Source organism: Sorex fumeus, unplaced genomic scaffold, assembly GCF_029834395.1.
Source record: "Sorex fumeus unplaced genomic scaffold, SorFum_2.1 ptg000030l, whole genome shotgun sequence".
Lineage (NCBI taxonomy): Eukaryota > Metazoa > Chordata > Mammalia > Eulipotyphla > Soricidae > Sorex > Sorex fumeus.
Window position 1 is genome coordinate 1,650,823 of NW_026606087.1, and position 144,179 is coordinate 1,795,001.

Below are 144,179 nucleotides of genomic sequence, written 5' to 3' on the forward strand. Positions count from 1 at the left end.
TCCCTATTGTCTGTCATCTACAAACTGTTCACTCGAGTCATCCTGAATAGGATTAGCAGAACACTAGATGAAGGACAACCATGTGAACAAGCCGGATTCCGAAAAGGATTCAGTACCATCGACCATATCCACATGATTACTAAGCTCATTGAGGTTTCTCGGGAGTTCAAGATGCCACTCTGTCTAACGTTCATTGATTTAAAGAAGGCCTTTGATTCTGTTGAGACGAAAGCGGTCATGGAAGCCCTAGCCAATCAGGGTGTACAAACTCAATACATCAGGATCCTTCATGAGCTCTATTGCGGATTCACTACTAGGATCTCACCATTCTACAAAGAAGTAATCATCCATGTCAAGAGAGGGGTTCGGCAGGGTGATACCATTTCACCAAAACTCTTCAGTGCCACCCTCAAGAACATCATGTAATGACTGGAATGGGAAAGCATGGGAGTGAAGATAGATGGTCGGCAACTACACGACCTCCACTTTGTGGCACAAATGCTGAACGACTTTGACCGTGAATGTGGAAAGGTCGGACTACAGCTGAATCTTACAAAGACAATGTTTATGAGAAACAGCCTTGTTCCTGACGCTCCATTCGTTCTCAACGAACCACTATCTCCGAATGCAACAGTTATATATACCTAGGTCAAGAAATCAACATGATGAATGACCTGGCACCTGAGTTGCGCAGGAGGAAGAGAGCGGCTTGGAATGCCTTCAAGAGCGTTGAAGAAATAACTAAAAGGACAAAGAACCTCCAGCTACGAGCACATCTCTTTGATTCCACTGTTCTTCCTGCATTAACATATGCCTCAGAGACCTGGGCCCTACGAAAACAGGATGAGAACGCTATTCGGGTCTCTCAAAGAGGAATCGAAAGAGCTATGCTTGGAATATCACGATTCACTCAAATGAGAGATAGAATCTGGAGTTCTGATCTTCGTCAACGCTCAAGAATCAGGGACGCTGTCTCATTTGCCAAGGCATCAAAAATCAGATGGGCTGGACACGTAATGAGGTTGACAGACAACCGCTGGACTAGAGCCATTACTGATTGGATTCCACGGGACATCAAAAGATCACGTGGACGCCCACCTACAAGATGGTCAGACTTCTTCGTCAAGACCCTGAATGATTGGTTTGAGGCTCTGCATGTTCCTAGAACGAACAGATACCATTGGGCTACGCTAGCATGCAACCGGGATGAATGGAGACATTACTGGCATCTGCTCGAGTAAATCGATGAATAACGGGGATTAAGTGATTAAGTGATATAATAATGATGGTTATTATTACATTTTGATTGGTAGCCATGCTCAGTAGTACTCAGTCTTATTTCTGGCTTTGTGCTCAGGGATAATTCCTGATAAGGCTCTGAGAACGATATATGGTGCCAGGAATTTGTCAGCCATGTGTAAGGCAACACACTACCTACTATACTATCTGGCTGAGAAACACTCATCTAATGTACAAATAGCTCAAATGGCCTGTTTCTCATCTCTTTGTCTATGGTGTTTTGTCTCAGAATATCTTTGGGTATGCTAATAGCAGACAGGAGAGACAACATGTAGGACTGAATGGCCTTGTGGATAAAATGGCGGGGGGGCAAAACAAATTTATGAAGAATTTGTTTTATAAATATGATATGGTTCCTATTCTCTAGGTGTAGAGAAATAGGGATGATTTAAAAGAGAACATTAAGTAACACTTAGAAAAGGATTAATAGGATCAAATAGTTGTGAGACCATAGAGAAAAGATTCAAGGACTTCTTGAAGAAGGTCAGAGGGAGAAAGTGGCCATTATCATCAGCCTAGTGCCATATGGAAATGAGTGATTTTATAAAGTTCTAGGGAAAAGGCTGGAATAGGTTGGGGGTGCGATGGGGTGGGAGGTGAATGAAAGGTCCTTTGTTAACTTGCAGTACCCTTAAACTTTCCAATTACCTGTACTCTTCCCTCCCTCCCCCATGCCCTTTCTTGCACAAGGTGGTTAATCCAGGTTGAAAGGTATCTCCGAGGGGGTCTAAGAGAAGTGCCCTGGAGCTTACTGAACATTTAAGAGAGACACTTACAGGAAGTATAAGCCAGGGCAGGAAGACACTTATAGGAACTGTGTCTTTTAGACAGAACAGGCTAAGTCATCTTTCTTTGTCTCTTTTTCTAAACTGACTACCTAGTAACACAAAACCTTGTCCAGTGCTGGGGCGCAGAGGGCTGGACAGGAGAGGCTCCACGTGCTGCCAAGAAAGCTTTTGAGGCCATTATCTCTCAGGACACAGCAGGAGCCAAAGTAGGTTGTCATTAGAGTCCTCTAAAGTGTTGGTCTGCATCTTGCCAGAGACACAAAAAAGGGTTAATTACAAAGAGGAGCTAACTGGACAAAGGACCAAAGTGAAAACATTGTAAATGGTGTGTGTGGGTGAGGAGGAAAAAGAAAGAAAACGTGAAGACAAGGTAACTTGGGGACCAGATGGCCTTCCATCAGTCCCTTCACAAAACAATAAGCACAGTGGGAAGTTTCTGAGCCTTTCTAGTATTTGTGGCAGCCATGAGCTTTTAGAACACTATATAGATAGGAAGTCTTAAACTGGTCCTAAATGTAGCAGAATTGGGACTTGGAAGTAAATAGTCTCTCTGGATTTCCAGCAGACTTTTTTTCTATGCACCCTACAGGCTCTCTTATCTTTTTAGACATTTATGGAAAACTCTGAAACTTTCTCTTCTTTTGAAACTAGCCAGAGAGATAATACAGCAGGTAGGTTGGTTATTTTTCACTTGACCAGCCTGGGTTCAATTCTGTGTACACATAGGTCTCCCAACCCCCAGTGGCAGAGCTCCCTGCCAGGAGAAAGCCAGGAGAAGAGCCAGGAGAAAGCCCTGAGAAGAGCCAGGAGAAAGCCCTGAGAAGAGTTGGGTGTGACCCCAAAACAAACAAAAATAATGAATTGTATGACCTCTTCTGATTTACTGATATGTGACATTTATAATTAGAACCTATCGTAGTAACTACTTATTAGATATGTCTTAGAAACCAGCTATAGGGCATACATGCCCTGAGCCTGCCAGCTGAGGTGGGCATCAGGACACAGATCTAATATGAAATCACCACTGGCCTCTGTGTTGTGAGAAAATTTCAGATAAAGTGAATTGAAAAAAAAAAAGACTTGGATTTAAACATCAGCTTTCCCACTACTTACCTAAGTAGTCACTTTACTTCCAAGAACCTCTATTTTTTTTCTCTGTAAAGTGGTAGTAATAATCCTTGCCACAAAAGGCCAACATGATGATGATCCCAAGTCTAGGATTCCCTTCACTATATTGTGATTTTTACCAGTTTTTTAAATGCCCCCCATCATAGTCATGTGGTAAGAGAGTTCTCTAAAATTTGTGATAAATAGGGACAGAGAATATGACTCAAATAGTAAATCATATGCCTGGCTCCTATGAGGCTCTGGATTCAATACTTCACATTGCATGCTCTCCCAAGCACCACCAGGGAAAGCACAAATTTGTCAAAACCACAACCGGACTTTAAATCCCACTATCCAGCACTAATGACACTTTTCAATATTGGTTTACTCAATCAGGAAGTTTTAGAATGATCTTCCCTCAGAGACCCAGTGAAGGTCATTGATTGTCATTAATAGAAGGTGTCAGATCTCTCGTAGATTGGCCTAATATTTTTTCTTTTTAATTAATTTTTTTTAATTGAGACATCAATTAAAATACCATTGAAGTTGCTATCTTATAGTTAAAGAGCTACCACACCAATCCCTCCATCAGTGTTTCAAGATTCCTCCACTGCTATCCCACAGTGCCTTTCCCTTCCCTTCTCCCTAAGCCTCTTCAGTTTCCAGATCTATTGAACACGTCTTAAGTTTGCTTTCACTGGAAAGTTTGTCTAATCTGTTTCTTTATAATCTGCATGTAAGCAACATCATCTGATTCTTAATTTTTACTTTCTACCAGTTTCATTGTATTCACAAATGACACATTCTCAATCTAAGGCAGACTATTAAATTCTGTCTGCATGTTAAGTCTTACTTCTATTGTATTGAACATGTATTGGATCGAACATAATACTTGTCTATAGTTCTTTCTCTGCTCCTTTAGCCACTCTGGAATTACAATGGCAAAGTATTTCTACCTCAAGTCTCACTTTGGTGTCAAATTGAATAGCTCCTTTCTTCAGAAATTGGATTGGATGTGCTTTCTGCACACCTTTTTCATTTTTTTAGCCAGGTATTCTCATAGAGGAGACTCCTGGGTAATGATACATGCTCTTTGAAGACTCATATTAGCACCAGGGGAGAAGAGTCTGGCCAGTAATTCTTCCCTCATCTGTCTCCCTTCCTTTTGTGAAGAATTTGTGCACCATTGTTCCATACTCTGTGATTCCAAGTAGGCAGATAAAGGGTGTCAGTAGTTTCACCATGGGGAGAATGTGAGAGCCCACGCAGAGTACCTCATCCCCCTATAACACAGTGTTTGTCTAATGAATTCTTTTAGGGTTCAATTTGTTCTCATGTAAGCCCTTTGATTCAATTATGTGTGTAACCCCCCTTTTGTTTTTACTAGTTGGACTTGTGTCACTACTTTTTCAAGGAAATGTCTTGATCAATGCACCCAACCCAGCCATTGTTCCCCTCTGGGACACTAAAAAAAAAAAGGTGAGTATGTTTGATTTTGGACATCACCAAGTCTTAGCTTCTTTCAGATCCTGCCTTCAGCCAAGGCTATGCAGATTCCTTTGCTCACAAACATACCAACAATTGTAACCTCTGTTTTTACATTACTACTTGCAACTTAACCTCTATTCTCTGTATCTCACCCTTCCTTGGTCCCAGTGCCCCATTTCTGGGCTCTATTTCATTAGAACTCCTTTTTAGAGTGAAGTCCCCATGTTATCCTGAAACCCTGTCTTCCTCAAGCCCAAAGGGACTCCTTTCAGCCTGATGGAGTCATTGTATTCCTCAACAGGAGCCATGCTGCAAACACATCAATGAAACTTATGTTTGCAATATAAGAAGGATCACCTTTATTCAATCCAATTTAATTGTAAGAATAACAACGTTGAAAAACAATCTTTAGCAATCAATGCCGTGATGAATTATGCAGCAAATCATAAGCATCACCTCCAAATATTATGTCTACAGGAAATGGCCTTATGCAGCTAATTGTTCACTGGGAAACTCTTTCATTAATTCAAACAGGTCAACATTTAAAATGATACTGTCATCTAAATGCGGTGTGAAGGTTTACATGCAGATCATTCTAAGGTATCTCTCTCTCTCTCACGCTCTTTTTGGTGAAGCCAACTAATGCTGCATTATGTTTTATTGTGCAATAAAATTATGTGCTAAAATTATGCTCATAAATGTACGCAAATGTAAACCAAGCTATTAGTTATGTTTTCACAGATAAAAGTCATTAGCATAGCTATCAAACTCTTCTCCCATTTGAATAACAGAATTATGTCTGGAGTCTCAGGCTGGTTTGCAGGGGCTCCGTTTCAGGGAGAACAAGTGTAAATCTTTCTGCCTGTCGGTGATGTGCAAGCAAGTCTCCCAACCTGACTTCCACCCACCCAGGCTGCTTTTTGCTGGGGTCATCAGCCGAGGAAGGACCCTTGCAGCATTTGAGAGTCTCAGCATCTCACATTCCTGGGAAGTCATTCTTAACACCTCCCCACCTACTTCCTGCTAATTAGACTTATCGGAAAAACAATTGTAGATCTTTTGAGATTTCAGGAGGCTGACAGCATCTTTTAGCAACAGTCACAAGGAAACAAAGTTTCATGTATAATTCATGAGGTGCGTGGTCATCCTGGTGGGAAATTATCTCCTGACAGACTCTGAGGTGGTGGTGTCCTGTCAGAATGGCCTACAGTGTATAATTAAAACCTGAACAGAACAAATTAATGCTGATTACTTTATAAACAGTTTGAAAGCTTGAATTCTGTTCCCTGTCTTGCAAGAAGAAAACAGATATTTTATAAATGTGTAGATTCCCCCCTCTTCTCTCACTAATAAGTCTACTAATAAAAGACCCTTGAATAGATATTACAGTGAACGTTCTTTGTCCTCCACTTTGCTTCCATGAAGCTTAACCGAGTTAGAGGCAACCAATAGAAAACAGGGCATCTTCATGCTACATTTCCAAGCAGTGTGTCTGCTCCTCTCTTGTAATTGCATATTTCTCTGTCTGTCCCACTGGTATGAGCTCTCACATTCACAGAACAGGCCCACTAATGTGAAGGCTCCTGCCAAGTTAGGTGGTCGTACCCTTTATTTTAGAGAGAAGAGAGCGTGGGCCGAATGTGGGGAGTGACTTGCCTGATTCAAGCAGAGCAGAGATGAGATCACTAGATTGCCAATCCAGAACTGTTCCCAGGTCCTGAATTTGAAAGAACAGCAGCAGCAATATTAAGCTAATATTTTAGAAGAACTGATCTTGAACCAGGCACTATGCTAAAAGCTTTCCAAAGTCTCAAAACCATAGGAAATCTGAACGACTATTATTCCCATCTTACAGATGAGGTTCAGAAACATTCAGATGCTTGCCAAGGAGCTTTACTTGAATAAAGGAGTGACTGATGGCTGGATTACTTTCCCTTCCCTCTTTATTCCAGTTGCCAACCATAACTAAGATCCCTTTTCTACTTTTGCCTGGATTATTGTACCAGCTTTGTTATTGTTGCTGTTTTGATTTGTTTTGGTTTGCACTTGGAGGTGCTCAGGGCTCAGGGCTTCTTCCTGGCTCTGTGGTTTTGGGTACCATATGTGCCTTATGTGGTGCTGGGGAGTGAACCTGGGTTTGTCATGTCCCAGACAGTGCCCTACATTATAATATCACTCTGGCCTCTGTACCAGATTTACAAAACATTTGTCTACTACTGTCAACTTTGAGCTTTTCATATGGATTTTGCACAGTTTCACCAGAACTAGCTTTTAAAACAAAAATAGATAATTTCACCTTCAACATAAAATGGATTGGAAAAATCTTTATTTTACATCTACAACTTGGCAGGTGATGTAGATACAGGTTGCTAAAATATGCACTTTCATGGACTTCACACTTGTGGAGATCAGGCAAAAAAAATGAGTTCCTTGTTGAATCTGGATTCAAGGTTCAACTGCTACACATAGTTCAAAAGACTCACAAATCCTAAACTCTTTTTCTTCAGCTAGCCTTCCTACACAGATCAGCTTAGGAAAACAAGGGAGTTGGACTCAGCTGTTTTCCCTATTGCAATGACCTGTGAAATTGAACTTCATGCTCTCAGTTCTGTCTTCTCCGCAAGAACCCAGAGCTAGAATACTTTTTTTCATTAATGGAAGTGACAATGTCACAGCCACATATCACATCCCACGTGGCTGAGTTATAGAGAGAGGGGATGGTGTGATTGGATCAAAGACATACAAGACTGAGCCAGGTACAAACTTTAATTCTGGCCCAGCCATTTGCACTTGGCTGAATTGAAACATGGGCTTTTTTTCTCTATGAGCCTTAGAATTTTTTTATATTTGAAATGAAGCTAATGATATTTAAATCTATGCAGGGTTGCTCACATTTTAGCATTCAACAGAATCACTCTGTCCCGTTCAAGCACAGACTGCTAGATTCCTCCCCTGTTTGGCCCAATAGGTCTAGGGTTCAGGAATAGAATTTGTATTTCAACAACATCCCTGGGGCCACTACTGCCTCTTCTGCTACACTGAGACCTATATTTTGAGAAGCATCTTAAAGTATTTGTGAGTTACTTCTCGTTACCTTTCACTGAGGTGTAACTGCACTTATCTTAACTGTAAAGCTTGAAGAGTATTTACTAAAATATCACAGACACATTTCAAATCAGATACATATATTTCCAGATTCCCAGAGGATCACTTGTGCCCCTTCTGACCTACCCCATTTATAAATTTTGCATGTTCTTGAATTTCTATAAATGCCATCACATAGTATGAATCCTTTTGTGTCTGGCTTCTTTTTCTGCATATTATATCAGTGAAAGTCATCTATTGAGTTTTTTTTTTACACTTTTGTGCAGTATCCCTTTAGGTATATGTATTATAATTATTCTTTTCTATTGTTGATAGATATTTCTATTACTTCCAACTTGGACATATCAAAAGAAAAGGTAGCGAACATTCGTGAACCCCACTTTTAGAGGACATGAGAACTAATTTGACCAAACCTAATCATGGGTATGTAACTTCTAGTTAGTAAAGAATACATTAGATTAGTTTTGGTTAATACCTTCAGTTTTCCAAAGAGGTTGTAGTCTGTATTCCTGTTAGCAATATATGGTGATTCTAGTTACTCTATATCCTTACCAACACCTGGTACTATTAGTCTTTGTTATTTAGCCATTTTGGTAAAAGTGATGGTGATTTTTTTGGTAAGAAACTCACTCAGCAATGTTGAACCATATGGTGCTGGGAATTGAACTCAGTACACTATATATACATAGGAATGTACTCTACCACTTGAACCACATCCCTGAACTAGTGATAGTGAATTTTTAAATGTGAACTTTCTTTGCTGAGAGTTGGTGATTTAAAATATTAGTTTCTCCTAGGCACATCTACATAATTTAATACTACATAGCTGTTAGGGAAAATTGAGTTATGAAATTTGTCTATCAATAGATGGACATGGAGAGTATCATTATGAGTGAAATGAGTCAGAAGGAGAGTAACGGATATAGAATGACTGCGTTCATTTGTGGGATATTTAAAAAAAAAGTACAAAACCAATATCCAAGGCCAGGAAAAACAGGGCCCAGGAGGACTGGTCAATGGTTGGAAATTATCACAAGTGTGTGGAGGGGGGTGGAAGGTAGTCAAGATAAAATGGGATTCATTATGACAATAGTTGGAAACGATTGTTCTGGATGAGAACTGAGTGTTGAAAGTAGTGAAAGTAGGTAAAGAAATATGCATGATTGCATGATATCTTTCAGCATTTGTATTGCAAACCATAATGCCTAAAATGAGAGAGAGGGGAAGAGGGAGAGGAGGGGGGGTAGAAACTGGGAACACTGACCTGGGAAATTACACTGGTTGAGGGGTGGGTGTTGGAACATCGTATGACTGAAATTCAGTCATGAACAGATTTTCAATGATCTATCTTATGATGATTCAATTTAAAAAAATAAAATGTTTTTAGAAATGTTAGTTTCTTTCACTCCCCATACCAATCATCCCACAAATATCTAATCAGAAACTATTTTAAGCCATAAATGGAGTCATACATGGTGATATATTAAGTACCAGAATAGAAATTGATAGAGCAGAGAGGAGATGAGAAATACAATTTGATATTTGAAAATTAATAGTATTTATTTCACTTTATCTATCTTTGGAAGATAGTAATACCTGATCTATCAGAAATCAAGCAAATATTCTGAAACTGGAGGAATAAAATGGTTTCTACAGACATGGCTTGTCTTGAAGTCTTGGCAGGGTTTTCTGACCACTTTGGGGAGAAGGACCAGTTTCACACCCCTAATCTACTCACCCTCCTCTCCAAGCTCCCTTGCTTTATTTCCTCTTATCTCCCACTTCTCTATACAGAAGCAAACTAGGAGTCTTTGAGAAGGTTGGGTATTGTCTGCAGGAGCCCTGAAGAGGATGGGGGCAACAGAAAGTAGTGAGTCTAAGAGGGCACCAATAATAGAATTGATTCTTATCTCACCAGTTTTCCATATCAGGGTGTGACTAACCAAATCTTTTTACTTGTGCGTAAAATAGGAACAAAGATTTCTGCTTTCTTCAACGGAGATGTTAATAACTGAAACACACGAGAAATCTTTTCCAAAATCACACAAGTGGAAAACAATGAACTAGATTAGGGAAAATGCTGAAGCCACGAGTTTGATCTATTCCAATCCCTCACATTGCCCATTCCTACTAAGTTATTTCTTAGGGCCATATTCAATGACAGCCAATAGCTGCACTTCCCTTTTATCATTATTTTATTTTCTTACGTGCATGAATTATATACTTCAGTGGGTGTATACAATGACTGGAACCTGAGTCCTTCTGCAGATAGGCAATTCATTTCTGCAGACACTCGGGGTGGTGGTCAAGTGTGCCATGGCCATGAAGGCTCAAGTCTAGACGAGACTTGAAAAAATTTCTCTTTGTGCTTTGGCAAGGAGCTAAGAAGTGGTGGAGGCAAAGTTTGTTGATTTTGTAGTATAACCTTTGTTATCTGAATTTTGTAGATTCTAGGTGGAAATTCTATTGTCCTCTAAGAAATGATGCCAATGTGGACAGCAAAAAAAATGTGAAGGCCAGAATGTTTTTGGCTTTACTGGTATGAAGAACAACACCTGCACAGCTGTTTTGGAGATGATAAAGATGTGTCACAGAGGCTGACTCACACAATTACTCTGGTTGTACACTGTCCAGCCTAGGCATTTCACTCATATCCTGTTCATGTAGATGTGTATATCTGCCATATGATTCTGGCAGATGTCATATGGTAAACTATTTCAGAAGTCTATATTTTTCTGACTTTTACAAAGAGGACTTGGGACTGGTGAAGGCATTAATCAGAAATTTATGGAACACCATCAGACTATCAGTAGTCTCGTGAGGAGTTGCTGTTCCCCTTGAAGCAATCCCTAACCTTGGTGTACTGGAACCACTAGAACATTTCTTGGCAGATAACCTTTGCTTATGGGAGAGTAGACTCAGGTCCAAACATCCTGAATACAGTTTCAAGCAACAAGGTTTATTTATTAAAAAAAAAAATCACTCTCTCAAGTTAGTCTGGGGAGTAAATGCCAGATGTCAGCATCATTTACACCACAAGTTCTCCAGAATTAGGATTATCTCGCATTTAGTTTCTAGAAGTTTGAGGTGAGATTTTTATTTTTGGCTTGGAGCTTATTTCTTCCAATTGTGTAGCATAGCTCTGCTCTGATGAAAGGAAATGGGCTTCTATTTCCCACCTCAGCTCTCACCTATGACCAGTTTGCTTAATCTCTCTAGGATTCAGGTTAACATGCACATTGTTGGCTAGGTAAACTGTACGACTGCAGATCACCCTTTTTTGATATTAAATTATATCCCAAATCTTAAGTCCTTGGACACTGTGTTGAAATGTTATTGCTGGCTTGGCTCTCCACCTTCCCCTTGAACTCTCTCTGCCCCCCTGCTATGATCCTGTCATAGACTCTAAGATCACATTAATGACTAGAGTGAGAAGGGGTAGGGTGATGTTTGCAACACAGCTCTTCTCCTGTTGTATCCTCTACAACATTATTCATGTTATCAACTTGTTTCTTGGTGCTGAAACCTCACAACATTATAAGTGAAAAGAACTTGATCATTTTATTCCCCCGCCCCACCTCTTTTGGAGCCCGAGGTCTTAAGCATGCCTCCAGTATTTAAGTGCCAAGACTATAGTTGCCAAGAGAGTATGTCTTACACATGACACTTGACTGGAGTAATGGGACAGTGCTACAGAAGGGTCTGGGAGGGATCTGTTCTGTTTGACTTAGGAAAGAACTAGCTGAGATATGCACACACTTTAGCCCAGGAATGGAGACTAGACACCAGAGAGGATTTACTGAGAGGGAGGAATTCAGAACTTGCAAAGTTTGTCTGCCTGAATGCATTCAAGCATTCGTGAATACCAACTTCCTGCCAGGTCTATACTTGGGGCTATGATTCCAAAGATGAGAGAGTTAAAGCCCTTCCCTCATGAAATTTAGAGTTAAGTGTGTGAGAAAGCAGACAAATACAACTGCAGGGTGGAAAAAGTTCTTTGAATGATCAGTCAAAATTTAAGTCATGGAATATACTTTATAACAGAAAAAAATGAAATTTCTGTATATCAAAAGATACATCATAAACAAAGGCAATACTAACCTTGTTGTTAGCATTGCCCAAATAAAAGGTTGGTAGAAGATATTTACAACTGATATATATGTATGAAGGAAGTTCATCTATTGTATAGAATGCCAGCAAATAAAACAATGAGCAAAGTATATGTATTAGTTGTCTATTAGTTCATAACAAATGATCCCCAAATCAGAAGCTTAAAACATATATTTTCTCACAATTGTTGTTAGAACCCAGACAGAAGTTAGGTAGGTCCGCTTGTCCAAGGTTCTCACAGGCTTTTATCCAGGTGCTGACTGGGCTTACCATCATCCAGAAGTTGACTGGGATGGCCATAGTTGCCAGCTTACAGCTAGGAAATAAGTGGCAGGGTTCTGTTTTTTGTAGTTTATAGAACTGAGAGACTCAGTTCCTTTCTCGGTGTTGGCTGGGAGCCACAATGAGTTCCTTGCCATGTGGGCTTCTCCACAGGACAGCTCAAAATACGGCAGCCTGCTCACCAGACTGCAGAGCCATAAAGAAGGCAAGGATGCTATTAAGATGGAAGTCAGGTTTGGGGGTTTTTGGGTTTTGTTTCATATCACCTAATCTTGTAAGTGGCAAATTGCCTTCTTTACAGACTCTGCAAGTCACTCAGTTCAGTCCATGTTGAGGGGAAAGAGATTACACTGGGGAATGGGTACTGACTGTGATAGGTTGGTGGGACACTGGGAACCTTTCAGAAGTCTAGCTATTCAGGGAACAGATGGGCAATCCACAGAGAGAGAAATGACCTGAAAACTTAAAGATGATCAGAGGAAATGACAACAAAATAATAGATAATATATCATGCTAAATCCATCACACTAGGGAAAATTAAATACTGATTATGGTATTTAGTTTTGTCAAGAGTTTTGGGATATAGATACTATCACACTACTGATAGCAGAGCAAATTGATATTGAGCATAAAAAAGTAAATGACTTTGTACCCAACAAGAGAACTTCTAAGAACTGGCTACTCATAAAGCCCATGTTCAATGTAATAGTGCTTAAGATAAGCAAATATTCAAAATAATTCTTATAAGGCATGGAAAAACAAGCCATACAATGAAACAAAGCCATTATTTTCTGTTTGCACAAGTGTGTACAGCTAGCTTCTGAGAGGATAGAATGACCCAACCAAAAATGACATTAGTGGTTACTCTACTGACAGTGGGAAAGATGGGAAGTTAAAGGGACTTTCTCTTAATCTTCATAGGCTTGAATTTTACTACCGGATGGTGTACATGTATGGTTTGCTTAACTTAAAAGTAATTGAGCTTCTCCCCCTCTGGTGAACTCCATTTTCACTCTTGAACACAAATGTCTCTCTAAACTTTCACATCTCTCTCTAAATTTATTTCAATAAAAACAATTTTGTTTCAGTTAAAAAAATTTTTTTAGGGCCGGAGTGATAGCACAGCGGGTAGGGCGTTTGCCTTGCATGCGGCTGACCTGGGTTCGATCCCCGGCATCCCATATGGTCCCCCAAGCACCACCAGGACTAATTCCTGAGTGCAGAGCCAGGAATAACTCCTGAGCATCGCTGGGTGTGACCCAAAAAAAGCAAAAAAAATTTAGATTCAATAAAAAAATAAAATAAATTTTAAAAATATTAAAGCTATTAAAAAATGAATGCTTAAGTTTTTCACAAGTGAACTTTGTTCACTTGCTTATTTTTAGTCTTCTCTTTTTTGGGGGGGCAATGCTCAGAAGTTACTCCTGGCTCTGTACTCAGGAATTACTGGTGGTGGTGCTTGGGGAACTCTATGGGATGCCAGAGATTGAACCTGGGTCAGCCGCTTTACTGTACTATCGCTCTGACCCCTTATTTTCAGTCTTCTCCCCGAACAATAGTGCTGCTGAACATAGACATATCATACCTGTTTGATGGTCTCATGATGGGCAGCTGAGCATTGTGCCTGAAGCATCATGGCCCCAAGGAAGTTGCAGCAAACCAATATGGAGGAAACGTTAGATAATTTATTGAAGGTCAAAATAAGATGGGGGAAATGCAGCCAGGAAGACATGAATAAAATAAAAAAAGAAACACGCCTATCTTAGGACAATTTACCCTGGTTCATCAGCTACTCTTCCTCTCTGCAATCATACCCTTATGACTTTCTTCTCTCTCTTTTGGGCTCATGATTGTGTTATGGGCTTCTGATAAGGAAGGCACAGTGTTATATCTTTAGGAGAAAAAACAATAAAACTTTGGGATAAAATATTAGAACCATACCACAATTTATTGATACCAATTATAAGAATGAATATTTTTGAAACAGACAATTCCTAGTGACGCCATGGTGAAGATGTTCGGGGCGCTAAGGGAAATGACAGCATAGGTACTTAGCAGAGCACAAGGAAAGATATAACTCCTGAGCTTCTTAACAGACACCCAGGGTTATGTGTACCAGGAACAAACTCTATTGCACACCCTACACACACTCTTCTGTAGCTCCAGGGGACAGAGCTATTTTCGGAAACTTTTGATCTTGGATAAACTTTTTGGGTCAAGTAAAGGGGACATCAAGGCTCTAAAACCAAATGAAGAGATCAGGTGAATTAGAAGATAAATTGTTTCTTGTGGATGTAGGGGTAGGGTTGCTGTCAGCACAGGGTGAGGGTGAGGTTGGTGTCTATATTGGGAATAGGCATTTGTTAGTGTGTTTTCCCTTTTTGCTGACCCCAGAAAAGTGTTGGGGTGCTTGGTGGAGGCCCCCCTGAAGTCAGTGAGTACTAAATGAAGGTTCTATAATAAAGCTCTGAGACAGCATATTTTTCTCCACTTACAAGCTTTGTAAGTATATTTGAGAGCAGAAGAAGGGCCAAAGTCCATTAGTAGTTTGTGGGTTCCTGACACATGGTGGCTAAGTGGTCGGGCAAAGGAAAGGGGTGCAAAGATCACTTCTATATAGGCTAAACTTGGTTATTTGGGAGCTGAGATGTCCAGGACTCAACAGACAGGTTTTTTAAAATTTCCTTTTAATTTTTATTAAATTTTTTAAAAAAGATTTTTTGAAAACAGGATGAGAATGCTATTTGGGTCTCCCAAAGAGGAATCATAAGAGCTATGCTTGGAGTATCATGCTTCACTCAAATGAGAAAAAGAATCTGGAGTTCTGACCTCCATCAATGGTCAAGAATCAGGGAAGCTGTCTTGTTTGCCAAGGTTTCGAAAATCAAATGGGCTGGACACGTAATGCGATTCAGAGACGACCACTGGACTAGAGCCGTTACCAACTGGATTCCACAGAACGTCAAAAGATCGCGTGGCCACCCACCTATGAGGTGGTCAGACTTCTTCGTCAAGACCCTGAATGTCGATTTGAGGCTCTTCGTGTCCCTAGAACTAGAAGACGCCATTGGGCTACACCAGCATATGACAGGAACAAATGGAGATATTACTGGTGCCTGCTCGAGCAAATCTATGAGTAACGGAATATCAAGTGATCAAGTGATTAATTTTTATTAGTGAAACACCATGAGGTACAGTTGTAGACTTACAAATTTTTGTGCTTCGGTTTCAGTTATAAAATAATTGAGTATCCATCCCTCCACCAATGCCCATTCTCCATCTCCAAAGCTCCCAATATCCCTTCCACCCTCCACCCCCATCCCACCCCACCCCTGTGGCAGCACATTCCCTTTTGTTCTCTCTCTCCTTTTGGGTGCTGTGGTTTGCAAAAGAGGCATTGAGTGGCAATCATGTTTGGTCTATATTGTACTTTCAGCATGCATCTCTCATCCTGGGAGGATCCTCCCAACACCCTATATTTGGTGCTCCCATCTTTATCTGAGCTGCCTTTTCCCCTAGCATGTGCAGCTGGCCCCCAAGTACTTATCTCGGCTATTCTTGGGTGTTAGTCTCCCATTTTGTTACTTTATATTACCCAGATAAATGCAATCTTTTTATGTCTGTCCCTCTCTTTCTGACTCATTTCACTTAGCATGATACTTTCCATGTAGTATCACTTGTATGTAAATTTCATGACTTCATCTTTTCTAACAGCTGCATAGTACTCCATTGTGTAGATGTACCAAAGATTCTTTAACAGTCTTCTCTTTAACAGTCTTCTATTCTCAAGCACTCGTTTTTTCCCCCCAGATTTTGGCTATTGTAAATAAATAGTGCAGCAATGAACATAGAAGTGCAGATATTATTTTGACTGTACTTTTTTGCCTCTCCAGGATATATTCCCAGGAGTGGTATTGCTGGGTCAAATGGGAGCTCAATTTCTAATTTTTTAGAATCGTCCATAGTGTTTTCCAAAAGGGCTGAACCAGTTGGCATTCCCACCAGCAGTGAAGGAGAGTCCCTTTCTCCCCACACCCATGGCAACACCAGTTGCTTTTGTCCTTTTGGATGTGGGCCAGTCTCTGTGGTGTGAGATGATATATCATTGTTGTTTTGATCTGTATCTCCCTGATGAGTAGTGATGTAGAGCATTTTCTCATGTGCCTTTTAGCCATTCAGATTTCTTCTTTAGGAAAGTTTCTGTTCTTTTCATAACCCCATTTTTTCTTTTTTTTATTATTTTTAATTTTTAAAAAATTTTATTAGTGAGACACCATGAGGTACAGTTGTAGACTTACAAATTTTTGTGCTTGGGTTTCAATTATACAATGATCAAATACCCATCCCTCCACCAGTATCCATTTCCCACCACCATGGATCCCAGTATCCCTCCCACCCCCCCATCACCCCCATCTCACCCTGCCTCTGTGGCAGGGCATTCCCTTTTGTTCTCTCTCTCCTATTGGGTGTTGTGCTTTGCAAAAGAGGCAATGATGACATCTGCACTTGTTTGTTCATTGCAGCACTCTTTACAATAGCCAGAATCTGGAAAAACCCCGAGAACAGATGACTGGTTAAAGAAACTTTGGTGCATCACCCCATTTTTTGATGGGGTTAGATGTTTTCTTCTTGTAGAGTTCAACCAGTGCTTTGTATATCCTTGATGTCAACCCCTTATCAAATGGGTATTGGGTAAATACCCTTTACCATTCTGTAGATTGCCTTTGCATTATGGTCACTGTATCTTTTGAGGTGCAGAAGCTTCTTAATTTAAGATAGTACCATTTGTTTATCTATGTTTCCACTTGGTTGGTCAGTGGAGTGTCGTCTTTGAAGATACCGTTAACCTCAATATCGTGGAGGGTTTTGCCGACCTTGTCTTCAATGTACCTTATGAATTTTGGTCTGATGTTGAGATCTTTAATCCATTTTGATCTGACTTTTGTGCATGGCGTTAGGTCGAGGTCTAAGCCCATTTTTTTGCATGTGGTTGTCCAGTTATGCCAGCATCATTTGTTGAAGAGGCTTTCCTTGTTTCACTTCACGTTTCTTGCTCCCTTATCAAAGATTAGATGTTCATACATTTGGGGTTGTGTGTACATATATTCCACCCTGTTCCATTGGTCTGTGGCCCTGGCTTTGTTCCAGAACCATGTCGTTATAATTATTACCACTTTGTAGTAGAGTTTGAGGTTGGGGAAGGTAATGCCTCCCCACGTCAACAGACAGGTTTTTTTTCTTTTACTTTTCTTGGGTTTCTCTTCCGATTATTCATTAATTCTCACCAAACCTCTGCTAAATGTTTAGGTCCACCTGGTCTTACAAAGCTTCAGAAAACAGATCAGACCCAAAGTCAAGACAGAGCATTCTGGGAAGGGTGCAGCTGTCATGGCAGGAGGCAGGAGGAGGCAGGAGTGAAGGAGTGAAGCCATCACAAGGCTGTGGACAGCTCTGCAGGTGAGAGGCTGACTGGGCCAGGAACCTGCTGAAAGCACTGATAAGTCTCCTCAGCCTTTGTAACTACTTTGCCCTGAGACCTGCTAATAAGTGCACACTTTCTGGAGTCCCCCAGGCACTAGTCTTGATCTCAAGAATTGGTGTCAGGCCGAGCTAGTTTGTGGCCTCTGTCCCCCTTTGGATTGTGAGGAACAGGTGCTTTGGGTCAAGGTGCAGAATCAGCACAGCAGAGCTGGCACTTGCCACCACAGTGAGAGTTTCACCCCACATTGCCCTAGAGATAACAGGGGGAATTGGGTTGACCAGACAGACCTTCACAAACTGTTGACAGAAAGATCACAGGTCCCTCAGTCCAACAATCCTGGAGCTCATCAGCCCTATCCACTAACGCCCTCTTCAATCCTATTTCCAACGAACTGAGTGGAAGTCTCCTCCTGCCAGTTCACCCACCCACAAACCTCTCCCCAAGGAAGGAAGCTTGGAGGGATGAAAGAAAGGTATAAGGGTCTCTTTCTAGCACCTCCTTGGGAAATGAGACTAGTTTTCCCTTCACACATCAAAATTGAGGATGATCCTCGAAGGAATCAGATCTTGAGAGTGTACTTAGATGCATGATGATATGCAGAGAGGAACCAATAAACACACACACACACACACACACACACACACACACACACACCACAGAAAACCACCCAGTTCTGCTACCCACTTGTGTGTGACCTCAGCCATGTTATTTAGGGTCTCTGGGGCTCAGTATTCTCAAAAAATGGGGAATGAATGATGAAATATCACTTCTAATAACTTTTCTTTGGTTGAGTCTACATTGTGCTAAGAATTAAATAGCTCAATACATATAGAGCTACCATATCCACGTACACTTCTTTAACTATTTTAGAGTATTTAATTGTTATGGGGTCTATACTGTGTCACTCTTAGGGGCCACAAGGGGCATATCTAAGGGTGCTAAAAAGTGCTGCAGTGCTGGACATTAAACCAGGAATTCCTATATACAAGGCCTGTACTCTACCATTTGAGCCACATCTCAGTCCCTGAGTGACTAAGTGCTCAACACAGATCCAAGCGCCCAGCTGGTAATGGTCAACGGTGGTAGAATCTGTTTTATCTTAAAGCTGAAAATCATCTCCAGATATTCTGGCTGTGAGTGGGAAAGACTAGTGCCCTGAGCCAAGTTCTGGGTGTGTTCTACTTTTCAGAAGAAACAGAATAGATGATTACAATAATAGCACTTATAAATCATTCCCAAGTAGCGTTTGTGATGAACTCTCCAGTCTGTGATGAACATCTCTCAGATGTTGCTCATGTAGCATGTATGTGACCCTCATTCTTCTGAATCTTTTGTTTGTGGGTTTTAGCAATCCCTGGTGTCTTCTTAAAGTCTAGGGAAGGATCTTGTCTTCTCAGACCTTCTTCAATCCCTCCATGCAGGCCGGTAAGGAAATGGCAATTTTTGGGTGTAAAATCTGAACTCTGAGCCCTTGCAATGGGGGGCTGTGCTCAGCTCACCCACTTACTTACTAAGAGTAGAATGAGGCAAAGGGCCAAAGCTATTTCCTCTTTTTACTACATCATAAAAATCATCTCATTCTGTACATGACACCTCTTGAGTGCTCATGTCCAGGCCATGATTAGCGGTTAATCTCATAAAGGTCTGTGGCTCAACTGCCAAGACCAACCTGTGGAAAAAAGAGAAGGTCTCCGACAGAAGCCAATCCCACCCTCCACTCATCCTCTCCCCAACTCCCAGGGTCTGAGAGGCTGATCCCGGTGAAGACACCAGCTCCTCCTTATCTGGAAGTGATTCCCCCCACTTCTGATCCTGGCTTACTTGGTTCCCAGGTTGTCATTTTAACTCTAGCGAAGATAAGGCTGCCCCAACCACCCAAACTCAACTCAGGAAAAAACCTCCTTTTCTGGATAAATCATGCAAGGATCAATGAGCAAGGAATAATGTAAATTTGTCTGGTGCTTTTGGCATATTTGGTTAAACCCTTTCTCCCAACCCCCATCCCCTCCCCTCGGGGGAATTATAAGGCTTGGAGACATCCAGTGACTTCCTAGGGCCACACCACAGAGGAAAGGCAGGAGAGGGTTCTGAGTCAGATGGAGTCATTGTCTACACTCCAGTAACACAGGCCACCACCTGGGCTTCTCACTGGATAACTGCTAATTGTGTCCGAGCCGCCCAGAAATCCCTGCTGAGTTGGAGCCTGAGGTCACAGGCAGGCACTGGGACCCTCTGCCTGTTTAGCTCAGAGGGATCCTAATTCCTTTACTGTGACCTGAGCTGAATCCCCAAGCGAAAACCTTTTGAGCACCATGGGCTATGCATGGGAATAGGGCTTGCAGTAGCTGTGTGAGTGACCAATTCGGAATGCTAGCTTTGCTAGCCCGGGAGAGCACAGAGAAGAGCATATGGCAGGAGCTAAAGTGTGGGCCATGCTTCAGTTCAAGGGATGGCAGTGTGGCATGGAGCATGGGGCATGGCATTACCAATCAGCCTTTGAACCATGCTTTAAAAATAAGGATAACAAGTGCTGGCATCTAAACCAAAAAAAAAAAAACCTGTTCTGATGGCAGAGGCTTTCTTTGATGGCAAAGGAGGTTTTCTCCTGAGTTGAGTTTGGGTGGTTGGGGCAGCCTTCTCTTTGGGAAGATAATATGACAGCAAGGGAGCCCAGAAAACTAGGATCAGGAGGGTGGACTCATTGCTTGGGTCGGGGGTGGGATTGGCTTCTGTAAGGGTCTTTTCTTTTTCCACCAGTGGGTCTTAGCAGTTGGGTCACAGACCTTTATGAGTTTACCTGCTAATCATGGCCTGGACATGATGGCAGAACTATGGTTATCAAAGGTAGGGCTTAGAGCAGGTGACCTGGGCGGAGGAACCCAATGGAGGGCAGTGGAGGGAGATTTGTCCTTGACTTGTGGATGTGCTGTGGTAACATGCACTGGAAGAGATGTGAAATACCCCCAGTTACTGTATTCAAAACCGAAGTTACCTTAAAAACATTTTTGGCACTTCAGATTTTTTTCTAGGATTCAAAAGGATTCTTCATAAATATTCTCAGCATGGAACCTGTTACATAATAAGCACTCAATGCATAATAATTATTATTATCATTGTTATTCCTGTTATTATATTATCTCTCTTACCGCCCCTCTCAGAAATTCCGGCAAACTACCAAGAGTATTCCTCCTGCATGGCAGAGCCTGGCAAGCTCCCCATGGCGTATTCGATATGCCAAAAACAATAACAATAAGTCTCACAATGGAGATGTTACTGGTGCCCGCTCAAGCAAATCGATGAACAATGGGAGGACAGTGCTACACTGTAGTGCTACTTCGTAAAATCAGGCAGATAACAATCAATCCAAATCTCAGATATATTATTTAAAGTGGATGATTTCTGAGCTGGGAAGAGGTTCAAAAGAATAAAGCACAGGCCTTGCACATGCCAGGACGAGAGTTTGATCCCTTGACCACGTGCTCCCCCATCCCCAAGCACCTTCTGTCCCCCTCAGCTCTGCTGGAAGGTATAGCAACAAGCACCAATCCACTGGACCCGGACCCCTGGTTGAGTCTGAGTAGGTGCTGCTCTAACCCCGAACAACACCATGGAGGTCCCTTTACCAAAATAGCTTAATCCTGCTCCACAGGTGAACCTAGACTTCATGGGAAAGCACTTCATGCATTCTCAGTCAGTGCTAACTTCCTTTCTTCTGGAAAATTACAAGAGGGAATTCTAGTAGACAGAAATGTAAATTAACTTAAGTTTATGGTTAAACTTGTATTATTGTCATAAGGGTGCTAAATATACCTTGATCTCTATCTTTATCTGGCACACATACTTCAGTTTTTTCTCTTTCTTTTGAAAAACAAAGATAGGTCTTTCAACTGGATTTTAAAAAAGATACATGCTAATTATACATAACAAATGGATAAATGTTAAAAGAAGAAAGTTGTAAAATAACACCAAATACTATTTCTTTGAAATAACAGTGTTGAGAATCAACATTGGGGGGTGGGGGGGGGTTCAGAGCTTACTCCTTTTTCTGTGCTCAGAGATCACCCTTGGCAGTGCTTGGAAATTAAGGTGTAGTGGATTGAATTATGGTTGGCCCTATGTAGAACAAGTGCCTTAATCCTTGTACTACTAACAAGCTATTTTAAAATTTAAAGCGTTTCCTTTACTGGTATTTAACAGAAGAAAATATACAGAAGTAAAATAAGTATAGAATGTGAATTCTTGCATCTTTCACTTAGGATAGTATTTCAGGAAAAATCCATTAAAGGTTGATTTAAGTGATTATAGAAAATACCAAGAGCTGGAAATTATCATTGCCCTTTAAAACGGTGTTTCTCAAGTTGGGGTCACATGGCCTCCTATGAGCCCCATGAAAATTCGGAAAGGACCACAAGGAAACATTGTATAAATGGGAGTCTCAGCAGGAGACTGGAGGGCCAAGTGGTAGGAACTAGGGGGCACAGGAGGGAAGGAAGATAGGAAGGGAGCCAGGCTGGAAAATGTTGAGAAACACTGCTTTAAAGTGCATGCTTCAAGTACCCATCCCTCCACCAGTTTCACTAATAAAAAACAAACAAACTATCATGTTACAGATTTTAAAAAAATAATAAAGTGCATGCTTCAGGGGCTGGAGCTATAGCACAGCTTGTAGAGAGTTTGCCTTGCATGCGGCCAACCTGGGTTCGATTCCCAGCATCCCATATGGTCCCCTGAGCACCACGAGGAGTAATTCCTGAGTGCAAAGCCAAGAGGTAATCCCTGTGTATTGTGACCTAAAAAGAAAAAAAAAGGTGCATGCTTCAATTTTACTATCAAATTGACCTGAACTGGTGATGAGAAAGTTATTAGAACTCTCCTGTGTTCTAGCTCCTGCCCTACACAATTTGCATTTTGTTCGTTGCCTTTACATGATTGTTAAAGATTGCCTTTACATTAGTTCAATTTAGACTTTCTGCTCTACATTAGAATGACCCCCCTACTTCATTCAATGGGTTCTGTCCCACATAGGTCCCCTGGATTTATATTTTACGGGGGAGATAGTGAATATCAAATAACCAAAGAAAAAATGATATGAGACACTAGAAAATAAATGTACCCTTACCGTAAAGGGAAAAAATAAAGCAGTGTCAAGGAGGGCTGGAATTCCTTAGTTGGAGGTGGGGGTTCCCACATAGTCATAATGGAGAAGGCACTTAGGTGGGAGTTTCCCACATAGTTATAGCGGAGAAGGCACTCAGGCTGACACCACTAAGAAACACTGTTTCAGATAAGGATAAATATTAAATATCTGATGGCCTGTGAGTGCTCTTCCATGGTGTCTCTGCTCCTAAACCCTGTTTCGTTTGTTCTTCATTTTTTAATTGGCTAAACGTCATTGTCTCATAAATTGGTTCAGTATGGGTTCTTGAGCATTGTCTTCCTGGGTTTTTCATGTTAGAGAAAGTCTGTTGCTTTTATTTCTACTGGCACTCTTGAGTAAATATAATATCCTGGGGTGCATTAAATGTGGAGAAGGCTGAGGCAAGTTTGATTTGAGCCCCTTGCAAAAACTTGCTTTCCCTGACTAATGGTGTCACTCTTTCACTAATACAGATCTATTTTAAGCTCTCGGTATTAATTTTCTTGGAACGTGGCATGTCTTTTAATGTGCATATTCAATATTTTTCCTTAAATAATTATTTAAAATTATCTTTGGGTTTGGATACTTCTTGTTCTTTATTTATTAGGCTTAAAATATATTAGCTTTTCTATACTTGTTTCTAAGATCTTTGTTTTAATCTGCATTTACTGCAATTATCTCAAAATCTCATCCGTATACATAATTTATTTTCAATGGATTATACCTTGAATTTCCTTGCTCTAATTTTTGTATTAGTTGTATAATGATGTGTTTGGGGTACTCAATTTGTTTCCTTAGATCACCAATCTCCCTTTTTCTTGCTTCTAATCTCTCTATCTTGTATTTTAGAACTTCAGTTCCTGAATTTATGATCTTATTAAGATATTTTGTAGCATGAGATAATTGTAAAGAATTTTCTTTTGTTCTTTTGCCATGTTTTCTCCTAGATGGGTTTAGTCTCCTTCTCCCTCCTTTCCCTTTCCCTATCTGCTTTTCCCCCCTCTTTCTCCCTTCTTTCCTCTCTCCCTCCATCACATTAGCATCTTTCTGTCTTTCCTCCTTTATAATATGATTGAGTTGCTCTTTCATAAATAAGAGGACTTTTTATATTTCAAGTCACCAATATAACATTTATAGAAACTCATTGCAAAGTATCTAATTCAATTTTTTACCTTAAAAATATTATCTGGGTCAAACATATAAATTGTTTCTCATTAACTGCAAATTGGGAAGAGTCTTAGGTTCCTCATATTGGATGTCTGCGCTCTCTATTCAGTGTTGTCGACGGAAATGGTTGGTTTGGGTAGGGGGCTATAAGGGGCTTTCTAGTGGGGCTATCAGGGGCGTTCTAGTTGGCTGTTAGGCTGCAATATAGGCCAATGTGGAATAGTAGGGCTAGAATCTACAGAAACCTGAAGCAATGGAGGGAATCAGGAACTAACTTCTAGTATTCATATTGAATCAGTATCTACTATAACTAAGAAACTTTCTGTTATGGAGAAGGGAATAAAAGACAAAAATGTTTAGACCAGGTTGTGCTGCTTGCTGGTTTCATATTTTTAACTTTCGTTTAGTCATTTGTGAAAGAAGATTAATAATAACACATTTCTCATAGAATTGTTGTGAAAATGAAACAATGGAAGTAGTACTCGCCAGATTACTGGCCTCTTTCAGAGAAGTTAGTATTATCTGTCAGTGTAATAAGTGACACAAAATTGTGCTAGGTCTTGAGATCAGAGTATGTCTGATCAGAAGGTGGAAACTAAGTAGCAGAAATATAGATTAAAAGAATACATAATGTTCATTTAATGCCAGCCACAGTATTTAAGATTATGCTTAAAGACCACAATTGGTAACTAGGCTATGATTATGGGATTTGGAACAGGGGGTGTGGGCTCCAGGGCTCAGCATTTCTTCTCCCAAGGTGAGAGATAAAGAGATAAGGGAAACCTATTGACCAGTCAAGGTAATTGCCTTAGTTCAGTGGTTTTAATAATGAAACCCCAAAATCTATAGCAGAAGAAGCACCTGAGAACAGGTTAAAGACACAAGCTCTCAGATTCTTGCTTGAATTGGACCGTAACCAATTGAGATCTGGGAATCTATGTTTTTATAAGCCCTCCTGGTGGTTCTGGTATGCTCTAAAATTTGAGAACTGTTCTGCCTTTTCCTACTAGGCAGGCTAGTGCTTAGGGAATTGAGTGACCAGGCTGAGAAGGCAGTAACCCTAGAATGCCTTGGCTAACAGCACAGAAGCTTGAAGGAGACTGTGACTTTATGGGCAGAATTAGACTGTGGTGCTTGTTAATACTAAAAGGCTTACATTTGACCTGTAAATACATATCTTCTGTGTATTGTCTCAATACTGCTATGCCTAGCTACTTTTCAATGAAGTATAATTTAGATTAGAAAGTATGAACCAAAGACATTAGACTCTCATAGTGTGAAAATCTGAGGCTATTTATGAACATAGAGTGTCATCTGCCATCTGGTGGCTGTATACCCCACCAACAGGGTGTCAGGAGCAATGGTTGCAAGTCAAAGATCTTAGAGAGAGAAAGAGGAATAAGAGGTAGGGAGTGGTATCTGGATCTGGATTTGGGGGAAATATCTTCCCTGAATTAGACCATATGGCTCCCTGGCAGAGAATGACGAGGGATACCAGAATCAAACAGAACTGGATCAGAGTAATCTCTGGAAAGATAGTCACAATGACTGAAACTTCTTTTCCTTATTTTGAAACTGAGATTACAATGTAGTAATGTTTCAATCTTCATAATATTGTGGGGGTCAAATAAGGGAATTGGTTGAAAACAGGTGGATATGTTTGGAAAACTCTTATGAGCTGCCCAGATGTGAGTTGTTTATTATTTATGTTTGAAGCTTGGTTTTTAATTGTGGAATTCCCTCTGCTGAGGGGATTTTAGTTTAAAATGCCAGGTGGAGACGGTATTTGGTGTTTGTGTTTATCTTGATATCTTTTAAGAAGGACAAAGAGAAGAGAGATTTTCTCCCTGAGATCTCCCTTCAAAAAAAGGACCAATTCTATGTCTCACTGAGGTGATAGAGCAAGATTGAGGAACCTATTCACAAGCCACTCAATTCATCCTCATTCTTTTTGTCTTTATGTTGTCTCTTGTTGGCAGAAAGAATGCTAGAGAGAGAAGATTGCATTGAAATTTGCAGAGTGCACAGGAAGAAGGAAGAAAGTAAAGTAAAATAAAGGCCCTCCCGCTGATCGTCGATTTGCTCGAGCGGGCCCAGTAATGTCTCCATTAGAGACTTTGTTGTTACTGTGTCTGGCATATCAAATATGTCATGGGGAGCTTTCCAGGCTCTGCCATACGGGCGAGATACTCTCGGTAGCTTGCCGGGCTCTCAGAGGGGGCGGAGGAATCGAACTCCGGTCGGCCATGTTGGCTGCGTGCAAGGCAAACGCCCTACCGCTGTGCTATTGCTCCTAATGTAGAGGAAAGGACCAGAGGACAGGGAGGGGAGATAGTAACAGAGAGAAGCAGCAGGAGGGATATATGCCCGATATTGTTGGCCTGATTGATTCTTGGCACTTTCCGTGAGTCTGATTTTGTGACTGAAACCCCTTTTACTTTCGTTCAGGGGCCTATGCTTTTGTACATGTGAAGCATTTGGATCCAATGAGCTTAGTGAAAGGGAAGAGTCATACACAGTTGGAAAAAGAGGCCAGATGTCTTTGAAATCATCTAAATTGTCTCTATTTTTTTTTTAAATAAAATTACTCTATCCATGGCTGCCAGATCTGAGTACAGTCTGCCAGGATATTATATCCGGTGTGGATAAAGATTTCCAAACTTGAAGTATTTGTCACTTAGCAACCTGGAAGCATGAAGGGGCCCACATGGGCTTGGCCATTGAGCCTTTCTGGAGATCCAGCTTCGCTTTCTGGTAGGCTGAGGAGGAAGGTGGGGTTGCCTGGGCCTTGGGCATACTGTTCCTTCTATCTACATTTCTTCCCAGATCCTTGAAGTCAATAAAGTGTAAACAGAGGAAGAAAAGGAAGCAGGGAGAGAATCAGAGAGAAAGAGAGCCGCCTAGAGAGGACCGTTCCAGGGGTTGAAAAGAAAACACCAATTGTGCCTATGACTTGTTCATTGGCCTTCAGCACACGTCCAAATAACTGCTTCTCAAGTGGTTTGGAACAAAGATAGATTTCTTCTTTCAAACAGGCTCTTTTTAACAGTATCTTAAAAAAATGGTGCACATTATCATTTTAACTACTTTTTTCCTTTGTTGAAGAAGGCTTTCAGACATACATGTCAGGTTGAGCAAATCTCTTTAGTGTCCCAGAACTGAATCCAAAATTTAATATCAACACTTTCCATGGAGACTGTCTATCCACAACTCTGTTTTACCGGGGGCTGGGTAAACATGGCATAGGCATTGGATTAATTTTCCTAAATTTCGTTCCTCCTTCTTTTGATAATTACTGTTATTTTGGTCCAGTTTCCATCTTCCTGTCTCTACATGATCTTTGTGCTGGCAAAAGGTGACTCGAAGAGGTAGGGCTGTGGTGCAGCTAGAAGCAAGTGTGACCAGTCCCACTTTCTGGTTCTTGTTAGTGTTTCAGAGATGGACCTGTGGCTCTCTTCTGGCTGTTAAGTAGCGCCAAGAGGAATTGTAAGGGTTTCCAGGGAGTGCTCTTTCTTGCTTCTCTGTAGAAAATTTTGTTTGTGACCCCACTTTACTCTTTCACAATTTTGCTGTCATTTGAGGGACCCTGAGAGGGAGACAGTGTTATAATGAAAGGCAGGGTGAAGAGAGAAGAAGTAAATAACAAAGCCTAGATGACATGGTTAAGCAACTCTTGAGTCAAACAGCTCTTGAAACCCAGATTTTCCTTGCCTCTCTAGTTATATATAAACCAATCCATTTCCCTTATTGTTTAAGCCAGTTTGCATTGGGTTTTCTGTTACTTGGAATCAAACATTCCTTATTGATGCAGTAACATTTATTGAGCACCTACTCTATGCCTTGCACTCAATAAAAATGGTTTTATGTGTATTATTCACACCAAATCCCCATGGTAACCTGGCAGGAAAGGAACAACATCCCCATCCTTCAGCTGAAGAACACTCCAGCTCTGTTATTGGAGTGGTTTGTGGCAGAGCTGGCGCTTCTGACTCCAGGAATCAGGCTGATCCCCATGCTCAAATTCTCAGCTGACAGCAGAAGGAATCTGCTTTGAGCAGTGGGAGAGAGAGCTGATGAGACAACAGATCAGAGTTCTGAGCCACCATCGGGAGCTACAATAGCCAAGAAAAGGGCCCTCAATAGAATTAGCAGTGTGTTCTGAGGACCTGGCCTACTCAGAAACCTCATGTGGCAAGCTATACTCTGGTACCACGTGGGTTCCTTCTGAGGCCAGACCAAAGATTGCTTTAAATGCCAACACTCTGGACACTGAAGAATAATAGTTTAATGACAACTACTCCTCCCTATAAACATTCGCAAAGGCTTGTGAAATTTTATTTTTGTTAACTCATGTTCCTAATTTAATATCTTCTCTTCAATCTTCCTTTTCCAAGTTAAGACAAATCTGTTTAAAGACAAACTCCTGAAATGCCAAGACCACTGGGACAGAATATGAGTTAATAGTCAGAGAAGATCTGCTCTGGGCCAGGCAGTCTTCTAAGTGTCTTTCATGTATAACTTGTATGTTAGGGGGTAGTATTTTGTTATTCTGCCTTTGTTTTGAGAGGTTAAATAGCTTCTTCAAGGCCACAAAAATACACTCTATGCTCTAAGCCAGCATGTAGCACTGCCCTTGCTTACACGCAGAATGAATACCCAAACCCATCAAAGTTTATGGTAAATAAGACATTTTAAGCCTAGATTTCTTTTCCAGAAATTCATCTTATGAGAATGATTGGGCAAATATGCAAAGGATACATATGGATGGTTTATGTAAAGATGCTACAGGTTTACTGATACAAAGTCATGTTGTCGATATTGTCATATGGAATGACGTTTTTAATATATATTAAAATATATTTGTGTATAGATTTAATCCTTCTTTATTTAGGTATAAGATTGTCTGGCATATAGCTATTCAATGACAATTTAGAAACATTGTTTTGTATATATGTATATATGTATGTATATGCATATATAAAAGAAAGGTCAATATGTTTTACAGTATTTTAAAATTTTTTCAATGAAATAAACTTAAATATATAGCACATTATTCTGCATGCATCAAATAATATATCTAAAAACAAACAGAACCAGGATGTGATTATATGTGTGTATATGTGTGTGTGTTTGCGCATGTGTTTGTATTTGTTAGATAGATAAGGATTTCCCACTCACCTAAAGTAGAGCATTTCTTATGAAACATTTTATAAATTGAAATGGCATAGAGTGAATAAGCAATTATCACTCACTTATATGAAAAAACTTTTGGGTTTTTCCAGATCACCTAAATAACCTCCCAGATCATATCAAATAATACACAAAACTTAAAATAATGCTAAAAGATTAAAAACAGGAGTGATATGTACATGTACAGCTCTGAGGAGCTTAGTGGAACCAATCTTAGTTTTGTGGTACTTGCTGCCTTTAAAACAGCCACTGCAAAACACGTTGATACTATTTTCACTCTTCTTATTTTGTCCTAAGAGCAAAATTGTTCTTTGTATTTCTTTACATTAGAGAAAATAGGTAGTAATGTAGGTTTCTCTGAAAGTAAAAGGGGGAGAGAGGTAACCTGAACTCTCAAAAAATGGGAACAACTACAATTTCATTTGTTCTTCTCAAAAGATGACACTGATAAAGAAACTGATTAAGTCACTTGTTCCCACTATCTAGGCGTGACAGAACCAGGGATTGAATATGTCTCTCCACCCCCCCCCCACACACACACCTCTCTTTTGGCTTTTTAGGCCATACCTGGAGATGTTCGGGGGTTACTCCTGACTCTGCATTCAGAAACTACTACTGGTGGTGCTCAGGGCATCATAAGGGATGTTGCGGATTAAACTTGGTCAGCCGCATACAAGACAAATGCCCTTGCCTTCTGTATTATGACTCTGTCCCCAAATACAAGTCTTTTTGACGGATGCGGGAAATCTTAGGGCCTTAACCAGGACCCTTTCCAGAGTGGTATGGTAAAAGGCTACCTTAAGAATGAGGAAGCCTCTCTGACAGCCAGGTCAATGGGTCCCAGCCACACAGTAATGAAGATGTGGTGATAGTGAGGAATGGCCTTGTGCTAAGAGAGAATCAAGAATGGTAGAAAGGTAAAGCTGGGAAATGACAGGGGGAAGGAAGAAACTCCTGGACACAGAGAGAAAAATTCCACGAATCCCTGGAAATTGGCATTTTGGGAGACAGTATTTTCAGTATTTGGCAAAATAGAGAAGCAGGTGATACTTTCATTTGATACAGGGTATGCAAATGGAATTTTGTTCATGGTATAAAAGGATCGGCACTTATTGAAATAAATATATTGACTCACTGTGTAGAATTAAAGCAAATGGACTGTCCAGGACTATCTTGGCAGTAGGAAGATGTCTTTTACCTCCCTTCCCCACAAGTCCTAACCTTACCCCCACCCCCAAGTCTTTTCGGTGTTCTATTTCTGCTAATCCTTGCTAAGAAGTAACTGGTGAGCAAGAGGTTAGCTGGTGGGGTCTCAAGGTGTGACCTTTCCCAGGGGCATTTGCATGTTAATAGAAGATACTGGGAACTCAGGACCAGCCTCCAGGTCTCAAATGAAAGCTTTGCCCTAGGTGGATGAGAGGGTGGGCAAGACCCCCAGGGGCCCCGCTGAGTAGGTCACATTGATTGGGCCAGTGTGGATGGCTGCTGGTCTGGGCTTTCCTCCAGCTGCTTTAACAAAGAAGTGGTTTGGAGAGGAACAAAGAGATTGTGTTTATCCGCAGGCAAGAGCTCCATTGCCAGGGCTTGATGCAAAGTGCCCAGCTCTGAGTTTGAACCCGGTAGGCTTTGCTAAATGCTTATTTGGTGAATAAATGAAGAAAGGCAGGGGGCAGGTTTAGGGAGTGGGGTAACCTGCCTCCCAGCCCCCACCCACCTTGTATACAGCTCTCTCTGAGCCTTTTCAGCCTAGGAATCCAGGTTCAAGTACATCCTGGGCAACTTCTTTCTAGTGATAAGGACATCACCTTGAGGCAATGTCTACCATTTGCATTTTATGATTTTTTTCTCCCTCCTTGTACTAGAAAACCTCAAAACTTGTGCTGAATTGCATGACCTCACTGACCAGGTTTTAGGCTCCTCATTGAACTGTGGTTAAAACAATCTCTTAACTATGGCCAAACTGCAGAAATAGAATTTCTCTGAGGACAAGTTCTTGTCCTCAGAGAAATTCTACACACACACACACACACACACACACACACACACACACACACACACTTCAGGTCCTAGGGAAGGAAGGCCAGGGGCAGGAGAACAGGGAGGGAACAACGAGGACAAGACTACTTTTCTGTTTGGCTGAATTCATCAAAAATGTCCAAACCCCATACCGAACATTCATCACTAATTAAATCCTAGCACCATAATTCAGAGAAAACAATTACAGCATTTAGAATTTTTAAAGGAACTATTATTGCTGCCTTGGCCCTTTTAAAAATTATGTTCCCCAAAGGACAAAATGTGATCCATTAATATGTATGTATTATTACTTTTTTTGTAAGGGGAAGATTGCTGATGCTTGTGAATATGGAAGCATTTATCGGTCGCCGACAGCCGCCTCGTTGACTTGCAGTTTTAAGTGCAGTATTTTCTACCATCTAAAAGGCTATAATATTAATTACCTTCTTACCTTTAGCCGGTGCCCTGGTAGTTTCTGTTCATATTTTCTTTCTACCTTGCCATGCTGGTAACTGACTATTGAGTGGAAAGGGTTGGCCAGACCCAGGTAGAGTCAAAATAATGACTGGGGAAGATCAAACAATCATCATTTAGTTGTTCAAGTGCAAGCAATTTCTGCCACGCTGCTCTGGAAAAGATCTTCAGCTCAGAAAGGCGTCTTTATTTTTAATTTTTATTTTCATTTATGAAGCCCCTGTGTGGTGGGTCCCTGACTAGTTCCTGAGCCAAAAGCACTGTGAATTTCCAAGTCAAATTCGAGATTCTTCTGTGTCTCTGAGGTGCAACGGGGCTGTAAATTTTTTTCCTTTTCATTTTATCCTTCTTTGTTTTGATAATTTAACAGAGTTATTGAGAGGTGAGTTAGCTGTCTGGCGCTAAGGACCACAGTGGGCCTCTGGTAAGAGGTACTGTTTGCTCTGTGTGTGTGTGTGTGTGTGTGTGTGTGTGTGTGTGTGTGTGTGTGTGTTTGCACGTGTGCGCATGTGAAAGCATGCATGCACACGTGTATGCAGATAAGTACATATATACATACGTGTATGTATATCCATATCTAAAAGCACAACTCAGAAATTTCCACTCAGTTCCCTGATCAGTCTATTGTCACATGCATTTGGCATTCATTATCCATGAGCCTACGGCGCCTCTGGTCCTGTACCCTGGCTAACAGTGATTTGGTTTATAGAGATCATATGGCAGGGAAACAGACCTTGAAAGACAGAGCTCTGAGAAGCACATTTGATGAATTTCCTATGATTTGAGTCTGGGTTTATTCTTCCCTGTGGCGGGGCAGACACCCCAGAGCACACACAGCCGGCCTGGGAGCTGGGCTAGGAGTGGAGGCTATGACAATAAGCACACTGTTTTTTTTCTTCACACATCTCGGGTTGCATTTCCTATCTGGGGGGGAAAAAAAAAAGAAAAGGGAGCCTTGTAAAGGATCCAGAATCTGGGCAGGAAACCACACAGAGTGAAGGTTGCCATTGTCATTAGCAATTAATGTAACCACCAGGGCTGGGAGGAGAAAGCCCAGCCAGGCGGAGGGGGAGGGGGGGGAGGGGGGACTGCTCAGTGCCCCCTGTCTCAGGCCCCCAGCCACTGACATCTAGATCCCCAGGCACTCTAGAGAGCTTCCACAGCTCTCAAAGGTGTTGTTTTAAAGCAAGGTGCTCAGGATTTGGTAAGGCATAGAAACATCTCTGACACCCAGTGTCCCATTCTGTGACTTAAGTCCAGTACCTCAGTCCCCTTGATAAGGACAGTTTTCTGAATCTGCAGACAGTTAATTTACGGAGTCTTGACAGAGTACATACTATGTGCCAAGGACTGAGGGGGCTGGGAATGGTGTGCGGGCTGGTTTGGCACATGCATTGAGCGTGTGTGTGTGTGTGTGTGTGTGTGTGTGTGTGTGTGTGTGTGATATGATCTATTTACACATTACTTTGACTCTCTCTATTAGGTTTTTTTCTGACCCCTTCTCATAGATGGCATAGCTGAGGCCCAGAGGGAAATCCATGTGCTTTAGATCTGAAATCAGTTACCTGAGTTAACTGGGTGCTGAACCCAAGCAAACTTCTTTCCTCAGATCTGTGCTTTTACCCAGATTCTGGAAAGGGTTCCAGCAAGGTACTCAGGGCTTCAGTGACAACGTGCTGTGCTCTGTGATGGACTTTAGCTTAGAGTTTCTCAGAATTGAGACAAGAACCCCTGAACTAGTCCAGGATGACATTTATAGAGGTCTTTCTGGAGGAGGTGAAACAACTACTCAGTCCTGACTTATGTCTCTATGGTCAAATTAATCAGTCTGGAATGGAACACAATGGATTCATGTCTCTGAATTGTTCAATATATGAATGTCAGAATGTCCTACATATCTATCTAGTGACGGAAAATATCTACTTCTTATGTCTTACTCACTGTGGTCTCAGCTGTCTTGATCAGAGCTAGAACTGCTAGCAGTTCTTCTATATATCCCTTGAACTCAAACCTCTTGACTATTTCTCCTTCACCCTCCCTACTTTGTCTGTCTCCCTCCCCATCTCTCCCCTCCTGCTCCCACCTACTTTCTCTTTCTCTCTGGTAGTTTAAAAAATGCCACTTTTCATTAATGTGACCAAAATGTCATCAAGTAGTTTAATGCTCTTTAATGTCCTTGTATCGTTTACGTTTTGCGAACAGTGTGGAAATGAATCCCATCTGTGGGTTCAAGAACATCAAAATAGTTGGACAGGCTATTTAGACGTGCTACTTCACATTGCATTAGCGTGTACAATGTCAGGGGCCTGAGCCAAGAGGCCTGTCCAGGCCCAGCCCACCCCTTCCCCAGGCCTGGGAGGGACAGATCACTTACGCAGGAACTCAAGAGTCAGTCCTGAGGATGGGGCTCTGGAAGGCTGCCCAGAGGCCCCAGGAAAAGTGTGAAGCCTAAATAAAAAATGAGAAATGATTCAGGAAAATCTCTTTCTTCCTCTCTGGTGCCAAGATGCCCCAACAATAACTTTTTCATCACTTGGGTGAGAGTCTGCTTATATTAGGCTGCTGTCTGACTTCTTCCAAAGGAATGAGCATCTCTCCCTCTCTCTCCACCCTCTCCAGCTCTCCCACCCCACGGATCCCCAGGGAAGAAAGTCGTGGGGCCAAATTAAACCAACAGTTTGTTGGGAGGTAACTACAAATAAAAATGACTGGAGAACATCAAGCTCCGGGCCAGCCCTGCTCATAAAGGAGATGCTCCCTGGAGGACTCTGGAAGATCTCCTAGTGCTCCCCCATATCCCCAGCATCAGGTGCTGATTACAGGATGATGCTGGAAGGGGGCAGAAAGGCCCTGATTCTAGAGTTCGCCCCTGGTCTTAGATTCTGACTCCTTTACTTCCTAAAAATAAGGTCCTGAGGGAGAGAGAACACCTATGTTTTCTGACCTGCAAAATGAAGCAACTACTGTCACTGTCACTGTCCTCCCGTTGTTCATCGATTTGCTTGAGTGGGCCCAGTAGCATCTCCATTTTGATACTTGTTACTGTGTTTGGCATATTGAATACACTACCGTGTGGGCGAAATACTCTCGGTAGCTTGCCGGGCTCTCTGAGAGGGGAGGAGGAATCGAACCCAGCTCGGCCGGGCTGGCTGCGGGCAACACAAATGCCCTACTGCTGTGCTAGCAACTACTATCAACATAATTAAGTGAGTTTATGGCCATGTGTACAAAGAAGTCCTTATAAAAGATGATTGACTTCCTGACATTAAGACTGCTTTGTGTCCGCTTTTGCCAAGACACTGTGTTAGGTTAACTCTTCCAGGGGACTTGCCTCTCCCCCACCCCTAGGAGAGCTTCAGACTGAATATTCCCCAGACCTTCTCTCCTGCAGAAAGAGCAAGAGGTAGGGGATGGGGGACTTGGGCTCCAAGATGATCTATTTTTTTCCCCAGCTCTTCAGGGACTCCTCATTTTAATGCATTCTCTGAAAAGAAAAATAGGGCTTTCTTATTTTAGAAAAAAAAAAGACACTGGGAAACTCCTCCCCCCACTTCAATACAAAATCTTCTATTCTTCCACATAGGAAACAAGAGTGACTTTCTAACTGTTAATCATTATAGCCTAATGAATAATTACCTTTCTGAAGGCCTGCCATCTTTTGCTAGGCGTTTTTAGCACGTACCTTCCTTTACTTTGCCTTTGCTCATAGAAGCACCCTTAAATATGAAATAAGGAAATGATTTCAGATGGTTGTTTTACTGTTTTCAGGACAAGGTAATTTTGAGTTTCTTCCCAAATTAAAAAAAATAGTTTTTCCTTAATCAATGGGGCAGAGGATGCTTTGTTTTTAAATTTTGGAAGATGAGTATACTCCGCAGGTTGAACACCTATCAAGCTGTTTTTGTTAATGTAAGGTGATCCAGAAATTATCCAGGGCTGTTATATGTGGAGATCCCTGGGGACCTATGAGCAGAGTGTAATTGCTCCAACCTCTGGGTGTAGACTGGTGGCAGGACAGTGATTTCCAAAGGCCAGAGATTCCACTCGAAGACTTGAATCATCCCTTACTTGTTGCATGACCTTGGATAAAACACATGATCTTGCCAAACTTGAATTTCCCATCAGTATAAAAGAAGGCAGGTTCCTCTCTGCCTTGTGGTGCTTCCAAGGACCTGCCTTTGGGATTAACTTGTCTTCCTTCATCTGGTTTTTCTTAAGGTTTTGCCAGATCCTCGGGCTGGGTTAAATGCTAGAGACATCTACTTACCTATTTAACTATCTCAACGTTACTTTTGTTTTGTTTTTTTTTTTAATTTCTTTTTGTCTTTGCTTTTTGGGTCACACCCCGTGATGCACAGGAGTTACTCCTGGCTCTGCACTCAGGAATCACTCCTGGTGGTGCTCAGGGGGCCATACGGTATGCTGGGAATTGAACCTGGGTAGGCCGCGTGGAAGGCAAACACCCTATCCGTTGTGCTATTGCTCCAGTCCTGCTCCCCGACACTATTTTTGGGTGATGGTGTCATGCTATAGCTAAGATCATAGGACCAGGAACCAAGCTCCATGGTTTGAATCCTGGGTCTGTCAATCAATGACTGGTGCTCCTTGAGGTGGAAAACCACCACTCTCTCTGAAAAAAATAATAACATCTATCTCAAAGACCTAGCTATAGGGAGGGCTAATACTTGTAAAGCTCTCAGCCTCTCCCTGATGCACAGCAAATACTCTGCATACCTACACTGCCTATTACTCTCATCTCAATAATTTAGCATCTCTTTTGCGTATCACACCAAGTCATCTGTGAGCAATGAGTGTATTTGCCTTTTCAGCCACAGCCTTCCATTGAGCAAAGGCCTCCACACCTGGGAATGATCTTTTTTAACTTGCAGAATTATATTGAAGTAAAATAAAGGATGCAATTGTGTTTTGTAAACTACCATTCAAGAAAAATTTCAATTAATCTCTGAGAAGACTTTGTTAAATGAAATATCTCCAGGAGTCTCTCAGAATTGCTGCTGCTGTTGAATGGAAAATCATTTTGATCTGTTCACTCCTTAGTTTATGACTCTTCCCTCTTGTCATTCTTCTCTATGTTTAATTCTTTTCTTCCTGGTTTGTTGTAGGATAATACTGTTTTGTCCTTCCTGCTTAACCTCAGGTAGTTTAGGTTTATTGGTTTACTCCCATCACAGTGCTCCCATTCCTCTATGTTTATTTGTACCTTCTTTCTTTGTGCTCTGTTGACTTGTAAATATTGTCTTTTTCTTCTCCTTAAGTCCTTTGCACAGTTTATCAGAGCAATGTTCTTTTTGTATGGACACAAGAAGAGATACATTGAGGCTTTTAGGGCAGCTCTCCGGGAAACATCCTGCCACAGACTCAGACTCAGACTACAGAGCTCAGGCCAGATTAATCTTTCCTAACCCTAGCAGGGTCCTAGTCTCGTCGTTACTTCTGGATCATGACAGCATTTGCCCTTGACCAAGTTAAGTATTAGGCACTTTGGCCAGGCCCATCTCGATGCCAGGTTAGCTCATAGCTTATCACTTTCCCTGGTTCCATACAGTCCCTCGGTGGGCCCCTTCTTTTGGGGGCGCTAAGAAGTAAGGGCAGCTGAGGCTTAGGTGAGAGAACAGATGCCAAGGAGGAAAACATCACTGAGAGCCACATAACAAAAGCATAGCACATACTGTCTTCTTGTATCCATACATAAAAGGACATTGCTCTGAATATACTATGAAAAGGACTTAGGGAGAAGAGAAAAACAATATTTACAAGTCAACAGAGCATAAAGAAGTTACAAATAAACACGGGGGAATCGGAGTACTTTGATGGGAGCAACCCAATAAACCTAAACTACCTGAGGCTATGCAGGAAGGACAAAACAGTGTTATCCTACAGTTTGTGCTAAGTGATCCTGTGAGGGATAAAAAACACTACCTTCTGATTTGCTAATGTATTCACCACAACTTTTGCACACTGAGTATCTCTTCCAGGAGACTCTAAATTCTGAAGACTCTAAACTCCAGATAGAAAGCAGAGGGTGACTGGATTCCAGGCTCTGCGACCTGTATGTAAGTGAGGCTGTTTCAGGAATTGACCACATATGAACTCCCACACTTTTGACTACAGTAATCCATAACCATCTGATCCAAACTGGACCAGAATCCTTCTTCAGGTTTGCTGTGTGGTGAGTAAGAGACAAGCTCTCTCCTTTGAGGTGAAATGCTGAGTAAAATAGTAAATCTAACAATATCTAGAGGAAGTGTTTGCTTTTTCCACATTGCCTGGAAGGATCCAATCTAATGTAGCAAAGGATAAAGAACAATTCACAAAGTGAAATTGGTGGTGAGAGAAGAGAAAGTGAAGTGAGGATTTTTTTTTTGTTTTGGTAGCAAAGCTAGTTTACTGAACCAACATAAGCCCCATTTTCCCTACAGCATTTTATGATGCTACCTACTATTATCTAAAATTCCTACCCTTTGGAAAGTTTGAAAAATGAGTTAAGAGACTGCAAACCTATGGAATGTGCAGGAATATGAAACAGGGCTCTGTTTGTATCTGTCTTGTTGACATCCTTGTTCCTAATGAGGTCATTTGAACATCTGTAGCATATCTACTTGGAGCCAGTTAACTGGAAATGACATTAGTCACTGTTAACACAGAGTCTCTTCCACTTTCTCCCTTGGACTGGTGCTTTAGGGACACTCTGACACAACTCAGAAGTTCTTAGAGCTCAGACATCAAAGAGAGGGATATAGTCACCAGCAGCCCCCTGTCAAAATATTCAACATTTTACATGCTGGCTCCCAACCTTTCAGACTTCTTTTAATAGCCCTTCCCCTGAATTTTTGAAGATCAAGTGTTCAAACACAAAGCATTGATCATGTCATGATGTACATATTTCCCCATTCTCTGTGAATCCACTTTCAAGTGTTCTGATGCTCAGACCACACTAACAATAAGGACTTGATATGATTTTGTTACTTTTGTTCCAACTTGAATTTTATTTTATTTATCTTTTTCCCAAGAATGTTTATTGAGACACCATTATTTACAAAGTTGTTGATAATAGAGTTGTTTCAGACATGTAGTGTCCCCATACCAATCCCATCACCAAAGTCCCCTTCCCTCCGCCAAAGTCCCCAGGTTACTTCCCACCCCCCACCCTGCCCTCTTGGCAGGCATATAACAAATTTCTTTCATATTATCTGGTCCAATAAAACTTAAAAGAATGGTCACGATCACAATGTCACGGTCCTCCTGTTGTTCATCGATTTGCTCGAGCGGGCCCAGTAATGTCTCCATCATGAGACTTGTTGTTACTGTGTTTGGCATATCGAATATGTCACGGGTAGCTTGCCAGGCTCTGCTGTGCAGGCAAGATACTCTCAGTAGCTTTCCGGGCTCTCTGAGAGGGGCGGAGGAATCGAACTCAGGTTGGCCATGTTGGCCGCTCGTAAGGCAACCACCCTACCGCTGTGCTATCGCTCCAGCCCAAAAGAATGGTAAATAGAATTATCAGAAAATAAATCAGTAAAAGTCAAATTGTGATGATTGCTATATGTTTTTAACCTTCCTTAATATAGTCGAGAACAGCCATATGCACCATTAGTAAGTGCTATACTCAGTGCCACATGATGAAAAGTTCCTCCTGTCCTTTAAAGGAACTCTTTTAACATTTCTTGCAAAACTGGTCTCAAGGCTTTGAATTCCCTGAGGTGTTGTCTGTTCATGAAGTTCTGTATAGTTGCTTCAAATCTAAATGACAACTTACCTGCATAGAGTTTTCTTGATGAGGTGCTCATTTCATTGAGTTTTGAACTATATCCTTTCATATTTGATAAAATTTTAGACCCACAAGTGAGGTTATGGAGCTTAACTCTGGAGAGAGGAGTACTTTCATTAAGACCTTTATTTCATTACTTAACAATTATTGTTAGACCTTTTAAATGAATTAAAGAGGCCAAGGATTACTACTTTTGAGAATCTGAGACCTGAGCTCTAAAGTTGCCTTATACTCTGTCATGATTGTTCACTTTGATTCATCAGGGAGGCCCAACAAGTCTGAGGTACAGACAATGTGCACATGTTCGGTGTGCCTGGTGTGAGCCAAGGGCTTTAGAATCTAGCACCTTACACTCATTCTTAAACATTGCCTATTGTTTATTCATCCCATTGTTCATTGATTTGCTTGAGCGGGCGCCAGTAACATCGCCATTTTTCCCAGTCCTGAGATTTTAGCAGCCTCTCCTTACTCGTCCTTCCCAAGGCTGCAGTATTGGAGGCTTTTTCAGGGTCAGGGGAATGAGGCCCATTATTGTTACTGTTTTTGGCATATTGAATATGTCATGGGTAGCTTGCTAGGCTTTGCCGGCATGATATCCCTAAGAGTGCTATTCCTAGGAGGGCTAAGCTTTGGGAAATCTATGGCAGCTCTGAGCTCCTAAGGATGAGTTGTGAAGGGAGGCCAAAAGCCTCCAGGACTACTTATCGACATTAAGAAGAATCTAACTGTCATCCTGATCAATTTCAGTGCTCAGAAGGACCCAACAAGTTTAAAAGGAAAAGCTTGATGTCCCTCCCAGGCTAGGTGCTTATATGTGTTTACACCAATAAGTTGCTTTCTTCATAAATATTGTTTTCCTAGAAGCTTTCACTGTATCATCAACACAAGTAACCAGGCAACTACACAGTGAGTCTGTGGAAAGTTATGATGGGAGAGAGCAAAAAGCATCATTTGGGAAATGAGGAAACTAAAAGAAGAGCTTTGAAGTAGCAGAAGTAAAATATGAGGTGAAAGTCAACTTTACTCTGAGAGCTCTGAGTTCTTGTAATTGCATGGATTGCCAGGGCCATTTGGACCACAGAGACTAGATAGCCCAATATCCTCATCATGTAGATGGGGGAACTTAGGCTCAGAGAGGCTTTTGGCCAAGTTTTTTGATTCATTGTGATCCATGAGAGAATCCAGTTTTTGTAACAAATTCTAGTATACCTAAGGGTTTCAGTAACTCACTAAAAATGAATGTTCATTAATACACCCAACCAGCAAATCGTTATTCTTCACTGGAAATTAGGGCATCTCACCTAAAAGTCTCCTTCAACCAATTCTTATTGGCTAGAATTACTTCACATGCCAAAGTCATCTATTGATCAGGCAATTATAAGAGACTGAACACAAAACAACCTACATAAATTTCTTTCCTTTTAGAAAAGTTCCTTCTCTGTTGTGCTTTATCTTAGTTAATTGCACTCCTATTGACTTAATTGGGTCAGCCCTATACTTTGGATTAACCTTCGTCCTCTTCATCTTACTCAATATGTAGTACCTAAAAGAAAAGCTTCTTCACTCCTACTCCAAAATCTAACCAGTTATGTCCTGCTCTTGCCTTGCTTGACTCAGCTTGAATCCAAATTATGGCTAAGGTAGTCATCAGGAAATAAACCTTAGATCAGTTCTCTTCCTTAGTGAAGAGCCAGTGATGATTTCCAATGGCATTCAAACAAAATTCAAAATCCTTTCCATGATCCAATCCATGCTCTCAATTCTCCAACCACACTAATCTCCTGACTGGTTTCAACAGGCAGGTTCCTCCTCACTCAGAGCCTGTGCACCTGCTGCTCCCTCTTACTGTAACACCTTGGCCCCAGAGATTCACAAGTCCAATGTCCCCTTATCTGCTCAATTATCTCTTTTCTTCACCCTTAACTAAAATAGCAAGTTTATTTCTCTATCTCTTTTATCTTGTTTAATTTTCTTCAAAAAATTTATTACCATTAACCTAACATTATATATTTATTATCTAATACATTTTTGCCTGCTTATTTCCTATAACGCTAATTAAAACTTCATGAAGACAAAGACTGATTTTTTAATGATTTTATTCTCAATGATTAAAATAATGCTCAATACAAAATAGGTACTCGTTAATGTTGGTTGAATAAATGATTGGATTACACCCAGGGGATCCTTCAGGAAGAGGATCTCTTCTAGAGGAGTGTGTGCATGTAAACAAAACTGGATTCCACTGGCCTAGGAAGAGAACAAATGAAAATTGCATAGATGACCAATGGTGTCTGCTTCATCAAACTTTTCAGTTTCTATCACTTTAGAGTCAATGAACAGTTTGGGTTAAGCATTTACCAATCTGCTTTGTTTAAGCACAACAGACAACAGTGGGGGGGGGGGATGTGTACTGACTTCCTGAAGCTTGGCCAAGATCAGATCACAGGGTGTCAACTCTCTAGAGCCACAGCAAAGCCAAGAAATGAATTGTGACTTCCTCGGGCAGTATGAATGTGGGGCCTAGACTCCATTTGTTATCTCCCTGGTGACATGCAGGTCCCCAGTGATGTCATACGAGCATCTGCAGGCACCTCTGCCAGGAGCCCACTAACTGGAAATGACATCAGCTACCAGCAAAGTGACTTGGGCGCCTGGCAGACACGTCCTGCTGATCCCCCGTCTGGAGCTCATCTCCTGCCTACCTGGAAGTCTTCTGGCTGGCACTTTGGCAAACAAAGAGGCATTTGAGAGGGAATTAAGTTGACTTTAAAAGATAGCCTCAAAGTGTTTCCCAACATATTGATGCTTACATTGAATTATAGGTGCTAATAAAGCTGTCAGAGCCTTGGCTAGAGAACCAAACTCAAGCTGAAGGATCCTTGGGAAATGATGAGCACTCATTTGGGCCAGAAAAAAATGATCCCTGGCCCAGCTGGAGGCTCTCCTGCACATTATGTGGCTAAGAAAGGTCTGAAATTTATCCATGTTAACTGAGTTGCTTATTGGCCCCAAAGACTTGCCCCAGTCTTAAAGCAGAAGTGAGCTTTGCTTGAAGACCTTCATCTTCCATTGTATTCTGAGACTATTCTCTCCTTTTTTCCCCAAAACACTTAACAGGCTGTTAAATCTGGTGACTATTATCATTTTCAGTAAAGAAGAGGGAAAGGGAAACAACATAGTATTCTCCTCGGGCTTACTGATGACCAGAGACGTTAGTGTTTATGATTTTCTTTAAAAGGTGTACCACAGTAAAGTTCCAGATCTCACATGGAAACCTGGTTACTGGGAATTTGTTATTTGCTGACTCTATACTAAGTTCTATTGAATCAGATATTTAGAAAGTATCTGATAGTCCTATGGTTAAGTTTATTGACTCAGGCACTCACTCATACATTCATTCATTCCAACATATATTTATTGAGAAGTTATAGAATGCCACACCCTGAGCTAGACTTTTGTAGCAGGGAATAAGATTCATACCAAAACCTTGAATTTGTTGATACGAACAACAATCCTGATCAGTGGCAAGTACAGTGAGCACTTAAAAGTTCGGGGTGCTATGAGAACATACACTGAGGCTAATCCAAGGCTGAGGCATCCAGGGAAGATGACCTGAGCGGGTAAAATGACATTTAGAAGTCAAAGAATAAGTAGAAGTTGAGGATAGGAAAAAGTCTGCCAGAGGATTACTCTATGGCTTTGAGGCCAGCCACACATGCTGGGGGAAAAGGCAGCTCAGATAGAGAAGGGAGCACCAAATAAAGGGTGTTGGGAGGTTCCTCTCAGGATGGGAGATGTGTGATGAGAGTAGACTATAGACTGATCATGATTGCTACTCAATGTTTCTTTTGCAAACCACAGCACTCAAAAGGAGAGAGATAACAAAAGGGAACGCCCTGCCACAGAGGTAGGGTGGGATGGGGGGATGGGGGTGGGAGGGATACTGGGATCAGTAGTGGTGGAGAATGGGCACTGGTGGAGGGATGGGTATTCAATCATTGTATAACTGAAACCCAAGCACAAAAATTTGTAAGTCTACAATTGTACCTCGTCGTGTTTCACTAATAAAAATTTAAGGAAAAAAAAAAAGAAACAGTACGCCACTGTGTGTTTCTGATGGCTACTACAAGTAAACAGAAACATGGTATCTTCAAACAACACAAATTTTTTCTCTTACATGTTCTGCAGTTCAAAAATTCAAAATCAATTTCATTGGGTGCTAGTCAAGGTGTTGGCAGAGCTGGATCTTTCTGGAAGCTCTAGAAAGGATTTGCTCTTCGCTTCTTTTAACTTGTAGTAGCTGCTGGAATTCTTTGGCTTTTGGCCACATCACTCCAGTCTCTGCCTCCATCTTCATACTGTCTTCTTCCCGTTTCTGCAGTAAAAAATTCCCTTGATTTCCTTTTATGGAAACACCTTGATCACATTTAGAACTCTCCTTGATGGTACAGGAAACTCTTCTGATATCAAAATCCTTGACGTTTTCAAAATCCCTTTTGCATTGAAGTTTCGAGGGTTAGATATCAGTATGTATTACATTTTAGGATATATTACAGATTAGAATTGTGAATATATTTGGAACTATTAGTTGGCTACTGACATAAATAAGAGAAAATCTGTGGAAAGTCTTGAGTTAAGAAATAGAGTGATTAGTATACGGACTCTGAATGTGGATATGTGGGATTGAAAGCTGGGTATTTTCTCTGTCTGACTATGGTCAGCTTATTAAAGCTAAATCTTGACTATTACCTTGATTTCCTGTATCTTCTACATAAGATTTCTACAAAGACTAAATAATTGCAAAGAAATATTTAGGGAAGTGCCTGGTTATGTGTTCAATAAATGTTAGTATTATTATCATTTATTATGTCCAGTCCTTGCCAAGCCCCCTTCCCCCGCTCCCACAATGGGTAGGGCGTTTGCCTTGCACAGGGCTGACCTGGGTTCAATTCCTCCGCCACTCTCGGAGAACCCAGCAAGCTACCGAGAGTATCTCGCCTGCACGGCAAAGCCTGGCAAGCTACCCGTGATGTATTCACTATGCTAAAAACAGTAACAACAAGTCTCACAATTGTTGTGAGACGTTGTTGGTGCCCACTAGAGCAAATCAATGAACAATGGGAGGACAGTGCTACAGTGCTACCTATTTTATTATTAACTATTATCGATTGCATTCGTTAACTATTTCTCTAGCTTTACTGTGATAAATTAACATGCAACATGTAGGTTTAAGGTGTAAAGTATATTCATTTGCTGCACTTTCACATTTCACAATATGAGACAGAGAAATAGGACAGAAGGAAAGGCTCTTGCCCTTGCATGTAGGTGATACTGGTTGGATCCTTTGCCTGGATATGGTCTCCTGAGCACTTGCCAAGAGTGATCTCTGAGCACCATGCAAGGAATAAGGCCTAAGCACTGCCAGGTGTGGCCCAAACTAAAATGGCAATTGTAATGTTGACTAATACCTCTATCAAGTCACATAACCATTTCTTTTTTCCTGGTGAAAATATTTAACATCTAATGTATCAACAACTTAAAAATATATGTTTTTTGTGCATTGATTTTCTACCCTATATCTTTACTAAATCTATTAGTTCTAATAGAGAAAGGAGAGGCCAACAAAATCTCAAGGCCGACCTAGGCTGCCACAATGAAGGAAGACAAAAATGATCGTCTGTACTTTCAATGCACGTACGCTAGCATCAGATGCATCCATCGAGGACCTGATGGTACAAGCGCGAATGATCAAGTACAACATCATTGGTCTGACCGAGACAAGAAGGCACGAATCTCACCATGCCGTTTTCGACACTGGAGAAGAATTGTTCCTCGGAACATGCCATAAAAGAGGTGTTGGAGGCGTCGGTGTCCTTGTCAACACAAACTTGGCCAAGAGCATTGATTCATTCCAATGCCTAACAACCCGAATCAGACGTTTACATTTGAATAGATGTGGCTCACTGCCTGCAGTTTCTATCTTCGTTGTCTACGCACCAACATCTCATTATGATGAAAGAGAAATTGAGAAGTTCTACATGGAGCTAGAGAAGTTCTATAAAGAAGACCACACCTTCTACAAGATCATTGTGGGTGATTTTAATGCCAAGATAGGACCGAGAAGATCAGCTGAAGAACTTCACATCGGGACCCATGGCCTAGAATGGAACGAACAGGGTGAGAGACTGTCTGAGTTCATCATGTCGACCAAGACCATTCATGGTAACTCACAGTTCCAGAAGGCAGAATCTAAACGATGGACATGGGAGTCTCCCGGTGGACGATTCCACAACGAAATAGACCACATCATATTCAATCGACGGTTTTGCCTGACTGATGTCGCTGTTGTCCCAAAATTTCGAACGGGATCAGACCACTGTCTCCTTCGTGCAAAATTCTACTTCACAGAGCGGGGAGAAAGGGCTGCAAAGTTCAAAAAGAGAACTCCCAGAATGACCGCCAACTGGGAACTCTTTGGCACTATTGCTGCAACATGGGAAGATGCCATTGTTGACAACATTGACGAGGAATATGATCGACTGGTTCAGCACCTCCATGAATGTGCGAGGAATGCCAAGAGAGAGATAGCCGCAAAAAATCGCCTATCTTCGAAAACTCTTGAGCTAATTTGCCAGCGTGGTTTGGCGCATGCCTCAGGCAACCGCAAGCTAATGTCCAAGCTCGCAAAGCAGTGCAGAGATGCGATCAAGGAAGACCTCAAAGAGAGAAGAGCAAAAGTACTGGTAGATGTGGCAGAAGCCAGGAAAAGTATTCGTAACGCCCGCCTGTCCTTCGCCAACTACAAGACCAAGATGACTGCCCTCCGACGTCCTGATGGATCCATCACATCCTCCAGAACGGCAATGGAGAAGATTATCCATGACTTCTACTCAAATCTCTTCGATAGCCATGTCCACTTGCCGACATACCAAATTCCACAGGATGGATATGTTGTTCCCAACGTTCTCCCTTCTGAAATCCGACACACCATTTCATCAGTAAAGAAACAAACAGCACCCGGCCCAGACAAGGTCAGACCTGAACACCTGAAGAACCTGCCGTCAGTACTCATCAATACACTGGCTCGGCTCTTCACTCGCTACCTGTCTGAATGCAAGGTTCTGTCCCAATGGAAAACCAGCAGGACCGTACTACTGTTCAAGAAGGGAGACATCCATGACATTGGCAACTATCGCCCGATCTGCCTATTGTCTGTCATCTACAAGTTGTTCACTCGAGTCATCCTAAATAGGATTGGCAGAACACTAGATCAAGGACAACCATGCAAACAAGCCGGGTTCCACAAAGGATTCAGCACCATCGACCACATCCACACGATAACAAAGCTCATTGAAGTTTCTCGGGAGTTCAAGATGCCGCTCTGTTTAACGTTCATTGATTTAAAGAAGGCCTTTGATTCTGTTGAGACGGAAGCGGTCATTGAAGCCCTAGCCAATCAGGGCATTCAAGCCCAATACATCAGGATCCTCCGTGAGCTGTATTGCGGATTCACTACCAGGATCTCACCATTCTACAAAGAAGTGATCGTTGATGTCAAGAGAGGGGTGCGGCAGGGTGATACCATTTCACCAAAACTCTTCAGTGCCACCCTCGAGAATATCATGCGACAACTAGAATGGGAAGGAATGGGAGTGAAGATAGATGGTCGGCAATTACACCACCTCCGCTTTGCTGATGACATTGTTTTAATAACATCAAACATCAGCCAAGCGGCACAAATGCTGGCCGACTTTGACCGTGAGTGTGGAAAGGTAGGACTACAGCTGAATCTTACGAAGACAATGTTTATGAGAAACAGCCTTGTTCCTGATGCCCCATTCACTCTCAATGGAATGACCATCTCCGAATGCAACAGCTATGTGTACCTAGGTCGAGAGGTCAACACGACAAATGACCTGGCACCCGAGCTGTGCAGGAGGAAGAGAGCGGCTTGGAACGCCTTCAAGAACATCGAAGAAATAGCTAAGAGGACGAAGAACCTCCGGCTCCGGGCACATCTCTTTGATTCCACTGTTCTTCCTGCATTAACTTATGCCTCAGAGACCTGGGCCCTACGCAAACAAGATGAGAACACTATTCAGGTCTCCCAAAGAAGAATAGAAAGAGCTATGCTTGGAATATCACGTTTCACTCAAATGAGAGAAAGAATCCGGAGTTCTGACATCTGTCGACGATCAAGAATCAGGGACGCTGTCTCATTTGCCAAGGTGTCGAAAATCAGATGGGCTGGTCACGTAATGAGATTTAAAGACGACCGCTGGACTAGAGCTGTTACTGACTGGATTCCACGGGATGTCAAAAGACCGCGTGGCCGCCCACCTACCAGATGGTCAGACTTCTTCGTCAATAAATTAAAAAAAAAAAAAAGATCATGAACGATCGGTTTGAGGCCCTTCATGTTCCCGGAGCGAAGAAATGCCATTGGGCTACACTAGCACGCAACAGGGACAAATGGAGACGTTACTGGCGCCCGTTCGAGCAAATCTACGACTAACGGGAAGTTAAGTGATTAAGTGATTAAGTGATTAAGTGATTAGTTCTAAAAGGGTTTTTTTTTTGGGGGGTGGACTCTCTAGGGTTTGTTTATATACATATATATATAATATAATACTTTCTAAGTAAGGTGATTTCGCTTTTGTCTTTCTAATTTAGGTGACTTTTATTTCTTTTCCATGTCTAATTTCTCTGGATAAGATTTTTCAGTACCATGTTCAATAAAATTGATGAGCATGAATATTCTTCACTTGTTTCTTTTCTTAGAGAAAAACTTTCAGTTTCAGTTTCAATATGGTATTACTTTTGGATTTTTCATAATCTTGAGGTGTGTTTTTATTATGAAATTATGTCATATTCTGGCAAACACTTTTTCTTCATCTATTGATATAATTTTGATCTTCTTATTACTTTGTACATTAAATTTTTATTTAATATTATTTTATTATTATGTTTCAAGAAACTAATAAAGGAGGGATATTTAGAAATGATAATGTCAAGTAGGATTTGATTTTAGATTATGCAGAAACTTAAATGCATTATACAAATTTGGACCATCATTTTATGATAATTGGAATCATGAAAACACTATAGAGAAGTGAGTTACATCTGAACTTGTATTTTTTAAAAAAAATTTACCATTATTAATTGAGATATTAGGATTTACAAATTGTTAATTATACTTTTTATTTGCAAATTGATAATTGTATTTTTTATATATGAGCTGGAGCAATAGCACAGCTGGTATGGCGTTTGCCTTGCTCATGGCCGACCCGGGTTTGATTCCTCCATCTCTCTTGGAGAGCCTGGCAAGCTACCGAGAGTATCCCCCTGACACGGCAGAGACTGGCAAGCTCCCCGTGGTGTATTTGATATGACAAAAACAGTAACAAGTCTCACAAAGGAGATGTTACTGGTGCCCGCTCAGAGCAAATCATTGAACAATGGGAGGACGGTGCTACAGTGCTACTTTTTATATATCATTAATGCATACATCATATGAATGTATTATTCCAATCACCAAAGAGACTGCTTAGCTTCACCAGTATCCAAGGACCCCTCCCAGTGACAATCCCCCTTCCCCCAATATATGAGCTCAGTTCTATAGACAAAATTTCAGGTTCTGATAACTGGCCATTTGTTACATTAGCATGTTTTATATGTTCCACATATGAGAGAAATCATTCTTGCTATTTATTATGGTACCTACTCACATACATATGATCACTTGATCACTTGATATCCCGTTACTCATCGATTTGCTCGAGTGGGAGCCAGTAACGTCTCCATCCGTCCCTGTTGCATGTTAGTGTAGTCCAATGGCATCTGCTCATTCTAGGAACACGAAGAGCCTCAAACCGACTGTTCACGGTCTTGATAAAGAAGTCTGACCATCTTGTAGGTGGATGGCCATGTGATCTTTTGACGTCCCAAGGAATTCACTTGGTAATGACTCTAGTCTAGCGGTTGTCTCCAAATCTCATTATGTGTCCAGCCCATCTGATTTTTGATGCCTTGGCAAACAAGACAGTGTCCCTGATTCTTGAGCATTGAAGAAGGTCGGAACTCCAGATTCTTTTCTCTCATATTAGTGAAGCATGATACTCCAAGCATAGCTCTTTCAATTTCTATTTGAGAGACCTGAATAGTGTTCTCATCCTATTTTCGTAGGGCCCAGGTCTCTGAGGTGTATATTAATGCAGGAAGAACAGTGGAATCGAAGAGATATGCCCGGAACTGGAGGTTCTTCATCCTCTTAGCTATTTCTTTGACACTCTTGAAGGCATTCCAAGCCGCTCTCTTCCTCCTGTACAACTCAGGTGCCAGGTCATTTGTCATGTTGACTTCTCGACCTTGGTACACATAACTGTTGCATTCGGAGATGGTCATTCCATTGAGAGCAAATGGAACATTAGGAACAAGACTGTTTCTCATGAACACTGCTTTTTTGTAAGATTCAGCTATATTCCGACCTTTCCACACTCACTGTAGAAATCGGTCAGCATTTGTGGTGCTTGGCTAATGTTTGGTGTTATTAGAACGATGTCATCAGCAAAGTGGAGGTGTTGTAGTTGCTGACCATCTATCATCACTCCCATTCCTTCCCATTCCAGTTGTTTCATGACATTCTCGAGGGTGGCACTGAAGAGTTTCGGTTTTTTAAATAGTATCACCCTGCAGAACCCCTCTCTTGACATCGATGATCACCTCCCTGTAGAATGATGTGACCCTGGTATTGAATCTGTAATACAGCTCACGGAGGATCCTGATGTATTGAGTTTGAATGCCCTGATTGGCTAGGGCTTCGATGACCTCTTCAGTCTCAACAGAATCAAAGGCCTTCTTTAAATCAATGAAGGTTAGACAGAGAGGCATCTTGAACTCCCAAGAAACCTCAGTTAGCTTGTTTATCATGTGGATATGGTCAATCATGCTGAATCCTTTTCAGAACCCGGCTTGCTCTCATGTTTGTCCTTCATCTAGTGGTCTGCCAATCCTATTCAGGATGACTCGAGTGAATAGCTTGTAGATGACAGACAACAGGCAAATAGGCAATAGTTGCCAATGTCGTGGATGTTTCCCTTCTTGTATAGTAGTACAGTCCTGCTGGTTTTCCATTGGGATGGAACCTTGCATTCAGACAGGTAGCCGAGCTAGTGTATTGATGAGTACTGACGGTAGATTCTTCAGGTGTTCAGGTCTGACCTTGTCTGGGCCAGGTGCTCTCCGTTTCTTTACAGACGAGATGGTGTGTCGGATTTCAGAAGGGAGAATGTTGGGAACAACATATCCATCCTGAGGAATTTGGTTTGTGGGTATATTCATACAGATGAATAAAGCTAAACTAAAATTTTGCAAAATTATAAATCAATGATAAATTGATTAAAATGTTTTCAAAAGCTGTATTTTTCTTATTTTAAAAGAAATATAAAATTAAAAAGTAACAAGTATGAACAATTGTAAGCAAATACATTTTAAAATTGTCATAAAATAAATAAATTCTTAAAATATACAATTCTTAAAATATACCAAGGAGAAGAGAATTAGGAAAATTTTAAAGAAAAATATGAATAGACCTATTAAAGTATAAAAATATGTTTTATCTTAAAAGAGAATATTTGCTTTGTATTAGAAAATAAATTATTCTGGCAATGCTTAAGACCTCATTAGTAAGTAAAAAATTTTAATTAAAATCTCTATAGATGCAAAAAAAATCATCTGAAAATATATAGAACTGTTAAATGTTAATTCATTATTAAAAAAGTAACAAATCCCTTAATAAATGAGGAATAAACATACACTTCTTAATCTAGTAGTGGGAAAGCATAAGCCAAATTGTCTTTATAAGCATCCTTTTGGCTCACTAGTGGAAAATGATTTGAAGTCAGTTAGGTTTCTCAAGTGAGAGATGAATGATGGAAGGTTTTTTACATTTACTGAGGAGGAGACTGCAGCGCAGAGAAATAAAACTCTTGTTTAAATAATCTTTAGCTAGCTAGAACCTTAACTCATTAAAATAAATGTTTTTTTCCCCTTAAGTGGCAACTAATAACTAAAGTTGGGTTTTGAGATGGAATGATCTTGAGTTCAAAGGCAGTGCTCTTTACTGCATTGCATGTCCACCATAACCATAATAATGTGGGGCTACACTAGATATCCCAGGAGCAGTTGTTTGAGGCCTGACAGGAGACCTATATATGAGGGAGGTTTCCCTTATCTTCTTGCTCAGCTTTTCTAACATTCACAGAGAAATGTTTCTTTAGCTGTAATAGGTTGGCATTGTCAGTCAACTAATATTCTGTTCTACTCCAAGACTTATTGTTTGCCTTATCTTGGTTTGGTTTCCTTGGTTCTGTCCTGAAAGCCCATTCCCTCGATGGAGAGAGTGGCAGTTCCATGAACCAGTGCTAACATCTTTTTTCATTTTAACCAAGACCCATGTTACACTGGAATTATTTTTGGCAGTGTCCTTAGGATTGGGTTACGCCCAGCAGTACTCAGGGGCTACATCTGGCTTTTTTGTTCAGTGTGACTGTTGGTGGTGCTCGGAAACTGTATATTGTGACAGGTTTCAGGGTCATGGCTGCTGCAACTTCATGAAGAGCAAGTGTTTTCCCTCCTATACCATCTCCAGCCTGCTATACTGGATTATTAAGATGCTAGTAATGGGAAAATAAAATAAAACTGAATTATGAATGAGAGAAAATGTCAGATAGAAAAGGGACCACCAAGTAAAGGGTGCTAGGAGAGCTCACTCAGGATGGGAAATGCTGGCTGAATGTAGACTATAGACGAAATATGTTGGCCACTTAATACCTCTATTGCAAACCATAGCACCCAAAAAGAGAGAGAGTGAGAAAAAGGGAATTCCCTGCCATAGAAGTGGGGTAGGGTTGAGGGGATGGGGTGGGAAGGGTGGGAGAGATGCTGGAACCATTGGTGGCGGGAAATGGGCACTGGTGGAAAGGATGGGTACTTGAACATTATATGACTGAAATGCAAAGAAGGAAAAAAGAAATGTATATGTAGTTGAAAATTGAGCAGTTAACTCACAATTAAATGAGATAGATTTGGTGATAGGGAAATGGTTATAAAATAATAAAGGCAGTTTTTAATGACCTTTGAGTATTTATTTTAGTGGAAGCTTTATCACTTTAGTGCCAAAATTAAATTTTGATGGATCTGAATATAAAATCCTGGATTCGCTATTCTATCAGAGATTAAATATTTTTTTCTGGAAAAAAAATGAGAGAAAATGTTTTACTCCATTCTATAATTTTACTTATTCAAGAAAACACTGTCCTCCCTTTGTTCATCGATTTGCTCAAGGGGGCCCAGTAACATCTGCATTTTGATACTTGTTGTTACTGTGTTTGGCATATGGGTATGATACTCTCAGTAGCTTGCTGGGCTCTCTGAGAGGGGCAGAGGAATCGAACCAGGCTCGGCCTGGTCAGGCTGGCTGCGCGCAAGGCAAACACCCTACCGCTATGCTATTGCTCCCAGGAAATACTGCTTTCAGGTATGGATGAGTCTAGGTGCTTAAAGGATGCTGGAAATTAGTCTTATTCCTGAGCACTACTTTTGTTTGAGTTGCCTTCCTTTGGGGGATGTTGCACTTCATGGCAAGTTATCCACTAATCCTAACAGCTCATCATTATTCATTCCAGTTCAGTCAGAAAGGTTGAAATGTAAGTCTCATTTGATCTGTTTGAGTCATGCTTCTCTGTGAACCAATCACAGATACAAAGAAGATAAAAAGGGTTTTTTTGTTTGTTTTGTTTTATTTTCTGGGCCACTACTGACTGCTCAAGGCTTACTCCTGGTTCTGTACTTAGGGATCAGTCCTAGTGGTGCCTGGGGGACCATCTGTGCTGCTGGAAATTGAACATTGTTGCCTGCATGCAAGGCAAGCACACTGCCCTCTCTGGCTCCAAGATGGAATAGGTCTCCAGATAGAATGTGGTAGAGTGAGGACTTCTGAGAGGGAAATTTATATATTATGCCCAAAGAAGAAAAATTGAAGATAAGCCATAAAAATCTAATAAATATCTATGCCCTTCACAAATCCCATGAGATTTGTGGTCTTTATACTTCCATCTACTTGAACCTTTCCTCCTGAAACAGCCTTGCTTCACACTTTATTTATCTGTAGAAATCTCCTTTGCAGAGTCATACTCAATTTCTTCTTCCAGAAAACTTCCTTATCTTAAAGGTAAGCTCCTTTTCTCTTTTTTTCTTTTTATAAATTTATTTATTGAATCATGATGAGAGCAAGTACAAAGATTTCAGGTTTAAGTCTTGGTCATACAATGATGAAACACCTGTCCCTTCACCAGTGCCCATTTTCTACCACCAAAAAACCCAGTATACTCCCCATCCCTAACACTTCCCCTACCTGTGGGGCAGATGATTTCCACAGTAATTTCTTTCTACTTTGGTTACATTCAATATTTCGACACGAGAGCCACCATTATTATTTGGGATTTTACCCCAACACTCAGATCTGCTGAAAAGGCAACCGTAGACAATTTCTTTTTCTATTGCTGATTATGAATAACATATGATGTTGCGTGGCCATAGTAGTGGCCATGCAATTTTGGAATTCTAAAATTTTAACAATTAAATCTGGAGGGATTTCTGCCAAAACCTGCTGGGTTCCGAGATTTGTTCCTGAGTCTCTGGGATCATGGCCATTAAGCGGCTTGATCAGGAGCCAGAGAGGCTATTAGTGGGCGGTGACTTGGGGTCTCATTGGGGTGGGGAGGAAAGGGCCAGCTCCAGCCCCATCCCATGAGGCCCTGCATGTCTTGTCACTGCGGTCCCAAACCTGACTGTCCAATGGCCTCTGGAGGATGGTGGCCACCGAGCCGCTGAGAGGGAGCAGGTGGAAGGACAGCACCCTTTCCCCACTGGGGTGGCCCAGCACTGGTAACCTACTATGGGGACTGGGCGCATTTCTGCCAAAAGCTTCTGGGTTCCAAGATTTGTTTTTGAGTCTCTAGGATCATGGCCGTCAAGCAGGTAAGCACCTTCTCTTATGCTGTTTCTCTATTCCTTTACCTACATCAAAAGATAAATCATCCTAGTCTGATCTTTTTCACCTTTCCTTCTGGATCAGGGTCTAGAACATCCACATGGAAGTCTCTCTCCTCACAGACATATCAGATACTCCCTTGCTATTTGCAAAATCAATGACTCCTCCTCGTTCATTTGCGAAGAGAAAAAATTCCAAAACCACAATAATAGTTATGAGCAGAAGTATGCCAGATCATTTCTCTTCACCTCTTCCTGCTTCTTTTTCTGGTCTCCTCAGGTTTACATTTTAAAAAAATTAGAAACTCTTTTTGCAAGCTAGGAGTAGCCTCAGGAACAACCAGTGTAGGCATAGTACTCTCAGCAACCCTCCCATTCTGATCCAGTTTTCCCTTTTGAAGGAGGTAGAGGGGATATTTTCTGGTTCTCTTGGCAATCTTATACATAAGGTAATCTTTCTCTTTGGTTTTGCTGGTAGGGAAACTGAGGCTCAGTAGGATGAACTAGCTTGCCTTACTCCGAGTTTCACTTTATAATCCTGCCTGTAATAAACCACTGAGTGTTTTTGTGTGTGTGTGTGTGTGTGTGTGTGTGTGTGTGTGCCTCTTTAATTTTGTTTTCCTCTAGTATGTAAGCTTTTAGGTGAGCAGCCCAGAAACCATTTCTACGAGGAGGTGAGGCATAAGCAAACACTCGAGGGAAAGAAAAACCCACCTAGTGACATGTGGACCTGAAACTAAGGTCCCAGTCCCTCCAAAGCCTGGGTTTCCCTTGATTTCCTGCTGCCAGAATGCCCCCTCGTATAGGAGCAGTGAGTGGAGGTCCTCCAGAGAAAGGCAGGAGGATAGAGTTACACTTGGAGCAGAGAAACAATATGATTCACTTCCCATCAGCACTCAGATGCCTTATTCTTTCCCCACTAGACATGAGCTCATGGAATTCTATTTCATGTTCCTTTCGATAGATTTTCCTTTTCCTGGAGTAAGGTTAAATGGAACTATTATAGGGATGCATTCATCAGGAGCAGCCATTGGATAGTAATAGGATAATTGGGCCAGCCCTGGTACCACAGAGATGATAACTAGCATGGCGCTAAGAATTTGCAGAGGCCACATTTACTTGGTAAGGCAGTACATTCGAAAACTTTGGCATAGGTCCCTAGCACTGTTTTCCTTCCCGCAGCGTGATGTGAGAACATTTACAGTGCGTGCCTTGTTTAAGCACAAGCCAGGCACTGTGTGGCCTGGGAGGTGCATTCCATCCCGTGGAAAACCTTTGTAGGGATGGATTCAGTTCCTCCAGGCTCAGTGTATATGCATCACAATACTGTGTGCATCCCACAATTTCTGTGGTTTGCATACCAACATGAGGGGCAGCTGAAAGTGGAAGAAGGAGCAAATATTTTGCCTGTTTATACTCTTCATCATCATGTTTTTTTTCTACTGGCTTAGATATACTTTAAATCAAGGGAGCAAAGAGGTTTAATTCTTTTTATCAACTGGGATCTCTTGGGAGTCGCTACCTAGAACAGTGTGTTCAGAAGGATTCTGAAGGCACTTGGGGACTCGACAAGGTAAAGTTCTGTGATTGATTAGTGAGGTCTGCCACAGGTGAAGGTGGGGAGTTAGCAGGGCACACATCTGTCACTCCCTATCTAGGCCAAGCATGTTAACTTCACTGAATAGCTACAATTTTAAACCTTTCTGCTTTTTCCTATCTCCTTCCCCTTCTCCCCAGAACCATAGGAATTCTTTTCCTGTGAGTATTGCATGTTACAGTATTTTAAATAACACCACTTAAAAAAGTTACTTTTAATAACTGGCTTCTCCTAAGGAAATAAACATACCTTCTTCACCACTTCTTAATTCTTTGATAGTATTCTCAGTTAAGTAGCATTCCTTATCTTAAAATTAGACATTTAAGTTTGTATGTGCCTTAGTTTTCCTTCATGTCTAGAAACTTTTTCATAACCAAAGGAAAATTTCCTATTTCTCTGTATTCACATTGTCAGGCACTGAAATAAAGACTAGAATTGGGGAATAGGTCTCAGTTCCTTTGTTCTAGTCTTCACATTTTACAGATGGAAAAACAGAGACTTAGGAGAATTGTCCAAGTCACATCCAAAGTTAGAAATGCTATTTATGGTTCCCACACTTAGACTCCTGGGATGTTAGAGTTGGAAGGATTCTCAGAGGCTGCTTGGTTTGGCTTTGGTTGTCAGGACTCTGAGTGAAATGACATCACACCTTTGCTTGCTGCTTCTTTATTTCGGGCTTTGAGATACTAGTTCTTTGTTGTGATGACTTTGTAATAAACATGAACTTTATTGTGAACTGTGACAAATTAATTTTAGAAATACTCTGGGAGTCGGTGCGGACAAATACAAGCAAATTGGTTCATTTAACCGCAGAAAATTGTTGACATTACTATAGATCCTTGTGATTGAATGGCAGAGAAAATAAAACAAAACCAAGAAAGGCATATCCTTATGGAATTTAAAATTCTAGGCATGTATGTGTTCGTTTCTACTCATATTAACTCGCTAACATTTCGCAATCTATATATGATAGTCAATATTAAAATCACCCCCACTTTGCAAATGAAAAAATTGAGGACTAGAAAGAAGTCATTTATAAAGTGCACCACTAGGAAGTAACATAGAATCTATCTCAAGTATTCTCTTCTAGCCCCTGTGCTTAAAGATTAGGAGTGAGCAACTACTGCTACATTTACAGCCAGGAAGTTCACACTCAGAGAAGGAAGGCCAGTAAGCCAAGGCCACACAGCTGGTTTGAGGGCATTGCTGAGCTCTCTAACTCTCAGATCAGGTTCTTTCCAGGCCACCCGTCGGCCTTTCTTTCCCAAGCTGTGGGTAAATGGAATGAGATAGATGAAATAGATGGGTATGAGGGTCGGGCACGATTCAAAAACACACAATTTATCTTACAGACACAAGTTATTTGTTTTTCACATGAGGGAGATGGTCGGAGGGTGGAGAACAGACTTTCAACTCACCAAATATTACCCTAATTGGCTCAAAGGCCATGATTGTATCAAGTTCCAGAAATTATGAGTGAACCAGACAGCAAGGCCACCGCAGCTGGTTGGCAAATTATTGGCTCAAGTGTTGTAATTATTAAATGCAGCAGCAGCAGCAGCGGAGGGGGGGGGGCGAGAGAGAGAGAGTGAGAGAGAGAGAAGAGAGAGAAAGAGGGGAGAGAGAGAGAAAGAGAGAGAGAGAGAGAGAGAGAGAGAGAGAGAGAGAGAGAGAGAGAGAGAGAGAGAGCAAGAAGCAAGAAATTCAGACACTTAGTCCGGGATAATTGATCCAAAAATTATGGGTTCCAAGAAGGCCAGCACTTGCTTAAATTTAGATTTGGACTCGACTCCTGTCACACGCACACAAATGACTACTGTTTCCTGGACACCCACTCAGCACACACAATCGGCCCCTCAGCTCTGCCAGCCCACAGAAACAAAAGGGATTTTGATTCTGATTATTTTTAAACTTTAATGACAAATCCTTTCCTTCTCCACATTAAAAAATAAAGGCTATGCACAGTACCATTAAGGGACTGCTTGCTGTTGATCGATTCTCAGAGGCACTTACATTGTTTAAATTTTAATTTCCAGGTTGAAATTTTTATTGAAACCATCACTATCTTCCTAAATAACAACAAAAAAACCCTCCTTTTTTGTCACTTGTATTAGCTTCTTCTGTTTCCTGCTCTCATTCTCCCCCACAAGAAACTCTCTCACCTCCCCTTGACTTAAGAGTTCCTTCTGGTCCTTGAAGTTGCTACTTCCATCCTGGACTAAATGCCTTTACTAACTTATTCTTTCTTTTGCACACCTGAAATTTGTCCTAGAAGCAAGGTTGAAAACTTAAGTGGATAAATTGCGAGCCCCTTCCCCCCAGAAGTAGCATTGCTATAATGCAAATGATAAGCATGAGGAGGAGGAGGATATCATGATAATGAGGAAAGATTTGCTTAGTATTTCCTACTGGCTAGGCCTGGTTCTAGGTACTTTTTATGAGCAATACACTACAAGGAAGGTTTTTTTGATATGTTTGTTTTATTACTTTCATAATACAAGAGGAGAGAGATTTTGAGAAATCATTGCGTCAAGTAAGGCAAGAGAATACTATAATACTCTAGAACAGCCTTCTTCAAGACATTGCATCTGAGGATCTGCAACTGTCTTGCACATTGGTCAACTGATCAGCAGTTGAGGAATGCTTTTCTAGAACAATGTTAGTGGTGACAGATACAACTAGAAAATTGTATGTAAAGAATTTATCCTTTACTAAATTTAGCATGTCTCAAAGATAGATATCTTTCAGCTATTTTCTGAATAAGCCTGTGGTCTTTGTGATAGAAAATTCCATTTGAACTGAACATGGGAATCAGGGTAGATTTTTTACATGCAGAGAAAATATCAGAAAATGTCATTAGTTAAGACAAGAATACTGGATCTATGGCTGGGGATATGGTTTGACCTATGGGGGAGGAGAAAGTATAGAATTAAGTGGGATTTATGAATATAGTGATCCTTGGAGGACTTTAAATATCAACCTAATGATATGGAGCTTTTCCTGTGAATGATGAGTTATCTATGGGTTTTAATTAAGGGAATGACCAAATTGGAATTGGAATTTTGAAAGATCCCTCTAGCAAAGTGAATGGGAAGCTAGAGGAAGTGAGGCAACAGACAGGAAGACCAGAGGACAGATATTGAGATGCACTCTTCCCAGCTCAGTCTCATCATGCCAACTTCTTCCAGGTGACTGGCTTTGGGTCCCAGACCTCCTCTTGGCTCCCAGGTTGCCCACAGACCCAAGGCTGCCCTCAGATAGCTCTCTGCTGCCCCCACCTGTCTCAGGCAGTTCCTGCCACAGTTCACTTGCAAGGTCTACCCTGAAGGACTCATGTGTAAATATCACTATGCATATTGTTATTGCAACCACTAGATGAGACTCAGGACGTATGCTATACACTAGGCAACTAGACATTGTTCATGAATTATATATATATGTATATATATATATACACATACATATACATATATATATATAAAGTGATCACTTCCACAAACTGGTTACTATTTTATTTTATTTTCATTTCATAGGTAAGAAGAAGGATCGATCTGCTCTATTCACAAAATCATAATATGGGAGTATTTTGCCATATACCAATCCCCAATTCTGGGACCACTGCATTATAGTCACTTCACACCTATCAGAGCCTGTGCAGCAGGGTCAAAAAAAAAAAAGGTATAGCTACTTTAGATAGGTCACCTGGGCTGGAGGGGACATGAGGGATATGGGAGAGGGGAGAGACGTGGCCATCAGATCCCGGACCATCTTTCTGTCTGAGAACTAAGACCACCCAGAGATAGACTTTTACCCAGGGAATGGAGGCAGAAGGCAAGTGGGAACAGCCTAAAAAAGACCCACAGGTGAGGTCAAAGCAAGTCTTCAAATCGCAGCCTGTGTTGGTACATGGGTATGGGACTGGCCTTCTGTTTTTGTTAGTTTCTTTTTACTTTTTTAAAAAATTTTTATTAGTGAAACACCATGAGGTACAGTTGTAGACTTACAAATTTTTGTGCTTGGGTTTCAGTTATACAATGATTGAGTACCCATCCCTCCACCAGTGCCCATTCTCCACCACCAATGATACCAGTATCCCTTCCACCCACCCCCATCCCCCCATCTCACCATGTCTCTATGGTAGGGCATTCCCTTTTGTTCTCTCTCTCCTTTTGGGTGCTGTGGTTTGCAAAAGAGGCATTGGGTGACAATCATGTTTGGTCTATAGTGTACTTTCAGCATGCACCTCTCATCCTGGGAGGATCCTCCCAACACTCTTTATTTGGTGTTCCCTTCTCTATCTGAGCTCCCTTTTCCCCTAGCATGTGTGGCTGGCCTCCAAGCCATGGAGTAAATCTCCTGGTACTTATTTCGGCTATTCTTGGGTGTTAGTTTCCTATTTTGTTGCTTTATGTTCCCCAGATGAATGCAATCTTTCTATGTCTATCCTTCTCTTTCTGACTCATTTCGCTTAGCATGATACTCACCATGTAGTACCACTTGTATGTAAATTTCATGACTTCATCTTTTCTAACAGCTGCATAGTACTCCATTGTGTAGATGCACCAAAGTTTCTCTAACCAGTCATCTGTTCTTGGGCACTCAGGTTTTTTCCAGATTCTGGCTATTGTAAAGAGTGCTGCAATGAACAAACAAGTGCAGATGTCACTTCGAATATACTTTTTTGCCTCTCTGGGATATATTCCCAGGAGTGGTATTGCTGGGTCAAATGGGAGCTCAATAAGATCAGTGATGAGACAAGGATGCCCACTCTATCTACTGCTGTTCAATATAGTACTGGAAGCACTTGCAATAGAGGTTAGGCAAGAAAAAAATATTAAGGGCATTCAGGTAGGAAAGGAAGAAATCAAGCTCTCACTATTTGCAGATGATATGATACTATACTTAGAGAACCCTATAACCTCTACCAAGAAACTCCTAGAAACAATAGACTTGTATAGTAAAGTTGCAGGCTATCAATTCAATACCCAAAAGTCCATGGCTTTCCTATATACAAACAGTGAGAGAGAAGAAAGTGACATTAAAAAAAAAACCAATCCTGTTAGTTTCTTTTTAAAAAATAGCATTTTACTGCTCAGGTAATCTTTCAGTCTTAACAATGTTGGCAGGTTAAAGTTTTAACCCTTAGGGGATTCCTATTCGGGAAAATCCATGGGCATCTTCCTAGCTGGGAGCAGGGTCTGAAGGAGGCCCTTGAAAGACAAGTAGATTTTGGGGGGAGACCAGGATTGAGTCAAACCAATCTGTACTCAGGAAACATGCCAGGTTTTGTTGGCAGGACCATATGAGAAGGCAGGAGAAACAGATTGTCTGTGTGCAAGACAAGTGCCTTAATCACTGTATCACCTCTCCAACTCTCAGGTAGGTTTTTTTTTTTTTAATAAACATTGTTTCCTCTCCTTCTCCTTCTCCTTTTCTTTCTCCTCTTCCTCCCCCATTCCTTCCCCTCCCCTTCCTCCTCCTCTCCCTCCCCTCCTTTCCCTTCCCCTTTTCCCCTCCCTATCCTTTCCCTTCCCCTTCCTCCTCCTCCTCCTCCTCTTCCTCCTCCTCCTTCTTTTTTGAATCATCACGAAATATACAGTTACATAGTTGTTCATGATTGGGTTTCAGTCATACAGTGCTCCCACGCCCATCCCTTCACCACTATATATTTCCCTTCACCATTTTCCCAGCCTTTTTCTCCCAGCCTACCTCTATGGCAGGTACTTGTCTTTCTCCCTCTGTCTCTGTCTCTCTTTCCTTTGGGGCATTGTGGTTTGCAACACAGCTACTGAAAGATTATCATGTTTATCGCTTTACCTACTTTCAGCACTCAGTTCTTGTCCGGAGTGATCATTTCCATCTGTCTTTGGCATAGTGATCCCCAGTGGAGGCACTCTAGGGTGAGAAGATAAAGCTGTTAGTCAGCATAGGGAACAGACCTAGAGGAGCACTATGAGAAGCCAGTAACTCCAGTTTTGCCCAAGGCCATTTTTGAGCAAAATAAACACCATTTTGTGTAAACAAGTCTCAGAAAGACTGGTAGAAAATCATAAAGAGAACCTTTCCAAAGTCAAGTACACTCTACAAGTCAAGATCTCTGGGCATGGACTGCGGTGTACACATAAAAGAATCACACCTTTGGAAGGTTTGAAAACTGGGAGTGTGCATGTGTATTCATGCACATGCTCAGTGTTGTATCTTTTTTATTCCAAATAGGTCACTATAAGCTTCCAAACACTTGTTTACTGTCTGGATCATCTTGCAACGTGGCAGCCACTGAGCTCCTCCCCAGACAGTCTAATGAAAGGAAGTGAATAAGAGTGGGAAGGAAACCATTCAGAGTGTGTTACTCAGATTATTGTTGGCAAGAAACAGAGGCCATCCCTTAAAAGAGACGTTTATTGTAAGCCAGTGTGCCGCCAAGAATTGGAACTTGCTTATGCTTCAAATCAAGATAGGCATTGGACTTACTTATCCCTTAGTAATTCTCTTAAGGATTGTGAGATTATTCTGTGTTCAGAGAAATTTTATTTCTAGTCAGATCCAAAGACCAAATTGCCTGCATGCTACAGCTCACATAAATAAAGTTCTATGTGGTTGTCTTAGCAAATCTCTGTAGGTCACACTAGAATGTCCCTATTGTCAGTCACATGGCAGGGGCATACTTTGTGACTAATGGGCAAGTTGCCTTGGATGGAACATCCAGCTCTAAGCTAGTCACAGAACACTGGCACTAAGAACGGTTTATGTCTTCTTTTTCCCATAAAGGTGCAGGTGTTTTGGATGAGAGAGTGGAGAAGGTGGGGCTCAAGCACCATAAATTTCATAGAGATGGTATTTATTTTTTCCATGGAAACTACCCTAAGGGTAGGAAGAAGAAAGAATAAAAGAAGAAACCAGAAGGACATATACATAAACATTTCTTTAAATATATTTTTAGGGACCACAGAAATCAAAGTTGAAACATATCTAGAAGAGAACCTGGTCAAATGTTCATATTTTACAAGTGTGAACATGAGCGTTGGAGAACAGAAACTAGTTAGGAACACGGATTGATGCTTCTGTCTTTTCTGACTAGTACAACTTTATATGTAAGACAGTTCTGTTTCATTGTTAGATATTTATTTATTATTTTTTATTTCACCATGATGTACAGTAACAAAAATTTCATGTTTGAACTTCGATCATACAGTCATCAAACACCCATTCCTTCACCTGTGCACCTTTTCCACCACCCAAATCCCCAGTATCCCCACCCCACCCCACCCATCCCCCTGCTTGTGTGGCAGACAATTTGCAAGATATTCTTTCTCTTCTTCGATATTTCCAGACCAGTCCTACTACTCTTCATACCTGTCCAAGATGCAATGCTAGACAGTGTGTTTTTATTGCTTGCTATGGATATGATATAATGTCACGTGGCTGCTCTCACGATAGAAGTTCTAAGATTACAATAATGAGGGTCTGAAGAATCGCTGCTGTAAGTTGCTCAGTTCTAAGATTCGTTTGTGTGTCTTGGGATCGTGGCCGTGTGGGAGCTTAAGTAGATGGTGGGCAGATGTAGCGTCATCTCAGCGTCCCATCAGGGCAGGGGGAAGGAGGAGGACACACTCCTCCCCTGTCCTTCGAGACTTGGGATTTGCTGTCACCTCGACTCTACCTAGAGCTTCTCGCTGGCTTCTAGAAAATAGCAACAAGGGCTCCTAAAGGACAGGCGGACTCATTGTTAGGTTTTAATATTTATTTTAAAATGTTTATAAAAAACCTGGTCAAACAGGAACACTTCAGATACATAGAATTAGGAGTCATATGTTTATTTTTTGTTTGCTTTTGCTTTGGGCCACAGGCTTACTCCTGACTCCATAGGCAAGAATCATTCCTGGAGGGGTTTGGTGACCTTATAAGGCATTAGAAATTGAACCCTGGTTGACTGCATGCAAAACAAGAACCTAGTCACTATACCACTGTTCTGGTCAGATTAGAAGTCAAACAGAAAATAAATAAATGCATATAAATGAAAGTAAATTAAATATTAGTTTAATTTACTTAGGAGTGATAGCAGAGCAGGTAAGCTGTTTGCCTTGCACGCAGCCGACCTGAGTTTGATTCCTCTGCCCCCTCGGAGAGCCCGGTAAGGTACTGAGAGTATCTCTCCCGCTAGGTAAAGCCTGGCAACATACCCATGGCGTATTTGATATGCCAAAAACAGTAACAACAAGTCTCGCAATGGAGACGTTGGTGGTGTTCGCAGGAGCAAATCAATGGGCAAAACAATGGGAGGACAGTGCTACAGTTCTACTAGATTAAGAATAGCTTTAAAATCTTGAAACAAATACCATTATTAAAAATATTGATATTATTAACTAGATAAAAATAGTACTTCTGTATCTGAAAATTACATAAACAAATTAAGTTGGAAAATCTGGGAAGGTTGGCAGAAATACCAGAGAGTTACTGTTATTAATTTGATATGGATATTTGTTAGAAATTGATAAGGAACATACTGATTAAATAGGAAATTGGGAGAACATATAGAACACATAAAAAGAGAAAATATGTGATTTATAAATATTTATTAAGGTGTCTACTAATCAAAATCATGAAAATTAAAACCCCACCCAGGTGCTCCTCGCCTCATTTTCTGAACCCAAAGTAGTAAATATTGTAAACAATGCCTTGCTCAGCTCAATGAAATATCCACACTATACAGTATAGACAGGAGTTTATAGTAGTGTACTTATTTTGGAACACAAATTGGGAGGAGGCATTGAAAAATTTGTGCTAAGAAAATAATCTAGAACCCAAAGATGCTCATTAAAATACTGTTTATCCTAATAGGTAGTAAAATCTATTATACCACCACAGAGGGACATTTAGAAAAATCATGATTTCTCTATTTGAGACTATGCTATTATCCAATATTCCCAACACCTGTGGAAATGCCAACATTATAGTGTTAAATCCATATGCACAAGGAAGGGATACAGTAGTATTCGTGAAAGTTCCAGCAGAAAAACAAGTATGCGAAAAAACTTGAATTTTCTCTGCTTAAATAAATGCTGCATCATATTTTCTTTTATTTTGCTTTTGTTTTCTAGGTAAATAAACATATGCTAATCTTATAACGTAAGCAAAATGTAACAAAAATAATTGGGTGTTGCTGCATTTGAATTTAAGTGCAGCCTATCCAAGAGACTGAGGGGAGGAAAAGGAAGCAGGCAGTATGCTGGGTCCCCTACAGGTGGTTATCGGTACTCGAGTTTGAGAGGTCCTGATCAAACGTCCATCTCTGGACATAGGTCCTTATTAGTGTAAATCAGTCGAGGTAATCCCTTTTCCACACCTTGCTACAATTGTACTTGATAACCCCAAGTCAAACAACAAGGACAGGTAGTTATTCTGAGCCTTCAACAGAGTGAAATGAAAAATTTTAATTGACTCTCAACTGCTGCTGGTTGCCATCCTGAACACTTGAGGGTCAACACTCTTTAAGCAAAGTTAACAAAAAAAGGAGGATAGAATGTGGAGGACAATAGAGGAAAAATGTTATATCCTTCTATCTCAGAACTTGTCTTTTAATTTAATGCATTTAATGGGTTTAAGATTCCTTTGTTAAAAAAAATAGTACTACATACAACTGTAGAAATTCTGATAATAGAAAAGATGTTAAAAGATTTCTCCAATAGCTAGATTATATCAGAAATAGAAAGAAATGAAGAAGGATGTATTCCTTTGATCACCACTGTCCAAACAAAGACCATCACAATTCATCTTATTTTACCTCATCTTGATTGCTTTATTAAATTACACAACTGAGCAAGAGAGAAGGATTTCTCCAAGGGAGGCTACTTTTGTTCTCTCTGGACATGGTAGGCTGATTCTAGATGACCTCTGGAGTTGAAATGTGCTGGGCAGTGACTTGGATGAATTCTTACACCACTGAGCATAAAGCCCCTGTCCAAGTGTGTATGTGTGCACACACGTACACACTCCAAAAATCTTAATGCTTTTTATATTTGATACTGAAAACCTCGTAAGTCTTACTCTGCTCCATCACCCAAAATAATTCAGCTATTCATTTAGTCTATTCATTTATACAGATGTACAGGGACCTACTATGGGTTATACATGGTGTCATCATAGGGTTTAAATGCAATAAATAATATAAAGGAAATCCTTATTATTATGCTATCAGATTATAGAATTTACCATAGTAAAGATTTCCTTTGCCTTATTTCAAACTCTGAAATAAGCATATAGCTCAGCACTATTATTAATTTTTATTTTAAAAATAAGGAAACTAAAAATTTGTAACTAATTCTCCCAAGATTTACAGTCTCCAAGAGGTAAAACAACTTTTCAAACAAGAGGTTATGTACACTTAACTAACCTTCCATCAAAGAGAAGATAAGACCAATAACAAACTAAATTCCCATGGAATCATATATATATATATATATTTAGTGCTATGGAAGATGAAAAGTTGCAATCAAATTCTGTTGAGAAATACTTAAAAGCAACATGAAAATACTTAAAAGCAAAATGATCTTGACAAATATGGAGAAAAATAAAGGTTATAAGAAGGAGTCTATTTTGAACAGAGAGCAGAGCTAGAGAAACTTGTCCAGTGGAGCAGAAACAGGTATAAGGATGACAAGAAAGGAATTATTTGTCAAGTCAAGAAGTTTGAACTTGGCTTCAACAGCTGTAGGAAGCTGATGGAAGTTTTTTGCCTGATAACAACATGATTTAATTTGTGTTTCAGTAATATCTTGTGAGCAGCCTATGCACGATGGGAATTAAGGATAGAGGAACTAGATGTACAGAAACTTTTATGGGAAGCTTTATAAAATCCAGGCAGCAAAATAAAAAGCCCTTGATCCATCAAATCCTCATCTCACAATCACTAGGAGTTAGCCTGCTTTGGACTCCTGTTTCCATGGTTTGGACACAAAGAGACAATGCATTATAATAATGAAAACTTTGCTATCAGACCCTCCTGCCTTCAAATCTTGCCTCTACTTCTTACCTCACAATGTTAAACCGTCAAACCATACATTTATCATATATAAACTGGGAATAATAACTAACTCATTAGATGTTGGGAGTATTAAGTGTGATCATTTGTGTAAAGTATCTAGCATAAAGAAATTCAATAAATGGCAGATATGTTCCTTAAACCTTCAGACTAATGAAAGTCAGATTAATTAAAGGTTTCCCCATATACTGATAATTTTCAAGATTGAATAAAACATTTAGTTCCTGATCTCAATTTCTAAAATATTAATTTATTAAATTAGTGACTTTTAGTACTTGTTTAAGTTGTTGTAACTTTATTAGTCAAGATAGACTAGGGTATGCTATAGTAACAAACTAGTTCTGGAATCTCAATTGCTTAATAACATAAAAGTTTGTTTTTATGTTTTACTCATTTTGCATGCTCATCACCAGTTATCTGAGAATTTGACTCCTAAGCAGTTCATGGTTGATGACTTATTGGTCCCTTTCAGATTGTGTGAAACCTCAAGTTTCTCAGACAATTGGAAGATTGAATAATCAACAATATGACCCTTAGCATATCATTTATCTGATGACTGGAAACTTCAACCAAAATGAAATTGAATTTGAAGAGATGAAAGAGATATGAAGAGACCTACTCTGAGAGTTATGGAGACATTCATAATAATTTTATCCAGATGGTAACATTGAGACCCAAACAAAAGGCTTCACCAAGTTGAAATAGTATAGTATGACAGAGCTGTCTTCTTACTCCTACTTCAGAGCTTTGGCTATGAAACTGCTAATCACAGAATAATCTTAAAAGTCTAAAAAGTTTTAAGGTATAAAACTTTTATTCTCTAGTTTAACTTTTTATGTCCTAATATCTTATTCTTGTGTGCTTTTTTCCTACCATGTTCTTTCATTTGTTATATCTGATTCTTTTGAGGACTACTGGGGATCTAGAAAGGATAGATATAGAAAGACAGGGAAATACATTATTGGGGAAGGGAGTGGAGAGTTACTACAGTGGGTTTAAAAAAAGAATATACTGTGGGAACTTAGGGATTTCTGTAGGAAAACTTGGGCTGATGACATCATAGATGGCAAATGAATGCATATGAATTTATTTAACATATCTGACACCAACACTCAAATCTGTCACCTCTGACCTCCTGAAATTCTGTGCTTAGGCTTAGCTCACTAGGTAATTGATTGACACAGCTTACACTCCCCTTTATTAGACATGGGAAACCATGTATATAATGTTAACAAATATGAGAATGGTGTTTAACACTAATCAAATTATTTTTAAAATGGAACATGTATACAAACATACAGCTGTCTAATGGGATTAGACAACATAATATTGTGCCTTTTTAGAAGATCTGATGTCTCATAGATGACTAAACAACATTTAGTTTCTTTCTATTTTTTCAGACTTATTTTAATGGATGAGGAACGCTGAAATTGGAAGAAAATGAAAAAATAAAGCCCAGGAGTCTTATTGCACTCTTGCCAGCCCACCTGGGCACTTGGCAAATGTCTTAATACTTGACATAGCTAATTCTGAAAGCCAGATACTATGATAAAGAAGCGTGGGAGGAAAAGCTCCATTGACCTATTTCCCTAAGAAAGGAAACAATTCTGTCAAAACAAAGATGTTTCCAGAGAGTAGGTTGGTTTTGATAAATAATTAACTTGGGTTTGTTTCATTGTGTCTGGAGGAATAATTACAACAACATGTTCACGCCCCTGGAGTTCTGTTGTCACATTTTCCATGATAAAATCTTCGGGAAAAAATATGCTCAGAAACTTGGCTATAAAACTGTGTTCTGATCTAAAGAATGTCATGAAAATTTTCACAGTTTATAGGCAATGTTTTTAATAGGATCAAAAGAGGATCTACTGCTTTCAACTAGACTCAATTAAACCAATGTAAATCAAATTGTATTCTCTTGGAGATATTTCATGGCCACCAAAGTAGAACATGCCTTCTATTGTCCTATTGAAATATTGATCCACACACTAGTTGTTAGATATCTTAATATGTATCTTTCTCTGTTTTATCTTAACATATATATTTCTCTGTGTTAGGTACTCGGATAATTTTGGAGGTAGATATAGCGGAAAACTTATGCCTGGTGTCTGAATCTTTTAATTTCATAATTCAACTGATAAGATAGTACTTCCTAATACAATGGGAAGAGTGATGAGCTCAAGATATTGATTCAAATTTGAACTTCATAAACAAAATCTATGTTCTTAATTCTCCTTTCTGTGAACTGAGATAACTGGGTTATATGGCAAGTAGATTTGAACTTTTAGGTCAACTGGTAAGTGACTTGAGAAGTCTACTTAACACAGCAGACATACAATAAGTGATTAAGGTATGTCTGCTGTGTTAAGTAGACTTCTCAAGTCACATCTATACATGGTGTGGAAAAAAACTCAAAAGAATGCTTACACTATTTTCTATGAGTTGAAGAGAAATAGAAATGAGAATGAGGCAAGGAGAATAACGAGAGAGACAAAAATCATGTTTTTTTTAATTAATTTTATTGAATCACTGTGAGATAGTTATAAGCTTTCATGTTTGGGTTACAATCACACAATGATATGTTAAAAACAATGCAGTGTCCTCACTACCTCCTCATTTTCCTCCTGACCACTTACAACTACCACCTCCCAGTTTTTTCTACAGTTTTTCATGATCATGTGACTAGATTCTGGCAAATCACTGTATCACTGTATCACTGTCATCCTGTTGGTCATCGATTGCCTTGAGCAGGCCTCAGTAATGTCTCCTTTGTCCTAGCCCTGAGATTTTAAAAAGTGCCACATTCGAGGCTCTTTCAGGGTCAGGAGAATGAGCCCCATCATTGTTACTGGTTTTTGGCATGTTGAATATGCCACGGGGAGTTTGCCAGACTCTGCCATGTGGGCAGGATACTTTTGGTAGCCCGCCAGGTTCTCCAGAGTAAGACCTAGATAAAAAGATGTCATGCGGCCCCTAATGCGGCCGCGCACTTCCAGGAGCAGGGTTTTATAGTCTTTGGGTCTTGGCCGTGAATGGGATTACACAGCGCCGGGGGCAGTTGGTGGGTGTAACGCCTGGAAGATGGGGGATCTGGGTGGAGGAGACCCCAGTCCCAATCCGAACAGGCTTGGAGATCTACGTCCCGGATCCCGCACACCTGGGTTCCTGTGCCGGTTCCTTCATGAGTGAGGCTCATCTGAATGTGTGGAGAGTGGTCTTAAGCATGGTTGTGGCTGGAACTGGAGGTCTTCAGTTGCTGGGGCTCTGCTCGGGGTGGGAAGGGAAACTCAACCCAACCTCCTCCAGGGGGCTCCAGTGAGGACAGCCAGGCAAGGAGGCCGGAGACTCTGGCAAATAGAATTCTGGAAATAATAATGCATGACACCACCTGACTTAGCCCCTAAAATAGTCTATGTGGTTTTTCATACTTAATTCTGCACAATCAATTTCCTTTTCTCCCAACCCAATAAAGTAGATCTAGAAGAGAACTCTGAGATGGAGCCACCAGAAAGAAGAAAATTATCGTCCTGGATCATTGCATAATATTTCTCTATGAATGCCTAAGTGAACTTCTAATAGGAGCAAGAAATGTTTCAAAACCTTTTATTTACTTTGTGTGTGATGGAAGGTATGGGGGAGGCATATCTGGAAGTGCATAGGAGCTACTCCTGGCTCTGTGCTCAAGGTGATACATGATGCCAGGAATTTAACTGGGGTCAGCTATAGGAAAGGCAAACACCTTCACCCCAATACTGTTTCTCCAGTTGAAAACACTTTTATCTATAGCCACTAAGATATTTTAGCTGCATATTAGAACATTTAGACTATCTTAACGTTTAATAGAGACTGTGAGAAGCCAGAAAATACAAGATGAGTAATTAGGGGTCATTTTAAGTGGTGGAAAAATGGAGATGATTTTTGTATGCCTAATTTTAATATAATAACCTAATTGTAATAGAAATCTTCCTTCACCTCAGTTGTATTTACTATTTGATCACAAACGCTTTGTAAGAATATGTTTTGAATGAAATTTCACACAGAGAATGAATGTTCTATTAGAGTTGTTACTGAAAAGCCACCATATCAATAAAACTAGGAGCTTCAAGACAAAAAGGACCAAAATACGTATGTCCGGTTGGGATTTTTAATAGACCCAAATAAGCCATGAAATTAGATTTTTGACTCATTTTTGTCTAGACTGTACTAGGTCAGAGTGACTCCAGCTGACCTTATGGTTGTTGGTCTCAGCACAAACCTACAGTCTAGCCACTACTGGAGCAGAGTCCTTCCTCCAGGCCCACTACAACTTCCATCATGTCTCCAGTTTTGCTGCCTTCTTGGTCTTTTTCTCTGTCATGACTTTACACCACATAAATTCTCAGCTCTCAGGAATCTTGCCTATTAAGAAATCCAAAGGATCTTGCATCCTTTAGTGACAGGGTAAAAGTTTAGCTTCAAAGTTTCAATGTATAAAATAGGATGAGATCTTTGTTGACCAGAGAAGTCTATACCTCATACATATAGACAGAACTGTTTATGTAACTGGATTGGGGTCTATAAAATTTCTGGTATATTTATATATTTTTTAAACTATGTTTGGATGATATTGGATTGGCTGTGATGAACTGATGAAACAGTGCCAGTGGACAGTGGAATGATTTTTATTGGATTAAGTTTCCCCACCACTCTCAAAAAATGCATACTTAGATGTAAATTTCAGATTTAGAGTTTTCTTCCTTTGCTACTATTTCAGGACTCTTGCCAGATGCATGTGTTAACTTTCTAAGCCAATGGCTGAAACCAGAACCATTGTTTTCCTTTGGGATTGTTTTGAGACTCCTGAATTCTTGGGGCTAGGGATTCAAAACGTATCCCCTATGCTGTTCACAGTTTGTGTGTTCCAAGAACCAAAATGATTCAGTTACAAATTAGAAACCAACACCTCCTTCTCTCTCCAACTCTTCCCGGGGCAGTCCAGAAACCAAGGACAATAGCAATTCTCAGAAATCTGGTTTAATATTTATCATTCCATGAACTTCTGGCCCTGGGAGAAAACCGAGAAACCACCTGATGAAATCCAGTTACTTAGCAGTTGAACGAAATAATGACAGCATGTTTTTGTGTACACAGTAATTATATTAAAGCATACTGTAAATAGTACAAGTTGAACTGAAGAGTAAGAAGAAAAAGAGGTTTGGAATTAAAGTATGAAAAATGAAACTAAAGACATCCCAAAGAGAAGACCCATCTAAAGAATGAGTGAAAAACTGAGATAAAAATAGCAAAGACCTAAACATGAATTAAAAACTAAGGGAATATCCCAATTTCAAAGTGAGTTTTAGGAAAAGTATTTTTTACATTGAACAGAATTGCAAGTAGATGCTTGCGTGAAAGTATTGCTTCCCTTATTAACTTTACAGCAGGAAGGGGAGAAAATGTTGAAACTTTGCTAATGCGTCAGATTTGGAGAGAAAAAATAAAACTTTTTCTAGGAGGAAATTAAAAAACTATACTTTGTGTTGATGAAGCTTCTTTTTCCACTGTTGATATTGAGGGAGAGAGAGAGAGAGAGAGAGAGAGAGAGAGAGAGAGAGAGAGAGAGAGAGAGGTTTTTTTTTCTAAAGCCTGGGCTGGCATTGCTGTTAGCTTTTTATTTAACAATGCAGATGGTATGAGAAAAGAGGATAAGAAATTTCTTAGCATCCTTAAGATTCAGCAGCAACAAACATAGGTTTGATAGTGTGCAGAAATCAGGGTATGACTGACCCAAGTAAAAACCTCTGAGAGACAAGGACAGATGCTTTTTAGAACCAAACAGACAAAGATGGTGGTAAAACCAAGACCAAAGGTCCTTTTCTCCATGAAACAGAGAAACTGAACCACCAATGTTTGGTTCAGCCATCAAGTTGTTTCCAAAAATTATAGAGAAAGACAAAGGCAAATTTCTCTAATTGTGGTTGCACAAAGCCCCAGCTCCTGCCTTATACTCTTTGGACGCTGCATGACTAGAGGGGGAAAATGGGAACATCTAGTATTCCAGCTCATCTTCCAAGGAAAAGATTCAGACTGTACTCAGGGTAGCATAAGAAATCCACACAAACTCAGGAAAAGAGCAGTTTCAGATATGCAACTCTGTTTAAAGACAAATGAAGAAAGTTCTTCCAACAAGAACCACACTAAGAATGAATGAAAGCAAGTACATGAGTAAGTAAAATATAAAAGTATGAATTTTGAAAGACAGCATATGTAATGAAATGCAAGATTGTTTTAGTTGCAACCATGTTACATTGACAAGGAAAATTAGACTTTATGGAATCAAAAATATGTCATAATACCAATCAAAATGGAAAAAGAACCAGTAATAATGAGTAATTAAAGTGAATATAACATACTCTAAGCTTTAAAATAAAATTATCTTCCAACAACAAAAATTAATATCTAAAAATATTGTCAATAGCTTGGATACAAAACCAAGATAACGACAATGAGGAAAAAGTGGAAATGTTCACCAATATTATAATATACTAGGAAGAACAGACATTTAGAGAAAACAAGGTGTTGGAAGAAAGGCATTACTGTAAATGAAATATAAAAAATACTGCAAAACCTAAGAGAAGATAACTTTGCAAATTTGAAGGAATGACTGATTTTAATGTGATGAGTCCATCCAGTATAAGGAAATTTAATGGAGAACAAAGCTCCCTTAAATATTATCTAGTGATGTTACTGGATTTCAAAGGGTGTTTGCTTTGGAAGCACATACTAAAACTGAATTTCAAAGAGAAGGAAAAATATCTTTTAAAGCTTGCAACATTAAAGTTACCTAACTAGGTAATTCAGTACTTCAGAAAAAATGTTCAAGAATCAATAATCTTATAAATAAACTGCCATCAATGTGTAAAAATAACAAAAAGTTATTTTCAAAAATAAAGGGTCTGAGGAAATATTTTGCCAATGTAATCATTCTAAAAGCTCTAAAAATAAGACATAGTCAAACAGAAGATATTTAAGAATTGTAAAAGTGAGAGAGCTAAGAATGGGGAACTTGAGTATCAAAGATTTGAATTGAGCATTAAATATAATAAACATATAATTAAACTTATAGAATTATGTTAATTATAGGTAAGATGGTTTGTAAATTAAGAATTAGAAAGAAATGCTAAAATTAAAAACAATAATAGCAATATCTTGAAAACAACATTGCCATAGATTGGAAAGAAAATCACAAATGAGTCAAGTATTTCATTACTTACTTTATCACGTGGGGTAGAGTTGATGACTGTCAGATTTGACTTGCAAAATACAGTTTGATGTATTTTAAATATATCAATATCAAACACCACAAAATCAAATAATAAAAGTTAAATTCTTCAATTAATTTATTAAATATGTATTGAATTTCTGTTATATTTATATTCTAAGTATGTAGCATCAAATATAACAGATAAATTTTCTGTCCCTAATGGAGCTTACATTCTATAGCATGTTCAAGAATATTATATACCAAGAAAGCAGACATGGGTTAATTATATGGCATCTATTAATATAATTAAGACTCTATAAGAATATCTGATTTCACATATGTAAATCTGGAATTCACCAGTTGGAAAGATTTAAAAATCACTACATTATGTTTTCAATCTGTCTAAAAGAGTGCAAACTGCTGCCCACATGACTGAGAGATGAGTAGAGAAGGTGATGACTTTCAAAGCAGAGATTCACAAAGGCAAACTTTAGTGGTAACCAAAGCTAAGAACCGTTGTGTGGGCTAAAAAACCGGGATTGTAATGAATGTATTATTGAAGAGTGTAAGGTCTTGGATAACTAAACCTTTGATCATTACATAATACCCTTCTTTTCACTGATAATTTTCCTTGTTTGATGTTTGCCATGTTTCAAATTAATAAAGTTATTCCAACTCTGTTTTGACTAGTGTTTTCATGATATTGTTCCTCATTCATTGGCCATATAATTAACAGTATTATAAAATACAGTGGTTCAAATAAATAATTTTTTAAAAAGAAAGATTTTGTTTTACTTTATTCCTTCTTTGATGATCTTCTTTTTGTCTTTTTAATATAGATCCAAATTTCTGTCATAAATTATTTCCCTTCTCACTAAAGACCTTTTTTTTCTTTAGCAATTCTCACAAGGGAAATATACTGGCAACAAATACCTCAACTATTTTTTTTGGCTTTTTGGGGAGATACTCAGGGGTTACTCCTGGCTCTGCACTCAGGAATTACTCCTGGTTGTATAGGGGGGACCATATGGGATACCAGGGTTAGAACCCAGGTCGGCCATGTGCAAGGCAAAGCCCTACCCATGGTACTATCATTCCAACCGTGCCTCAATTTTTGTCTGAGAAAATTTGTATTTATTTCTCTGTATGACAATTCTACAGGGTACACAGCTCTAGGCTGTTTTTGCTCGGTGGTTTTTTTCCCTCATCACCTTAAATATTTCACTCTAGTTTCTTTTTAGTGTGCATGGTTTCTGAAGTCGGGTGTTTTTTTCGTTAGCTTCTCTCAGGATTACTTTTCTTTGATTTTTTTTGGTAATTTGCAAAGTATATGTGTTAGAGAAAAATGACATTTATCCTCTTGGAAGTCTTTAAGCCTTCTGGATCTGTAGTTTGCTACTTAAAATTCTTTGTGAAATTCCTAATTATTATTGTTTCAAATATTTCTTTTTTCCCTTTCTCTATTTTTATCCTCTTCTGGCATTCCCATCACATGCATGTTATCTTTCATAGATATCCCATAGTTCTTGGAAATTGTTTCTTGCCTCCCACATCACCCCTACCCCCAGTTGGAATTTTTGCTTTTCCAGTTTAAAGATCTCTATTGGTATATCTTCCTGAAAGACATTTTTCTGGGTTGTTTAAAGTTTACTAATAAGCCCCCCAAAATAAAACACTCATTATTGTTAGTGTTTTTGAGCTCTAAAACTTTTCACTCTTTCCTAGAACTATCTTATCTTGGCTTACATTGTTCATCTTTTCTTGCATGTTTTATGCTTTATCCAATGGAGTCCTTAACTTATTAACCATTTTTTTAAGTTGCCAGCCCAATATCTTCTCAGATCAAGGCTTTTCTGGTTCTGATAATTTCTCTATGCCTTCAAATTGTGTTTTTGAAAAATTTTTAGTATACTCACTTTTTTTTCTTGATAGACTAACTCAATATACCTGGTAAAATGACCATCTGTACAGACCTTTAGTAGTGTGGTTTGATGTGGGAAGAGGAAATCCTTCTATATTGTTATGATTAGAGTTGTAGTCTTTTAATAAGCTATGTCTCTAGGTTTTGAATTTAACCACTGTTTGAATGAGGAACAATATCATGAAAAAACTAGTCAAAACAGAGTTGGAATAACTTTATTAATTTGAAAAATAGCAAACTTCAAACAAGGAAAATTATCAGTGAAAAGAAGGATATTATGTAATGATCAAAGGGTTCATTATCTAAGACCTTACACTCTTTAATATATGCCTAACAATAGATTACTCAACTGCATGAGGCAAAATTGAAAGAACCTTAAGAAACACTCAATAGAATCACTATAATTTGAAGATATTTCAATTACATATACTTGCAAATACTGAAATGTGATTAGTTGTGAGCCACTAGAACGACTCTGATTAAAGCCAGAATAAAACAAAGATTCCTTCTGAGGTTGGAGGTGTACTGGGGCTCAAAAAAACCTTATGTCCTACTACTGAGAAACTGTGTAGTATTTGTAAGGCTGCATGGCAAAGAGAAATGAAATTTTTACAGTTTATGTGACGAATCAGCTGATATTAATAGGAAGATTATCTTGAACTATTCATCTGGACCCAATGTAATCACAAGGGTTCTTTTAAGTAGAAGATTGAGTCATAGGAAGAAATAACTACAGATGAAAGCAAAAAAAAAAAGATGAAGTGTTGCTGGCTTTGAAAATGGAGGACAGTGCCATGAGCCGAAGAATATGGGAAGCCTAACTAGAATAGCAGCACTATTCACACTAGCCAAAACCTAGAAACTAGCAAAGTGTCCAAGAACAGATGACAGGCTAAAAAAACTATGGTACATATACACAATGGAATGCCACTTGGTTTTAGGAAAAGATAAAATCGTGCAACTTGCTGATTCATGGATGAATCTTAAGAATATTATGCTGAGTGAAGGTAGTAAGAAGGAGAGGGACAGACACAGAATGACTTCTCTCATATGTAGTATTTTTTAAAAGCATAGTAAGAAAATAACAAAAGGTCAAAGGCAACAGATAATGAGAACTGTTTTTCAGTAAAACGCTTACTAAGAGGGGATGGGAAGAGTACACTGGGAAAATAGTGGAGGGAGGTTGAAACTGGTGGAGAGTATGTTGCTGGAAATTTTTATGTATGAAATCCTAGCAACAATAGTTTTTAAACCATTATGCTTAATATAAAATAAAACAGGAAAAAGAAACTAGAGTAAGAAAATAGACTTCCTGCTGCACAAGAGACACACCTAAACAGTCATGATCTTTATAATATTAATGTATTATGTAGATACAGTTGGGAAAAATTAAATAATTTAGTCATACACTTTGATAACTTGTGATTTATAGTGAAATATCCAATATACACTGAGAATTGAGTATTAGTTGGATAAATAGTGGAGAGGTTAATATGTTTATTTTGCATCCTGCCAAAAACGAGTGGAATTCCCCACACCAGCATGGTCTTTCAAGCACGGCCTTGGGAGGACTCTGAGCACACAACCTGGAGTGAATCCTGAGCACAAGGCAGAAGTAAACCCTGAGCACACAGTCAAGACCAATCCATGAACACTACCTAGTGGCTCAAAAACAAACAAAAGCCACAAAACACCTTTACCTTAGAATGTGCATGATAGATAATTATAAACTTTTAGACCTAAAGTTCCACTAGATCATACCTTATCTTTTTAGCATCAAATGTCTACATAATATTATGTGAAAAACAAGGATCTGAAATTGAGGGTGCTGGAAAGCTATCAAAAAACTTGACAGTAGTTTCTCTAGATAGTGTTGGATTTTGTAACTTGTTTCTCAGATAATCATTATATTTTTACATCTTTAATTTTTTATTTCCTACAATAAAGTTGCACTACTATTTATTTTACTACTATATATACAAAAACTCTAAGTTTAATAAACTTGGATAACACTTGAAAATGAAAAAGATCCACCTATTCCCCCTGCCAGCTTGGTAGCTGCCATCTTCCAGAGCCCATTGGACATTCCAGGTACGGGCCAGCAGTGACGAGACACGCAGGCTCTCATGGGATATGGGTGGAGCTGGTCCTTCTCCTCCCTCACTCTGAGGAGACCCCAGATGCCGCCCACAAACAGCCCCTCCAGCTACTTATTAAGCTCCTTAATGGTCATGATCCCAGAGACAAACAAACAAATCTTGGAACCCAGCGGCTTTTGGCAGAATATCTCCAGACTTAATTATTAAAATTTCAGAATTTCAAGATCACAGAGCCACTATTGTGGCCATGTGACATCATATGCTATTCATAATCAGCAATAGAAAACAAATTGTCTAATGTTGCCTTTTTGGCAGGTCTAAGTGTTGTGGGAAAATTCCAAATAATAGTGGTGAGACTGGTGTTGAAATATTGAATGTAATCAAAGTAGTGAGAGAGTAATGTGGAAGTTATCTGCCACACAGATAGGTGGAGTGAGTGGGATGAGGGATATACTGGGGTTTTTGGGTGGAAAATGTGCACTGGTGAAGGGATGGATGTTTGATTATTGTATGACTGAGACTTAAACCTGAAAGCATTGTAACTGTTCTCACAGTGATTCAATAAATAAGTTTACAAAAAAAAAGACAGAAAATGAAAAAAATATCTTTAAATGCTTCATTGCAAAGCGGTGGTTATTAAAATCATTTAGTGAACAAAACATTTCATTTACTCAGAGCTATCTTAACAAGAAAAATGTTTAATATTTTTCTCTGATTTTCTGTTATGATTCTAAAGCAGAAACAATTGTTTTAAGTTAAAAGTGCACAAAAATTTATACTTTGGGTATATGATTTATGTTTTATTTATTTATTTATTGCTTTTTTGGTCACATTCGGCGATGCACAGGGGTTACTCCTGTCTTTGCACTCAGGAATCACTCCATCAGGGGACCATATGGTATGCTGGGAATCGAACCTGGGTTGGCCGTGTGCAAAACAAACACCTTACCCATTGTGCTATCACTCCAGCCCCCTAAACCCATATGGTTTAGAATCACTTTTTTGCCCTGAAAAATTTCTATTGTTATCATGATGGAGCAATCTTTCTTTTTGTGGCCCAAATATACTCACATAGTGACTTAGTAATTCAGTGATATAATATGAGAATCTACAATATTACTTATTGAAATTTTTATCATATAAAACAGTACTATTTGAGGTGAAGGGGGAAAATATAGCATTCACTGTCATCCCATTGTTCATCATTTTGCTCGAGAAGGCACCAGTAGCTTCTCCATTCGTCCCAGTCCCGAGATTTTAGCAGCATCTCCTTACTCACCCATCCCAACACTGCCACACTGGAGGCTCTTTCAGGGTCAGGGGAATGAGGCCCATTATTGCTACTGGTTTTGGCATATTGAATAGGACACGGGTAGCTTGCCAGGCTCTGCTGTGCAGGCAGGATACCCTCGGTAGCTTGCTGGGCTCTCCCAGAGGGATGGAGGCTCCAGAAAAAAACTGCTTATAACTTATGTTATAGTTAAGGAAATTTATGTTAGAGGACTGGATTGATAGAACAATGGTTAGGATTTGCCTTGCACAAGGTCAACCCAGGTTCAATCCCCAGCATCCCATATGGTCACCTGAGCATTGCCAAGAGTGATTCCTGAGTGCAGAGCCAGGAGTAATCCCTGAGCATCTCTGACTGTGACCCAAAAAGAAAAAAAAAAGGAAATTCATGTTAGAAGTAAAGTTATTTGAGTACTAAGTGACTCAATGACAGTTCTAGTTCTCAGATTTAACTGTGGCTATAATTTGTAAGTTTCTCTCTGATGTGTTTGTTTGCTTCTGTTGAAGTGTAGAGTTGTTTAAGAGCCTCATAAGGAGGGAGAGTTCAAGTAGATAAGTTTCAACCAGAGTAGCTTTGTTTTAGTCTATTTAATCTATTGAACTTCCAACCAAGTTTGAAAATCAATCTTATAGGTCACATTATTTCTTCACAGTAATTTCTCCCATAAATATAAACCATATCAACTAGAGATCCATCCAGAACATTTTCAGACAGAGAATTATTGTTTTTAATTGGTCCACAATATGTTTTATACAGAATCCAGTATAAGTTCTTAGGCTAGTTGGCCATGGCAACTAAGATAAGAAATAGCCCCCTTTATGATTTATCTTTTAAAATACCTAGGAATGGATTTAATAAAGTAGATGAAAGATCTATTTACTGAAAACTCTAAGACACTGATGAAAGGAATTGGAGATGCTTGTATAAATGAAAGGATATCTCATTATTATGAATACCTTAATATTGATAAATATTTTTATGTTCAAATATACCTACAGCTTTAGTTTATTCCCTATCAAAAGTCTAGTGGTAGTTCTTACAGAAATAGATCCTCGTAATCTGGAAATTTGTAAGCAAACATGAAAAATCACAGAGTCAAAAATTTAAACTGGAGTCATCATACTCGCTGCTTTTAAACCACATTACAAAGCTATAGTAACATTGACATAAAAACAAATATAAATTAGTAGGACAGACTAGAAAACACAGAAATAAACCCATATAGATATGGCTTATTAATTTAGTATGAAAGAGCCAAAATATGCAATGGATAGATGGGTAATTTTTTCAAAAAAAGTTAATGGAAAACTAGACAGTCATATGTGAAATAATGAAAATAGAAACCTATCTTACACAGACACAAATAGCTAAAGACTTGAATATAAGAACTGAAATGATAAAAATTCTAGAAGAAAACACAAGGAGTGGGGCTAGAGAGATAGTAATGAAGAGAAGATGCTTGCTTGCACATGGCCACACTGGATTTGATATCAGGCATTCATATGGTCCCCCAAACACTGTCAGAAGTAATTCCTGAATGCAGAGCCAAGAGTAACCCCTGAGCATCTCCGGGTGTGGTCCAAACACAAAACAAAACAAAAGAAAACACCAGGAGTATGTTCCATGACATCAGTCTTGGAAAAGATTTTTTTTCAATTTAACACTAAACGTAGGAGACAACAAATAAATAGGTAAACTAAAAAAGGTTCTGCACAAAAATGGAAACCTACAAAATGAAAAAGCAGTGTATAGAATGTTAGAAATATTAGCAACTCATAAGACTAATAAGTGATTAATATTGAAAATATATAAAGAACTCACATAATTCATATCACAAAACAAGCAAGACTATTTTAAAAAATGGTTGAGAAGCCAGAGAGATTAGTATAGCTTTGTATTCAGCCAACCCAATTTCAATCACCAGCTCCACAGAGGGTCCCTCCAGCACCAGCAAGAGCTCAGAGCCACAATGATCCCTCACTACTGCTGGTGTGATCCTAAAACAAAAACAAACAAAAGCTGACCCAGAAAGAGGTGGACCATTTTCCAAGTCAGCCATACACACGGCCAAATTATATGCAAATATACTTAAAATCACTAATCATCAAGGAAATGCAAATAAGACCACAGTGAGATATCACTTCACACCAAGTAGAATGACTGTTAGAAATAAAAAAAAGAGATAACAAGTTGGCAAGGACATGAAAAAAAAAGGAAACATTGTGTACACCTGGTGAGAATGTAAATTCATGTAACCACTATGGAAAACAATCTAGTGGTTCTTCAAAACATTAAAACTAGCACTAGAACTACCCTATGAGATGGAAGTCTCACTTCTGGTTAAATCTCTAAAAGAAATGAGAACATAATCTCCAAGACACAGTCCCTCTCTCATGTTTATTGCAGCATTATTCACAATGACCCAGATATGAAAATGCCCTTCAATGGATGACTGTTTACAAATGTGATATACATATTGTGATAGGATAGTTTCCACCAGAAGAAAAAGAAAATTCTGCCATTTGCAACAATATGAATGTAATTTGAGGGGGATAAATAGTCAGAGAAAGACAAATGCTGCATGGCATGACTCGTAAGTAGAATCTAACGACAATTAAAATATCAAAATCATAAAAAATAGTTTAGAAAAGTGATTGTCAGGGTATGGGTGGTGGGGGAAAGGGAAATTAGTAAGAGGGTACAAAATTTAATATTTACTTAGAAGTAAATAAAAACATGGTGGTTATAGTTGGTTTATCTCTATCATATAATGGAATGTTTTTTATTAAAAACTGCTAGACCTGGGGCTGGAGCAATAGTACAGCAGGCAAGGCGTTTGTCTTGCATGCGGTCAACCCTGGTTCTATTCCCAGCATCCCATATGCTCCCCAAGCACCACCAGGAGTGCAGCACCAAGAATACTCTGTGCATCACATCACCAATTATGAACCAAAAAGAAACAAAACAAAACAAAACAAAACACCAAAACCAAAACCAAACCAAACAAAACACAACTGCTAGAGTTGGGTCAAGTCAAATATGTTGCTCATAATCTCATGTTGGGATGATTGCCTGATGAAGATAATCAGATAATCATTGCCTTTTACCCCCTCATTCAATCAACATTTTAAAAAAAGACTGTGAACGATCAATAGACAAAAGGCACTTACTATGTGTCAGAGAGTGTGTACCAATAGTGTGCTGACTTGAACGCACCTTTCATAATTCTTTATTTGGAGGGAAGAAAAGAGCGGGCCCAAAACCTCTTGAAAAAAAAGTAAAAGTTGGGATACTCACATTTCGGAAGTGCTTGAAACCCCAAGAGCTGAGACAGCAAACCATTTTCTTAATGGATGGTTATTTCCTTAATGGATCATTGGTCAAAAGTATAGCTTATCACTTCTTTTCCCATTCGTTTAGTAGATCTGCAAACTGTGAGCTGTGCAACAAATTTAGCCCTTCATCTGCTTTTTAATGAACTTGTATTGGGACACGCTCTTTCTTCATTGACTTAATGTTTATGTTTGCTCTCACACTACAATTATGAACTTTAATTCTTGTGAAAGAATGCATGGCCTGCGAAAGTCTGATATATTTTCTCTCTATTATAATTTCTATCGGGTTAGAGCGATAGCACAGTGGTAGGGTGTTTGCCTTGCACGAAACCATCATGGCCGACCGGAGTTCGATTCCTCCGCCCCTCTTGGAGAGCCCGGCAAGCTACCGAGAGTATCTTGCCCGCAGGGCAGAGCTTGGCAAGCTACCCATGATGTATTCGATATGCCAAACACAGTAACTACAAAGTCTCCAATGGAGACGTTACTGGGCCCGCTCGAGCAAATCGAGGAACAACAGGAGGACAGTGACAGTGATAATTTCTATCTGTAGGACACTATAGAAAAATTTTGCAGACCCCTGGTTTATTGTATTTTTCTCTTTACTTCAGTGATTCTTTAAATTGAGCTTTTCCACCTTCCAAAACCCAGAAATGAATATAAACTATATCGCTTTAAAAAAATTGACAAGTTGTTTTTTAGTAGACATAAATACTCTGGCACATTTTCCAGTGTACATGAATCCCTATGTATATCCTCCATAGGGATGGAGTGGCTTCTTGGGTTTCACACCCTTTTTACAAGGCTTGCCTGTGGCTGTGGGGGAGGGCTGGTTTTCTGCACTCTCCCAACAAATTCCCATTGAGGGAAGAAAATGTGAGAGCTGTGTGGTCTAGGATCTGTTTCTTTTGCTGTTACTACTGGTTGACTCATTAAAGAACTTGTTAGGGTTGGGGAGTAGGTGTCCAGACAAAAAACGAATCTTTGGCTTTACTATGTAGAAGTCCTGAGGTCTGAAAATAGTACGTTAATGCCGAGGTTTTAGGGCTATTCCTAGTGTTGGAAAAATTCTGACAGGAGTTCCCCCACCTTTCATCACCCCCCTTTTATTTTGGCAGGGGCATACCTCACTGTGTTCAGAGATTATTCCTGTCTCTGCATTCAAGAATTACTCCTGTTTCTGCATCCAGGTATTACTCCTATTTCTGCATTCAGGAATTACTCTTGTCTCTGCATTCAGGAATTACTCCTAGCAGGGCTCAGGGCACCATACAGGATGCCAGGTATTGAACCCGGAAGGCCACATGAAAAGTAAGCACTGAACTTGCCATAATATCTCTTTAGTCCAAGTGCCTCTTTTCATAGTGAAAGCCAGAAAACTAGTTTTTATTCTTATGGTGATAGAGAAATAAAATGCCTAAAAGGCACCCAAGTTGTTCCTAGCAACTAGCATATTGGCCATCTTTTCCCCCTTAGTTTTGATTTTCCATGTTTTCTTCCATTCCCTTGTTTTTCATTGTGCGTTATTACTAGTTCAATGTTGGCACTTAAGCTTGACAGTCACTTCAAACACTCAGTGAAAAGAAATGGGGCATGAATGCATACAAACAAATACTCATATAAAGAAACCTAATGGGAAATGTACGCTTACCCCCAAATAAGGACAAAAAAACGTTCAAATATGTCAAACTTCTGTGCTTCGGAATGGAATTTCTCTGACTGTGTCTGGTGGCCTTGGTTAGCTCATGTGGATGCAAAGTTCTGATTGTCTGCTACTGCTGTTGGAGGATTTTCTAGAGTCCTTGGGGGAAAACATAAAAAGCAGTGCTTAGTGATGAAAAGCTGGAGCACTACTGTGTTAAGAAACACATCTTCCAGACCTTGATCACAGCCACATTGTGGATGTGTTTTCATTGGCACAGTCTGTGAGCAGATACTTTACAAATGCAGGCTGGCAAGTGATATAGTTTCTTGGAAGAAAGATTCAAGACTCAGGCTGAATACTGGAGAACTGAAACGTACTATTTAAGATGTGGGGCAGGAGGGCATAGATCTAAAAATTATACATCAAAACTGACTTCACAGAACAGGTGTGATGTTGACAGAGATTATCCTCAATGCTCCTGAGTCCTTATTTGCACTTGTTTTTACATTTTTCCCCCTGATTTCTTGCTTTCATACCTCAGTTCTAATTGATTTCTTGCCCCTGTAATTTTTTCCTATCTAGTTCCTTCATTAAAAAAAAAGCTTGTTTGTTCAAAATTTTGGCCTTTGCTTCGGCCATTCTGGTAAGAAAATTTGTTCCTAAAGCAAAGAATCTCCTTTGTATTAAACCAAGTTCTCATTTAGGAATCTGTTCAGAAGTAACCCAGGTTACTTTTTAGTATTTACTATTTTTTAGTAGCTGTGACAATCAAAACCAACATGGCTGGAGTGAAAGCAGAATTGTAAAGAGAACCATTCCAAGATCTGTTTTTTTTTTAATTTTTACTAGTTCAATCATTAATTATGTGGCTTTAAACAAGACATCCACTCTTCATATAACTGACTGCTAAGATGGAGCCCGGAGTTAGGCATACTAAAAGAAGAGAGTCTCTATGACTAACAGATGATTTAATGATGTGCTCAAAGACTCTTATAAGGCCTAGAAACTGTGTAAACATAAAATATTGCTTTTATTATAAATGTATATCTGATTTCAAGCCACTGTGACAGTAGATGTAAAGCCATTGCAAAAAAGTGAAAGTTCAAAGTGACAGCAGCACATTTCTGAGGGACATTCCATTATTTGGCATTTGGGGTGACTGAGATGTACAATATTCAACAGGGAAGAAAGACTTTGGCCAAGTGTGAGATAAATTATGAAAAGGTTATATTGATTTCCACCTTTTGGACAATTACGTCAAATTAAGGAAAACTAATATTAAAGTCTGCTCTCTATATGACAGATTGTTTTCTTGGATTTATCTTAAAATTATTTCATTCTCTACATCCAGGAGTTATCCCTGAGCATAGAACTAGGAGTAAGCCCTAAGCACAGCTGGGTGTGAACAACTGTACACCTCACCTCCATAATTATTCAATTCTCCCAATAATCCTGGAGAGAAAAAATTAAAACAGTATGCTAATTAGCCTCTTTTTTCCCCAGGTCTCTTTCAGACATGCTGGAATCACCTGAGTAGTCTAGGGACCAATCTTTATAAGGATCTTGATGGGGGTGGAAGGTGGGGACTGTTGAGGAGATCTCCTGAAGTACTTCAGGCTTTTAAGTTCATAAGTATCACATTCAGAGATAATAAAGCTCAGAGTCATTACTGAAGCTTCAATTGTAGAACTAGGAACCAGAATAATTTTGGGAGGACCAAAGTACAGTTGTAATGTGACATGACAAATGCAAAGTCTTAGTTAGATTTGAAAACTTAATTTTAATACTGAAAAAAAAAGTTTGCATGTATGTTTTAGATAGTATCCTGTCTTATGATAAGAAGTCAAGACAGACCAAAGTGGGTTGTGACTGAAAAAGAAAGAAAGAACAGCAGCAACAACAAAACCTGAAAAACTATATTTATAGAAATAGATTGCTCAGATTACAGGAGGTGATACTGCGCTGTTATCTGTACTCAGCAAGCTCATGGTAGCTTTTTTGTATTCAGATCTAAACACTATTAAATACTGCTGGGGTAGGTTAGACATCATTTAGTGTTTGACCAAGCTTTAAAAGGAATCAGATACTATAGAAGTAAGGAGAAGATAAAGTGATTATATTTAGAATAAAGGAAAAACAAGAATGTACTTGATAATTTAAAGTATATGCATGGTTGTCAGAAAAAAGAGGAATGGGATTTATAGATTAGATGTCAGAAAGAAAAAAAGAGCCCATAAGGAAAAAAGTTAGGAATATAGAATTTTGCTTATGTAGAAAGGACCTTCTTCTTTATTAAAAAAAATGGAGAGAGACTTACTTTTACTGAAATTAAAAGTTTTGCTCCTTACAGAATTTTTATAACATAGAAAAAACTGAAACTATCATGGAAAACTTAAAAAAAAAGCTATAATCCTAGCATCCAGAGATGTTTGCTGTTAATACCAGGATTAATTTTGTCAGAAGCAGAGCTCTGTAATGCTGAAGGAGTTTTCCTTGGAGGTTATGGTAGTTTCAGCAGAGACCTCATACCAAACTTTGAGGACAATTCATGCTAATCTACACTTCCAAGAAAATTTATATGCAACACTTTCCTAAGGACATTTCCTAGGTTGGTCCAGGTTGACAATCCTTTGAACACTCAAGATGTTAGGATATGACTTTAAATGAAGGAAAAGAAGAGCAGGGTGCAATTGTGTGTATATGGTAATTTAAAATCATTAAGGGATCTGCCATACCTTAACCTGGTTTTATTGCAGAATCCCACAACATAACACTGTTAGAGTAAGCTAATATTGCTCCCTCCATCTTAGCACCAAAAGATTGAGAAGCCCGTCTTTTCTTACTCTAACTTGAAAGGAGTGTGACACAGTGAGAAGAGGCTCTTGCAGTCACAGCCAGCAAACATCAATGCCATGTAGAAGGGACTGAGTATAGTAGGAAGAAACCAGTAAGAAGGATGCACAGCCTGAGGTCCTGGACGTGAATACCAGTTTAAAAAAATATTTGGACGAAAGCAAGGGTCAAAAACTTGCAAAAGCCAAAGAAGTAGCAGAAAACAAGAGCTGGAAGAGAACATCAGGCAGGCCAGTTAAATTTCTGCAGAATGCTTTTTGCGAATAGGAGACTTGCTTCCCCCACCCCTACCCTGTTGCAATAATCAAACTTTCTATCAGGACCCCAAATTCTCATAATAATCTGTAAATAGCAGATATGAATGAGGAAATGTGATTTAGAACAAGATTTGAAGAAAGGAGTCCTTGTGAGTGGAATTGGTTTCATATGGCATTCTAATGACACAGGAAAGTGTGTGCTCGCTGCCTTGACTCCTGGACATGCAAGCATCTGACCTTTAATTAACAGAGGCTAATTGAGAGCTAGTAGGTAGTGGGCACTGAACTATCACCCTTTTTACCCCAGCCAACACGACATTCTAGCATCGGCATCACAACATAACATAGTCACACTCCTCCCACTTCAGATTCCAAACAGTGGTTAGGCTAATTCAAACTCTAAAAGGAAGACAAAAGGAAAAGAAATTGGAAGAAGGATCTTTGTAGTTTTCAGTTAATTTTTTTTGTTATTTCTTAAATAGAAATACAGTCCCTAAAAATTCTTAAATTTCAAATTTTTACCATGGCACATTCATGGCTCTGTGTGTGTGTGTGTGTGTGTGTGTGTGTGTGTGTGTGTGGTACTAGGGGTTGAACTCAGGGACTCAGATATGTGACGTTTATGTTTTACCTCTGACCTATAATCCAACCCATTTTTTTTCTGTTGTTTCGGCATAAATTCAGGTCAAAAATCTTAATACATGTTTTCTATTTTACCTTTTATTTCCCTGTAATTGGCAGGATTAGGATCAGTAATCAGATGACTATAAGAATTGGTTGTATGTGCCCTAGTATTCAGCTTTCTCTTAATTCATGGCTTTTTTGTTTATGTTTTGGAGGAGCAGGAATCCCTAGCCATGCTCTGGGTAACCAGAGCCATTCCCTATGATACTTGGCCTACTGGTCAGGCAATTCAATGCTCAGCTAGTGTGTGGCACTGCTTGGGCCAGGAGTTCTGAGGCCACTGGTGGTGCTTAGGAGTCTCTAGAGTTATGGTGTTGGGGGCCATGAGATGCCAGGAATCAAGCCTTGGAGTCCAATGCCTGGAAGGCAGGTATTCTCGCCCTTTGAGTTATCTTCTTGGCCCTCGCAGCTTATTTTGAAACCTCGAGGTGTTTCTAGTGACTCTCAATGATGTCTAGATACTATAGGCAGAGAATCTGAGAGGTTTAGACTAGCTGATTCAGAGTGGTTTTAGTTTCAGAATTACAAAGACCTGAAATTCCAAACTGGGAAGGAGCATTGAAGGTCATGCAGTTTCCAACCCTAACCCCTCGCATGAAAAAGATTATAGTAGAAAAGAGAGGGACAAGGAGTCTAGCCAAATTGCAGTAGCTCTACCAAGAGAGATTTAATCCTTTTCTCTTAAATTTAATTTATGACTGCCTTGGATTGGTAACATTGTTGGTAATGAAAGCCTAAAATATGACTTAGCCCTTGATTCCAAATAATATCAGATTTCTTTATTCTGCAGAGTGGCGGGTTTATTTTTTGTTGTTGTTGAGCTTGTTTTAATAGCTAAATCAAATAAAAATATAGCTAATCTGTTTTTTTTTTATAAAAATAGTCAGCTGGGCTTTCCAAGCCCTTACAATAGATTTTAATAATGAAGAGAAATGTTCAGTAAGGTAGACTACTTAGCAAGGTCCTGGAAGCCACATGCCATTATAAAGAAGCACGTCTGGTTTGGCCGAAATCCTGCCTTTGTCTCCAGAGCTATTTTGTTGTAAATTTAGAACAGAAATACCCTTTCTGGAATAAAAATGCAGCTTTGTTGGCTACAAGTGCATGTTTGCTGCCTCACAATTTTAGAATTAGACGATGGACTTATTTAGTAGACATTGGAGGGTAAAAAGCAAAAGCCCGTAATTTAAAACATTCCACTCCACCACAGTCCAAGAAAAACATGGACCGGTGAACAAAACCAGCAGTATTGTAATAAGAAAACAACTAGGTGCATTTTTTCCAAAACCTAAAAACCAGGAATCTAAATGTATGAGTTACTGGCTAAAAATTCCATTTTCGTGTCTCAGTTTTGAGCTGGAAAAACAACCAAGACCTGATAAACATCATTTTAAAAAATGCACAAGTTCTACTGCAGCCCGAGGTGTGGACAGCAGTCTCGCATCCATCTTTATATACTCAAGGGCACTTTCTGTTGCCTAGAGGGATCTTGTGCTAAAAGGATTTTACTTTGCAAAGATTCATAAGCTTCCAGTCAGGCCTGTGGTGACTTCTGAGGTTCCCTCCCCACAAGTTATTTGGCCACCACCATTAAGGTATTTTATTTTCCCCCCTAAACACTTTGAATATCTGTTTGAGGTACACAGAATTTTCCAGGGCAAGTGATGTGGAGACTTTTTAATGCAGGTGGGTTCACGCAGAATGAAAGACAGGAGAGACTGGCATTTCTTGAGCAAGCAAGCCAAAGCTGATACATAGGTCCTGCTCTAAGACAATTACTAAATGTGAGTCAGCTGGCCAATGATATGAGTAAGTAGTGGTGATATTTGAGCATGTCTGTGGGTGTGTGGTATGTGTTACAGTGAGAGAACAGGGGAGGGGGTGCTAGGGAGGACTTGATACACATTCCTAAAGAAGGTAGAAAGTGACTGGGAGACTACTGATGACAAATAAAGATGTCTACTGGATAAGTCTACCCGTGTCCAAATTTATAGTACATAGTTGGTACAAAGTTTTACGTGAGGCTGCAATTCATGAAAACAGAGGAATCTTCTGATTCTTTTAAAACAGGAGAAACAGTAGCCTAAAACAATGAGGAAGATACGGTGATTTGAAGATGGAGAAAGGAAAAAAGAATTTTTAGAAGATGAAATTTTCAGGAAAAACAAAACTTTCCTTCCTCAGTGGCTGGCTTCCCACCTGTGGGCTTCTCAGGTGGCATCACACAGCTGTCACACCTGTGGGTGTGTCTCTTATTGGGATTCATGTGATGTAGTATCAGAGCACAGGGCACCTAGTGTGCATATAGGGTTCAAGTCCATTCATGCAGAAGGGAAGGTACAGAAACCACAAATGATTTTTTTTGCTTTTGTTTATTTTTTTTTTCAGAAAGTGCTAAAGAATTTTTACTGCAAAATTGTAGAGTGACAATGAAAGATCATAGACCTGCCTGGGAAGCTACTGATAGACTGTTTAAATTTAAACTATCACTTCTAATTCTTGCCTCACTGCTCAGGGAACCCTTGAGGGTTATATTTTCCCCCTTGAGTCCCTTTCTTTTGTACTTTTGTTGAAAGAAAATATGAACAGTTCTAGTCACTTGCCATTTAAATTAGAGGACATTTATTGCCTTTAAGCAGTTGTTATGGCAGGAATGCTGTATTTGTCAGTAGTGGCTAAGTTCCCAGGTGCCTGGTTGGTTTCTCTGACCTCCAGAGAATTCCTTTTCAGACTGCGCTGCCTACATGCCTGGAGTCTGGCCCTCTGGAGCATGGCCAGTGAAGAACCAACCACAGGCCGAAGCGCTGCTGTTAAGATGCATGCTGAGTCACGTGCTTCCTGTCTCTTCCACCTCAACCATTTTCTTCATCACTCAGTTGCAAATTCTTCAGGATTTATTGTTGCATGCCGAATAACTCATTTTCTTCTGCTTCCACCCACTGGTTAGTTCAATCCTTTGCGTAGTAGGAAAGGGAAGAAGACCACCTGTGGCTGGAATTTGACACAGTTAAGGGCTAATGACTGGTGGTAGAATAAGAAATAAGAAATGTAGAGGTGCTGATGACTGTATCCCTTAAAGAATGCACTCATATCTTTTTCTGAAGATCAACGATAGCCTTTTTTTTGGATGGTGGGATGAGGGGGCTAGGGATCAACCTATTAGGGCATGATGATTCAACCTATTAGGGAGGCATGTCAACTTGGATTTTCATCAAAAATTCAAGAGTGTGGTCGTATGTAGTAAAGGCTTGAAACTATAGTTTAGTCCTACTCTAGACTGCGACCTATAGTGCTCTTTTGTAAAGCTAAAAATGCCTTCGCCACTTCCACAAAGTTTTATTAAATCTAGGAATGAGAAAGAGAAAATATATCTTGAGAATTAATTAGAAACACTCATCTGGCTGACCAATCATGATTTTCTCCAAGACTCTGCACCATCCTATCTGCAGATCTACTTGCTTGTGACAAGTCATTTAATTACTGAACATATAGCTCCTAGGATAATATTTGGCCCTTCTTCAGGTATAGATCACCAAAAGAATGAGGAAACCCTTTCCTAGATGCAAATTGTTCTTGTCTATGTTTAAATACTTAACTGTTTGTGGGATTATTGGAAAAAGGATAGGTCAGACCCATTGACTGATTTTCTAGATATCCTACAATAGCTTTGATCACATTCATGCTAGAGATACATGCAAACAGGTGAAGAAGGAAGAGTTTCTTCACTGAGGCAAGACATGTTTTTCTGGGTGTGGTGTGTTCTAGTTTACATAACTATTGAATATGCAACCTAGGTCTGATGTTGTGTCTGTTCCACTGCATTAGATAAAAATGTTTTTAAAGGGTGCTGGAGTGATAGTACAATGGGTAGGGTTCTTACCCTGTGCATAATCAACCCATATTCAATCTCTGGTACCCCATATGGTCCACCACCAAGAGTGATCCCTGAATTCAGAGTCCTGAACAAGCCCCGAGCACTGTCAGGTGTGCCACCCACCAATCTGCCCCTTGAAAGATTGCCATGATATCTATTCATTCTGAAAAGAAATATAACTATTATGGTATGGTGATAATCATATTCATATGTTGCCATCTAGACTAAAAATTTCAAAAAATAATGCTTCAGAAGTGGGTTCATCACTGCACAACCAACATCTAGAGCCATGTCTAGAATTGATTGAGATGCATGTTTATTGAATTAATAAATATTTTGTCCATCATATCAATCATAATAATATAGTTTGTAGTATTTGTACTTATCACTTGCATCACTTGTCATCCCGTTGATCATCGATTTACTCAAGCAGGTGCCAGTAATGACCCACTCATGCCTGTCACATGCTAGTGTAGCCCAGTAGTGTCTGCTTGCTCCAGGAACACGAAGAGCCTCAAACCAGGGTTTTGACGAAGAAGTCTGACCATCTCGTAGGTGGGCAGCCACATGTTCTTTTGACATCCCATGGAATCCAGTCGGTAACAGATCTAGTACAGCGGTCATCTCTAAATCGCATTATGTGTCCGGCCCATCTGATTTTCAATGCCTTGGCAAACAAGACAGTGTCCCTGATTCTTGATCTTTGACAGAGGTCAGAACTCCGGATTCCTTCTCTCACTTGAGTGAAATGTGAATAAGTATAACTCTTTCAATTCTTCTTTGGGATACCAGAATAGCATTCTCATCCTGTTTTCGTAGGGCCCACGTCTCTGAGGTGTATGTTAGTGCAGGAAGAAAGGTGGAGTCGAAAAGATGTGCCCAGAGCTGGAGGTTTTTATCCTCTTAACCACTTCTTTGACACTCTTGAAGGCGGTGCATGCTGCTCTCTTCCTTCAGCGCAGTTCAGGTGCTAGGTCATTTGTCATGTTGAGTTCTTGACTTAGGTACACATAACTGCTGCATCCAGAGATGTTCATTCCGTTGAAGGCAAATGGAATGTCAGGAACTAGTCCGTTTCTTATGAACACTGTCTTTGTGAGATTTAGCTGTGGTCTGACCTTTCCACACTTGCAGTCGAAGTCAGCCAACATTTGTGTCACTTGGCTGATATTTGGTGTCATTAGAATGATGCAAAACGAAGGTGGTATAGTTGCTGACCGTCTATCTTCACTCCCATTCCTTCCCATCCCAGTCATCTCATAATGATCTCGAGGGTGGCACTGAAAAGTTTTGGTGAAATGGTATCACCCTGCCGAACCTCTCTCTTTACGTCAATGATCACTTCTTTGTAGAATGATAAGATCTTGGTGGTGAATACGTAATACAGCTCACGGAGGATCCTGATGTACTGAGTTTGAATGCCTTGTTTGGCTAGGGCTTCAATGAACACTTCAGTCTCAGCAGAATCAAAGGCCTTTGAATCGATGAATGTTAGACAGAGCGGCATCTTGAACTCCCAAGAAACCTCAAAGAACTTGGTTATCATGTGGATATGATCGATCATGCTGAATCCTTTTCAGAACCCGGCTTGCTCTCATGGTTGTCCTTCATCTAGTGTTCTGCCAATCCTATTCAGGATGACTCAAGTGAACAGCTTGTAGACAACAGACAACAGGCAGGTCAGGCTATAGTTGCCAATATCGTGGATGTCTCCCTTCTTGTACAACAGGACAGTCCTGCTGTTTTTCCATTGGGACGAAACCTTAATTTCAGACAGGTAGCGTGTGAAGAGGCAAGTTAGTGTATTGACTAGTACTTGTGGCAGATTCTCCAGGTGTTCGGGTCTGACCTTGTCTGGACAGGTGCTGTATGCTTCTTTACCAACAAAATGGTATGTTGGATTTCAGAAGGGAGAATGTTGGGAATTGTCATCATCAGGAATTTGGTATGTGGGCAGGTGGACATGGCTATCGAAGAGATCTGAGTAGAAGTCATGGATAACCTTTTCCATTGCCGTTCTGGAAGATGTGATAGATCCATCAAGACATCTGAGGGCAGTCATCTTGGTCGTATAGTTGGCGAAGGACAGGTGGATGTTGCAAATACTTTTCACAGCTTCTGCCGCATCTGCCAACACTGCTGCTTTCTCTCTCTCTCTCTCTTTTTTTATTAGTGAAGCACCATGAGGTACAGTTGTAGATTTACAAATCTTTGTGCTTGGGTTTCGGTCATACAATGATCAAATACCCATCCCTCCACCAGTGCCCATTTTCCACCACTATGGATAATATCCCCCAACCCCACCCTCACCCTGCCTCTGTGGCAGGGCATTCCCTCCTTTGATCACTAAGAAATGGCCTTCACTGTCTCTTATGACCTTCTTCACTCTGAAATCGATGTGGTCTGATATTAAGGTGGCTACCCCAGCTTTTTTATGGGAGCTGTTTGCCTGTAGGATTGTTTTCCAGCCTTTGACTCTGAGTCTGTGTTTGCTTTGACTATTGAGGTGTGTTTCTTGCAGGCAGCAGAATGTTGGGTTCAATTTTCTAATCCATCCTGCCACTCTGTGTCTTTTAATTGGTGTGTTTAGCCCATTGACATTGAGAGAGATTATTGTTATGGAATTTTGTCCCATTGTTCTGTTGAAATTAGGTGTATTTGAGGGGCCTGTCCTGTCTTAAAGTAGCCCATTTAGTTGTACTTGTAACCATGGTCTTGAGTCAATGAAGTTCCTGAGCTGTTGTTTGTCTGTGAAACTGTGTGTTGTTCCTTCTATTATGAATGAGAGTCTCGCTGGGTAATTTAGTTTTGGAGAGGCATTTATTTCATTGAGTTTTTTCACTATGTCCCACCACTGTTTTCGGGCCATGAGGGTTTCATCAGAAAAATCAGCTGTGAATTTTAAGGATGCTCCTTTGTAAGAGATTTCTTTCTTTGATCTTGCTGCTTTCAGAATTTTGTCTCTGTCTAAAGTTTTGGTCATTTTGATCAGGATGTGTCTTGGGGTATTTTTGTTCGGATTTCTTCTCGCTGGTACCCTTCGGGCCTCCTGAATGTGGTCACAAGTTTTCTTCAGCTCTGGAAATGTAGCAATGATGTCTTTGACAGTTTCTTCTTCATCAGGGTTTTCTTCCTGTCCCTCTGGGACTCCAATAATTCTTATGTTACCCCTCTTGGCTTCATCACGATCTTCTCTTGCCATCTGTTCCCGAACTGTGAGTCTCTTTTTCATTTTCTGCTCTTTTCTGGCGAGTCTCTGAACTTCATCTTCGAGCTCACTGATTCTATTCTCAGCAGCTGTTACTCTGCTCCTGAGGCCTTCCATTGAGGTTTTCAATTCGCCTACCAGGTTTTTCAGGTCCGACATTTCTGATTGCATTTTTCTCATTTCTGCCTTCAAATCCTCTTGTCTTTTATTGGCATTGCTTTCCATTGTTTCTTTTAGTTCCCTAAGCATCCTAAGTAGCTCCCTTCTGAATTCCTTGTCAGAGAGGTTGTCTAACACTCCAATACTGTTCGTGTCTTCTGGGCTAGCCTCTTCAATAAGAAAGTTTGGTGGGCTTTTGCGTTGCTTTACCATTGTGACCAGTGTGCTTTAGTCCTTCATGTTCACTGTTACTATTCTGGTTGAGTGAGGAGAGAGTTCCCAGATCCATTCAGCTTTGTTGCCACGGGATGTGATGTTGCCTCAGTTCCCGTCCCGTGCAGGTCAAGGGAGAAAACCGGCTATTCTAGGGAATCTAGCTAGCTGCGCATTCCCTGGGGGAGTCCCAAGCTGTGGGGGCAGGCTGTACCTGGTTGAATGAGGAGAGACTGCCAGGAGCCGTTCAGTTTTGTTGCCGAAAAATGGGCCTCGGTTCCCGTCTGGCGCAGATTGTACTGTTCCCTCTTATAGTGGGAAAGGATTTTGGATAAGGTTTGGTTGATGGTAGGCACCCTTCTACGTTTCTGAGTTTGATCTTCTTCTCAATCAGGTGTTATTCTTTCTTTTATAACCGACATTGAGTGAAACTTTTGGAGGAGGGGCTATTTGGTACTGAGTTTATACAGCTATTTTCAAACAGGTCTTTGTTGGAAATTGAGTAGGCAAGTGGGATGTTGTTGGATTGTAATAGAAGAGGTGGGAAATTTTTGGTTGGTATTAGGCGGCAAGTTGTGGGATGAGAGTCCTGAGTGCTTAATGTGAGTGATATAACTGCGGCTACATTAGCATTCCAGGATAGTATTCCAGGATACTTCCACCCAGTATCCTGGAATGGAGGGAAGGTGGTCGACAGTCTCCCCGCTGGGCTTCAGGCAGGAATCTGAGGCGCAGCTGGGGGGCAGGAGCACTTCCCAGCTGGATGCCCCCTACCCACCTGGAGGGGAGGGGCTGATGGACTGGTGGGCGGTCACGCGGAGCTGGATGGGCACTCTCCCCACTGGACTTCAGGCGGGAATCTGAGGTGTGGCTGGGGGGCAGGAGCGCTTCCCGGCTGGACGCCCCCTACCTACCTGGAGGGGAGGGGCCGATGGACTGGTGGGCTGTCCCGCGGAGCTGGATGGGCACTCTCCCCACTGGGCTTCAGGCAGGAATCTCGCTCTTCTCTCTTTGAGGTCTTCCTTTATTGCTTCTTATAACAGCTTTGTGATCTCGGATGTTAGCTTATGATTGCCTGAGGCTCACACCAAGCCATGTTGGCAAATGAGCTTGAGAGTTTCCAAAGACAGGCGTCTGTTTGTGGCTTTGTCTCTCTTGGCATTCCTCTCACAATCATGGAGGTGTTGAACGAGTCAATCCTATTCTTCATCAATGTTATCAACGATGGCATCTTCCCATATTGCTGCAATAGTGCCAACGAGCGCCCAGTTGGTGGTCGCTCTGGTAGTTCTCTTAAACTTTGCAGCCCTTTATCCCCACTCCATGAAGTAGAATTTTGCATGAAGGAGATGGTAGTCCAATCCCATTTGGAATTTTGAGACAACAGTTACATAGGTCAGGCAAAACCGTGAATTGAATATGATATGTTCAATTTCATTGTGGAACTGTTCACTGGAAGACTCCCAGGTCCAACATTTAGATTCGGCCTTCTGGAACTGCGAATTACCATGGATGGTCTTGGTTAACGTAATGAACTCAGACAGTCTTTCTCTCTGTTCGTTCCATTTTAGACCGTGGGTCCCATTGTGGAGTTCTTCGGGTGTCCTTCTTGGTCCTATATTGACATTAAAATCACCGACAATGACCTTGTAGAAAGTGAGGTCTTCTTTGTAGAACTTCTCCAGCTCCATGTAGAACTTCTCAATTTCTTCTTCATTGTAGTTGAATGTTGGTATGTAGATGCTAAAGATAGAAACTGCCGGCAATGAGCCACATCTACTCAAACATAAGCATCTGATTCAGGTTGTTAGGCATTCAAATAAATCAATGCTCATGGCCAAGTTTGTGTTGACGAGAACACTGATACCACCGATGCCTCTACTGTCACATGGTCCTAGAAACAGTTCTTCTCCAGTGTCAAAAATGGCGTGATGTGTGTTATACTTATAACATTAATATTTATATGGCACTTTGACCTCTCAGATACTTTACTTTTACTTAGAAAACTTTGCCTTGAGAACCAAATGAAAGTTAAGGACCTAGACAAAATGAAATGATAAGTTGTGGAAGAGAAAGCATCACAAAATTGATTTTGAAGTCTGTTTTTCTAGACTATGTATCCTAGGTTCTTAGGAACAGTTCTAGTTTCTATGTCTGTTTCATTGTTCCCATAAGGCTGTTTCTACTTATAAACCATGCATTCTAATTTTTCATTTATAAAATATGATCACCATGTACATGTTACAAAAAGTGAGTTCTAGACTCACTTCACCCTGCTGTGCAGGTATTACCAAATCTCATGTTGTCCTGAATTGTCTGTATTTGCTTCAAGCAAGTATTAATTTTTGCTCTGTATATTGATCACAAACAGAACTAATAGATCTATTGCATCTATTTAAATTAATAGCTTGGTTTCCTATAAAAACATGACTTCAATGATTCATTAGAAAAATGCATTAATCAATTAACACTTGAATTATATTTCTAAAGTCATCAAATATTCTTTTTAATCAATTTGAAATTAAATTTTTTTAAATAAAAGGTTTATGATAATTCTGATAAGGATCTGTGAAGTAAATAAAATACTTTGATATTATGCTGAATTTGTTATTTTACTCATTTACAGAATAAGATAAACCAAGTTAAATATATACATTTGATAAACTTGATTATCTGATTACATAGATGCCCTGTGGAGACAAATTTGGAGACAGGGAATAGAAATCTCCACATGTACAAGTCTTGGCTTCTGGTTTTGAGTCTCATGGCAATTTATTCTGTGACTCTGGGAAAGCTATATACTTTGGGGCCCCGTACTCTGCTTTGCAAATTAAGTGACTTGGTCTAAGTCAATGGTTTCTTTCTTTATCTCTCCAAGTTATTGAGTTCCTCAGGGTCTATGAATTGACCTTAGACACCGGTCTTCACCCTCCTTACTTTATTCTGAGCAGCTTGGTGTATATCTTTGATTTATACATACAAGTCCACTGTGTAAAAGAATCCATCACTAAATTGTCATGGTTATTTAGTATCTGTTTGGGTTTGTACTTCCACTTTACTTCATTAAAATATTTCTGATAAGTATGCAGAATTTATCTGGGTGTGGAGTATCAATTGCTGGAAAAATGGGGTCAGTGGTTAAGGAAATTGTCAGTCCTGAACAACACTAAGCACAGAGATGGGAATAAACCCTGTGCACTGCTAAGTGTGGCCCCCAAATAAAATCAAAACCAAATTAGCATATTTTAAGACTGGATAGCATAATGGGATATTCATTGACCACATTATAGGTATTTGAGGGGAGAACCAACAAGCTCAAAATAAAGTTTTAACCTGGAAGGGCATTAATCGGATCTAAACAAACATTGGTAAGAGGTAAAAGTTATTAATCAGAACATTAGACTTTATGATGTATTAGATATAGAAATGTGTATTGGATTTTGGTGTTCCAGAGCCATCCTTTGTTTATATTGAAAAATACAAAAAGGGTCTAATAGGGGAGAGAAACTGAGTGTACTTCATTATTTAAAAAATAGCCATGCTTAACTTTTCAAGTTGTGGGGTGTATCCGTACACTCAGCTCCCGGGACAGAGCAAGGCAGAGTCTCCAACCCTGTGCCTGACTGTCTCCACCAGGGCTCAACAGCTGAAGACCTCTGGGGCCCAGCCAAGGCCATGCTGGGACCACTCTCCACACACTTGGATGAGCCTCACGCATAAAAGAACAGGCAGAGGAACCCAGGTGTGTGGGACCCGGGGCTGAGATCTCCAAGCCTGCATGGTTGGGACTGGACCTGCCAATAACTAGACAGTTACACCCACCAACTGCCGTGTAACTCCAACAACGGCCAGGATCCAGAGATTATCACACTCAGCTCCCGGGAGAGAACAAGGCAGAGTCTCCTACCCTGTGCCTGACTGTCTCCACCAGGGCCCAACAGCTGAAGACCTCTGGGGTCCAGCCAAGGCCATGCTGGGACCACTCTCCACACACTTGGATGAGACTCACGCATAAAAGAACAGGCAGAGGAACCCAGGTGTGTGGGACCCAGGGCTGAGATCTCCAAGCCTGCACGGTTTGGGACTGGACCTGCCAATAACTAGACAGTTACACCCACCAACTGCCGTGTAACTCCAACAACGGCCAGGATCCAGAGATTATCACACTCAGCTCCCGGAAGCGCACGACTTATCATCTTATCATCTCATTTCTACTTTGGACAAACTGGTAGGCTACCAAATGTAACCTGCCCACACGGTAGAGTCTGGCAAACTCCCCGTGGTATACCCAATATGCCAAATACCAGTAACAATGATGGGTCTCATTCTCCTAACCCCGAAAAAAGCCTTGAATATGGCACTTTAAAAAAAAAATCTCAGGTCTAGGATGAAGAAGACGTTACTGACACCTGCTCGAGGCAATTGACGAACAACAGGGTGGTCGTGGGGTGTATCCATCCCACCAAGAAAATTCAAGTCAATATAATTGAGGAAATTCTGACTAAGACTTGCAGAATATTCTTAGAATCAGTATTTCCATCTAGTAGAATCCATAATTAGCCCTGTGGAATTAAACCCTTTTGTCGGGGAAGGTCAGTTACGGCCCCATGTACCTCTGAATTGCTGATTTACCATTATTTTGACAGGTGAGCCCATTCAAGTTGGATTTCTTATTGTTTTATTGATTCACTGAGTGGATTTTCTATAAAATTAATCCTAACTTAATCTTGGGCTCAACTCATTCGTATGGGCATCTGTAGAGATTCTTGCCTTCTCTCCCTTAGATCATCTCTAACCCATTCATCTGTGCTGCTGACAACCCAGTACTATTTGAGATAAATCTGTTCAACTTATGATCATGAATATCTCATGCTGAGATGCTATGAAAGCTGAAGAATTTGGTTAGAATCCTAAACCCCTGCTTCTACAAGAATTCTGGGTATCTAGAAAGGGTTCTTTTCAGGCAGCTACACAATGTGGGATGATTCCCAAGAATACAGTTCAATCTTATCCCTTTAGGTTCAGAACATAGGTTAAGTGGTACCAGTAGCCTTTGGAGTCAATCTATCCTTTTAGAGTCACCATAGACACTAATTAATTTAAGTTTCCATCTATTATTTCCTTCTCAGTTCTTGTCCCACACATCTGAACATCTGCTGCTTTCTTCATGTAGATAAGTCTTGAGTCTTGCCCCTGTGGTGGTTCTTTCCTCAGAAATTTTGCGCTCTGTGTGTGTGTGTGTGTGTGTGTGTGTGTGTGTGTGTGTGTATTGCTCTTGCTCTCTCACTCTCTCCAAGGACCACAAAACATTTTCAGAAATATAAGTCTAATTTTTAGAATAATTAACGTAGAAAAATGTGATTGTGTCCCTTGGAGGAGTGCATTCCAGAATTCTAGTACTGTGGGTAGAGTGGCATTACCTTGCCCCTCTCCTCCAACATCCTGTGTACAGCCCATGACAAGTTAGTTGATATCCCTAGAATGTGCCATAACAAATCTGTCTCCCCTAGGAGAGATGGTGTGACTGCCACATTATGTGTTCTGACCTTGAGAGGCATACTCTGGACCTAGCCCTGTCCCCCATCTCTGACCTTTGTTGCTTCCCTCTTATCCTTGTGCTTCTGAAGAGAGAACTGAGTGGGAGAGTGAACACGCAACAATGATTCTATAAACCAGTTAATTTTCTTCTTCATTGGAAGCCTTTTTTGGTTAATAGTCTTTACCTATTCTATCCTTCACAGTCTGAGTTTAATACTCAATTTGTACTTGTATATCATGACACAAACCTGTGTATTTGTGCTGTTTGGATAGCATTTTTGCTAAATATTATTTGATTTCACCTTTCATTATGGTCTTGGATATTGGGAAAGGTTGATTAGTAGTCTAAAATCAACTTAATGTAAGAAGGCTGGAACTTTTTGTTTTCATGTAATACAAGACCTCTCTCTGTCCTAATGTCCTCTTCACCTGGTTTCTCCAAGTGGTTTTTTTTTCCCACCAGCTAGTAAGTTTTCTTCCATAGAAGCTTAGGGCTACTATAAGTGTTCAGTGACTATTAGAAGTTTTTTAAATTTAGGCCCAAAATTGTCAACCATAATTCTGGTTTAATCAATTAAAGTGAATCACAGATCAAGCCGTAGTCAATGAAGGTGGGTTTGGTCTGGGAATAAATACTGGACGATATGGTTCATTCAGGTTTAATTTATCTTTGAAGACTAGTTACTGGTACCTGAGATAAATTTTTTGAAAGCAAGACTCTTAGTGGTTTGTTATTTTCCTTGATTTTCTGTCTAAGGGGAGAATGGTTAAGTAATTAAACTAGCAGCTGAATTCTTTCACTTTCAGAAAATCCTAGAATGTAGAGGAAGGTACCAATGCTTATTAGGAAGATTCCCTAAATCACACTAATTTGATGTCTTGTAGCTGAAGATAAAGATGGCCCTGTGTTCAGAAACTCGGTTAATGTTAAGGGACATGTAGACCATGTTTTCCCTAATGGTAACATATATAAATGCATGCCAGTGATGAGATTATGACACATTGAGCTCTGTTGGTCTGCTCTATGGATCCCTAAGTTAGCCCTGAAGCTGAATATATTAGAGGCACTTGTGTATGGGGAGGAAGGATGTTACAATGAGAAAGACTTAGGCTTGCTTCCTCATTATCCACTTAAGTATGAGACATGCAGTTCCTTCTTTAGAGTATTCATTTAATGAACATTAAACTTACAATGGGGCTGGAGCGATAGCACTTGGGTCAGGTGTTTGCCTTGCACATAGCCAACCCAGGTTTGATTCTTCTACCCCTCTTGGAGAGCCCGGCAAACTACCAAGAGTATCACGCCCACAAGGCAGAGCCTGGCAAGCTCCCTGTGTCATATTCGATATGCCAAAAACAGTAACAAAAAGTCTCAAAATGGAGACATTACTGGTGCCCGCTAGAGCAAATCGATGAACAACGGGAGGACAGTGTTACAGTGCTACAGTGATAAACTTACAATGAAGTGTATAGTGGCAGTGGGGAGGGGGAGGCTAAAACAAACTTTAGACCAGAATGTGTTTCTTAGGAAGTGCTTGTGAAACCATGTGATGTCAAGAATTAAACTCAGAGCCTCTACATGCAAGGCATGTGCTCTAGCCATTTGAGCTATCTCCCTAGACTTCCTTTTGTTCAGGTACTTTTTTGGCATTATCATACACAAAAACAAACATTGTAAGAGACTATGAAATGAGTCAGATATTGTTCAAGTTAGTAGGAATATTTTTACTTGAGGGCTAGATAATGTAGCAGTGAAAGACACACAGCTTTCTATTTGTAGCTTTCTACAAATCTACAAAAAGCTATTTGTAGTTTTGGGAAGTCAGATAAATGATGAAGTCACTAGCTATGTTAAAGAGTAGAGCAAGAGAAGGTTCTTTCCTCTTGTATGATTTCCTGACTATCATAATACCGTCTTTGAGGGATAGTGTTTTTCCTTAAAATTTCTATTCCCAATGTGGAAGTGTAAAATCAACCTTCCTTGGATATGGCTCATATTACACATGAGCAAAAATAAACCTTTGTTTTTGAAAGTCACTGAGATTTTAAGCTGTTACTATGGTCATGCCCAGTGAAAGCTGACTAATATAGAAATTAGTACCAGAAGTGGGGTGTTACCATAACAAAGCAAAACAAAACAAAAATAACCAAATTATGTGGCAGTGACTGGAGAATGAAGCAGTGGGCAGGGAGGAAACTATTATTGAAGCTGGCAACAAAGTGACTCATGTTAGGCCCTGGCTAAACATTTGGTAAAATTATTTCCTGAGATAACTTGGAAGACATAATTTACCTAACAAAACGGTGGTATTAGATAAAGAGTTTGACAAAGAGAATGAAACCTGTGTGGTTTGTTTGTTCTTCCTTGCATGTGACCAGGTGCTAAAAGAGAGATGAGTCAGAAGCAATTGTTCAAGATTTCAAGCAAGAGTAAAAGGAGAATAGAGAACTGAGAATGTTAGGGGTTTGTAGGATGCATCTAATCCTCCTATCTAGCCTATAAAAGAATGTGTTGAGCAACAGAAACTATTATGACCTGAGGCAACATTAAAATCAAGGGTGTAACCTCCCAGAGGGACTTGGTAAAACTTTTAAATGAATTAATGTGATCTTCAGTAAATTATTTAAATTGTACATAATAGTTCAGGAAAAGGAAACTAATGGTTTGCCCTCTCATGAAAGTATTCTAAGTTTGAGACTCCTGAAATTTATTATTGAAAGAGGAAAGTCTTGAAAACAATTTTGGGTGTGACTCTTAGTCTATAAAGTTGGTTGGAGAAAAAAAGAATCCAATAATATTTTAATAGATATTTATTTCTGAAAAACCCACCATCATGAATTAAGGGATTAACTGTCAAAGACAAAAAGTATCTTTAGGGTACTCAAATGTGTCACTCAACTTCGAGGATAGAATTTTTTCTGATTTTTCTTCAGATATATCCAAATATCTTCCAATGAAAGAGGAAAAAAATGGGCAATGTATGGAGTCAAAAGCTGTGAAGGACAATGGGAACGGGGCTACACAATGGGGGAGAATCTGATATATAATAAAATAATATTCTGGGGCAAAAATTTTATTATTTGCTCAATCATATTTCAGAATTGCTATAAAACAATATCTTTCAAAAACTTGGGAGTTTATTGTGATTATTTTGATCCTATTTTACCAAAGATGGTTTTGTGTTATTTCTTGTTTTTTTTTTTTAATTTCTTGTTTTGTTTGTTTTTTAACCAGGGTTGGGTTTGGGTGAGAACAATGGATTTCATAGGTCTCTGGATCAAGAAGAAGCATGTTTTGGTCTCCTTTGTTATGTTTCTACTAAGTGTTAATCCAAATTTATCTCTTTTCTTTCAGGAGGTCAGGAAAGTGACGGATTCTCAGTTTTTTTCTGAAGAAAATAATTGACTATGCCCAGGTACAAATATAATATAAAAACTCTGTTATTACAGGAGTTATATACCAAAAATTAAAAGAGTACATTGTTAATATAATTATATGAAAATTGTATTTGGCACATATGCATGTTTCTATATGACTCTGTATACCATGATAACTTTAGAACAACTGAAATACATAGAAAAGTATAAAAAATTATTCCACTGCATAGAACTAGTATATTTTAAATTTAGAATAATTATTTTTGTTTTGTTTTTGTTTGGGAGGGAGGGGTTGGTGCAGAACTGTAGAGCTCAGGGCTTACTCCTGCCTCTGCACTCAAGGATCACTTCTGGTGATGCTTGGGGACCATAGGTGTAAGTCAAGTGCTCTGTCTGCTGTACTATCTCTCCATCCCCTAAAGTTAGAATTATTTTTTAAATCATTCAAATTTATAGGAAAACTATGAGGCTAGCACAACAATTTTACATATCCTCTTCTCAGATCCCCTCCATGTTTACATTTCATCATATACCATTATTGTTCTATACTTTGGGATTGGGTTTTTTGGCAGAGGCATTTGGTGGGTGAAGGTGCGCTTACTCCCAACTCTGCACTCAACTATCACTCCTAATGGTACTTGATGAGTTGATCACTTGACATCCCGTTACTCATCGATTTGCTTGAGCAGGCGCCAGTAACATCTCCATTGGTTCCTGTTGTGTGCTAGTGTAGCCCAATGGCATCTGCTCGTTCTAGGAACACGAAGAGCCTCAAACCAATCATTCAGGGTCTTGATAAAGAAGTCTGACCATCTTGTAGGTGGACGGCCACGTGATCTTTTGACATCTCTTGGAATCCAATCAGTAATGGCTCTAGTTCGCCAGCCATCTCCAAATTTCCTTACATGTCCAGCCCATCTGATTTTCAACGCCTTGGCAAACAAGATAGCATCCCTGATTCTTGACCGTCAATGGAGGTCATATCTCTGAATTCTTTCTCTCACTTGAGTGAAACGTAATACTCAAAGCATAGCTCTTTTGATTCCTCTTTGGGAGACCCAAATAGCGTTCTCATCCTGTTTCATGGGGCCCAGGTATCTGAGGCATATGATAATGCAGGAAGAGCAGTGAAATAGAAGAGATGTGCCTGGAGCTGGAGGTTCTTCGTCCTCTTAGCTCTTTCTTCGACACTCTTGAAGGCATTCCAAGCTGCTCTCTTCCTCCTGTGCAACTCAGGTGCCAGGTCATTCGTCATGTTGACTTCTCGACCTAGGTACACATAACTGTTGCATTCAGAGATGTTTGTTCCATTGAGAATGAATGGAATGTCAGGAACGAGACCGTTTCTCAAAAACATTATCTTCATGAGATTTAACTGCAGTCTGACCTTTCCACATTCACAGTCAATGTCGGCCAGCATTTGTGCTGCTTGGCTAATGTTTGGTGTTATTAGAATGACGTCATCAGCAAGTGGAGGTGGTGTAGTTGTCAACTGTCTATCTTCACTCCCATTCCTTCCCATTCCAGTCGTGACATGACATTCTCGAGAGTGGCACTAAAGAGTTTCGGTGAAATGGTATCACCCTGCTGAACCCCTCTCTTGACATGGATTATCACTTCCTTGTAGAATGGTGAGATTATGGTAGTGAATCTGTAATACAGCTCATGGAGGTTTCTGATGTATTGAGTTTGAATGCCCTGTTTGGCTAGGGCTTCAAGGACTGCTTCAGTTTCAACAGAATCAAAGGCCTTCTTCAAATCAATGAACATTAGACAGAGCGGATTCTTGAACTCCCGAGAAACTTCAATGAACTTGGTTATCGTGTGGAGATGGTTGATAATGCTGAATCCTTTTCAGAACCCAGCTTGCTCTCATGATTGTACTTCATCTAGTGTTCTGCCAATCCTATTCAGGATGACTTGAGTGAACAGCTTGTGGACAACAGACAATAGGCAGATCAGGCGATAGTTGCCAATGTCATGGATGTCTCCCTTCTTGTACACTAGTACAGTCCTGCTGGTTTTTTTTTTTTTGTAGGAGTACTACTATTTATTCAGCCACTGATTAGCTGATTGACTTGGGCATGAACTCCACCTTTATTTATTTATTTATTTTTCTTTTTATGTTTATTTATTAAATCACTGTGGGAAAAGTTACTAAGCTTTTAGGTTTAAGTCTCAGTCATAGAGTGATCAAACACCTTTCCCTTCACCAGTACTCATTTTTCACCACCAAGAACCCCAGTATACCCCCCTCCCACCCCTCCAAATGCCTGTGAGGCAGATGATTTCTACTTATCTCTTCTCTACATTGATTACATTCAGTATTTCGACAAAAGATGCAACATTATTGTTTACAATTTTCCCCCAAACAATCAGAATTGCTGAAAAGGCATTGTGAAATATTTTGTTTTCTATAGCTGGTTATGAGAATCACATAATGTCACGTGGCCACGATTTTGGATTTCTGCAAAGAGCCAGATAATTACGAGATTGGTTTCTGTGTGTCTGGTGTTATGGCCATGCTGGAGAGCTGCTCGTGGGGGGTAACTCATGACCTCGGTAGGGCATGAAGGACATGCTGGTACTACCTCCTTTCCCATGAGACTGCAGTTGCCCCTTCACCTCCAGCTCGTACCTGGCTTTCCAACTCTGAGGTGGCGGCCATCTTGCTGCCAGGGGGGATAAAGGCGGAAGAGAGCAACACCCTTTCCCTCCTGGGGAGGCATGGCGCTGTAGTTTAACGCATGGTCCATTCACTATTCTTCTGCAAGCTGCTGGGCTCTGGACTAAGTCCTTTTGCCTCTGGCACCATGGCCATGCCAGAGAGCCGCTTGTGGGGGGCAACTCATAAACTCGGTAGGGCGTGAAAGACGTGCTGGTACCACCCCCCTTCCCATGAGACTGCAGTTGCCCCGTCACCGCTGGCTCGTACCTGGCTTTCCTATAAGCTCTGAGGTGGCGGCTACCTTGCTGCTGGGAGGGGGGGGGGGAGGAAGGGAGCAGCAACACCCTTTCCCTCCTGGGCAGGCATGGTGCCGAAGTTTAAAGCATGGTCCATTCACTTTTCTGCCACAAGCTGCCTGACTCTGGATTAAGTCTGGAGCCATGGCCATGCCAGAGAGACACTTGTGGGGGGCAACTCGTAACCTCGATAGGACATGAAGGACGAGCTGGTACCACCCCCTTCCCATGAGACTGCAGTTGCCCCATCATCGCCAGCTCATACCTGGCTTTCTAATAAGCTCTGAGCCGGCAGCCACCATGTATGCAGTCCAGATGCATTTCTGCCAAAAGCCGCTGAGTTTCAAGATTTGTTTCTGAGTTTCCAGTATCATGGCTATTAATGAGCTTGATCAGGAGCCAGAGAGGCCTTTTGTAGGCGGCGACTCGGGGTCTCGTTGGGATGGGGAGAAAGAGTCGGCTACACCCCCATGTGGTGAGGCCCCGTGTGTCTCGTCACTGCAGGCCCAAACCTGACTGTCCAGTGGCCTCTGGAGGATGGTGGTCACCAGGCTGCCAGGGTGAACAGGCCAAGGCACGAAACCTATTTCCACCTGGGTTGGCCCAGCACCGGTAACCTACTGCAGGGACCGGACACATTTCTGCCAAAAGCCCCTGGGTTTCGAGATTTGTTTCTGAGTCTCTGGGACCATGGCCATTAAGCAGTTCAATCAGGAACCAGAGAGGCCATGCCTCCAATTATATAGCTGAGCCGGAGGTGGTTTGTGAGTGTGTTTCCCACATACCTAACTTTTGGCCGTTTGCTTTCTTGGTAAACTTTATCCCAAGTTTTTGGGGTCTGGCCAAAGGCACAGCAGCAATTTTGGGGTAACTGGAAGTCTGACATTGCCATCAGGCTGCTGATGCACTCACCTCACAGGTACAGAGTGACCTTCTGGCAGCACCATACCCCCAAGGATTTTATATTTAACATTTCTTTTTAAATTTTTCCTCTATGTTATTTTTTGCAAACTCAAAATTATAACATGCCTAATTTTATTCCATATTTTTATTTATAATAAATATTTATTCAAGTCACTTTTCAGATGACTAAATAATTTTCATGGTTGGTTAATGATAAATATTACTTTTACATTTTGCATCACTGGAAAAATCATTAACTTTTAAATTTATTACCAATTTCTTTTTCTAATTAATAGAAAGTCATAAATAATGCATTTACTTTATTTATTTTTGTTTTCTTTTGGTCTGGGGGCCACACCGGCAGTGCTCAGTACTACTCCTGGCTCTGTGCTCGGGGATCACTCCTAATGGGTCTCAGGGGACCATACAGTGCCAGGGAGAGAACCCAGACCATCTGCTTTCAAGACATAAAACTTACCCACCAGACTATCTCTCTGGTCCTACATTAAGATGCTTTCAAATGTGGTTTCTTTTTAAAGTTTTATAGCAATTCTGTCCTTAGGCATTTTGTTGCCCCGTTACAGGGCAAGATCCTGGGACTGTGTCTCAGAGATCTTTCATAATCTTTGTATCAATGTACCCTGTATCAAAAACCTCTTGTCTTAGTGTTTCACGTTGCTGGTCACCTGCTTACATGTGTACATTTATCTTCTTAACTTAAATCAAGCAGCCCCACAGTTCCACTACATCACAAATGCTTGATAATAGTTTTATCATTTGGTTAAGAAAGTCTGAAAAACTCTTTGACCTAGCAAACAGTTACCCAGTTTTTCCACTGGGAGTTTTCTATAAAAGCACATATCTTTTTGGGGTATTGGTGGCCAGACATCTTAATTATTGCAATTCTTTGCAGGGGATGCCATCAGCAAGGGAAGAAGAGAAGGGCAATCTATTTGGATAGGGAGGGGCAAACCCAATAAATTTGCCAGCTGCATTTGCTCTCTTAGCAGCAAAACAAGCCATTCCACACTGCTTTTAATTGGGACACAAGACAGAGGACATGGTAATAAACCACTGTATGGTAGAGATCCTTATCTGTAGTAGATTACAGGCCCAGAGATCACATGGGGACAAATGTGTAATAGACGATATTGTTCCAATTAGGGTCTGGTTCAGCTGAAAAATTAAAAGCACAAAATCAAAATCCCTCCATCCTTAGCCACTTCCTTACAGACTTCCGGACCAAGAGGCTTTTTGATGTTGATTGTCTCCTTGCAGCTTTCAGTTGAGGATGAGCCAAATTGCACCACTTGTGCTAATTATTCCTCTCCTGAGATTGCAAATTCCTAGTTAATAGGGAAATCAATCCAAACTACTTACTGTGCTTCTAAGGTGGCAGCTCGGCTGGGGACCTGGATCTGTTTAAGTCCTCAGCTGCCAGAAGGCCACCACATGAGTGTTTATTCCTTAGTCCATTTGCTAGGAAAGTAACAGATTTTTGGATTCTGAAGAAAGTAGGAGTCCTTCAAGGAAGAGAAATCCATTCTTTTCTGGGACCTCCTAATTATGACTTCACTTGATTTCATCTTCGTGGTTTCTCTGCCTTAACCTTCCACACTTCTAAGCATCTAAGCATTCGTTAGCACTATTTCTTATAATGTTCATCTGTTTTTCATATGTTCTGCCATGTATCCTCACTGCCACTGCATTTTAGTTCAGTCCCAAATTTATTTAGGTGACAAGTAGAACTGGTTGTTGAACTCAGAATTTAGGTACCAAATCTCTCTCTCTCTCTTTTTTTTTGTGGTCTGGTGTTTTATTGAGTTCACTAGTCCAATTACAGAAAAGCTCTAGTATATTTAAGTACACTACAGAGAATACTGATTTAAAGCTTTTCAAATCCCGTAACTAGGTTAGCTGACGGATGACTCCCACTGCGACAAGCCGACTTGAGTTCGATTCCTCCGCCCCTCTTGGAGAGCCTGGCAAGCTACTGAGAGTATCTCGCCCACACGGCAAAGCCTAGCAAGCTCCCTGTGGCATATTCGATGTGGCAAACATAGTAACAACAAAGTTTCACAATGGAGATGTTACTGGGCCCACTCGAGAAAATCGATGAACAACAGGAGGACAGTGACAGTGGACAGTGACAAATCCCGTATTGCTGTTGGGAAAGCTTAAGGGACAACTTCTTTCCCTGCTATAGTTGGTAAACTTTCTAGAGACCATCATAGCAGAGTGAGAAAAAGATGTGGCTTGATCTTTTCAACTAATTCCACCAGACCATCCATCCTCCATATCTGTGGCCCATGAGGTTTCTTCAGCCTGCTTTTTTGGTTGCCTTGGTCAATGGGAATCACCAGCTGAAGAACAGAGCTTAAAATCTAACCCCTGAAACATTATGAATGTCACATCCCTTCCTGAAAGCACAGCTGATACAACTTGGTCTGTGAAGAACAGTAGAAAGTTATGCAAAACAACCTTACATTGTGGCAGAAAAATAAGAAGATGAAATTCTTCTACATGCATCTTAGTGATGCACCCATTCCATGCCTAAAATTCTCTCTGTACAGGAGAGATAAGTACAGAATGTTTTTAGTAGCATTATCCTTTTGATTAGGGCCGGAGCGATAGCACAGCGGGTAGGGCGGCGTTCGCCTTACACGCGGCCAACATGGCCGACCCGAGTTCGATTCCTCCGCCCCTCTCGGAGAGCCCGGCAAGCTACCGAGAGTATTCGATATGCCAGACACAGTAACAACAAAGTCTCCAATGGAGATGTTACTGGGCCCGCTCGAGCAAATCGACGATCAACGGGAGGGCCTTTACTTTTACTTTACTATCCTTTTGGTTAAAAAGAATTCATCTAGGAAGAGGGAGAGAGCTCAAAGGAAGGGCTGAAGTGCATGCTTTACATGTAGGAAGGCCTGAGTTCAATACCCAGCACTGTGTGCTGAACCCCCTCCCCTCAGCCCTGATACCACCTCAGCATCACTGGGCATATCCTTGAAAGCTGCATCATACTATCTGGCCCAAGTTTGTGAAATGTCTTTATGATTGGTCTCCATGATCCCTGAACCCTATTTGGGAGCTTCCCCTTCACTGCCCTCAAATTATTCTTGTTTAAGTTGTGGGTATCTTTTCTCTATTGGGAAACAACTAAGAGAGAAAGCTAGTTTGCGCAGCTTACAGGGAGAGAGTAGTTTGGAAACAAAGGGTGAGAACCACTGTGGCTAGCAGAGGCGGAGAGGCCCCTCTGTGGATCTAGAACAGCTAGATATATGTGGGCAGAATCATGGGTCTGGTTGGTAAAAAGCAGAGCAAATTCAATAAGTGAATGCAATGTGAGGTCTAAAGGTGTGGGATCAGGGACTCTGACAGTCATCTGCTTAAAAAGCCCCAGGGAAGAACACTGGGATGAATTAAGCAAGCTAATCTGCTATTCTAATTAAGCACTTTTTGATGTGATTATTGAGTTTGACTCTGATTCCTTGCTGAAGTCTCAGCACCAGGAAGACAGGACCGTCTCATTGAGCTTACTCTGACTTTCCAGAGCCTCGCATGTGTGTGGGATGTAGCATTTATAATTATTCCTGTAATAAACATATGTACTCCCAAAGTAAGTTCTCACCTCAGTCTTTGCTCTGTCTTCCACTTGCCCTAGTGAACTCCTCTGTGCAGCTTCTCCTTAAGAAACTCAGGATTTACAAGGCCCCAATTTGATATTGCCCAACCTGGAGCAACTGTCAGAGAGCAGAAGAAGGACCCATTCGCCTAGCTGCAGAGGCTGAATACATGCAGTGGGAGAATACGTGTTGATCCTCTCTGGAAGGTATTTGCTTTCTTGAAGTCTCTTGGTTCATCCTAGGATTTTTTTTCTAGAGGCCTCAAATACTTGATGAGGGGTGTGTGCTGTGCAGGATGGCGCTTGCCAAGCCAGCAACTCGGATCCTGTGAAGGAGCCGCTATGAGCCTCTCCCTTCCCTCCGGCCCTCAGGTGCAGGATCAGAGGCTCTGACAGTCATCTGTTTATCAGGAGGCTTTGTGACTCTTAGAGGGAGCTGTGTGGCACGTATGCAGGATCTCTGAAAAGCAAGAATCTGCAGGCAGCGCATAGCAGCCACCAAGCTGTCATCCTTAGCTCTGTTCTTTAACAAGTCACGAACTGGAGACTCCTTTTCTGTCCCCGGTTAGGCCACTGATGACTTGAAATGCGATGTCTCGATCCTGAGGACATGCTGGCAAAAAATGTTTCTTGCAGAAGATCCTGAGTCTTTCCTGTTCATGATCAAGACAGAGACTTGATCATGGCCATTTGTGATTTCAAGTTACATTAAGAATACGAATGATGTTAGCCGACATTTATAAAATCTCACACTCTATGCCAAATGTTGTTGCAATGAAGAGATGATTATGAACTCCTTTCTTTCACCTGGAGAAAACCATGGTTATTAAGCTCAGTTTTAGGTGAGAAAAGGGAACCCGATCACTACTTGTTCACAGTCTCGGTTATTTGTTAGCAGAGGAGGGTTTGAACCTCAAGCATCAGGTCCAGGCCAGTATAGCAAATCGACTCCTCCTCTCTCACACACATGTGTCTTTTCACTGAGTCCTTGATCCATGTGGCACGTATTGTACTTTGTGACTGCTGCCGCTGATCAGTCAGGTCTCAGTATAAATGGGACTTTCCCAGCTTCATTTGCTGTTAGCTTACACTTATACTTTGGAGGAAATGGAATTCAGTTTGGGAGATCTCTCTCTGTGACCAGGCTTTGGGGGGGGGGGCACAGTTTCATGTCTCTTTCTGAATGGCTGATGTCACCCTTGCTGTGTAGACATGTGTATAGACATGTGTGCAGACTTTTATCCTCTCTCTCCATTCACATGCCAGGATCTTCAGTGCTTCTGTGTGTCCTTTGGGGTCCAAGACAGTTGTCCCATGAGTCTCTAAAAGGGATAGATATCTCAATAGCCTCACCTGGACCATCTCTTCACTCCAAGATCCTTAACTGATCACATCTACAAGACCTCTTTTCAAAAAAAGGGTCACATTCACTGGCTATAGATATGATAATGGGAAATTCCTTTGGGAGGAGGGTGAGGGACTTCATTCAACCTCTTACATCATTCAACCCAGAGCAAATACCACTGTCTCTTTTCTGTTTTCCCTTCAGTTGTTCCTATACAGCATATTTTATGGTGATCACTCCAGCAGTGCACTGGGGTCTACAGCAATTACCAGCAGAGTTTGTTCGAGGTAAAGAACATCAGGGCCATGCCTGATGGTACTGGGGTCACCTGGGTTATGTGCAACAGTGTTCAGGGAATCATTTGGTGCTGGAGATTGAAATTGGGCCTTGAGAATACTTGGCATATACTTTACCACTTGAATTATTCACCAGCCCCCTAGATAGGATTTCCTTAATAATCTGGATTCTTTTAAATTTTTTTTGAGGTTTTTAACTGGGATGTTCCCAGAAAGAGTATTCTTTGAGCAGAATTAACTCTCTGCCTTAGGTGAATAGGTAAATGAATATTTCATTTCAGGATACTTGGCAGTATGGAGTAGGAATATGGTGGAAAGAAGGGTGCTTATGACAACAAACCCCCTTCATACACATACCCCCCTCTCATGTACAGATATGTAACATTTCATCTACAGGCATCTCTGTTCAGGTCAGAACCTCAGGTCTATGGACTTAGCCTCATATTCTTTTCCCAGAGAGGAAAGCTGCGTTAGGGCAGTCTGGTTTTTCCCACAGCTCCATATCCTAAGTCTCAGACAATGCCGAGTCCACAGCAGGTGGTTTGTATATGTGTGTGTGCGTGTGTGTGTGTGTGTATATATATATACATATACATATATATATATACATATATACATATATATGTTTTCTGAATGTGCATATGAGCATATGTGGATGAGGATGCTCTTTGTGAAAATTCATGACAGATTCTTCTACCAAGGCTGTTCTACACTAAAAAAAACAGTCACAGAGGATAACTGGGTGGCTTAAAACACTTGCCTGACCCATGTGAAGATGTGAAGTCAATTCACTCTCTGTTGCCCACATATGTTTCCAGATGATCTTGACAACCCTACCATCTGTAACCCACTGGGCAGAAAAGAAAAGAATAAAGGCCATGTGATGGGGCTTAATAGTATTGAAAATAACTGGAGAAGTCTCTAGCCTCTTTGCAAGTTCCCTCACTTCTCACTTTCTTGCCCCAAGCTCTTGTCCTTGGAAGGGCTGTGCAGGGACATAATGTGTTTCCTTCCCAATTACCCTGCTCTCTACCATTCAGGTCCTTCTCTTTCCAACTCACGGAGTGCTCCTGATGTCACTTTGGATCAATGTCAATGCCATGGGTCTCTTCTCAGGTCACACTGCCTGCAAGGTAGAAGCATGAACTTTCAGACCAGTGGCCTGTGATTTGTCACCGCTTGAGATGCTGCTTCCACCAAAACAAACTCATTCATTCACTTCCTGTGAGAAAACAAGTACTTCTTTTACCTTTGTGATGCTCAGATACCTTTAATTTAACCTACAGCTAAATTAGAAATGACACTTTGTGGGCTTATTAATAACTATAGCCAGATGGTCATTAAATGCTTATTTTCCTTTTCTTGCCATTTAAAAAAAAGAGACTGGAGTTCCCATTTTTATCTTGATTCTGAGATATCCTCACTTTTCTTTGGAGGGAGAGTTGTGGGAGAATGTGAGGAGGGTTCTAGGTAAGATCTACAGATACATATGCCTCTGTACAGTCAGATTGAACAGGTATAGAAAGAAGTGAGACCATATTGCTCAGTGACTAGATAAAGGGACCTTAGTATTAATAATTCCAAATGTGACCTTGAGCACAGTATCTGTTTGACAAAGCACATCAATAACTGCCCAAGGTCATTCCACTGGACATGGCAGAGCTGGGAATTGGAGTTTGCAATAGCAGTTTATGCTTTTCCTATCACACCATTCTGTCTTCCTTACAGAGTCTCTCAGGAACAATTGCTTGTGCAGGTCCCAAGGCTGAAAAGCAGCCAAGAATGATTTTGCCTGCTCAACTGTTTGTTGGAAGGAAGGTTTCAGATTTCTTGATATGTTCAGAAGCAGAAGCACAGATGATAAATGATAGAAATCTATATGTACTCCTTAGGCTGCTTGTGAAGTTGGCTATGATAATCAGTTGTATGCATATACACACATACATGCACACACTGTCGTGACCACGACGAGCTCCATTCCAGCTTGGGCCAGCGTGGGAAGTCAGCATGGACCTGGCCAACCACAGACAAATCAGCACGGCTGAGGCCGAAAGCTGCATGCAGGTAATGAATGGAGAGGTGATTGTGCAGGGATCATCGCCTCCATTTAGGTGTCAATTGTGTAATTTCCAGCTGTTCCTCAGTTCAACAGCTGGAGTTCAATATGCTCAGGGCTGATCTGTAGGCCCCTAGCCAGAGGACTCAATATTAAGCTGGCTTCCAGGATTCAGACAAAGCAGCTACTATTGCAGCAAGCCATAGAGGATAGGCCCCTCTTTTCATCCACTTAAGCAATGGTAGCTCTTTGGGGACAATACTGGTACTGCCTATAAATGGCAGTCCTAAAGCAAAATGGAGGAGGGGTGTTTTAATATAAATATGAAGTGTGCTGTCGTCTTCATAGAGATTATTCCATTTTGTCCACAGTGTTGGTATAGTATTCTTATTTGTAGTATTATTATTATCATTACATAAGAAATTAAGTATTGCAGATGTGGTAGTACAGGCAGAACTGTTTAACTCTGGAAGCTGAGTGAGGCATCTCTACTCATAAGAATCTACTTCAAACAGGATTCCGTCAAAGCTGGAAATGTATGAGAAGCATGGTCTGATTCTGATTCTTAGAAAATGGGCCTAACACAGATCTGCTCCAGGAGAGGAGGAAGGGAGCTTAGAACCTATAGCTTTGATGGGGGCCCTTAGCTGGACCTTAAGAGGAAGTTTAGGGTATATAGAGGAAAATGGACCTGAGCACTTGAAAAGTGTCTTCTCTGCGGTGTTAGCATCATACTAGAGAAAACTGTAGGTGGAAGAGAGTAGCCTTTATTTTTTATCCATCTATGATTCTTAATCCTCACTTTTTGTCTCCTTCCACAAAACCTTATTATTATTATACCTATTTCCCACTCTCTCTCACTAACTACTTGAATATCTTGTCTGACTCTTATAATTGCCCAGGTCCCTGAGCTGAGTCCAGATACTAACTAATTAATCACAGCATTTTGTCTAATAAAGTCCAGGAACTGCCTCCAAGTTTTTATGAAGAAGAACTCTGGGAATTTACTGGTAACAATTGTTGGTTCATGAGTTGAAACCTAACTGAATGCCTTGGTTATTCATTTACTCATTCAATCATTAAATATTTGTGGAAGTCTTACTATGTTATGTGGTTAAAGCATTCAAACGATGTAACTAATGACCTAAGTTAAAGATGGTAGAAAAGGTGCCCAGGGAATTAAGTGATTTGATTTTAGATCTCTGATAGAGTGCACATAGCATTACTTGGGAAAATGGGCAATGTTGTGATAGAACGAACTGATGGAATTGGCCTTTGCACATGCCATTTCTGACTACAAGTTCTTTTGAGTTTCTGCTTCTGAAACTGAAGTGAATATGAAGTTCAATGCAGAAGGAAAGCACCATAAATACAAGAATGTAGAAATAAGTCACCAGGACAGTTATAAAGGCATTTGAGTTGAATGATCTGGCACCCACTGAGGGTTCTGCAATTAATTTGTTTGGTTTCAGTTGCTCTTTGGGGCCCCCTCATTTTATATCTTGGGCCATAACTCATCTTCCATCCTGGGTTTACTATTATTAGTCTAGTAATTTGGGACACAAACAGGGTATGCACAGTGAGAGAAGGTGGTGGAAGAGATACTTTCAGTCTCACATTTCTCTTCTGGAAAAGTAGATTGGATTAGCTGATCACTAACTAGCTTTAACCTCTGATATTTTGTACTACATAGCATCTCAATAGTGTGAACTTTGACTCTGGCCAGGGAATAAGAACAATGAGTATTTTAACCTTTCACTGGTGCTGCTAAATCAGAAAACCTGGATACGCCATGAATAGCTTGCCAGGCTTTGCCATGAGGGTGAGATACTCTCGGTAGCTTGCCAGGCTCTCCGAGAGGGGCAGAGAAATTGAACTCGGGTTGGCCATATTGACTACATGCAAGGTAAATGCCCTACTTGATGTGCTATCGCTCCAGCTCTTATTCATTGATTTGTTTGAGCGGGCCCAGTAACATCTCCATTTTGAGACTTGTTGTTACTTATTTGGCATATTGAATACGTCGCGCGTAGCTTGCCAGGCTCTCTGAGAGGGGCGGAGGAATTGAACCCAGGTCAGTCGGGTCAGCTGTGTGCAAGGCAAACACCCTACCACTGTGCTATCGCTCCAGCCCACCCATATATTTATATACATATATGCACACATATACTTAGTATGTATATAGCAAGTCCATGAATAGCTTTCCATTCAATGTTGTTTTATTATAGACATTAATGAGGAAAAAAAATCAACTTCCGTCATGGGTTTTTTGAAACACTCTGCTTTCCGCTCATATTCCAAAAATATGCATTTAGGTTCACTAAACTCTTCCAATTTGAGTAGTGAGTGATTGAGTGAGTGAGAAAGATATGGAGACAGATAACCCTTTTATATAAAAGTATTCTGTCCAGAGCTGGTTTTGGTCTTGTACCCTAGGCTTATGGAGATAGACCACACCTAACATGAATAAGTGGATTGGAAAATTAATGAATGGGTGAATACAAATGATTGCTTAATATTGAAAGTGTTTTTGGCCTTTATTTAGATATTTGATGGCTTGGGCTCAGGAATATACCATAGTAACTTATTTATATCAATTGGAATATGGTAAAAATTTGTTTGGCTATATTTCATTTTACTTAAATATCCATTTTTAAAAACCTATCAATAATTTTAATGAGTATTGTATAATTATATCCACATTCACATCAATACAGAACTCATATTTTTATAAGTCCTTTTCTACATAATAGCCAAGCAGTTACTGGCCCTTATTCAGGGCTCACCACATGTTTCTTCAATGAATGGTGCCAGGATAGCTTAAGCTCTTTATCTTCAATGCAGTAGTGTCACCTGTGTGGGTGGAGGGAAACCTATCTAGAGGTTGTATCACTGATGCATTTAGATCATTTTGCACCTCCTCTAAGTGATGTTTTTATTTTACATATGACTTTTTTCTCTAAAAGGATGAATGTACTGAAATTTCAGTGTAATCTAATAAGAGCAACTGTTGACTGTTGCAAAAATCAAAAATGATTGTCACGTATGGTTTCTGGGAGCAAAAAAAAAATTCTGTACGTAGTAGACTTAGTTATGGAATACTAGCAATAATAGCGATGGCTAAAATAATTAACTCTTACCATTAAAAGCATTATTAATCTATCGATGTTATATAAGCACAGTGCTTGATAGTGTACATGTACTAAGTCATAAAGTCTTTATGTATCTGGGAAATAATTGTTATTCTTTATCGTATGCAAATAGAAAAGTTGAGGCTCCAAGAGGGTTGAGTAACTCTCCCTAAATTACCTAGACAGAAGGCTGCAGAGCCAGAATTCATACCTGCAAGGAAAATTTGTATGTGTTCCATGCACTTTCAAGGACAGTTGATCAGGGAGGTCTGGAAAATCTGGGGACATACCATTCATAGGCTCTGCCAGAGAAATAACTAGCATAGTCACTCCCATTCTGGCAGTGCTGAATAAAGGAGACTTTAAGAGCCAGGAATCTAGACTGGTGCAGGATTTGGGTAAAAACTCAAGGAAATACAGTCAAATTCCTTCTCCCTAAAAGCAGCAAATGTGACTAACGTAATAGTGTGAAATGGCTAGTTTTTTTTTTTTTGAGTGACATGCAGATATTTCTACACCAGTGTTGATGGGAATTCATTTTCAGTGGCTATAGAGATACTCATAGAAATAACCCCATTTAGCCATATGCCTCTGTTAATCTCATGCGTTAAGTCTCACGCCAGAGGTGACTATGAGAGCCCAACAAATAATAAAACTGATAATAGTCAAATGGCAAACCCCCCAAACTTTTTTAATACAGTAAGCTTTTCATCTGAAAGATGTCATTTCTTTCAACGGCTTCAAGTTTCTTCAAGGCAGAAAACCATTGAAGCTGCAGAGTAGCTGAACATCTGTCTTATCATGTGGGCAGATATTGGGATTAAATTAACTAGAAATGAATAGAATGATGTATGACAGGGTGCAGATGTCCCAGGCACAGTGTGATAATTTCATTGCAAAACTATGTAATGAATTCCATACATTATGGAAGTACAAATGTACCACTTTAGGTAATTGTGATGAAAAGGTATAATGTGCAATGCATAAACAGTGTGAGCCCAGGGGCATTTCTCCTCTGCTATTTCTCTTTAGTCATTTCAGAATGACTTTATTCGGTTTAATGTAAGCCTATTATTATTATTATTAGAGCCTTTTTTTTTGGCTGGCCCCTTCAGCACTTCTTACCTGGTTGGTATGAGAAATATTTGGAGTAAAGGAATAGAATGTGGGCAGTCAGAGTTTTGGCCTCCTGGAGAATGATGGCTAGAGAAAGCATTTACAAAAAAAATGTTACTTGATAATTTCAGAGCCAAAGCTTGACTCTACCTCTCTCTCTCTCTCTCTCTCCTCTCTTCCTCTGTGTGTGTGTGTTCCTAACTCTTGCCTTCGCCCTCTACTTCTCCCTTTCTCCCATTCTCTTCTTTCTTAAAGGGCCAAGGAGATTGCTTCAGTCTCCTGTTATTCTGTGCAGGGGAATATTGCATTGAAATATGATAGGCAAGGTGATATAAAGGGAAGACGTAAGTTTCAGAAGACTGTATTCTCTCGACTCTGCCCTTGATTGCTGTGTGATATGAGCAAGTAACTCTACCTCTCTGAGCTGTGATCTCACTTGCAACTAATATTATTATCTCATAGTTCTTTCCCTGGGACAAATATGTAAAGCAGGACAAGAGAACATGATTTACAAGAACTTAGGGACTGCGGCTGTCTTGCTAACTGCTTTAGTTCCAATGTTTAGCAAATTGATCACATAGCACAGTAACTGAGGAAAGTTTTGAGGAACACGACCACGATTTATATGAAAGTACTTAGCACCAAAAAATATCACACGCGAGGCCTTGAATTACTCATTCTGGAATTTCTGCTCCTTTGGAGATATTCATCTATACAAACTTCAAATTGAGTTTTGGTGGCATTTTCATTACCAGCCCCATTCAAACATTCAGCATTTGCTGGCCAGATACCCATTGGAGCTGAAGCACAGAGAAATAACGAGTCCCTTCCAGGGCAGCACAGGGAATAGAGACAGAATCTAAAGTCCTTTCCTCTCATGAGCCTCGTGTTTGCCTTCTTCACCATGCTATCTCCAGAGCTAGGAGAGGGTCACTCCCATTTGGGCTTCTGTGGAGAAAGAAAAATCTCCGTTCCACATGGATATACCTTGACAGGAGCAAAAGGGAGCTTTATCTTGCCAGGAAAGGCAGCCTGCAAGCCCACTTCCCTATGGGGGTCTCCCCATCCCAGCTGGGGCCACACCCAGCCCTATTTTTCCCTCCATCTCTCTATTCCTCTCACAAGCCCCTCTCTTCCCCTTTAAGTCTCCTCTCCACCAATTATTTGCCTGAAGTGACATCAGTGGAAAATGTGAGATGGCAGCAGAGGCGAAACCTTAGCCTTCCCTGGGAGGCCAGAAAAGCCTGTTTTTAATGCTCTGATTGGTCCCTGATTTCCCTGGCTTGTTTGTGCCATGGAATACTTTGGGCGCAGTGAAGCAGGATGCCTGGGGTGATTCGAGGCCACCAGGGCCTGGGTCTTCCTGTCCACTGGACAGATACTTTGCTGTCCAGCCTCCCTTCTTAGCCAGAACACCCTGGACCTAGCCACAAGGAGAACTTCAAGGCTGGAAAATTCACGTGGTGGGGCTTACATCCTTCCCCAGGCCAACGGGCTGCCTTCAATGCTGTGGGTTTGGGGTTTCTCATCACATGTCTTCCTTCCCCCTCTCCTTTCTGCCTGCCTGTACCTCTCCCCAGAGGCTGCAGGGCTATCCACAACGCCTGGGTTTTCTGCCCAGTTTGGGTGCCATGAAAGGATCATTGTTCCAAACAGATGTTCGAGGAAGGAGTGTTCCTTCCACGGACTATCATATTTGGGTCAAGAATGTTGGCTTTCACTTTCTCCAGGGTACATAATTCTCATGTGTTCAACTGCAGGAGGGACCAATCATGAGTCCTGCTGGGATAAAGACCCTCTCAGACTCCCCTGCCCTTCCCATTCGGTCCTACCACATAGCCAGAGGCAAATGTGGATGGAGCCTCCCCAAAACAGGCCCTGTTATTTTCCTTTTTAATTAAGAGGCACCAAATCAGGACTTCTGCTACCATTACAGTTGAAACTCCTAAGGATAAAAAAAATAATAATAACTGTGGTTGAGAAGTTATTGCTTGAAATGTGGAGTGGGCTCTTCATTTTCTCACGATGAAAGACATATTTGGGATCATCTGGTTTTCCAAGCAGATGCCCAGTTTATCTCACTTTAAATCAACTCTTTCTGACTGGACCCTTTCCTGGATGAATTAATTGAGCGTGGCTAAAACCAAAATGCTCTCGCGATTAAGGAGCCAGGCAAAGGGGCGCTGTGTCAAGGATGTCAGCTTGCGAGGAGGGTGGCAAGTTGTTTACTTCTATTCTCATAACAGAAGGAACAGGCAGGCTCAGCCCACTGGAAATAATTTTGAATAATCTCACTCTATTACTCGAAGCGAAATTGAGTCTGCTCAAGCTACCCTAGTGATCCGACATTTCAGCAAAACAGGGAAACTAATATCCAATTCATGCAGCATAAAATAAGTGACATAAGGAAAAGCAGGATGAAATCTGGAAGTTTTTAGTTTTCAATTTGTACAGCTTGTCTTCTATTACTGGATCAATTCGCTAATGTGACTCACCCAGAGGAGGGGGGTTTCATTAAGCGGCTGGTCATTAGCATCAGTGGGCATGTGCGTGTGCGTGTGCATGTGTGTGCACGTGTGTGTGTGTGTGTGTGTGTGTGTGTGTGTGTAAGTTGAGGCTCTTGATGTCTGACTCTGATATCAGCTATCCATTGCCCTGCATAAATCAAATTTAGAGAGAGAATTTGTCTAAGGAAGGAAAGTGGAGTCTGATTTACCAACGGGAGCTCTCACGGAGGGGGGAGATAGCTTGAAATTGAGATTTGACCCTCTCGAAAATGCTCCCAGTGTGAGGGCGGGCAATGGCTCATTAGCCTTCCTCACCCACCAGTCCTGACAAGGTCTGTGCTCCCCCATCCACGCTCTCTGTGGAGGGAACTCTCAGCCACTGAGCCTAGAGGAAAACCTCCACATCTCACTTAACTCTTTCTCCATCACGGCTCTCACTCACATCACACCTTACCAGTAGCTAAGTAATTGGTTCTGACTTCGAATTATCAATTACTTGTATTTGCTCCTCTCCATGCCTGGTTAAGACCTTGCTCCTATTTTTTTCTAGTCACCCTAATTTCATTTTACCCTGCCAATATTTCCCTGCTTTAAACCATTCTTTTTCTGATTGCTAAATCATTCTAAGCACAGCTCTCATATATCACCCCCTACTCAAAAGCATTCAATGGCTCCCTCTTGCCTAGTAACTCAATCCAGGCCCCCAGGACTGTCATTCAGAAGTCTCTGCAATTTGGCTCCAATCTTCCTTTCTAACTCAATCTTAGGCATTCCTCTTCACTCAGCCTGAGCAGCAGCCAAGTGAAAGCAATTCCCATTTTCTTACCCATGCCAGTTTTCTGCTTCTGTGTATTTTCTTACATGATTTCCTCTGTATGTCCTTCCTTGCCTATTCATCTCTGCATGTCTAGATTTTACCTATTCTTTAAGATTTAGGGTAGGTGCTACCTCCACTAGGAAGATTTCCTTGATCCTCCGGTTAGAGGGTACAGCCCCTCAGCCTCCTCCATTCTGCTTTTTTGAGAATTCTTCTTGCCTGTTTCAGCCCAGGGAAGGATATTCAGTCATAATTACACACATGGCAATGGAGTTCATGTCTAAATGACAGTTACAGTTGTGGAGTCTTCCATGCCTCAGTTTCACTTCAATAAATCTGGGTTAATAGAAGTATCAATTCTCAGAGAATTTCAGAAAATTAAGAAGGAAAGAGATGTAATGTGTTCTACTGAGTGCTGCTTAGATGAAAAAAGTTTACTGCATATTCTCTTCTTTTGAGTTTTTTTTTATGTTTTTGCCTCCCCAAGTGCAACCTTTGTAAGGATTTGTTTAAACTCTTCATGCAACTCTACTATTACTGGAAACCTTCTAGACTCATACCTTTTGTTTAGGATTTGAGAGTAACAGAGGCTAAATAAGATGTCATATCTGCCTTCAAGTAGATCATGATTAAAGGCAGAAGAGACCATCCAAAGAAGTCAGCATGCCAACATCGAAGTGGGGAAAGGGTTGCGAGAGGTGAGCACATGTGAACTGGTGTGTGAGAGTCTGAGCTTTCAGTTCTGAAGTCAGACACTGGACTTTCATCCCAGCTCAGTTACTTCCTAGATGTGTGATCCTGGGCTCTGTAATTGGAGTTGATGATTCCTTTCTGGAGGATGCTGGTAAGGCTTTCCAGGCTTGAGAACTCACATCACACCTAGAACAGGGCCTGGCATGTTGTGAGTGCTTTGTGACAGCTAATTATTATCTTGGAGCTCTTAGGCCTAATTGAGACTTTGGCCCTAGGCAGCTTTCCTTTATGCCAAAGTACTGCACTTTTATAGGGATAAAGACATCATGTTGGAAGAAGCCACCACTGGAAGGAGCGTAAAACTATTGGTGGGGCACTTTGAAACTGTTTTGACCTCCCCCTGGTCTAACCCTCCCTCCAATCCCATCTTTTAGAGTACATACACTCTAGCCTGCTATTTGAACTCAGAGACTTCCTCCACTTGGCTGGATGGAGTCACACATGTCATTGACCAGCGTCTGCTTAATTTCTTAAAGTTGCTTGATATAAAGGAGCTCTCTTCTGCTCTCCTGGGCTATTGTTCAGAGTTTCCATTCAAAGAATCCCACCTTTTCAGTATGCTAAGACGTTGAGATCTCTTAAAATGGGAAAGGGTGGGACTTTAGCTTTAGCAGCCAGGTTTTTTGTTTTATTTGTTTTGTTTTCCCTTACTTTGTGCTTAAGAAACCTCAACTCTGCTATCTCTCTTTATGAATTAGATACTAGGTCGTTGAGACACAATAATATCCCAAGTCTCCATCTCCTGGCTCTCCAGGGTTAGTTATACATGGCTGGGAGGGATCGGACACAATCAGGCCCAGGGATTCTCATCTGAAGGGACAGCCAAAGTGCCTCCCCTGACAGCACTGTTTGGGGAAAGCTTTGATCAAAGAAGAGCACATTTACCTGTGATGTAAGTCTCTGCTCATGTGTCATTTAGAGAGTATCAGATAGAGCTGGAACCTAAAAAATGCCAGCAGATAAAGTTTGGTGAGTGTTGGGTGTAGAGTAAAGAATCAGGGGTAAAAAGGAGGATGGTAAAAAAAGAAATCCTTACTAGATCTCTAACAAGTGGGAGGAAATGAAGCGCTAAGTGAGAAACCATTTTCTTTCCAGAAAAGGCAGCCTTTGAGATATCCATGGATTCAGCGCTGTGTGCCCATATGTGTGCTCATGTGCTGCAGGACACGTGTGTATATTACTAGTTGCGGTGAAGAGCAACAGTATCTCCTGAAATCAAGGCATTGTACCTCTTGTTTCTCTAGCTCACCTGTACTTGGTGAGTAAAACTCAGGGGTGAGTGATGAGTAATGTAGAAATGATTCCAAATCCCTCACTCAGGAAAGCCCCAACTTCACTTGCTAGTTCTTCTTGATGAGGGTTCGGGTTCTGTCACTCCTGCCTTGCATGCTGACCCATCTGGGATCCTTTTACTCTCATGGTAAGAGGAGTACCACTGGAGTTTGTTAGACAGTACTCCCAGAGACTGCCCTTGTAGTGATAGGAAGGAATTTCTTCTCTCCAGTGGCTTGAGTTAATATTTAGACTTCCCAATGGAGGCCTTTGCAATCCTCATAGATGCTTCTTTTGATTTGAGGGTGCTGGACTTTAACAATAAGAAATTGCATGAGGAATAGCCATCAATTTCCAAGCTCAAAGCACCAAGACATTCAGCCTTTCTCTACATCAATAGAAATAATTCTATCCTATAGGGTAATGCTGGAGATGCCAACAAGTTTTGAAGTTCCACTCACTGCCTGGGATCTTTGCCATAACTGACAGGCTCCCAACGTGTGATGCACTCTCACCCTACCATGGCAACTGAGCAGATACCTGCTAAGCAACGAGCCCCTGAACCCTCACCCAGTGAAGCAGTGAGACCCGGTTGGAGCCAGCAACTTAGGCTCAAAACCTACTTCCATCTGTCCTATACCTGCGTCTTTGATAAAATCATGGGATCTTTCCTAGTTTTATTTTATTAAAGCAAACCAGAAACAAATTATTTTCTGTATAGGAATATTGTTATCTTTAGAGATTTATGTAAAGTGCATGTCCTGGAGTGCATGACACTCTGGCAGTTCATAAGAGAGAGAATAACAGCTTTCATATTTCTAGTTGCTTGTTCTGAGCCATATATTGCAATATGTTGTCTACATATTTTAGTAAGGAATATTTTCATAGACCAAATACTTTGCAGAAAGAAGAAAAAGAGACAGAGAGAAAGAAAGAAAGAAAGAAAGAGAGAGAGAGAAAGAAAGGTAAAAAGAGAAAGTAATCTGTTTATCTTTATGCTTTTTTGTTACTTGAATTTATTATTTGCCTATTGTTTGTAAAGTTTTTTTTAATGTCCCCAACCTACTTGATGGCAGATAGTAAATCTTGGTAAGTACTGGTGAATAATGACTCCCTCAGTTGTATTGGCTTTTATAGAATGTGTAAGATGGATTCCAAATTCTTCTGTATTTGGAAGAATATAGCTGAAACTAGTATTTTGGTTTGTATGTTAAACGAATAATTATGCTCTAATGGAGATTATGTATAGGCAGAAATGGGGTGGCAAGGAGCAAAACACAAGCAAGTAACAAAATCAACAGATAAGGTGGGAGCGTAGCTTAGTGATAGCACTTTCCTTGTGTGCATGAGTTCCTGTATTTGATTTCTGGCACCACCAAAAAACAAAAGAGCTGGAAATACATATAATTTATTTCATGGTGATTAGCGCTATAGAGAATTCAATCATGAGCGGAGGACAGGGAATGCCAAGGAGAACACTCCTTGAACAGTGTCTCACTGAGATGGTGAGGCAGATTGAAGACTCCCACATTGGCAGGAAATGAAACTCAAGGAGAGTCTACGGCAGAAACCATAGTCCTAAAGGAGGAATCTACTTGACTAGCAAAAGAAATGGTGGACTGGGCTTCTAACAATAGTAAATCTTACTGTATTGTCTTATAGGACTAAAATTATGACAATCATTGCTATTGAAATTTTTCTGCTATTTGCATAGCATTAAACCCTCTTTCATATTAGGAATCAAGTTGAAAATGCTAGAGACTCTTTTTCTCTATTGCTCCCTGTAATACATGATGATTCTATACACTATGTACAGAAACAAACACAAACTGGACAGCATATCAGGAGCTAGTGATATAAGAAATCAGGACCAAGAGAAGTTTCTTGCAACCTTCTGGTTGAAGAGTTGAGCATCTTTTATGACTGTGAGCAAGTGGTGGTAGATGATTTCCAGGACTGATTGCTAGTGTAAGTTGCAGGGTTAGGACTAGTTGATGTGGCAGGACTTGTGTTTGCACTTGACTAGTTCTGTATTGTGACCTGTGTGTTGTTCCTGATTGCATAGTTCAGAGCCATGTTCCTGAGACTTCATGGCCATTTGGTGAATTAGCTATTACCCATCTTTTTTTCTCCTTCAAAAGTAACATAGGTTTTATTTTTAATTCAATAAAAAAAGACTTGAGAGCTGAGACTTTTTTTCTTCCTACTACTCTGTCCCCCAAATTTGGAGTTTGCAGGGTTTTTTTTTATAAGGTTTGCATGATGATAAATAAGAAATAGGAATGTTATTAAAATTGAAGTGTGTTTCCTTTTGGGCTCTGGGAAATAATGAAAAAAAGTTATTTCATCTATTTTCTTTCCTATTTCAAAATTTAAAATGGAAGATGAGGCTGCTTGCTGTTTTGATATTGTCAGGCATGTCTCAAATGCCCTCAGTGGTTCTCACGTTACTCCAGCAAGGACTCAGCCATGAAAGGCGTTCTGTTCCTCTCTGCATTGTCTTTCACGAGTAGTAAAAAAGATCAGCACTTATTTGGAACATTTTATTTCACCTACAAAATAATCTTTTCCCCATCTCCCTAAAAATATGTTTACTCAGTCTGAAGAGAAAGAGAGAGTACTGGGATTAAAGCACTTGTCTTGTCAGCAACTGACCCCAGTTCAAGTCCCGGCACAATGTATGGTCCCCTGAGTGCCACGAGGAATGAACCCTAAGCAAAGAGCCAGGAACAGCCCCTGAACACAGCTAAATGTAATTCACTCCATACCACCCTACACTCCCCAAAAAGTATTTACTTAAATTCACTCATTTAAGTAGGAAAATAATATGTCTTCGAGGGATACATCCCCTCTTCAAATGTGCTGGATAAAGGCATAATCCAAATCACAAATCTTTGTGATACTATGTTTTCCTTTTTAAAATTCTATTTCTGAATTTTTGAAAGTTCTTTACTGATTACATTTAGAAGATCAAATCACGTCATAAATTTAATGACACCAAATAATAGCACTTTATCCTCATCTCCCAGTTTTAGAGACAACTCTACCTCTTAAATTGATTGTTTTGTTGTTTACCCCTCCGCTCTCATCACTGTGCTCACATTTCTAATTCTTGGTGTTTGGTTTAGGCATTATCCAAGGATTCCCTGAAGGGAAGGCAGAATTTTGGCTTTCTTTGCTTCTTCTATGCAACTCACACTCATCCTTATACTCCCACATCTTTATAATTATCATTCAATAATATTATGATTTTGAGAGATAGTCACTGAGAGAAAATTCAGTTTGTATTGTTATCCCCATGTAATATTTATAGGTGGTTCAGTTAGTAAATGGACTATTTTTTCTTTCCCTCTCAACATTTGTTTTTCCCTAAAGTTAATATTTGCCAATTTTTTCATTTCCTCAGTATTGCATGTACAAATCAGTAATTAAATTCCAAACTCTTTGCCAAATGTCTAAATCTCCCCTGAAGACTTATATTTACATTTTCTAGCTTTTTCTCTGCAAGAGCCTCCTCCTCCTTATCAATTATCCCTGCCTCATACACATCAGTCTTTCAGGGAGATGCCTTTCCATGAGTTTAGGCTCTGTCCTCATCTGGCTTCTACGTTAATCCTCCCTTTCCTTACCCCATGTCATCATCTGATTCCAATTTCTTGTAATATTGGAGAGGATTCTCCAATGCAGTATTTTCCAATGTGGTTAAATCTGACTTTGTGGTGGGACTCTGGAAAGATCCAGAGAGCAGTAGTAGGCTTAAGATCAATCAGGGGATGCTTTTTGTTTGTTTGCTTTAAGAAGGTAGATTTCCAGGGAGGCACTGAGTGATTTTTTTTTTCCTGAACAGGAGGCAAATTGCGACTGGGGTGACAGTACAATGGGAGAGTGCTTGCCTTGCAGCTGGTGGCCAATCCAGTCCCATCCTGGCACCACATATGGTTCCTGAGCCATGCCAGACATCCCTGAGGGCATAGTCAGGATCTATCCCTAAGCACCTGGATGTGGGGAGGAAGGAAGGTCAAATTAATTTGGGAACCTCTTCAGTGACTTCTTGAAAAAGAAATGAGAGAAAGATAATTTTTTGGCGATCTTACTGTTCTAAAAATGTTCTACTAATTCTCATATTTTATTAATAGTGAACTGGAATTAAAATTTAAGATCAGATATTGTTTCCTTCAGAATTTTTAAGGCATTGTGCCATTATCTTCCAGACGTGGGTTTCCTGTTCATCTGCAGCTGTCTGTAGCCATCTGATTCCTGAGCCTTTGTGACTGTTTCTGTCCTAACCTTTTTGTTGAAATCTAGGGCATTTTTCTGATCCCTGTTATTTATAAGTTCTTTAGTGAGATATCTTGCTTTATGTCCTCTTTATTATCCATTTCTCCAGTGAATCTTTCTTAATGAGAAACTCATGTTCTTCAGTTCTTGGAAATTTTCTTAAATGATATCTTTAATGAACATATTCTTCTCAGTTCCACAAATTTACTAAACTTCCTATATTATTTTGGCTATTGAGTTTCTTGAAGTTATGGTTTAATTTATTTTATTTGCTTTGCTTTTTGGCATATCCTCAACCACAATCAAGGCAAACACCCTACATGCTGTTGCCCTTTTATTATTATTATTATTATTTTACTATTGTTGGTTGCTTGTTGTGGGTGCCACATCCAGTTGTACTCGTGGATTACTCCCGTGTCTGTACTCAGGGATCACCACTGGTGGGGCTAGGAGAATCATATGGGGTGCCAAGAATTGAACTCTGGTCAGTTGTGAGCAAGGTAAGCATCCTACCCTCCATACTATCACTCTAGACCCTATATCTGGATATTTTTTGTTATATTTATTTATTGAATCACTATGGAAAAGTTACAAAGCTTTCAGGTTTAAGTCTAAGTCATACAATGATCAAACACCTTTCCCTTCACCAGTACTTATTTTTCACCACCAAGAACCCCAATATACCCTCCTCCCACCACTCCCAGTGTCTATGAGGCAGATGATTTCTACTTAACTCCCTCTCTCTACTTTGATTACATTCATTATTTCGACAAAAGATGCACCATTATTGTTTAGAGTTTCCACTCAACAATCAGAACTGCTGAAAAGGCATTGTGAAATAATTTGTTTTCTATAGCTGGCTATGAGAATCATATGATGTCGCGTGGCCGCAATTGCGACCACGCGATTTTGGATTTCTGATATTTTACTAATTAAGTCTGGAGGGATTTCTGCCAAGAGCCAGATAATTATGAGATTGGTTTCTGTGCCTCTGGAGCCGTAGGACATTTGCCTTATAAGCGGCCAACATGACCAACCCGAGTTCGATTCCTCCGCCCCTCTCGGAGAGCCCAGCAAGCTACTGAGAGTATCTCGCCCGCACGGCAGAGCCTGGCAAGCTACCTGTGACGTATTCGATATGCCAAACACAGTAACAAGTCTCATGATGGAGACATTACTGGGCCTGCTCGAGCAAATCGATGAACAATGAGAGGACCATGTTTGTTTGTGTTTTCTTCTAATTTATTGTTATATCAATTAATTTGCTCATTATTTTACTTTATCTTCTCATTGCTATTTTTCATTTTAGAGTTCTTCTTTAAGTTACAACGTTTTAAAATTTAACAGGCTTTTCTGATGCCAACAGTATTAATATAATAGCATCAAAATAATCATAGAGTGCTAAGCACCAATCACAATTTTTCTCTTATTGTTATACTGTTCTTTAGTTCCATCTTGTTTCCATACCTTCAAACTTTCAAATTAGTCATATTGTAAGTTGAAGCCTTTAATATTAATTTTCATTTGCACAGATACATACTTTACTCTCATATTTACTCATAGTTGTTTACTGTTTAATTTTAAAATTTGGTCACCATTCCAACTTTGGGGGAGGTCTTGGGTGGGGTTTGGGTCACAACTGGAGATGTTTTGGCTTATTCCTTGCTCTGCAAATTTATTACTCCTGGTGGTGCTCACTGGGCCATATGGGATGCTGGGTATCTACCATGGGTTGGCAGGTGTGCAGGGCAAGAGTTTCCCCGCTGTACTATTTCTCCAGCCCTCACCATTTACTTTTTTAAAATATATTTTTCCAAATTTTATTAAAGCACCATGACTTAAAAAGTTATTTATAGTTAGGCTTTTGACATACAATGTTCCATCACCAATTCTGCTACCATTGTCAACTTTCCTCCACCAGTTTCCCTCTCCTCCCTCACTCTCACCCTCACCCCCAGACCCCTCCTGCCATCTTGACAGGAACCTTTTTAAATTTGGTTATTAAGTTTAGGCCTCATGATTTCAGTGTTGTTGACTCTGTGGTTTGGAAGTTCAGTTTTTTGTTGAACTTAAGTCCACACAGTTATCTTCATGTTTCAAGATGGGGCATCTCCATGCTCCAATTCCATCCATGCTCATCAGACACATCCATGCTCTAAACGGGGAAATGAACTAAGGATACATGCAAGCTCTTTATCTATTGGCCAGAATTTAGCCTTATTGCTTCACCAGATGCCAAAGAATTTATTGTCTCCAAGCTCAAAGCATAGATATATTTAAACATTTTAAAATATCAAATTATATCATTATCTTTCATTAGCATTTTATTTTTATGATTCCTATGTACCATGTAGGGTTAAAGTTGAACCGTCCTTAAAGTTTGTCTACTTTCTAGATGTCCCCAATATACCTTACTTGTGATCAAAAGTGTTTTACTAACTTCTTGTGTTTGGAGAGCAAAGTCACCAAATAACACAAACAGTATAAGTTTGCACTCTGCATCAGAGTGATTAGACATGTTAGATTCCACCTGTTAAAGAAGATTTTCGTTTTTTTTTCTTTCAGAACAAAATCAGGATACAAACCTGTGCACAAAGAGTAGATTCAGGGGATTTAAATTCTGTTCTTTGACTCATGTAGTGCAATCCCTTGAGCCTCCTCACCTTATGCAAGGGCTCTTGTTTAAGAATTGATTTTGAAGTTCAAAACTTGTTTGAACCTAGTCATAAAAAGATAAGCCTGTAGTGCAATGAGACTGACACCTCTTTCCCCAACATGCTCCTTTCTCCCTCCCCACCTAATCACCAGGGTGGTTGCAGGATTAGTTAACAGAAATGTAGTTTCTAATCTATTTTTCTGATTTTCTTATGAGCTCTTACAAGAGTATAAACAATTTATAATTTCTTCCTCCTCCTGCTTCTCTTCCTCCTCCTTCAGTATTGAGCTACTGAACCTTGAGCCCAGGTCTTCATGCATGCGAGGTCTGAGCTTGACCATTGAGCCATATGTCTATCCCAATTTATTAGTTTCTCTGATACGTCTTAGTATTTTAAAGCAGGAAAATTTTGAATGACCAATTTAGCTTTTCATTTAAAAAATTTGATTATAATAGTTAGAATTTATTTTTATTGCTTACCACCAAAGACCAGTGACAGTGACCACCAAGACCAGTGACAGAGATAGTTTGTGTGTTACAATTGTCTCTCCATTCTGGACCTCTTTGACTGATTCTCATGACTTACTGTCATGAGAGTTCCAACTAGAAAATGACAAATGACCATTCATGGGCTCCTTATGTGATGCCTCTTTCTAAAGCAATTTTTTAGAGAGGTGTAGGCTTTTGTTTTGGGGCCACAATCAGCAATGCTCAGGCTATGTACTGGCTGTGTACTCAGGGTTCACTCCTGGTAGTCTAAAGCAATTTTTAAAAGAGCAAAATCTAAGTCAGTTTAAGCAGTTCCTCCATGAACTTATCACCGAAATATATGCTAACTTTGTAGATCTTTTATTCTAGTGGTTCCTCAACTGATTAAAGTAGCTTAAAAATTCATAAATTTTCACCAAGAAACACACTTCAACTATGCCTATGCCACTAAATAATTAGTATTTGATAGCAAAAAATATATATAAAAGGAAAATAAGAAATTTCTAGGTGAAAACCTATTCATTCCATTAGGGTGGGACTGGAATCTAAGTACCTATAGCTGAGATAAACCTGGAGCAGGGCCTTTTTGGCAGACCCTAAACAGTCATGGAGCAGCAAAAAGGCACCAGGATGTGTGGTCAAGGAGCTAGATTTGTCTGTCTCTTGGTTTGGGGTTTACCATCTACCTACTATAGCATTTCAGTTTCGCTCTCTTCACTCCCTTAGCATCAATTTTCTCACTGAAAGAACAGAAATCACGTTGATAGCCAGGCCTATCTGGCAGTGTTGCGAGGATTGTCTACCTCACAGATGATATATTTGTATGAGAGAGAGTCACTGTCACTGTCACTGTCCTCCCGTTGTTCATTGATTTGCTTGAGCGGGCCCAGTAACGTCTCCATTGTGACAATTGTTACTGTGTTTGGCATATTAAATATGTCACACGTAGCTTGCCAGGCTTTGTTGTGCGGGCAACATACTCTCGGTAGCTTGCCGGGCTCTCCAAAAGGGGTGAAGGAATCGAACTCGGGTCGGCCATGTTGGCTGCATGCAAGGCAAACACCCTACCCGCTGTGCTATCACTCCGGCTCATGGGAGACAGTAATATTGTTATTTTTAAACTTTCCAAATGCAAAAAGATTTGAAGAGATAAGAGTTCTCCAGATCACGTAGTCAGTGAGTGGAAGAGCTGGGACTCAGATTTGAGCCTTCTGATCCCAGACTTCATTCCCTTTCTACTTTGACAGCACTATATATACTGGTAGCATCGGATATATATATATATATATATATATATATATATATATATATTATATAATGTTTGTTTGTATATATATGATGAAATACACATACATACATACACACACACACACACACGTGTGTGTGTGTGTGTATGAAATTAGGAAGAGGACTGCCTCCTATCTGCCACTTTTTTTCCTGTGCAGTGTGTCATGGACTGTCCTCATGACAGTCTGAGGCTAGAGATTCTGCCTATTTTACAAATGAGAAAACTGGGCATCCGAGACTACCTGGGACTTACTCCATGCAGTGCAGTAATTTCAATCTCTCACTCTCCGTTTCTTTTTTATAATACTCTCCAGATATTGGCATACTCCCCTAAAATCCATGTGTATTTAGACAAGGTTCAAATCAATTAGTTCACACTTTGCTGCTGAGGCTCCTTTGTGCCAAAGGTAATCAAGGTGCTTCCAGTTTCACGGATTCAAACCCAATGAGGCCTCTTCCCCGACTTCTTGCATGACAGCCCAGAATTGAGAACCACAGTGCATATGGTGTTTGCAAAATGCTAGTTGTGTATGGGTGTTTAAACTTTAGTTTTGCAGCTTTTAATTTATTTATGCAAGCAAGCCGTCTTTCATGAATTTTAATCTGTTCTGCCTTAAAGAAGTGCTTTCCAAATGGGACAGCATTTGTGATCACCACTAAGCCATTCTAACTGCTTGCAGGCCTGTGGAGAGATGCAGCACAGAATACTAGCAAGCTCTGAGCAGTCCCTGTGTCATCCCAGGCATCGTGGCGTAAAAAGCACTTCGTGTTTAGAAAAAAACTGTGACTCAAGTCTTTGGTTATTTTTAATGCTGAGCAGCAGAACCACAGGGAATATTATGAGTTCCAAGATTTCTAACAGAAGGGACTCTCAGCCCGAAGTGCTTTCTTCAGGAGACACACACACACACACACACACACACACACACACACACACACACTGCTACTAGTCTTTATTCATTTATTTATCATGCTTCAGTTCCCTAAAAAAGAAAACACTTCTCCGGTGCAGGGGAAATTGCTTCAATGGATAGATTGCATTTAAATAATTTAAGTATAAAATTACTCGAACAGGCCAACTGATATTTTGAAAACGAAACAGTCACAATCACTTAAGAGCTCTGGCAAAGTTTGTGATTAGGTGTGTAGATGAGGTGCCAGAAAATGTTTCTGCCTGATTTGGGAATGGGTCTCCATCTTTTCTTACTGGCTGCATCAGGTAAAGGAGGTTTTTGGAGAAGTCCTGCAAGGAAAGAATCAGCAAGGAGAGTGTCTGGTTTGCAAATGCCAGACCCTGGAAAGATAAACTTCATAAATTTGGCCACTCTTTGGGGTTTTAGTTTTTATTCTGAATAATAGCTAGGAGAAGCAGAAGAGGCTTTAAATGGATGTCCCAAAGACTCTCATGTATTCTGCATGAGCTCAGCCTCCATTGCCCTTGTATTCCTTGTCTGTGCAATAGAACGGTGATACCAACCCCACAGAGCTACGCGGGTTAGATTAGCATCCTGAGAGGATGCTACACAGTGCCTGGCATTTAATGGTTCATTGCATTATGTCTACAGCACATTGTTCCATGCGTCTGAGATACTATTCCAACAGAGACACCATCTGGACCTAGTGAGAGAATTTCCATTCTCAGGAAGATCTCATCTCTGCCAGTAGCAGGCTCTCCATGGTCTTCCCGTTCACCTGTGCCAAACATTGCTCAACTGAGCAAGTTCTGGCCTTGTTGGTGCAGAGAACACTGCTTCAAGTTGATTATATGGCCCAGTAGGACCCTGAAAGACCTAGTAAGACACAGCTCTGAGTACATGGTACATCTCACATACCTCTTTTGAGATTTCCCCGTGCACCATGGCTTGCAAAAGACTGAGAAGTTCTACAGGTGAGAAACGTTTCTTGTGGAATAAAATCAGCTGAATTGACTTTTTACAATGAGAGTCTCCTCATTTCAAACATGTTTTAGGGTAAGACCTATTTCTTTTTTATATGACTTGCTGTGATGAACATCAGCAAAGTGCTCTTTGGAAGATCTTCCTTCCATATATCTCTATTGCCTCTGTCTTATTTTCCTCTGTTCTTCACTAGGACCAGTTCCTGGAGGTTTCAAGGACCCTTTCTGTTTACTATTAATGAATGACTGAAGCAAGAGCACTAAGTGCAAGACTTAGGGTCAATAAGGGATCATCTTTGTCATAAAGAGTCAAGACAGAAAATCAACAAATATTAATATTAAATATAAATATTAATATTAAAAGTTTTAATCTGTGCAATGTGTTGTTAATACCTGTGAATTCAATACCCTTTGTAGGGACAAGGTGGTGGTGCAGGGCGTGGTGACTTGCCTGAGAATATCAAGTAAAGCCAACTAGACAAGTCCTTGTCACATTATCTGTTGTTTTGGGTGTTGAGGGTGTGGGTGGGGATGTGGCCCTCCAGGCATTACTTCTAAGGGAGCAGCATGCATGGGTATGGCTGGCAGCTTCTCAGCAGCACCAATGTTTACTTTGAAGGGAAAATGTCTGCTTTGTAGGCAAATGTTTTCAGCATGGAAATGATCATTGCAATTGCTGTGGTTGTCACAAATGTTTCATCAGAGCCGATAAAGCAGCTGAGTGTTGGCAAAATCGATGAAAACATCTTGAGAAGTGTTCGCTGCCTACTTAGCCGTCTGTGGCTCATCTGGTATGAGGGAGGAGGGGATGGAGGCGGTGAGCTAAGGCCACACAGGAGACTGTGAAGCAGCATGGTGTGGTGGATAGGCACGCAGACTTCACAGATAGACTGCTATGTGACCTCTGTGATTCTGGGCAGTTTATCCGAATTCTCTGGGCTTCCATTTTCTCTTTGGAAACCAGATAGGAGTTGTATGGATGTTGGGGCCTGGAGGAAAAGTTTAGGGCCTTAAAAACCGGCATTGTAAGTAGGAAGTCAGATGTTCAAGCCTCAGTACTACCAATGTACCTGGTGTGACCCTGACTGCTTTGCTTTCTGTGATTCCCAGCATCCAAGGTGACTTCAGTGGCATGGCAGCCAGGTGTGTCTAGCTCAACAACAAAGGGGTGTGAGCTGCAGATCATGTCTGAAAGCAGTGCAACTAAAGAGTGTGAACTTCAGTGAGTTCCGTGGTTGAGGTATGAGCACCGCAACCTGTTCTGTGAGACAATGTGAGCACCAGGACTGAGTGTGATAGCACCATAACTGACTGACCCTGCTCGATACAACATTACTGTCGTACGTAATTAAATGAATCAGTACATGTAAAGTGCTCAGCGTTTAACGCATGTTTGTTAATATAATAAATATTCTAGGTTCAAAATCTCTGTTCCCATTTGTGTCACCTGATAAAGAGGTTTCACATGGCACCACTTATTCACCAATATTTATTGAACACCTTCCATGTTCCAGGGGTTAGGCATTTAGTGGGTGATTGAGACAAGCCAATCTACTTTTTTTTCCAGAGCTCTCTTTCTACTGGAGTAGACAGACTAATCAAATGAATAAATAAGGTACCTTCAGATAATTACAAATGTTATAAAGGACATAGATCAGAGTAATGGAAAGTAGAATGTAGCAGAGTTGCAAATTGCCTATTATACTCAGATGGGCTCAGGGAAAATGTGTTTTATTTAAATTTCTAAACTTCTCTGACATTCTTCATATGTTGTCTGATGGTTAGCATGGCCAATATTTTTCTTAATCCAATTTGTAAGTTAGATCTAAAGCAAAAAACCGAGAAGTCTCTAGGATCTTGTTTCCTATTCTCTGACAGCAAATCAATAAGAGTATGGGGTGTGGACACTCTCACTGCGCCTTGTATTATTCTAGGAGAAGGGAATCTCATGTTTTTGAGGCATTTTGGTATAATCTTTCAGCTTCTCTGGTCTCAAGAGTAGTAAGTTATCTGTCAGATAGTAATTGTCCCATTTGTGGCTGAGTCTGTACCAAGTATTTCGGCCTTGTTTCTCTTCCTCAGTTAAATCTTGCCTTGAGAACTTCCTGGCTCTCTGCTCTTTACTTCTTCTTGACTTTAAGGTTTTGCCAAGTTACCACCATCCTGGGCTGGAGCGATAGCATACTGGGTAGGGCATTTGCCTTGCACGTGGCCAACCTTGGTTTTATTCTTCTTCCCCTCTCTGAGAGCCCGGCAAGCTACCGAGAGTATCCCGCCAGCACAACATAGCCTGGCAAGATCTCCATGACATATTCGATATGCCAAAAAATAGTAACAGCAAGTCTCACAATTGTGAGACATTACTGGTGCCCACTCAAGCAAATCGATCAACAATGGGAGGACAGTGCTACTAACTATTCCCTTTAGCACTGCCAGAAAGACAGAGAAGGAAGATAACTTCCAGAATGTTCCATTTCTCCACACTTCTCTGACTTAAGCAAAACAGAAAATTCCCTGTCATCCCCTTCATCCCAAATCTGAATGTCTCTAAGCCCTTTCCTTTTAATGTTCAGCCCTACAAAGCAGAGGGGGGAGGGGGGAAAGTGAAATCCTGAAATTTGTCTTTTTATTTATTTTCCCCATCTTTATTCTATCTCTCAAAAAACCCATGGAATAAAAAAGAATAGAATTCTACATTTTTGTCATAACCTCTACCCTAAGATGAGCAACCTGACACCTACACTCTGTTTAAGCTCTGATATACAAATAGCTTTTGTAAGTCATCACTTCCATTCTTAAAAGAAGAAGATGAGAGAGATAAAGAGAGAGAGAGAAGAGAAGGGGGGAGGAAGGGAGAAGTGCCTGCCATAGAGGCAGACTGGAGAGGAGAGAAATTGCAGATGGGATAGAGAAACTGGGACATTGGTGCTGGGAAATTATTGGTGTTGGGTGAAGGGATGAGTGTTGGAACACTCTATTACTGAAACCTAATACAATAACAACAAAGTCTCCAATGGAGATGTTACTGGGCCCGCTTGAGCAAATCGTGAACAGCTTTGTAATCCTCTATCTCACAGTGACTCAAATTTAAAAAAAAAAGGAAATAAAGAAAGAAAAAGATGAGTGATCTAAAAATCAGTGATTTTCTTAGACCCCTTAAAAAACTTGGGTGAACAGGTGAACTGACCCCAAATCTAGAGAGATAATTGGATCCAAATAGATCTGGGTGATATTTGCTTATGAAGAGCTGAATCTATGAAGAATAGACTGGTTGGATAACTAAAATATAATATTGAGGGAACTGTTTAAGGCTGAGTGTGAGACAGAATAAACATGAAAAACTCATGGAAGCTTCAGTTTTATGTAAACCATAATGATGTCGGTGGGCCCCACGGGTGACTTATGTGAAGTGGGGAGGAGAAAGACAGCCACTTTCTCCCCACCCGCCTCTGCCACCCGGAACCCTGGGTAGGCTAGGACCGGTAAAGTCTGCAATGAGCACCTGCTCGGCACGGGCCTAAGCCCCGCCAGCCCCACAAGGTGGCCGTCAAGCCACACCTGAAGTCCGCTTGATCTTCTCAGCACGGGAGTTAATCCCCGCCACCCGATTGCTCGGGGAGCCACGGACTCAAGCTGGGGAGAGAATTTGCTCTTCGCAGGAAAGGAGAGACCAGTCCCAAGCCTTACCTGGGGTTTCTGGGGTTCTTGTCTCGCTCGCAGAAAAGAATTTCAGGAGTAGACGAGCAGTGAAGTAACAGGTTTTATTTGGAGGCTTTTGGAGAGGGAGAGAAAGGGATAAGCAGATAAGCGGGGGAATGGAGAGTGAGAGAGAGAGAGAGAGAGTAACGCGTCCAGAGGGAACGCGGGCTTCTCCGAGGGTGGAGAGAGCCCCAACTGGGCTCTTGAGCTGGCTCTTATAGATCCTTCCGACTCAGAATGTTCTGGAATCTCCTTGGGGCTGGGTCGCTGGAGTCAACCGGATTGAAAGGGGGTTCGAGAATCATCTGACTTGGAATGTCCTGGAATCTCCTTGGGGCTGGGTCGCTGGAGTTAACCGGATTGAAAGGGGGGTTCTCGGAAAGGAGGAATTTCATGGGGAGGAGGCCCATATCTTCAGGGTCTGGGGATGGTCTTATCAAGTCCTTATTCTCTGTCTCCACAGGGTGGGTTGGTCCTAGAATTCTTCTTCTATGAGACTTTGTTTCATTGCAGAGAGCCTTTCCCTATCTACCTGCCTACATCAATAACACTTTCATGTGCTTTCCATTCTTAAAAGAAGAAGATGAGAGAAAGAGAGAATGGGGGAGAGAGAGAGAGAGAGAGAGAGAGAGAGAGAGAGAGAGAGAGAGAGAGAGAGAGAGGGAGAAAGAGAGGGAGGGAGGGAAGGAAGGGAGAAGTGCCTGCCATAGAGGCAGGCTGGAGAGGAGAACCCTAATGGGTTCTCATATTAAAGACCTCTAAGAACCCTAATGGATTCTCATGTTAAAGACCTAAGAAGAATCCCTTAGTAGAACAGTTAGAAAAAGGAGAAAAGTAATCATTGTGAAATACACCCAAAGCATCCTATGTAACAAAAGTTGGTCTCCAGGAGGGAAAATACTGGTAGTGAGCCTTAATTTTTCCTAAATGGAAAAGAAAATAGCCAACCCCACCCACCTTGGGTTTTGGTTCTACTTTATAATAGAAAAAGTTATACCATTTCAGAAATAACTATAAACCCAAAGACACAAATCTATTTATAGACTAAGGTCTAACCATAAGATCAGACATTGCTTCCCTTATTATCCATCTTAGCACCTCACCAACAGCACTCTTGCATATAATAGTGGACTTTTCAGCTGAAAGAGTTATAAAACTGTCTGCAAAACTATGCTTAGAGAAACCCAAAGGTAAGAGAGAAGGAAAAATTAGAATAAAGGAGGAATTTGAAGCCTCTGGAACCTACAAAAAATATTAAACACTCCCAATTCTAATTAAGCTAACATAAATCTTCACTTCAAAATCCTGTTTACTGCAGCTTTACTACCTGATACAGCATGTCTGATTTTCAGTAAGAAAAATTAAAATTATAAGTCACACCAAAAGTCAAGAAATATCAGTCTAGAGAGAAAATGCAAGTATGAGAACCAGACTGAGATGTGCCACAGATGTTGGAATTATCAGGGCATTTAAAATAACTATGATTAATATGTTAAAGGCTTAATGGAAAAAGCAGACAATATGAATAATGAATGTAAAGTATAAAATGGATATGAAGATTCTCAGAAAGGATGAAAAGGAAATGCTGCAAATAGAAAAAAGCATTGCAGAAAGGAAAATGCCTTTGCTAAGAGTATCAACAGACTGCACATGGCCAAAAAGAGAATCAATGAGCTTGCAAATAGGTCAATAGAAATTTCTGAAAATTAAGTGAAGAGAGAAAAATTAATGAAATAAAAGAATCACAGAACATTGAAGATTCCTGGACAATTTTGAAATATTTGCTTTAGAATAAATGTTTTGTAATAAATAAATGTTTTAGAATATTAGAAGGGAAGAAATAAAATATAAAGAAAAAATAAGTATTTGAAGTAACAATGACTGGGAATTTTCTAAAGTTAATGACAGGCACTAAATCAGAGATTCAATAAAATAGAGACTGACAATATATACTGAAAATCTCCATATAGTCATATTGTATTCAAGCTATAGACAAACAAAAAAGACAAAGAAAGTCCTGGGAGAAGCTAAGTTAGAGAACAGTGATGAGATAACCTTATATATCTAGGGGCAAGGTTAAAAAAAATTACAGCTGACTTTAAATCAGAAGGCTTGCAAGTAAGAAAAAATGAAGTGAAGAATTTCTGGTTAAAATAAAGCATGTAGACCTGGAATTTCCAGTGGAACTATCCTTTAAAAGTACCGGTAAAATAATTGTTTGATAAATAAAAATTGGAAGAATGTGTTGCCAATGAATCTTTTTTTGTAAGAAATATTAAAAGAAGTTTTTCAGGCAGAGGAAAATTTAACTGGGAATTTGTTTGTATCTACAATAAAAAGGAGCAGAAAAAGAATAAATTAATGTGATATTCCAGTCCTCCCACAGAGAGTAATAAAGGTTAAGATGTTGGCTTTTTCCCTCTCTTTCCTTCGCTCCTTCCCTCCTTCTGTCCCTGCCTTTGGTCTTTCCAGTGCTAGGCCAGTTGGTGGAGGATAATTTGGGGGGAAGAATAAAGAGAAATGAGGCTGGAGTGATAGATAATACTGTGGTGGGTTTGATCCTCGCCATCACATACGGTCAACCGAGCATTGCCAGGTGTGATCTGGGAACATAAAGGTAGGAGTAAGCTCTGAGCACCACAGTGCCCCTACGCCGCTCCCCCCTCCCCCCGCCCCCAATGAACAAGCAAAAAATAAGGAGGGCTGGAAGGGCTGGAGAGATAGTATAGGGTTAAGACCTTTGCCTTACAGGTAATCAACCCACAACCCAGGTTCTATACTGCCAAGACTGATCCCTGGGCACTGAGCCATGAGTAAGTCCTGATCATAGTGGGATGTGGTCCCAAAACCAAACCGAACCAAACCCAGAAATAAGGAGAAAAGAGAAGTCAAGCTGAAAAGGTGGAATTTGAAAAATAAATCAAGATACTATCCTTTATAACAATAGCCCTCGGAAGTAAGCACAAATACCAGAACTCTCTTTTGTATGTCTGAGAAGAAGACTCTCTGCTCTGGTTTCTTTCTTTGTCTGAGAAGTGATGATGAGTTTGAGGGCCTACATTATACCTTCAGGACTTCTTAATTTCCCCACCTATCTTTTTTTGGCTTCTCCTGGACGCAGACCCCGAGTGCAAGTAATTCTGTAATTCTTTTGGTGGTGTAAGGAAGCCCTGAGGGAGGAAAAAGAGAAGCAATCAATTAAGTGGACAGCTGGAGCTTCGTGCTAGTTATTCCAGGACAAGAAGTGCAAAACCATTTCGCACAACTTTTCACCCCAAACGGGAGGGGTGGGTGGCTCAAGACACCTGCTCACAGGGTGCTAATGCCCTGGTATTGCAGCCTGCCATGAAGCAGGGTACACACTGCTTTGCAGAGGGGGGTGGGATGGAGAATTCTCTGGCCCAAGGATGCAGAAGGTAGAAGTTAGAAGCCAGCTGGAGCAAATAGAAAGGTCTGGGGGATTGCAGAGGGCCACTTCCAACATCTGCTGCAGACTCCTTTTTTCAGAATAATGTTTTGAAATGCATAAAATAAAATTCATAGGATTACAAAGAAAACCAATTATATTGAAATTTCAGTTCTATCCACAGAACCCTTGGGGGCCCCCAGGTTAAGAAGCCCGGCTAAGGTTTCTTTTCAACGTGAAATTATATGGTTTTATGACCTAAGAGCGTGGATTGTGTTACGCTGCCAGGAGGTGGCTGAGCACAGCTCTGCACTGGCGAGGTAGAAATGATTTCCAAGGGAAAAAAAATCGAGCTTGCCCTGCAGCTCTAGGGCGCTGAATGGAGCTGCTGGCCTCTCTCACTCGCCTTTTATTTTTTTCTCCAGTGTTTGTTTTGCTTTGTTTATGTTTCTTTGTCTTTAATGTGTCTTTTGTTAACCCTGAAAGCACCCTGGGGCAGCAATTTGCCAGCATCCTGTGACAGTCACTCTGTGCTTCTCCAGTCCCTGGGGAGCCCCATCTTCCTGTGAGGGGCCCAGAGCCTTCTGCCCTGAGGCCTCAGCAGAGGAGGGTCCAACCTGTGGTATTGTGATGCCAACAGGTGGGGTACTAGAGCAGCCACCCCCCTGGGAGCCACATGCCACTGAGACACTATTCCACCTCCTAATGTGCCTGCATGGCTCTGTTACTCACAGCTAAATTACAGTATTATGACTTCATTGTTGAGTCCCAATTCTCCTAATTATAGCCTAGAGATCTATTATTTGATTTGGTAACACCAAGTGCTTCTTTTCTAAATCATGTAATCTCTTGTAGCTTATTAAT